The sequence below is a fragment of the Talpa occidentalis genome, unplaced genomic scaffold (assembly GCF_014898055.3).
Source record: "Talpa occidentalis isolate TD23 unplaced genomic scaffold, MPIMG_talOcc4v2.1 talOcc4.6, whole genome shotgun sequence".
In the NCBI taxonomy this organism is placed as follows: Eukaryota; Metazoa; Chordata; class Mammalia; order Eulipotyphla; family Talpidae; genus Talpa; species Talpa occidentalis.
In genome coordinates, this window is record NW_023604972.1 from 109926012 (window position 1) to 110070190 (window position 144179).

The 144179-nt window shown below is 35.0% G+C and overlaps 1 protein-coding gene across 1 annotated transcript; it reads right to left on the reverse strand.

Moving 5' to 3' along the window:
• Positions 1-22077: 22077 nt before the first annotated feature.
• On the reverse strand, positions 22078-120521 carry ST8SIA4 (ST8 alpha-N-acetyl-neuraminide alpha-2,8-sialyltransferase 4). The gene is made up of 5 exons (XM_037530610.2): positions 120097-120521; positions 113722-113853; positions 104144-104401; positions 77060-77353; positions 22078-26904 (listed from the first exon to the last, which is right to left on the reverse strand). Exons 1-5 carry the CDS (start codon positions 120207-120209, stop codon positions 26622-26624), a joined length of 1080 nt encoding a protein of 359 aa, XP_037386507.1. The 5' UTR covers positions 120210-120521; the 3' UTR covers positions 22078-26621.
• Positions 120522-144179: the final 23658 nt, after the last annotated feature.

A 144179-nucleotide genomic window follows, 5' to 3' on the forward strand; every position in this document is an offset into this window, starting at 1 on the left:
AAAGTCGGGGCAAAAAATAATTATTTGATGTAACAAGCAATAAAAATTTTGCTAAAATTTGGAATGTTCATGATTTCAGAGATCAAAGAGATCATCTAATTCAGCAGTTCTTGACTCTGGCTGAATCTTTGCATCAGATGAGGTACAACTGTTGCAACAGGAACTTTGTTGCCCATTTTGCAGCAGGAACTCTGTGAGGGACACAACAGTTGTGGAGCAGGTTTGCAAGACAAGACTCCACTGCTTGGGCAGAAGTTATTGTGCCATTTATTGAAAACATGCAGGCTAGTAAAAGCTGATCATGCGACCATGGTGTGAGAAATAAAGTCCGGAGGGTGGGATTGGAATAGGGGGACAAAGTTTTACAAGAAACAGAGAAGGGAACATCATGACCGTATGTCAAGAGACATTTGTGTCAGTAAATTATTTGATGCTATCACAGGCAGAGTTATCCTGAGACCACCATGGAGATAGTCACACAATCAGGTCAACCTGCAGCCTAGGTGTCCCCAGGCCTGCCTGGTGACTCCATAGGTAGTCTCTGCTCTGTTGTGATTTGCAGATAGCAGCTAGGTCACAGTTACCCATGAGTGCTCAGCTAGTGCCAGCTCATAGGAACCCACAAACACTATTTAAAAAATTCTCATATCTTAACCCACTGCAAGAAATTGGGATTTAAGTGGTCTGCCAGGCATTCTTCTGTTCTATTATTTTAAGTGATATGAACATATAGCCAGGTTTAAATCTCTAAAATAATCTGTATTATTTTATTCAAAAATTATCATAATATTCAATGAGATTTCAGTCATTGTACATTCCTGGTTTTCTTCTCCCCACTTATCTGACTTTCTTCCTTCTCCATACACACACACACACACACATGCCAGAGATGCAGTGGGTGAGAGGATTCACCAGAGACAGAGTGGGGAACAGAACAGGCAGATTGACTGAAATACACTGCAGAGGGGAGCAGTGAGTGAGTCAGGAGAGGTCTGCTGGGCCAGGTCTGCTGGGTTACTCCCTGGCCTGCCAGGGATAGAACTCATGCTGCAGAGACTACAAATTTCTTCACAGTGCGGTGCTTAACCACTTGTGCCACCAGGGAGGCCCTCTATGATGCATTTCTAATTTACTTTCTAGATTGCTCCTCCTGGATTCCTTCCCTACTGTCACCACAAACTCAATATTTCTAAATTAAAATTTACTTTCCCTCCAAATCATAGTCTCTGTTGCATAAATAAGTAAGGTATCTAACATACATCTTGTTCATAGAAAGCCATCCATCTACTTTTTTGGCATTTTCCCTTAAAGCTACAATTTCTAATGTGATATTTTCATCAAATACTATATTACTAAACTGAGGCTTGAGTGTACACAAAAGTCAGAGACTGAGTGTTTCTGTTCCTGGTATTATATTTTCCAATGATGAACAGAAAGTTTGTTTTGGAAGAGTAAGTTGAAAATGATAAGAGGGAAAAAAATTCTGCTAATAACAATGCACACTACCCAGTTAGAGTTTAACTTCTTTGTATTTATCTCCCCCATTAATGAAATAAAGACAGTCCTATCTAGCTGTCATGGTTATTAAGGTTAAATAAGAAAAATACAGAACCATAGCACTTATTAACTGTTATCATTAATCTTACCGATAGCCAAAGACTTTACATTTAACATCAAGTTAATTGATGGCTGTTTGTCACAAAATGTAACAGGCAGAGGCTATGAATGTTTAGGGGAAAAAAATCTCAGTTATGAGTAAAGTTGTACAATGATCATGATCAAAAATGAATTTACTGAGACATTTGCAAGTAATACTATTTTCAGGGGGCAGGTGGTTCTGGGCAAATAGATGTTCCAAAGCAATCCTAGAGGACTTGTCAGTTGCCTTGATTAATTGCTGCTATTGAAGTGGAAGTAAGAACATCACAAAACCATGAACAAACACCAGACGTCCAAATAAGTTCACAGCCAGCACAGCTCCATGCCAGCCAAGGTACTCAGCTGTAAAGTGGAGGTACTTACTTGCCTTCTAAAGTCATCAAAGAGTTTAGCAGACCAGCAAATGATAACAATAAACAGCTAACCATGCATGAAACAAGAAATCAGAATTTTCTACTTATATGCGTACATAAACTAAGGAGTGATGCCAGTCAACAATCTTTAAAAAAGACTGAGGAAACTGAAAAGTGGCATTTACAATCTTCATCAATATCCAGGGAAACATGCCTAGTGCTTTACAATAGTAGAAGGAAGCTAAGGTTCTTGGAAGCTGTGGAAAATGAGCTCTCTGCAGTAAGCAGGTCAATTAACTCAAAACAGATTTTGGCTGCTAAATAAGGAGATGTGCCTTTAGGCAAAGACTTTCCTAATGTGTTCCTGTTGGGATTTTTCACACAAATTTGAGTTGCCTGGGTGCAACTGCTTCCATTGGTAAAGGATTCTAAAGGTCTCACTTTTATTCTGAGTTCCAACTGTATTGAGAGGATCAAGGTGATTTAGAAAAGTGGTGTTGGTGAGGGCCTCCCTGGTGGCCCAAGGGGCTAAGCACCACACTAAGAAGCAATCCGCAGTCTCCCTAGCACAAGTTTGATCCCCGGCCCGCCAGGGAGCAATCCACATGATGCGGCAGACCTCTCCTGTCTTGCCCTCTGTTCCCCTCAGCAGTGTTTTTCATCAGTCTGCCTGTTCTGTTCCCTGCTCTCTTTCTGGAGAATCCTCTCACCCTCCCCCACATCTGGGCTGTACCACTGTTCTTGTATCAATAAATAAATCTTTTAAAAAAAAAAGTGGTGTTGGAGAAAAGGCACCTTGCTCCCATGAGAAAGTAGTGTGGGTGTGGCTCTTAGTTTCTGCAGATTCCTCGTTTTGCTCACAGTTCAATTATTTACTGAAAGTGAGAAACACAATCATGTGTTTTAGCCCTTGATTAAAAAAAAAGATAATGTTTTGTTGGAAAAGTCAGCTGCATAGATTCAGTGTGAATGTGGCTGCTGCTGCTGCTGAAAGGTTTTGATTTGGCTAATCACAGAGGTCTTTCTCGAATACTAACTAAGGATTCCAAGCAGAACAAATTCATTCCTGATGAAGTCTTGCAGCTGACAACGTGGAATAATTTGAATCACAGACCTGTAAAATTTGATCAGAGAAGAATTAAATGACTCTGTTGAAGTGATTTGGTAAACCTATTTCACCCAAAGCATTTCACTGAACCTGAGTAACCAGTGAAGGACCTATTTCATCTACCATCTTGCTCATGTTCCTGCTGAAAACAGGGATTCTGAGGATCATACCATGGAGAATAGACTTGTTTGCTTGATTCAAACTTAAAGATATCATTCATCATTCATGCTTTCTATTCATTAACATTTATAGCTCTAGCATTTACGAAGATGTCCATACCATTTTAGGATCTGTTTATGTTCAGATAACCTCTTGATGGGGGTGATGATTATTTTCCATTTATTGTCATTTGCTCGAAATATGTATTTTTTTCTGTTTCTTCTCTACTTTACACCTCCTATAGTTTAAAATGTACAAAGCATATGGAGGAAAAATTGGAAGGAGTATAAAGCCATCATCCCCAACCTTGAACTACACTGACTTTAAGGTAGAAATTTTCTTGAAGTGACCTTGATGAAATGTATTGAATAATTCACTTCTGTTCTCATAGTTTACAAATGAAGTACTATTAGTGTAGCCCTTTGCAATTAGAGTGGGTATGAAAAGATGGAGCCAAAAATGGGACAGAGATTCCTCAAGTTCCAGACTAGTGACTAGGAATTTTACTGGTGAAAAGAAGCCATTTTTATCATGGTGATAAAGGAATTTCTTTTGTACTTCCAAGAAAATGTTAGCAATCAATATTGAAATATTTTACTGCAAAAAAAAGGAGAACATCTGAAATGTTTATTTTTAAAGTGTTAGAGTCTGCTACTTTGTCTCATATTTAAGGCATGATGAGGAAAATTTCTGAGAATTATATATAGAGAGCAACTCATCAGATTTTAGAGTATGTATATGGTAGTGGTAAGGATAGAACAGGAAACGTGAACAGCCAGATTACCAGCAAAGAGTTTGAAGTTGTAATCAAAAATTTCTAAAAAGACCCACAGAGTGGGCCTCCCCTGGTGATGCAGCGATTGAGTGCTGGGCTGTGAAGCTGCCCGCAGCCTCTGCAGTGCCAGTTCGATCCCCTGCCGCCGGCGAGGGTCCCACATGGCACACAGACCTCTCCTGCCGCACCCGCTGCTCCCGTCAGCAGTGTATTTCATCACGTCTGCCTATTCTGTTCCCTGCTCTGGCTCTAGTGAATTCTCTCACCCTCCCGCACTTCTGACTGTACCCAGTGCTTGTATAAATAAATAAATAAATCTTAAAAAAAAAATACCCACAGAAGTACAGGACCAAATGTTTTCACTAGTGAGTTGTACCATTCAAAGATGGACTAATATCTGTCCTTCTCATACTATTAAGATAATTTGAAAGAAAGGGAATACTGCCAAACATATTTATGATGATATAACTCATATCAAAATCAAAGACACCCCAAAACATAAAACTACAGACAACTATTTCTGATGACCATAGATGCAAAAATCCTCAACAAAACTTCATAAACTGACTTCAACAATACAATTAGAAGGTCATACATAATAAACAAGTGGGAATATTTCCAGGGACACAAGGATGGTTCAGCATCTGAAAATCAATCAATGTAAATCACTATATCAACAAAATGAAAGATGAAAGTCACATGACAATATCAATAGATGTCAAGAAAAGCATTTGACAGTACTCAGCACATCAGTCACACAGGCCAAAGGGAGAGAAATGAGAGCTCAGAAATAAACTCACGCCTATATTAACAGTCAATCTATAACAAAGGAGCTAAAAGTATACATTGCTGAAGGAAAACCTCTTCAGTAGGGGGTTTAGAAAAAGTTGACAGCCCATGAAGAGAATGATTCTACAGTACTATTTCACATCATATATAAAAATTAATTCAACGTGAGTAAAAGCCTTGAACATAAGACCTGAGATCATAAGATACATGGAAGAAAATTTAGGCAAAATCCTCCATGAGATAGGCTTCAGTGGTGCCTTTGTGGCTTCATTTCCAACAGCAAGAAAAATAAAAGAGGAAATAAGCAATGAAACTGAAAATAAGCATGAGACTAAAAAAACTTCTGTATGGCAATAGAAATTATCACTAAAATGAAAAGCCACACTACTGAATGGGAGAAATATTTGCATAACCTATACACAACAAAGAACCTATATCTAAATCCTAAATAACTCACACACTTCAACAAAAAGAAAATAAGGAACCCAATTAAAAAATGAGTGAAAGAGCTAAATAGCACTTCTGTAAAGAAGGCATAATGGATGGACAACAGGCACATGAAAACATGTTCATCATCACTTTTAGTGAGGGCCATGCAAATCAAAACCACAATGAGATGCCATCTCAGATATGGGAAAATGACCCATAACCAAAAGAGCAGAAACAATAGGTATTGGTGAGGTTATGGGCAAAAAAGAAAAGTTGTATTGTGGGATTATGGATGTGTGAAGTCTCTAGGAAAATGGTATGGAGTTTCTCAAATTACTAAAAATAGCTTCCATATGACCCAATAATTCCACTCCTAGCTATCAACCCAAAGAACGTAAAATGCTAATAGGAAGAATATAGGCACTCTTGTGTTCACTGTAGCACTATTTACAATAGTCAAGTAATGGAAACAACTTACATGGCCAAACAGATGAGCAGATTAGGGATATGTGCTACAAATACACAATGGGATACTACACCATTCAAAAAGCAAAAAAAGATAAGCCCTGACTTTTGTGACAACGTGGATGGAACTAGATGGGATTATGCTAAGTAAAATAAGTCAGAAGGAGAAAGACAAATAATGAATGGTGTAATTTTTATGTGGAATATAAACAAATGAACCATAGCAAACCTTAGAAATCTAACTGTTGAATCGATGTTACCAGTGAGGGAGGGAAAAGGGGGAAAAGCTAAGGGGGACGAGGGTCCAGTGGAGCACAGTGGAGGACTCCGGGTGGCCGCGTGATGGGTATGGTGGTGTAAACCAATGTTACCTCAGTTACCTTCAAGTACCGTGATGTTTTAATTTTTCTCTCACTGACATTCCTTTTTCATTTCCTGTTTCATCACCTTTTCCCCCTTTCACTATAAAAATGGTGCTTCTGCCAAGTTTCCATTCTATTTCTTTGCTTTTGATCTTATGATTTTCACATATTTTTATGGCTTCAACTTTTACTACTAAATTGAGAACTGCTTTACCCATTGCTTGTGATTCCACTTCCAATTTCAGTTGCCCATTTATGAATTCCATATCTACATCTTATCTTATTTTTCTGACATCCAGACCTTTCTGGCCATGCTGGGCTTGGAGAATTTAGTGCATTTGCATTCAGATTGTCCTCCAAATACCAACCATATTTCAAGATAAAAAGAATACTAAAGGCTAAATTCATCGTGTAAAACACTTAAGGTACACTTAGCACCAAGTAAGAGTTTAGAAACAGAAAGTAATCGTGTTCATTTTATTATCTTAAAAAATAACTTTGATAACTTGAAAGTTTTATGTAAGTACTTTATTAGGGAGGTTTTATGTTAATTGCTTATTATTAGTTAAAAAATATCTAGAAGCTATAACATGTTCTAGAATGGGGTGGGAATTATTAAAACAGGGTGATACTTAGACTGACTTTTGAATAATGAATAAAGTCATGTCGAATTAAAGAGTTGGAGTAGAGCATAGAAAGAGAATAGTATGTGAAGATGATGGTGAATTTGGCTCTGCTTAGAAATTGCTTTTGGATATTTATGCACAGATTTCAGAAGAAGAGTAAAAATCCTGAGGGAAAAGTTATTGAGTCTAGATTATAGAGATTATCACGAAGCAGGTCAAGGAGTATTGAATTTGCCAGAAGTCTGATGTTGTGGATAAGAGGTAGATAAATCTGCTTTGTCTTTGAATCTGTCTCTGTGTAAGACTAGAGTTTGGGTCAGTGCGACAGGCCCAAAATTTCTTGCAGTTGTTCAGGTGAAAGTTTGTAGTGTCTCAGACTATTACAGTCACAAAGAGATTGAAGAAGAATTTATGTATTTGAGTGGTATTAATGAATACTATTTGATTATTTTTAGGGACTGAAGAAAACAGGATAACTGTATTTTGATCTTACTAACAGGTAGATGATGATATAATCAGAAGAAGAAAATAGGTCAAGCCGGGGGAGGGGAATCTTAGCTTTAAGTAAAGTATATTTGCCAATAGAATGCCATTTATATGAGTCTGGAGTAAGGAGATGGGTCTAGGCTCCAAGATGAGCCTACAGGTATGATAAAAAAGGCCCCTGACCATAAGTGTTAAGAGCCTTGGAAATGGAGCAGATTGTCTACAGAGAATATACAACTTGAGAAGTGAGGATTATGATGCATCTGCATGTAGTAACTTGCACAGTATACCGTCCATATGATTGATAGTCAACAAGCCCAAAATTGATTCATAGTTGAGAAAAACTGAATGACACCTTGATATTTTAATGTCTTGGTACAAAAGATAAATGTCTTCATACTCATTTCCTTTAAAAGTTTGGTGTTAGCTTCAGGTTTGATTTAGTTTGTCCCCATCATGAAGAAGTAAGTTGGTAGTCGCAGGACTGCCTGCCATGAGTTTAAGCAGGACAGGAGAAGGGGTGCTTCTTTCCCTGTACCTGCTGCAGAACCTGGAGGCAATAACTCCAGGAATGGCCATACAGAGACAATCTGTCCACTTAATAATAAGCTTATAATAGGCTGATTATATAAGCATTAATGTCATTTTAGTGGGTGCCTGAGAAAATCCCTTTTGTTTTTTGGGTACTAGAGTGGTGATAGAAAAAACATAGAAAAAGAAATAACTCATGAAAAATTACATTCTGTGAGACAGAAATAACAAGGCAGATAGATCCCTGAGAGCTGAAACAAAATGTCAATCATTGCCTTTGAAGGATCCACATTATAGAATTTATTGATGCTATCGTAACAAGTCTTTTTTAGTTACAATTCAAATTTCATTGTATAATAATTTTAATCAAATATGTTGTCAAGTTTATATGTAATCCCATATGTGTGAACCTTGGATGATGCCATGAGTATCACATTCTCCCCATGTGATCTATGCTTTGTGACCTTTCATTCTCATTCAGAGACCTTCTGGAAGTAGCTATCCAATTCATAGCAGTGTGCTCAGAGAACATCACCTACTGCAGGTAGACTTTCCCCCCTGCATCACCTCTTAGGTATTGCATGGCCTCTGGGGGCACTGAAGTATGGCTTTGAAATGGTAGGTGACATTCTGCTGCTTATTGTGTTTTCACACAATGAAGCCCTTGATCATGCTGTCACTTCACATGAAGAGACTCAGATGGAGAGGAAGTTGACTTTTTCTGTCCTTTCTGAAATGAACAAAGAAGCCCTCTCCGGGAGAGGAAGATCTTGAATTTTCTAACTTGACTGAGCAGTATTTCACCTGGCTGCAAAGCCACCCCATGGTACACAGTTTCCAATTGCCTTTGGACCGCTTAAGTACATTTATAGACTGAGAACGAGCAGTAGGAAAATGTGGCAGATGAAATGAAGTCTTTTTCACACTTCCCCTTTTATTATTGTGTTATAAAAACCAGGCTCAAAATAGATTGAGGTAGATTTATCTTTTAATGAAAATCGCCAGGAGGTTTGAAGTCAAATATTCTTATCTTTTTCTTATGTCTCCAGTGCAGGACTTGTTTGCAGTGCTGACCTTGCAGTTGGTCCTAGAGGGAGCTGGATGATACTGTGAACTGACTTCCTTCAGAAGGGACTTTTAAAAGAGACAATGGTGCCAGCAGGCATCTGTTTTGGTTCCATTGTTCAAGGTTGTGCCTGTCAGCTTCTCTGAAAGAGCAAAGGGCAGAGAAGTTCAGGGCCATTGTGTGCAGGAGAACGAAGCCCTTTTGCAGGACAATGTTAGGAAGTTGCCTCTGCTGCTCAAGGGGCCATCTGCAGCACTACAGGCTTCAGTGCTTACCTGAACTGCAGGTTCAAGGTAGGGCAGGTTTATACCACTGGGGCCTTTCATACATCCCTGTTGCTTGTGTTGCGCAGAGCAGCCATAGACCAGCTGCTAGAGCTGCTCACCACAAAGCAGTGCCGATGTATCTTCCCGCTGTCATTCAGTCCCATGATGCTTGAAATGGCTCTCAGAATCTGTTTAGTAGGAGAGTAATTTTACCAGTTGTTTCTTGTCTTCATTTTTCATCTTACATAAACCAGCAGGAAAATAATTTTCCTGAAAATAATTTTCATTTTTTTTTAGTTCCTTCTTGAATGAATTTTGAAGATTATAACAAAGAAGAGGTTGGGTGTTGGCATTGAGGAATGAAAGTGGAGGTAAGAAGAAAAAGTAGACAAGGGAATGGCATTTAAAGCGTAATTGTTGCCAGCACTTCAACAAATATCTATGAAAAGATCACACTGGGGAAAACAGCAATGAGAATTTAATGTCAAAATGATTATAATTTTATGCCTAAATACACTGAACGTGATAAAGAATTCCTTTCATCTTAATTAGAAATAGTTAAGGACATTTTAATTTTCCCCCCCCACCAACTGCAGAGCTCCTGGAACTAGTCATCTTGCAAGAGCTATAGAAAATAGAAAAACATGGTTGCATCGTATGTTCAGAGACCATAAATAGTATCACACTAGTTTCTTTACAACCTGAACGGAAACACCATCTCAATCTAGCTGATAGTAATTAAAATATCATATCTATTTATCCAAGTGGAATGGTTTCTATTTAATTGTATTACTGTAAAATCACTTTATTATGAATGATTCCAAGTACAAATGTCAAAACAAACTTGAAGAATTGATTTGGGTGTAAAACTTTGTAATCAATTACCCTTGATTAAAAATCTCAAAGAAATTGTGTGTCAACACACAAATCAGTGAAACAAATATACCTATATAGAGATATATTTATGAGAGGTTTGGAATGGTAAAGAAAAGGAAAGCCAGGCTAAGTTTCTCACAGGCAAGAAATTTATTGTGCTCATGGGGCAAGGTTCGCCCCCGCCCCCACTTCAGCCGGAGAAGTTGCACCCGTTGCGGGAATAGGACAACATTTTCTAGGGCAGGGTCTGGCCTTGGAGGGAGATGGAGAATGCAGAGTCAAAGCTGCTTTTCAAAGAAGTTTTTTCCCTCAGAACTGGTTGTTCTTTCAGTGCCAGTGCAAACTGGGCAGAGCTGGCGCCCAGGATGCAGGTGGTAGCAATTTCAAGTTTCCCCTCCTCTACCCCATCTCTGCCCTGGCCTCGACCTTACAATTTATATATATTTATAGTATGTATTTATATCTACAGTACACTAAATTAAATGCTATGTAGATGTGTTTGGGTAGGATTTATCTATTGGAGTAAAATCTACCCCTAAACCTATTCTTGCACTTATTTTAATAATTCACAGAACCACTTACCATCCAGTCAAAATGTCTGAATAAGCTTGATTAAATTGAAACCCCACTCATCTGAAATTGTTAGACCCTCCCCCACAAATAAAAACTAATGGCACCTCACTGAAACTAAACATTGCTAGAAGAATATGTTTCATGAAAAAAAAAATTTGTTCGCTTCTTTTACTCTAGTTTCCCCTATTCTAAGATAAACTCTAAATTTACATTTAAATATGCTATGAAAATTATGTTCATAACTGGATCTGACTGAAAAAGTTACTTTTACCCATGGTGGTTGAAAACATACGAAGATGTTTCAGAGTTAAAACTTAAAATGCAGAAAATAAAAATAAATCAAATCTACTATAGAAACACAGCCAAAATCTTTGGTGTGGGCACAAGGTTTTAACATTTATTTATTGGTGTGAAATGAAACACATGTTCCCACTAACTAGGAGGCACTCCAGTGTCCTTCCTGTGGGAGAATGCCTAGGAGAAAGTTAAAAGGTTCTTATGCATTTAGATGTACTAAGACCATATTTGGCATTATGAATGAGAAAAAGTTGGTAAAACAAACTTTTTTTACATAGGGAGATACTCTAAGATCAGAAAGTCTATATTTACTGTTTGTTATATTTATTTCATAGTTACTCATAAGCCATAAAGCTTAGGGTGCCAAGAGACTGGTCAGAATATTTGATACAAAGGAGCATTTTATAATTAATATGAAGAGTGAACAAGTGAGTGAGTGATATCTTGAGTATAATTTGTTTAAAGCATAAGAAATTTATGAAAAAAGGGCCTCCCTGGTGGTGCAAGGGGTTAAGCGTCAGCACTATGAACCAATCCACAGCTACTACAGCACAAGTTCCATCCCCGACCAGGGAGGTGACCCACATGGTGCTGCAGACCTCTCCTCGCCCACTGTTCCCCTCAGCTGTGTATTTACAGTCAATTTTTCAGTTCTGCTCCCAACTCTTTCTCTGGTGAATCCTCTCATCCTGCCCCCTGCACCTCTGGCCTGTACCCCAGTTCTTGTATGCATAACTAAATGAATCTTTTTTAAAAAAGAAATTTATGAAAATATGAAGGATAATCTCATTTTTTTAATTTATAGCATTAGAATTTTTTAAAATCAATATTTAATGTTACGTTGAATTTGAGTGTACAAAAATACAAATTTTAGTCATAAGTAATGATTTGTGAATTAGACATAAGATATTTTTCCACTCTGATCTCTTTATCAGCAATCAAAAATATAGTACTGAATATCTTGCTGACCTGAGACTTCAAATATTTTGAAAATATTTCTCTCCCTCAAAAACTATCTTTTAATAACTACTGTGTGTTATATACTGCTTTCAATTCTAGAAAATGAGCAAGACTTTCTGTCTTCTCAAAGCTAACACTTTAGGAATGGGAAGTAAACAATAAGCAAGAAAGAAGTAACAAAAATATTTTAGGTAGTGAAGTATGTTAAGGGAAAAAGATAAATCAGGAAAGGAAACCTGGTATGAATTTATTATAATGTAGTTTAATACTGTGTAGAATAAGGCCCATTGAAAATGTGATATTTGAGAAAGAACAGAAGATGAAGTTAAAATGAGCCATGTAGATATCCAGGAATAGAAGGAACATGAAGGAGAGGGTGTAGCAGAGGAAAAATTAGGAGACTGAAACATGAATGATGAATGATGTGTCGGAAGAATAGCAAGGAGGTAAGAGTAGCTGGAGCCAAGAAGTAGAACAGAAGTATGTGAATGGTTCAGATCATGTAGGGTCATGGTTACCACCCACTTTATGTCTGAGTGATATAGGAAGGATAGTACTTTCACTTTATAATTCCCACTACTTAGAAACATAAATTTTACTTTGTCACCAAGATTCAATCACCAGATCTCCTTTTGGAACTTGAGTTTAAAGCAAGGCAAATCATCATGACCTCAGCATTCTCTGTGAATCAAGAAGAGGGTTTTATTTTATTTTGCCACATAACACTCTATATTGTTATTTTTTATATAAGTATGCACAATGGATGAAGGTCACCAGAAATAAAACAATTTAGATGAGGTCTAGAAACTTAGATGTACTTCTTATACTGATGATCAGCCATCCAAGTTTCCAAGATGCTTCTTGATATGGTAAGATCATCAGAGAGTTGGGAAAAGAAGTGGAGAGCCAATAACTGAGAGTCTAGACCTTCTCCTCAGAGGCAGAATCAGATCTGGATTCCTGATATCTGACCTTCAGGAAAAGTCTGGAGACCAATAGCACTTGCTTGAGAGTGATAGTCCAGAGCAAGGAGAGCAGTGCTTCCTACCCATTGAGCCCCCGAGGGCTGACTTTAGAACAAAGGATTGGGCCTCCCCAGTGGTGCAGCGGGTTGAGCACAGCTCTGGGAAGCTGTCTGCAGCCTCTGTAGCGCGGGTTCAATTCCTGGCCAACCAGGGAGATTCCCACATGGCATGGCAGACTCTCCTGTCTCACCCACTGCTCCCCTCAGCAGTGTATTTCAGTCGTCTGCCTGTTCTGTCCCCATTCTGTCTCTGGTGAGTCCTGTCACTCTCCTGTGCCTCTGGCCTGTACCCCAGCTCTTGTATAAAAATAAATAAATCTTTAAAAAAAAAAAAAAGAATTGCCAGGGACCCTTGTGTCCTGACACAGCTCTTAGGTCAATATGGACAAGAAGGTGCCTGCCTCGCAAGAAGAGACTGATATCAACATATGCTGATCAACAAGATATTTTGGGATTCTGCTTATCATTTAGTGGGTTGTAACAATTCGGGGGTATAACAAACTAATGCAGCACAAAATAGTTAAACAACTATTCTTGAGAATACAAAGGTGACAAAAGGGATCTGGCCACCACCAACTGTTGATTAATAATCAACTCATTTTTCACACTGTTATTATACTCACTATTTATCAAAATTCTAACCACTACAGATCCATAGAATATAATTTCAAACTTCAAATATTTTCATCATAAATTGGTATCTTCTTGTGATTGGGGCTAGGGATAAAGGAAAGGAAACCATACCTAGTAGAGAAACACAGTGTAGGATTCGCACAAACACCGTATGAGTAATGATCTGTTTTCTTTGAATTAAAACTCTTGTTTTGAACTGAGATTCCTGCCCCAGTGATCTCTGAGGAAGTGTTGGATATTGATGCCATCAGAAAGTGATGGACATTGACACCATCAGAAATTAACCAGGCCCAGGAAAACAAGATTTACCTCAGTCAAAATGACTAAGAGGGAAGCAACAAACTCTGGAGGCCAAACATGACAAAGACCAGGGTCACTAACTGAGATGTGCTGTTGTGACAGGCAGGTTGCTTATGATTAACTGTCTTTGTTTAACTTATTAGAAAAAAGCCAGATCGAGATGAGATCTCAGAATGGTTTCTGAGGGGCAACACACATGCTGTTCTCTCAGATCGCTCACTTTTTGACAATAAAATGAGCCTTACTGATTCATTCACTGTCTTTGCTCATTGGCTTTAGCAGCAACAGACAACCCAGCTCCACCATTTCCAGCTACACTTGTAGAATCAAATACATCCTCAGTTGTAAGATTACCCACTATTTTAAAAGAAATTAAGACAGAAGAAAACAAATATTTCAATTTATCTATACATACTACCAATGGTAAATATCACTGACTAGAGATGTTAGAATATCAAAACATGTGCACTATGGACTTAATTGAACACAGTAATTAAATAATTCATCCAACAAAAAGTATCATGGATCTACAGTGTGCCAGGTACTGCGAGAAGCACTGAGTCCTAACAGATTGAACTGATATAATATAATCTCTGTCCCCAAGCTGTGAGCAGTTTCTTTGAAGTAAATAGAAAATTAAGTAAGTCATAATAATTAAGTTTGCACAGTGCTTTGATTTGAGAAATACAGACAGATGTTGGAACTAAGACCCAGATTTATTATCTGGTAGATGGTAGTAAAATAATACATGGCAGGTTTCTGGGAAGTTGTTCTAGCTAACAGGAATAATAGACAAGTGGTAACAGAAAAAAGACAAGGCTGAAAACATCAGCATGGGTAAAACATACTATTTGATCCATAAAACTGAAGTGTCAAACATATGACAAATGAAACAAAAAGATACAAATTTCTGAAGGGTTAATTATCAAAGAGTAATGTAAAACTACATTTAGAACTATAATAGCTATCATTTAATACAGTCGTCCTCTGTTCATCTTCTCCTTGACATACCCCATTACCTTTGGAGTGATTCAAATGAAATGTTTGTGGTAAGGAAGATGTTTACCTGAAGAATCAACCTGTAATTAACACAACTTTTTGACTTGAGACGTACAGGTGTGCATGTGGAGTATATCTTGACACATGCAGAGAAACTTCAGTTTTGCATCTGGAAAACTGGAGGCAGGGTGTTTTCTGAAAATTATTCCTTGATCTGAGTATTCCAGCAGACAGCATGTTAAAATTTATATTCATACAATAAAATACAAATAGTAGTGAAAATGTATCAAATATTGCTACTTGTATCGATATCAGTATAATGCATAAGCATACTGAGAAAAAAATCAGGGCAAAATGACACATAACTTTTGGGTCTACTTTTACTGAGCTTAAACCATGCATAATAAATTGCATATCATTTAATTACAAAATCCTGATAAAATAATCATGGAAAATCATGGGTTCTACATTCACAGTTATAACTATATGATAATATATACGTAAAGGTTTCTATATTTTATTTCTTGTGAGACATCCATTCTTTTACACCATTTCCAATACTACATCACAGATTCTTCTCAACATTCCATTTCTATCATTTTCACATTTTTAACATATCTAAATGTTAGACTCTAAAAAGGAATTATTACTCTCTCCAGCTAAGTATCAAATTGTCAAGCTCTACAAGGGAATTTCTCTCCAGTTAAGAGCTCATTTGAAGATCAGAGATTTCACAGAAAATAAGTGAGGGAGCCAGGATTAAACCAAGCCTTTTTTTCTATAGCCCTCGGTGCCTTCCTGCATAAACATAACCTGATCACTGACTGAAAACGCTCCCCTACTTTATCAAAGACAGAATGCCATGAAATGTGTTGCCCAAGTCAATAGTCGTTTGCTCTATGTTATTATTTAACTATTTAAACATTGGTTCAGGAAAACCTAGAAATTCAGTATTTTGGAGACCTGAGTCCATGATTCCCTCTCCCCCTCCAAACAGGTTCCTGACTTTAATAAAACAAGCTGCCTTTGTTGAGAGTTTTATCTTCTAGGGATTTGGGTTATTCAGATGATTAAGTTCTGGGCCTGGTCCTTAGCTTTCTGTGCCTTCCCACTGCAAAGTAATGTGGTATGTTGTGTAACTTCCAGGGAGTCTCTTTATATTTTATATTACTTTTTCATCTACCTAGCAATTAGCAATTTTTTTAAATTATATTTCTAGGGTGAGAAATAATAGTCGTTTAATTCTATTGTCTTTAATATTGGTCATATGATGCAATACACCTTCTGTGAGAGTTGTAATAACTCAACACCAACCTATGCCAACAGGCATTTGTGCTCCATCTACCAATAGTAAGGAGATGTTTCCTCATTTCCAACTATACTGCATCTTATTGCCTGATTTCTCTGACTTTTTCTACACAAAATGTCACAGGTTGGGTTTTATGGAAGCAGATGCTGATATGGAGTTTTATACATAGGGTATTTATTAGGGACTAATATCTGTGAATGGCAGACAAAGGAAGAATAATTGGGCACAGGGAAAATTCTAATGATTACTGTCAGACACCCCATGGATGTGGGTAGTTTGGGAGATAATAGTCTATCAAAGTTGCCTCACATGGGCCAAAATGGTTGCGCCTCCATATCCCTGTCCCAGTCAGACACTGAATAGAGATTGCCCTGAAGTTGGACTCATCCTGAATAAGGCAGCTCAAGTTAACTGAAGTAAAGCCCAAATGACTGATAATTGGAGTCTGCATGGCGATAGCTGGGGCAATACATCCTGTGTCCTCCACAATATTATTTTTTTATGTCCAATCTTTTGCCTAAATTCCAGACTCATATGAAACTGCCATCTTGATATCTTCAGTCTTTCATATGATCATCTCACTACACACCTTATTACCACAAAGTACTAATCCAATATGATAATAAAATGACCTCATAACCACCCAGTAAAGTGACAGTTCAGAGTCAAGATAAACAGACATGTTGGGGATGCTGTCCTTTAAGCTATGTAAAATACATTAAACTAATGGTCAATATATAGTCCTGAGTCTTAATATGTTGAATATCAGTCTCATAACCAAGTAATAACAGCACCATTTGCTCTTATTTCTATTACTCCTAATAGATCATAAGTCCTGATTTCTAATGGCAGGGTGTTTCTTCCAGAGAACATAATAAAGATTCCTCTGAATTTGAAGTTAAGATTACTACCTCATCAAATTTAATTGCTTCTATAAGTGAGCCAATAGACAAGGAAAGGCATTTTACTGTCAGAATTAACTGACATTGATAATGACTAAACTTTAGAGTTGGTGCTATATCATGGGTAAAAGAGGGACTTTGTCTGGGGCCCAATATTCACTGATAAATAGATGTCTTTTGGTGATTCAGAGCACAGAAATGAATCTGAATAGACAAGTGCAATCATCAATCCCACCAAGGTTAAGTAAAGTAAACATTTAACACCTTGAAGATCTGAGTCACGCCTTAGGCCAGAAAACCATACTGCTGATATGAGGGACTCCAAGAAAGGAGGTGATAAATACCAATTATGACCTAAAATGGCTTATGCATGGTGGGACAATAGTTGCCAGACTGGCTCTCTTATATAAACTCTTCTGTAAAATTGCAGCCATGTAGCAGTTTGGAGTGTTACGGATTAGAATTCATGGTGCACTAGAAGGACTAAATTAAGCCCCTCATTTCTTTAGATTAAACTGCTTCATTTCTTTGCCCTCATCTCTCAATTAACACAATGATCAGAACAGACAGAGAAGACACTGCTTCATGTCAAGCTTGTCAAGCATGATCTCTCTAACATAGTGTATATGTTCGTCCCTAATACACACTTTGGCACAGTTATTAGAACTAGCTTGAAATTCACATGTGTGATGAAGATGGTCAAGGTGTTTATGGGGAAACTATGGAGGATAAGGATGGATGGGTAATTATTTCCTAATTAATCTTAAATCTTGAGATCCTTATTTATTTTGTCAGATAGTCAAAATGGGATAGAGTACTTATTACCCACAAAAACAGTCAAATTTGAAACTTTTAGGTTTTCTTTTCTTTCCTGCTATTCTTCTTATGTCTTTGTCCATCCAGTCTGTTATCAGACTAGGCAGCTCATAAACAGCAGATACTTATTTCTCACAAATCTGAATATTCACAAGTTTCCCTTAAAAGTGCCAGCAGACTTAATGTCTGGTGAGAGACCGATTCCCGATTCAGACAGCCATCTTCTTGCTGTACCTCATAAGATGCAGAGGTGGGGAGAGCTCTCTGGGATTTCTTTTATAAAGTCATTAGTACCAGTCAGATGGCTTCACCCTCAGACCACCAGATCACTAGATCACCACCCAAAGACCCTACTTTGAATTCCGTCACCTTGAATTAGGTTTCAAGATAGAAATTTTGGAGGGACTCAAACATTCTATGGCACTATGATTCTTCATTCTACCTCCTGGGAACATTTGCCAGATATACATTTTGCATTAAAATTCCTTTTAGCTGTATTTTTAAGTGAGCCTACACTATAATTATGATATGAATATGCGTTTTTCTGTGTATAAATTACCTAATGTTATTATTATCTCCATGTGTCCATACATCTGTTAGTTTGTAAAGCGTCAGAATAGATAAGCTCTCCAGAAATGTGAAAATAAAAGAAGGCTGAAGAAAAATCTTACAGGACCACATTTTGGAAAAAGAAATAGAGGAAGAGATTATGGAGGAGCAAGAAGATATGGCCATTGAATGAACTGAATGAATGCCCACATTCTATATGTTGGAAATTGGAATAGGTGTACTTTCAAATATCAGGATCATCCCCAAATCAACCTTAAAATATATGATAATTTGAAAGCATGTATTGAGGTGAAGGAAGTAAATAATTTTTAAAGCCATTATTTGCAAGCAAGCACAAAACACTTTCTTTGATGGTACATTCTTTCAAGCTGGAAACACAAAATAAATATTTAGACAGACATAGTGTACAATGGGCAATTTCAATAGGTCTGCAGCAATGTGGTCTTGGTGGTAAGTGCATAGTTTAGATTTCAGTTTTATTTGATTTACAATTAAATTAATGTAAATTTACAATGATTCAGGGGAAATACTTTAAAGAGCAAGGGTAGAAATCGTGACATTTCCTTAAGTAGAGGTTTTTGGGAATTTTAGCTTTCTAGGATAATATTTTCACAAGTATGTTTAGATTGCTAAAAAAAAAATAATGAAAGTGCAGCTGTTTTCTGTTCTCTGTGTCTTCTGTGTGAATGAATAGTGCTTGTATTGATTTTCCCACCAGGGTATGAACCATGCTTAATATAGTCTGTGTTCTTTGTCTGGACTTTTCTACATTTCACTAACTCTCAGAGCGCTCTGAGACCACAGTACTGGCCCTAAAGAATATGATTATTTATTTTCTTATGTATCTTTTATATCTGAGTGTTGATAAACATGAGGAACGTATTCCTTGGGTTAAGTATGATGTGTAGTAGCTAATGTTATTTTTAAATTTTGGACAAATGTTACTATTTTATAAGATGAAGTGTTTTTAGATTTTATATGCCATCAATATATGCAAATACATATGAGTATATAAATTCATATAAGAAAAACACCGTATCTATGGAATTAATTACTCCATAAATGAATACCTAGTGTATTGACAAAAGTAGGACTGAGAACTATGAATACAGAAAATTGTTATTATTCACTAGAACTCCAGCGACTTTAACAATGATTACAATATAGCAGTGAATGTAGTTTGTTTTTCTTGTACTAATACTAAAATACTAAGCTTCTGTTTTACCTGTGAAGAGCTCAGCAAATAATCTTAATGTAGAATAAAAAGTCCATATTTTAAAAAAGAAAAATCTTGAATTATTAGGAGAGCCTTCCAAAACATTTCTCCATGTATTTGTGCATATGGCAGGGGGCAATTGAGCCCGCACCTTCTCAGTTATTACTCTATACCTGAGAGACAAATGATGCATTTGAACACAGTGACCTTCTGCCCATTCATGGAGAGCAACTAACACACAATCCAAAGCAGAATAGCTCCAGTGGTAGTGATCTTCCCTGGAAAACATCTGCTACCAGCTGAGAGTGTTTACTTTTTGGCAGTGCTGGCAGATGTGCTGTGGACAGCCCATCTGTGTGGTGTTAGGAGGCTGGAGTTAAGGAAGCAGGGTTGGGCAGACAGTATAGAGAGAACATATTATAACATACTGAGTCGTTCTAGAAAATGCAAACTAGCACCTCATTGCATTTCTTTCTTCTTATACTATTAACGCTTAAAGCTAACTAATGTGTGTGCAGTAAAGTTCAGGTTTGCATTGTTCTTAAGAATACAACAAAGGAATGATGATCTTTTAGAAAAAAGTCATTGTTAATGCAAAAATTAATATTTAGAGAATAAATATATCAGTTGAAATAATTTTTATATTTGAAAATAGTATTAAAAAAGTATTTTGTTCAAGGAAAGAACTAAATAAACATAAGCACTTCTGACTGAAACTCTCACCTGGATCTCTAGAACATAATTTCATACTCATATGAGTGATATATATGTATATATATTATATATATACAACCTGTGATTTTTTCAAACAAGAAGACATTCCTTTCTTCATTACAATGTATCTCAGATCTTTTATTATCTTAATATATTTTCTTACTCTGCAAGGAAGATTTATATAGAATTGTCATTGACAGAGTGCATTTTTATGGAGAATGTCCTTGATTGGTAATCTCTTGTGTAACACTAAGAAATTCTCCTTTGGTAATTAAGAGAGAAACCAAAAATCTAGAAGCACAAAATTAAAATAAAATTCATTTTGGCATTGAATTCTTTCACATAATTTTATTGATATTCCTGAAATTAACCACCAAGACTGAAAGAGAATAGGTCAAACAACAATGTTATTTTTTTATAACTGATATTTGTAAGTATACACATATAAGTATATATATTTATATATGTGTGTGTTTATATATATATATGTGTATATACACCCACATATATTTATATATTTATATGTGGGTGTATATATTAATATGTGTATATATTTGTTTTCATGGCCTTGTACACCATGAAGGTAGTAAATAGAAGAAATTTTTTCTTCATTTGGAGTTAGGTTAATCCCACTCCCAGGAAGTTAAGAGAACTTAGTAAAAATAAAAATCTATATAAAATAGATAACAGCCATCTGCAGAAGTTCAACCTTAAAATTTCTGTAAATAATTACAGATGGAGATGAATAAAACACCCAAATTTAATCAAAAACTTCATATAGGAGTTTATAATTACACTTTGAAATAGATGTAATATACTGTGTGATCCATAAAATCAGGTTCTAACAAATGGGTAATCCAGCCTACATGAAAAAAGTATAGAGTTTGGGGCCAACATTTGCAATGTTTATCCTGCAACATCCAGAGCAGAGTCCTGATCTAGAAGGTATAGATCCTCTGATTACTTGTGATGACTGTTCTACTTTGGAATAAGGATTATTTTATTAGACTGTCCCAAAGCCTAAATTATATATCTCTCCTTTATACTTACTTATACTTTTGATCTGTGCTCAATAAATAATATCTTATTTACAAACTTAGTTTCCTGGGAAGTTTCTTGCCAGTTAAAAAGAGGTGACATCAAAATGAGATGATTAAGATGGTAGACAATGAAGTCAAATTCCTTGAATTCAAATCCTGGTTCTCTTGCTTCTGAACTGGGTGACCTTCAGCAAGTCATATGATCTCTCAATCTCATTTGTAAATGAACGTATACAGAGCCACTCTCATAGGTTGATGATGAGGTATGACTGTATTCTAATAATAAATATGAATTAAGTCATTGTCTATCGAACTTTGAAAGGAGTAGGTAATTCACAAATTACCTTATGTGTACATATATTGATAACATCTAATTCATTCACCACTGTTAATAGCTCATGATTGGTTTCTAGCACAAATTTCAAAATTGCAGAGTGCTAAAACTGACCTCATGAAAGTAGTAAATAATTTCCAGAGAAAATAGTGTGGAGTTGGAAATTTAAGTTTGCCAGTTATAGAAAGCCAATGAAAAAGTTTAAACATGCAGTTTTACAGAATCATCTCCTGGATAGTAAACTGCAAAGAGTAACAAGTGGATATAAAAGCAGTTGAAATCACAAGTTAAAAGGCAGTCATATGAATGTGTAGTGTGTAAAGAACTTCTTTAAAAGCTTTGAAGCTGAAGAGACCCAGTTATATTTAAATATAAATTGGATTTGTATACATTATTGAAAACACAAATTGAAACTATTTATTAATACTCTGTGCACCACAATAAACAAAATGCACTACACCAAAATTGTCAGTTTTCTTAATGTTCATGGGGCTTTTGATATTATTCCTATTCCCATGTATACACCTATAATAAATTACTTGAAAAATTCCCAGTGGTTGGGGGTAAATGAGGCAGGAAAGAAAAAAAAAAACACATACACACTAGCTAAAGTTTATTAAAAGCTATCACATTATATTGATTTATCAAGTGAAACCAAGAGTTTTGATATACGAGATAGGAGAAAAATGGAAAAAAAACAATATTTAATTTATTTTACAATTTTACAAATGATAAAATAATAACACCCAGTTGCTATACGTAAACAATAGGGCAACAGTGTTAAACAGAATGTACTTGACAGAATAAACCTCACCTTTCAGTGCCACAATGATACAACAATTACTCAGTAGCAATTCTCCTGTGCAGCAATGCTATCTCTGTAAACTCTTTTTTCCTGCTATATACATTTGAAACACTTGTGCTTTTGCCTACACAAAGAAATAGTATTTATTAAAAGGTGCTGATTAAATGGGAGACACAGGGCCTGGAGCCACAATCTGAAAACTGGATTTAAAGACTTTTTTTTCTTTTTTTTCTTTGTTAAGATTTGGACAGACTAGACCCTTACTGTAACTCTAGATATGAACAACATGAATTCCATTATAAAGAAGATCCCTCTTAAAGCAGGTTAGTAACTGAAGTCTCAAAAGAACTTCTTATTCTAAAGTGGTCTTATCTCCAGAGTGCTTGACTGTGCAGCCTCTAAAGATGCTAACTTAACACAAATCTAGAGTGTGCACATTACAGATTCAGTGTGTGTACACACAAACATATATAACATTGTATATATGCATCACACATGTCCTTTGTACTATATAGATATATCTATAGCACATATATAATAAAATATCTATTTCTAGATGGGCTTTATTTGGATTTTCTTTTATCAAATACAAACAATATCCCTCTCAATTTTTAAAACATTTCTATATTAATAATATCTGATGGGAAAATTTTCAAACTTGTAGAGGTAACAACTAACTATACATAACTCTTCTTACACCCTTTCACAAGTATAGATACTCCCTACAATAACCACATAAAAACAACTCTTTTATGAACCAAATAACACATTGTATGCATTATGAATAACTGGCTCAATAAGGAATAAATTACTTTGTTCACCCTTTTCCATGTAGTAGCTTAATAACTAGTTGGTATGTACACTACCCATAGCATTACTTAAATAAATTGCTTCTATAAGCATAGAATTTCCCATTAGCAATTGCTATACATTTCATATGATATACAATACATAAAGACATTTGAATGCCCAGCACCTTCTTTCAGATAGAAAAACTTCCACAATAATTGAATCAATCATCCACAGGCTGAATCATTAGATTTGCCCATAAAATCTATTACTGATTCTTTTTTTTTTTTTCATTTCAACAACTTAATTTTAAGTATAGAACAGGCTGGGTAATAATGATGAAATGTTTCCATGGCCTATTCATGTTAACAGCACAATAACAATCATGTTCCCTAAAGGACAGGAATATTTCACGATCAGCTGCCTGAGCATTGCCAGGTACAGGGTTAAATATAAAAAGAAATTAAAAAAAAAAACCTGTGAACATTTGATAATTTTAAAAGAATAAAACCCAGACAGTTCAAGTACGTGTTTATAATCGGATTTTATCATGCTCCTTAGTGCCCCCTTGCCAGTTAGACCTCAATTATTTTCTTATTCTTGCTGTTAGCCTTCCATGATCTCCTTGCCCTCTCCGATAAGAAGGCCACAGTAGCTAGAAAGGAGGAGGGGAGATGGAAAGATATACAGTAGGGAATGAAATGGTCTTGTACAGTTTGTCTTCTTTGAACACTAAATGCCTTTAATTGAATTCATTCTTGAGTACTGTAGGTTCCCTGAGATGAACAAAAGTAGTCTCAGTCAATACTGAAGCCCTTTTTAGAAGCTGAACTTTTTCAGAACTGGGCAACATATTTCGAGAACACAAAGCATAGGGCAACACAGCAATGAGAAGCTAAAAAGGCACTACTCAATGCATCCATGAGATAAACACCAATGCACAGAAAAGTGAATGACTGGGATACTTTTGTTGTGGCCTTAAAATTGTTTAAATACATTTGCTGAAAAAGCAGTAAAGTTGGCAAGGTACCTGCTGCTGCTTTTTTCAAGACATACTTGGAATGAGTTTTGAGATGGATTTTACCTAAGAATGTACTTGTGACTTCAAGATATCTTTGACTTCAAGTTAAAGGTTACTCAACCAACTTATTCGCAGTTAGTCAAATTACGGTTTTTAACTCACCTACTTTTGATTTGAGAAAATCAGACTTTTCAATCTTGCATTCGGAACATGTACCCAATTCGTTTTGTATATTTTCCTAGCTCAAAGACTTAATGATGAAATTATATCATGGTCTATCCATTTTAAGCTATATCCCCCCTTTATGTAGTCCATTTTGTTTTCTTAGAGACATATGACTTGTCAGAAAATACAGCTTTCTATATCCCAAGGGTCTATCAATTTTAAAGAATAATACTGCATATTATTAACATATTGAGAACAATACTACTGTGAGTATCCTTTTCTATGATAGTGTGTGTGTATATATATGTCTATACATATATATTCTCCATGCTTTTTATTATTTTTTTCAGACTGTCCTCCCTAAGAAACAAAACATACACATTCCCCATGCTATTTCTTCTTTTTTCAGATGCCTTCTCTAAGAAACAAGAAGTCATTTAAGTTATTTCAGGCCAAAAGTAGAAGTGGAAACACAGTGCTTCTGCTTTCTAAAGAAAGAATACACCAACTAGAATGACCTACCAGCATAGTATAAGTTACCAGAAAACTGACCTATAGGTCAGTCAAATGTCAGAAAATTTTTAAATCGCTTCATCAATAAGGTCATGTGTTTCTTTGCAAACACATTTACGTGATAATGCAAATGCATTTAACTACAGAAAAAATATTAGTCAACCTAATTCATTTGAAGTGCAAATTACAGAAACAGAATGCTATTGTCAAAGCTCTTAAGATGAATCCCCTCTGTATGGAAACAACACTATTAATCATATTATTTTTGCACTAAGAAATTTAACAAAGATATAAAGGGCATGACAATCTTTCCATTTGAATAATAAGAGGAATATCAAAGAACTGGAAGTCACCTTTCAGCTCTATTAATCAAACACTTATTAGAAGGGATAAAATGCTTCCACAAAATAATTATGAAATGTAAAAGTTATGGAAGCCTTCTTTCGAACAAAAATGAATTTTGACTTTGAAAAAATTTAAGTATCTAGAGAAAACTTTCACATTGGTAGCATAATAATATATTAATATATTCATGAAAGAAGAATGGCTGTGTAGAAACACCAGTATAATCTTTGGTACCAAAAGTACATTTTTCTGCTAATTTTACCATCTCAGATGACAGAACACCATTCCATCAGAACGGCTCAAGATTACTGAGTGGTACAGTTTAGCTGGTACCCTCTACACCACTGGGAAAAAAATCTGGAGGTCTAGAGTTGTGCAAAATAATTTTTTTTACAAAGTCACTGTGTGACTGCTCTTTAAGAAACAAAACTTGGGTCTCCCTGGTGGCGCAAGGGGTTAACATGCAACCTATGAAACTGTCCACAGCCACTGAAGAATGAGTTCAATCCCTGGCCAGCCAGGGAGCTACCCACATGGCGCACCAGACCTCTCCTGACTCACTTGTTGCTCCCCTCTGCCTTGTATTTCAGTTAATCTAACTGCTCTGTTCCCCAGCCTGTCTCTGGTGAATCCTCTCACCCCCCACACATCTGGCCTGTACCCCAGTTCTTGTATGCATAAATAAATAAATCTTTAAAAAAATACAAGAACTTTAAAAATGATACTTGAAGATTATTTATCTCATTCATCTTTATCTCAGAAATGATTTCTAAGCACCCCAATATCTAAGCCAAAAGAGATTCCAGAAGACAAAGCAAAAACAGAAACAAAACATAAAATTCATGATCAGACTTAGCGTCCTGACCGAAGGCATTTGCTTGAGTTGTTTAATCTTGTGGATTTCACTGCTCAGATATTTTCCATTTTGATTTCTTCTGACAATGGTGGTTTGATTTCCCCAAGGGCTGAGTTGTGTTCCTGGGTTCCTCTTCTGATGTGCTTGGCATTGCAGTGGCAGTCCAACAGTGATGAACATATTTGCTTCATTAACTAATGACAAGTGCATTGTTGGATCTTGTAAACACTACTGATTATACATTCAAACTGTGTTCTTAGTGGAAGTGGCACTTACTAGGACCCTTGAAGTCAAAATATTTAATTTTTAGAGCACTTTGCAGGCATTTCATCAGCTGGTAGTGAATTTCTCATGAACGTCCTTAATCACCTTCCGGTTCATTGGTGGATGCTGAAACCCAGTCTTGTTTTGGATCCTATTTTCAAATCTTAGGAAGCATCTTCAGAAAAGAAGTGCATATTCAGTTTGTTTGTAAGTCTTCAAATGTGCTTTATTGCTTTACACACTTTCCTGTTGTCAGTTTTAGAGCTCCTCTATTATGTAGCACATTTAATGTTTTAAATTCTAAGGGCATTCTGTGCGGACTTGCATTGGAAAAGTACCTATATTTTAAGTCATCATAATAATGATATTTGACAGCTTTCCCACTCAGATCCTTAGGGAATGGCCAGAATCCATACAGGTGGATTTCATCACAGAATCTTGTGGCAAGTGTATACATGAGGAGACCCGTGCTCGGTCTTTTGATGGGAACTTTGTTTGTCAGCCAGTAACTATAAAGAAAAGGTGGGGGAAAGGAGAAAATTTAGAAATTTAGAGAAATACACAACATATCACATAAGTATATTATGTAGAATTAAAGGAAAATGAATTTGTATTATATATTAATAAGTAACATTCAAAGGATTGCTGGAGAAATAATATATTTCTCAATCGTTTAGAAAATATGATGTATTTTTTCTATTTTTCTCTAGACTTCATTTTCTTGCTTTTTTTTTTTAGATGTGTTTAGGCATACAAGAACTGGAGTGTAGGCCAGAGGTGGAGGGGGGCGGGGGGAGGTGAGAGGATTCGCCAGAGACAGAGTGGGAAGCAGAACAGGCAGATTTACTGAAGTACACTGCTGAAGGGAGCAGCAGGCAAGACAGGAGAATTCTGCTGTGCAGTGTCGGTAGCTCCCTGGGCAGGGATCGAACTCATGCAGCAGTGGCTGGAGATAGCTTGATAGTGCTGAGACTTTAACCCCTGCGCCACCAGGGAAGTCCTTCCTGCTTATTTTTGAGGGCAAATAGAGTGGGCCTAGAGAGCAAGTGGGATTACTGTGGGATATTGTATTCAAAATGAATTATCAGCAACTATTTATATAATATACATAGTAGACTCTTCTCAGAAGAAGCTAAATATGACAGTAAAAGACACAGTAATCAGTCAAATATTAAGTAACTCTCTAAAAATAAATTGGAAACTATAGCATTGGGTTTTCAAAAATCTCAATTATTCCAATTAAAAATACAAGCTTCCTGCTAATCTAGAAAACCTAAATAAGGGACCAGGAAAAAGAATAACTATAAGAGGGCCTCCCCAGTGGCGCAGTGGTTGAGCGCTGGGTTGCGAAGCTGCCCACAGCCTCTGCGGCTCCGGTTCGATCCCCGGCTGCTCCCCGGCCACCGGAGGAGGGTCCCGCGTGGTGCGCAGACCTCTCCTGCCGCCCACTGCTCCCCTCAGCAGTGTACTTCGTTCCTTCTGCCTGCTCTGCTCCCCGCTCTGGCTCTGGTGGATTCTCTCACCCTCCTGTGCTTCTGACTGTACCCAGTGCATGTATAAACAAAACAAACAAACAAACAAATAAAACATGCCTCTATAAAAAAATAAAATAAAATAAAATAAAATAAGTTTAGCATATTATATAAAAAAAAAAAAAAAAGAATAACTATAAGAAAGAAAAAATCAAAATCAACAAACAACTATGAACCCCAGACACACTATATGGGGGGTGGGGGCAGGGAAAGGAGGGATGGGGTCAAAATAAGGGGTTTGCAATTGTACGGGGAATATAAAAATAAAATTTTAAAAAATGTAAGCTAATGAAAGCTTTGCCTGAATTACACTGACTTATTTAACCTGAATTGTCTGAGTCACATTTTACTAAAGCTAATTTAAAACATTAACGCAACTCAATGAATGGCAAAACAAATAACATATACTAGTTTACCACTACATAATTTAAAATTTTGTTAAATAGGTAAAATGCATTTCATTACCAATAACTATTTTATACTACATTCCAAAATGTTCACATACATCGCTGTTGCCCAATATGTTCACCTGAGAAGCCTGTAGGCTCAAGAGTCAATCATCCCCTATGGAGGGACGGGGGTTTCCAGGGCTTCTTAGCCTATTCCCTATCTGACTTGGAAACAGCTGAAAGAGGAAGGGTGTAGATTTTCTCTTACTTTCAAAGTTCTCCAATTAAAAATAGAATTAAGTAGGTAATTTATTTTATTTTTGTTTTTATTATTGTCTTATTTAGGGAAATATATACAGTGCCATTCAAACAGAAGGGGCAGATTATGTTAGGTTCTGTTTGTAGCTGTATTTCAACACTTGTGTTAGATTTTACATGTTTGTTTGTTTGTTTTTTAATTTGTTTTTTTTTTTAATTTATGTAGACTACTGAATATGAAAAAGCCAAAGGGATATTTTATCTATTTTAAAAAATATTGATGGATTGGACGGACCTGCCTGGTGGCACAGGGGGTTAAGCACCGCACTATACAGCAACCCGCAGCCTCTGCAGCACGAGTTCAATCCCCAGCCGGCCAGGGAGCAACCCACATGGCAAAGCAGTCAGTCTGTCTGTTCTGTTCCCTGCTCTGTCACTAGTGAATCCTCTCACCCTCCCACACATTTGGCCTGTACCCTGGTTCTTGTATAAATAAATAAATCTTTAAAAAATAATAATAATAAAATAAAAAAAAATTGGATATTTAACATCTTAACCAGGAAAAATATACTTAGTCATTAACAAGCCCTGTTTCCCTTTGTTCCCCAGTTCTTCATAGCAGAGTTGATCTTTCACTTTTTTGTTGTTGTTGTTGGGTGAAGGCCACAAAGTTAATGATTTGAGCAATGTGAAAAACATGAGATACCTTTTGCTATCACAAGTGTTTTGAGAAAATCTAAATAAAGTTCATAAGGAATTTTCAGAAAAAAACAAAAAACAAAAAAAACAAACACAAGAGAACAACCCAAAGATAGCTAAACAAGCAAATCCCAAAGCTTTCATATTGTTAACATCATGAAGAAGCCAGACTCTGATTCCATACAGACAGCATAGTCAAGCTACAATTCAAAGGCATCAAACGGAGGCCTCCCTGACTGCACAGGGTTAAGTCTCAGTGCTATCAAGCTATAGCCAGCCACTGAGGTATGAGTTCCATCCCAGGCCAGGGAGCTAACCTTACATGGCATAGCAGATCTCTCCTGTCTCACCCACTGCTCCCCTCAGCAGTGTATTTCAGTAGATTCGCCTATTCTGCTCCCCATTCTGTCTCTGGTGAATCCTCTCATACTCACACTTCTGGCCTATGCACCAGCTCTTGTATGCATAAATAAATAAATCTTTTTTAAAAAAGGCATCAAACAAACTAATACAGTTTGAAACTTTCTCAGTTCTGAGGAAGTAGGTGTTCTTAACATGAACTGATTCTTATGAGACAGTTTTTGAGGGTGATATGTATGTGGCTACAAATGTCAGTTGATGCAGTTGGTTAGCTTATAAATTTATTTATAAATGTTTAAGATGGGTGAAGCAAGTTAAAACTCAGTTAAAAATGATAATTTCCTTCAAAAATGTCAGTGATTGTGACTAGTTTGACACTGAGGTCATGCTAACTTACCTCATTTCTAAAGTGCATAACAGATAAATTTCTCAGGAAATTAAAAAACAGAAAATGAAATATTGCTACATTATTAGTACAGAACACCAAGGTCACATTATATGAGACTCCAGTATCACATTATAAATACATGTTTTCCATTTCCTAATTCTGGAGAGATTTCCTTGAAATTCAACGATGGTTGGTCATAGACAAAATACCAAAGCAACTTTTACATATATAGTACATTAGAAACTGTGATGTTAGAAATACATGCTGAAGATAAAATTGTTTTTTTTTTTTTTTAAAAAAAAAAGATTGATTTATTCATGCACACAAGAGCTGGGGTACAGGCCAGAGATGCAGGGGGTGAGAGGATTTACCGAGACAGACCAGGGAGCAGAACAGGCAGATTGACTGAAACACACTGCTGAGGGGAGCAGCGGGTGAGACAGGAGAGGCCTGCCTCACCATGCGGGTTTCTCTCTGGCCTCCAGGAATTGAACCCATGCTGCAGAGGCTGCGGATCGCCTCATGGTGCAGTGTTCAACCCCTTGCACCACCAGGGAGGCCCTGAAGACAAAATTGTTATCTTAAATGTTTCAAAACAATGTTAAAGATGTACAATTACCCAACATTTTTTGAACCAGTGTACTTTATAAGATTCCCCAAATGAAAAAAAAAAAAAATTCCCCAAATGGAAAAACAGTGAGGACATCTTAATTCTCAAAGAGCTAGTATCCCAAAAGAGGAACTGGCAAATGAGCATCATAGAGACATCTATCTCAAAAAAATAGAAAAATGTAATTCTTGGTACTATTCTCAAGTCTGTGGTGCTTCTGTAGTAAGAATTTTATGGAAAAAATAAATTTGTGCATTTGTAAATAGGGATTTATATACTGGGCTATAAATTAATTGATATTAAGAAAATTTATTTGAAAACTATACTCTGATCACAAAGCACCCTATTAAAAAAAGAGTGGGTAAAGAGACTTTAGAAACTGGTTGTAAATTAATCTATATGCCAGTTAAAATACTGGTGTTAGCTTTGCTTTGGACATGCTAGCTGAAAAAGAAATTAAGCTTCATGATGCTTGACTTATAACAATAACTCAAAATAACTCAAAAAAAACCCCACAAATCACCTTTTGTCAAGACAATTTTGGAGAAACTATACAAAATAAATGCCACTTATTTCTAAAAATTTCACAGATAAACAGACTTTAATAAATGGAATCAATATGTAACAGAAAAATTCAGACAAAACTTGAAAGCAGATCAAGAACTAAGACACAACTAATTTCCAGTTTATCATTATTGTAATAAATGCTGCAATACTTATCTTTATGCAGAAAAAAACAAATTTAAAAACACAGGAGCTGATGCTATTTCATTCAGTAAGAGCTTACTATGCATATATCTTAAATTCTAATGTTGTACTTGAAATTGTGTAGGTCAATCTAAATTATTGAGATTCAGTATTTACCAGAAACATATGTCACAGGTGAAAGGGACAAAAATGTATATTCCTTTTTAATTCTATTAGTATAACTAGTTAGATAGTATCTGTCAATATTACAAGATAAAGAAAACTTATAGTATAATTTAAAAATCCCACTCTGAAAGTATCTACTTTATATGTACATCCACATAAGCTTAAAAACTAAAAATTTCTTGTGAGGAGGTTATCAAAACTAGCATATCTATTTTTTAAATTTTTTATCCTAGTTAGGAAAACTTTGAAAACAATCAATTGATAAAATAATGATATATTCATACTCAAAGTCAATACAAATTCTTTTCAATTTTATCTCAAATTCATATCTGTTATAGTTTAAAATTTAGTAATGTTTTCAGTACAGCAAATTGTCTAGTCCCCATGAATGCATTTATTTTATGCAAATTGATTTTTAAAAATATAAAATCAATGCAGAATCTTTGTAGAAAATTTAAAAATAAAATAAATTGATGGAATTCAGGACAGGCTACCCCCAAATATACCACTTTGGCATACTGATTATTTTAAATTAAAGTTATTTAAGAATGAGCTGGTACCAGAAAAACACTCTAACCCTCCTTTGTCTCCCTTGAAAGCAGGAAATAAATCTCCCACAGGAAAGTTACCCACTCTATACCAGGAGCTAAAGGGACAACCTTATCAGCAGAGACAGGAAATTTGGGGCCTAGAAGGTTGTGTAAACAAATTGCTGCAATTTTACTAATTTACTGCTCCAAGACCAAATTTCTTTGTCTTGCAAATTCTTGTACAATTCATTGTTTCCTTGTTAAAAAAAAAAAGTATAAAAGCTGCAAAAGCTGCCTGTTTTGGGTCACATGTCTTCATGGCTCCCATATACATGAAATTAAATTTGTTTTTCTACTGTTAATCAGTCTTTCTTACGGGGATTGTCTCTGTCAGGAACCTACATGGATGAGGAAAAGAAACATTACCTATTATGAAACCACATAGGATTAATTACTGTTATAGAGCATCATTTTGTTTATTTGGTGATTTTGGATCTTAGCATATTGCCACCATTCATAGAAATATATAAATCTTTTTCATCAAATAGGTTGTATTTTATTTTGGATATTATTAATTTCCCCCCTCCCTCCCTTTTTCTTTTCCTTCATATTATAATACCCTATACTGTTGTATGAAACAGACTCGCATTTGAGTTTTATATATAAGTCAAACATTTCTAATTTTTTATACATGTCATAGCTGCCATAGATCTCACTATTTCCCAGCATGGAATCTTTGTTCTTGCTAAACAAGTTGTCTTATCTACTCTTTCTCCAACATGTTAGTTTCATATCTTATTTCAAACAATACTTGGAACACTTTCACCCACCAAATATTTGTGCTACAAAAGGCCATCACCAGAAATGGATGTGAATCTGTGATATGAGGGAGAAATACTTACTTCTGTGTTTCTTGGCTAGTAAATTTCAACACACAAGAGTCTTAGGATGATGTAAAAGAGATAGTAGGTGTTAAAAGAACAAAGCATAAAGCTTCATACTTTGTAAATATATTGGTTGACTCTCAACATCCCCAAACAACTCATTCTTCAATTCAACTTGCATAGCCACTTCTCTATTAGTGCCTTCTGAACTAAACATTGGCTGGACAATTGTGGTCATGCCTTTTAACCACAGTGGGAATACTTCCCTAGTTGAGAAACAAAACATTTGATTGTATGACTTCGGGTTTCCTCTCTATGTAAGATTTCATTGCTGATTCAAATCTTCTCTTCATGTAACTGTACATTCCCTGAAATTGCATGACTCATTCTTGGTTCTACCCTGTTTCCTCTTTCCCATTATGTTCCAGCAATATGTCCAATTTTATCATATAACAAAATTGAATATAGTCACCTGATGGTCAGATATATGAATAGCTCAAGGAGCCAAACTTGTAAAAAGAAAAAAATGTATTCCATAGTATTTAATGTACTGATAACAGTTCACATTCAATATATTTACCAACTAGGAGTATTTTTATTTATTTTTATATATTTATGTATTTGTTTAATTATTGAGGTAACATTGGTTTACTACACTGCCTGTGATTCAAAGATATAGGATCACTTCTCCTCAGATGCATATCACAACATCACATCCTTTACCAAGGTACCCTCAGCCCTGTACCATAATCCATTCTTTATTTTCCCCCTTTTTACTTCCTGATCTATAACAACATTTCCACAGTCAGATATCTAAGGTTTGTTCTTCACTTAGTTTCAACTGAACATATGTTTCGTTTCTGTATATTCCACATATAAGTGAAACTATTGAACTATTGTATATTTGTCTTTTTCCTTCTTATATTCCTTAGCATGATCCCCTCTAGTTCCATCCACGTTGTAGCAAATGGCCAGAGTTTATCATTTTTTATAGCTGAGTAGTATTCCATTGTGTATATATACCACATCTTCCTAATCCATTAATCTGTCTTTAGGCATATAAGTTGTTTCCATTGCTTAGTTATTGTAAAGAGAGGTGCAATGAACATATTGTAAACAGGGCTGCAATGAACATATATACATCCCATTGAATTAGTGTTTTTGTATTCTGGGTTCATACCTAGGAGTAAAATTGCTGGGTTATATGGTAGATCCATGTTTACTATTTTGAGAAAATTCCATACTTTTTTCCAAAGGAGTTGAACCACTCTACATTCCACAAACAGTATGGAGGTTTCTCACTGTATCAACAATATTAGCTTAATAGTATATATACAGAAAATTCCTTTCCATGAGCCTAAAGATTATTTTATCTAGAATATGAGATGAAGTACATAGCCTAATGCACCTGTGTGGTCTCAGTTCACAGGAATATTCTGTTTCTCCTCTCATACTTATTTTTGCATGGCTGATCTCTATACTTGGTTCTACAGAAAGACTCTATCAAGGGTAAATAATGTGGCTTCTGGTTTTACAGTAATTTGAAGTATAATGAAATAATTATTTTCTACAACTTGCCTTTGCAGAACATGCCTGTGACTTCCTAATTCTACAATCTACCCCAAAGAGTTAAGAGACCATCCATGATGATGTTATATATCCCATCAAAAATCAGAACATGGAGAAATGAATAACATTGAGTTTCAGAGTTTCTGTCCTCCATATTTTTCAAAGTGCTGGTTCGTTCAGGAGGAGTATATATGTACAGACTCTAGAATATAAAACTTAAAGCAATCATTCCTGGACCTATTGATATGGACTATTTCTGCTGTATTGTTTTCAATTGTTCAAATAGTCTTTTCATTGTATTCCCAGTCTGCAGTATGCTACCTAATAGGAATCCATTTTTAAAAGAACAAAAAACTTATTGTGTTTTAAGATCTCCCTGGTGGTGTAAGGGAGCACAGCACTGTGAAGCTATCCACAGCTTCTGCAGCAAGAGTTCGATCCCCAGCCAGCCAAGGAGCAACCCACATGGCACAACAGACCTCTCCTGTCTTGCCCGCTACTCTTCAGCAGTGTATTCCAGTAGATCCGCCTGTGCTGTTGCCCACTCTGTCTCTGGAGAATCCTCTCTCAGCCACCCCCCCACCCCCCGCCAAGCCCTGCACCTCTGGCCTGTATTCCAGCTCTTGTATGCATAAAATAAATAAATCTTTAAAAATAAAATTAAAGAAACTTTCATGAGAAAAAGTTCTCAGTAGTTGTTTACTTGTGTACTATTTCTAAGACAGAAGATAGGGGTATAATTCATATCTTTCTAAAGATAACTTTACTACATACTCTTAGAGAAGTTTAATGTTATTATACAATTAAAGATAGAATAATATATGATCAAATTCTTCATTTACAACCTACTTTTATCTCTTATATGTAACACAGTACTGGATACACAGTAGATACTTAATGAGTACTTATTTACATTATCCTTGTTGGCATTTTTGAGATTTGTATTGTTAATAAAATGGCATAAACGTACTCATGACTTAGCAATTTCTGAGTGATTATATTAATAGTGGGGAAGATACTGGAAAACTGTAGCCTGGGATAGCTTTACCTTTAGCTTACTATATGATCTTGGGAAACCACTCAAACTTATTCAGCCTCAGTTTACTCACCCATAAATTGAGATTCTTAAGTAGGTTGCTACTATATTAAAAACTTTTATTTATGAAAGGTTACAAGTATTTTCAATTCATAATGATGGATATGAGAGTTTATTTAATTGTAGCCATAATCTAGTTTTTACATTTTGTTTGTAGTTATTATCTACTTTTACTTTTTGTTTTAAGATTTATTTATTTTTATACAAGAACCAGGGTAGAGGCCAGATGCACGGGAGGGTGAGAGGATTCACCAGAGACAGAGTGGGGAACAGAACAGGCAAACGAGATCTGACATAGCGCAGTATTTTTCTTCCATAACTTTATAGAGTTGTTCATCCAATATCCCCTGCTGAAAAACTGCAAAACATTTCCAGCTTTGTGTAGTACTTATAAATATATCATGAAATTTATCTATTTATAAATTCAATTTAGATATTTAACTATCTAAAAATTTTAAAAAATCCCATTATAATTTCAAAGATGAAATGGAAGAGAACAAAGTTAAAGGAAAAGGGAATGTTATTGAGAAGATAAATTAAAGGAAAATAAATTCTCTATACTTTATTTACCATGTCAGAAAGTTAAATGGAATTGAAATGGATTGCTTCAAAATACATCATATATTGACTTGATTTTGGTGCAGGAAAATTTTAAAAATAATTATCATCTATAGATGGATTCTAACATTATGTAAGAATGTATCTTTTGTGACATTCAAAGTGAAAGATAATGCTTAAAAACTTCAACTGGTGCATGAAAGCTATGAAAATATGAGCAGACATAATGACCCAGATTTCAATGACCTCTTTTAATATAAGTGAATTCCAAGAGACAACTGAAGTATTTTTTTATATAAAATACTAAAATGAAGAAGTGGGATGATTAATAGGTTAAATACTAGAAACAAAGAAGGAGGACAGTCTTTTGAAGCATGATCAGGGAGTTAAATGAGGTTAATGCTAAGGTGCCTTGTGTATTATTCTTCCCATGAGATTAGATCACTTTTTGAAAATCAAAAATTATGGTAACCTTATATTTTTTCATTAAGATTAGAAGGAAGCAATTAAACTTTTTATCATAGACATTGATTTCTCAAGAAAAGAAAGGAAAATTTTTAAAAAGTGGGGGTAGATGATTCTAAAGCTTAGTAAAAATGGCTAGAAGTTGGAAGACAAAAAATGATAGAGGTGTTTTATCTAGGCATTTTTTTTAACATAAGCATGTGAAGTGCAAAGAGGCACTAGAGATATATTTCAATGTTCTCCAGCTGAGAGCGCGACAATTTTTCTATAAAAACCCATTTTACTATGACAACAAAAAGCAAATGACTCCTTTAATGGTCTCATGATCTTATTTTTGCTTGATTTGTACTATTTACAAATGGACATGCCCAGTTTACATCATAAGTCTATTTAAATTAAACTTCCAGATAGAAGTTGTGCTAAAATCGACTTCAACAGTGGTAAGAACCAACAAATGCAATCTATAATCCATTCAATAATGTAAAATGTGTGCTAGCAAAATGTACAGAGCAAACATCAAAGATCAGAGTTCTTCTCAAATCTCAGCAAAGGAATAGAATCAAGCCAGCATAGTAAGTTCAAAGAAGTTGTTTAAAGCTTTCCTATCAAGTATCAAAATAATAGTCTTTGGCAAGGTCAGTCAAATCAAAATCATCATTTCTTAATTTTATTCCTCCATGTAGAGCATAATGCTGAAGGAACTGCCTGGTTCAATAAGCCTTGTCCTTAGCATAAATTTGTTGCTTAATAAAGGATTTTCTATGAGCATGCAAGTTGAGAAATGAGTTCTTAGTTGAGGGAAATTCCAATGAAGAAATGATGTTGAGGCAATGTCAGAGATACAGATTTTAGAATTTGAATTACATTTCAATGGTAAACATCACTAGAAATGCTACTTCTATATTTCTGCTCCCCAACATTAATTGAGTAATAATTACTGTGTTTATCCCTGCAACTTTGTAGGACTATAAGGTGGCTACTATATTTTCCATTAAGTCAGCTATTAATTAAAACTTTTTTGTGCTGTTAGATGTTCATTTCTATTTGATGAAATTGCAATCTAATGGAATCAATTCTAATTCCTCCCACCTTTTTCTCTTTTTAGTCGTAGTTTATGGTAATACCTTCAACATATTTTTAGGTAGAATCACTTATTTTATTAAAACACATCATTCAAAAAAAATAAATAAATAAAACACATCATTCAAATAATTGCTAAAAGAAAGACCATTAGTGGAGTTTTTTAAACATAATCTTCTTCATATGAAAAAGAAAACAATCAGAAATGTAGCTGTAAAGATGCTTACATTATTTACTATGCCATTCTTTGCAGTAGGAATGTATAAAAATAAAACCAATGCTACAATAATCAGGCTACGCTGTACCTCGCCTGATATTGCCACTGTTATGATGACAATATTCATGAAGTTGGACTCCATTATACATATGTAACAAGTAACTCAAAATAAATCATAGATCCTTATTTAGAACTAAGACTAAAAATCTTAGCAGGAAATACATGAGTGAAGTATTTTGAAGTTAGGCAAACATTTCTTACTTGTAACAGCAGAAGTGCAAGTGATGAAATAATAAAGTCTTATGCTTCACAAGATACTATCAAAAAAAAGGAGATAAACCCACAGAGTGGGAGAAAATATCTGACAAAGGCCGTGAGTCCAAAATACATAAATGATTCCAACATCTCAATACTAAAAAGACAACCTAATTTTTTAGATGAACAAAGAAATAGAAATTTTTCCAGTGAAGATATACAAATGTCTAATATGCAAATGAAAAAATAGTCAACATCATTCGCCATCAGGAAAACTAGTCAAAACCACAGTGAGATGCTATTTTACAAAAATCTAGAATGTTTATAAACAAAAGAAATATAATAAAAACATAGGTGATGAGATGGAATTAGAACCCCCATTTTTGCTTGCATTTGTCTGATAGTAAAATTGTTTAGCCTTCTGGGAAATTGGTGTAAAAGTTCATCAAAGAGTTACCACAGATGCAAAATTTGCACTCTTAGGTATAATAAGATTCTCTTCTTATCAAATTCTAGTCTTCTCTAAGTCTATTTTCATTAGATCTCTACTTTGGACTTTCATGTCCATCTTTATCACATTTTAACAAAAATACTGCTAAGTCATTTTGCAAAACTATCCATCCTAGATATTTGACTATCTTTGACATATGATTAAATTCTTCATTCCCAATATTTATGCCTAAATCCTTGGCCTGGGTTTAGTAGAGTCTAATTGGCATGTTTGTCAAAAATCCCCTTATCCTTTTAGTCTTCTTTTAGAAACATTTTATATGTTACTCTGGTCCCTGTATATAAATCCCTGCTTCTCTTTGGTGTGTTTGGAATTGAGCTTGGTCATATTTTGAAGTTCCTTACCCTGTTGCAATATCTTCTGAATAAAATCTGTATTTATTATTTTTAACAGTGCCTGGCTCTGTTTCCCTTTAAAAATCCTCAACCAAATTGAAAGCATATGTTCACACAAAAACTGGTACATTGGCATATATAACATTACTCCTGCTGTAACAGTGTGATATCCATAGAAAGGGGAGGTTCCAGGTTTCTTGCCCTACCCAAGAAAGGCTGGAGCAGAGCAGGAATGAGAAGCTGAAGAAGAGGACGAAGCAGCAGAGACAGAAGGTTAAAGAAGACTTGGAGGAGGCACATGGAGCAGAGACATGTGAAGAAGAAACTGCACTTGCTTGGATTCGTACCAGGGACTTGGGGACATAGGAGACACTTGAATGACAGAGACACGTGTGTGATAGAACTGTGGGTAGGTTGACAATGGCAGACTTTATCTTGACTTGTATTTTGATTTTGCTCTTTTCCTGACAGACTTGCTTAGCCCCTTCTTCTCCTTTACTGTGGTTCCCCACAAAAAGGTGCCTTAGACTTGTGACAAGCTTTTGGACCTCAAAGGCCCTGCGTCAGGCCAACCTAGTTTGGCTAGGCATTTACACAAGGGGATGGGGAAATTTGGGTGTTTAATTGGAAATGTTTCACTATGTTCTTTCTCTCCTCTCTATTGCATGAAATTTTATTAAAGTTCTTTGTATTGAAGGTCTTACACACTAGACCTGTGTTTTGTCTTGATGAGGCCGATGGCAGTACCTATTTAGAGCAGGCAAGTTTGGGGTTCCCAGGGTGCCCCTCAGTCTGCCACTAACACTATTTGCCAAAAAAATGGAAACAAATCACATTTGCATCAACTGACGAATGAAAATATGTGTTGTATATCTATGCAATGGAATATTATATGATAATTAAAATAAGAACTAATAGATGCTACAATACAGATAAACCTTGAAAGCATTTTTTGCAAGGGAAAGCAGTCACAAAAAGAGCTTATGTTATGTCATCCTTTCTATGAGTTATCTAAAATAGAATAATCCATAGAGATAGAAAGTATATTAGTTGTCCCAAAAACGGGGGCTGAGAACTTAGAGGAAAATGAGGAGTTACTGCTAATGTACATGTGGTTTCTTTGAGGGAGATAAAATGTCCTAAAGTTAATTGATTCTTTGAATACATTAAAAATGATATAATTGTATACTTTAGGGGGTGAATTGTTTTATATGTGAATTATATAGCTGTCCTCAAAATAAAAAAAATTGAAAAATGAAAAATAAGTAAGTGTGAAATCGGCCTATGTGTTGTACAACTGAGCAGCTTTACTATAATGGGAAATCCTGGGACTCAATATGGAGCCAGCTATCAACAGTGAAAAATATTTCTCATTTGCTTTGTAAAATCAGGCTAATTGTTCTCATGTCTGTGTTTCAGATTTTTGACCTGTAAATTTTGCTGAAACATCTTTCTGAAGCTTTGTAGGAACTGAATGACATGATGCAAATAACAGATCACCGTGAACTATTCATCTATATACAAATAGTATTATTAGTTGATGCAACCATAGTAAGAAGGTTCAATCACATTACCTATGATGATACTTATACAACATTCAACTAGAAAAACTGAGTTCAGTTTAGTTTAATTCTTATTTTTGTTTAAAGAATTTGATAATTTATTGCCCACATCATACAACTAGGGCTAGAAAATCATCTAGAAAAGCTAAGTAAAATGAATGAACAAACAAAAACCTACTAGTTATTTTTTTGGACTTCAAAAATTAAAATATCAGGGAGAAATGATCATTAGGTTTCCATTTGGAATATAAACTATACAACTCAACTGAATATAGTTATCATCAAATTCCATAAATTTTGAGGCACTGCTTAAGACAACCATTTATTTCATACTATTTGCTTTCTTTTAGCGCTATTGATGCAGACATTCAGGAATGAGAGTCACAAGACTTCTTATTTCTCAGTCTGAATAAGTATACAAGTTGATGGAGTAATTAGCATAGACATCATAACAATAAACTTATCAAGAGGTGATACAACATTCTTTAAAATGAAAATACAATTGAAATATCTTCTGTTGTTGTTGTTCAAGAAGAATACATCCATGATAAAGCACCTTAAATCACTTGTCTGATGATTGATTCTACTTGAGGAGGAAAAAATTTGAAGATAGGCAATCTGTGGGAGTTGGTTTACAGAGCATGTGTACAGTATTCTTGACCATCTGTTTCTCTTTGTGTTAGTCCTTTAAAGTAATATTGTTTTGTATGCTGACTCAAACTTCATTTATAAACTTCCTTAATGCATAAACATACAGAGTGTGCTAAAGTAAAAGATGAATCTGGGGACTATACAGGTTCAGAAAATGTGTAACACTGCAGATGAATAAGTTACATTTAAAATTTAGGAAATGAATGATAAGTTTTAAAATATTCAGACATCTCTCACTGAATCTCTAATGGCTTGCTTAACTAACAAAACAACTCTAAAATGTCTTAGTAGTTATCTAATATTTATCCATTCAAATAAAGATAAATGAATGCAACACCAAAGGACGTTGCAAAGCACTAAAATTCATGATTTGTGTGTAGGTTGTAAGAGCTGTTCATAGCTTGCATTTTGTACAGACATGAAAGCAAATCTTTCAATATTAGCATAACATTTGTGTGTGAAAACAAACTCACAACTCAGAAAATGAGGTATATAGTTGAAGAATATTAAATTATAAAATCTAAGAGGAAAAAGCAGCCAATGTAGGCCATCTTGTAGGGTACATTAATAAAATAAGAAAGTATATTAATGAGTTCTTCTAAATGGTTGTCCACATGAGAGATTTGGTAAATAACCACCCTATGCAACTTAAAACCGGTGATCAGTCACTAAAGAACGAAAAACAGGTGGACTTCTGGAGTGGAGCGGAAATAGAAGTATAATAAACATTATAGGTATGGGGGGGGTTAAGTCATATAAAATTTATATTGAAATTCCACATATTTTATTAAAGAAATGTTGGGGGAAAGGATGTTCTGAATGAACTCCACAAAAGGGTTTATGGACCCCACCCCCATTCCAGACCAAGGATCCAAGATATCAAAGGACAATAAATCCCATGATGTCATCACCACAAGAGGGAAGACTGTTGAAAACTGAGAGTAGAGTTAAGCAGCCAGGGTTGGTATATAAGAAGGCATGTGGGCCTTGGGGGCCCTTGTTTTTTTTGCTGGGTTTCAGCATGCTATTGGGGTTCTAGCACAGGGGGACAGTTAGGACACATTCACCAATTTATATTTTTCTTTCTTCCTGAGCTATTCATTTCTTCATTTCCTCTTTTTGTAAATAAATACTTTATTAAACTTTTTTTGTGTGCCTGCAGTTAAGTCTCATTATAATTCCTTTTTATTTATTTATTTTTTCATTATAAGTCCCTTTTAAGCGAGAGGGTGAGGACCCACAGTCAGGCCAACCCATTTCATATTTGGTTTGTTCTGTAAAAGCAGGCAAAGGGTAAAAAGCTTTGAAGATTGTCTATGAGTTCTACATAAAAGATTTTATAACAGTAACATTTTAATTTAGCAATCTTGTAATATAATGAGAACAGATATAAGAAGTAAATTGATAACTTTTTAATAGTTCATATTTTGGTTATTAAGTTCTGTCTATAACATAAGGAGTTCCCAAATTCTTAAGTGTTTGAAAATTCTGAGTCATCTAATCCAGACCAATTGCCTATTAGTTTGGTCTAACAGACCTTAATTTGTGGTAAATATACAGAATAGCATACTAATCAGCTATTAAAGATGAAGTCTTTTAATTTCCTGCATCATGGATGGAGCTGGAGAGGTTTATGCTAAGCATAAATTAGAAGGAAAAAGATAAATTCCTGATGGTGTCACATAGATGTGGAATACAGAAAAAGACAATAAAGGATCAGATAAAACCAACCAACAAAACAACCCTTAGAAATGCAACTGTAGAGGGGGCCTCCCCTGGTGGCGCAGCAGTTGAGCGCTGGGCTGAGAAGCTGCCCGCAGCCTCTGCAGCACAGGTTCCATCTCAGGCCGACAGCAAGTGTCCCACATGGGCGAGAGTCCTGCCGCGCCTGCTGCTCCCCTCAGCAGTGTATTTCGTCAGTCTGCCTGTTCTGTTCCCCGCTCTGGCTCTGGTGAATCCTCTCACCCTCCCATGCTTCTGACTGTACCCAGTGCTTGTATAAATAAAAAAATAAATCTTAAAAAAAAAAAAAAGAAATGCTACTGTAGAACTGAAGCTATCAGAGGCAGGGGGAGCAAAGTGGGGAGAAATACTGTGGGGCCCTATGGCTGCCCTGGTAGTGGGTGTGGCAGGGTGTGATCCTATACCTACCCTATATCTCTAAATCATAGAGAGGTGCTGTAAACCAATATTAACTCAATTTTTAAAAATAGGACTAAAATAAAGTCATATAAAGTCAAGAAATACACATTTTTTATTTATACCACAATATGTAGCTGTCTGAATATATACATATTGTAGTTATAGGAATCAATAAATATCTTATTGTTAGTGGTTTTAAAGAAATAAAGACAGCTAAAAACATCCACTGACTTCTTCCCACAACAAGAATTATGCGGTCAGAGACAGACTCTGGATGAGCAAGGCAATGATTGGCTTTAAACATTAAGTGGTCCTTTAGCCTGGCTACTGGTTGGTGAAGAAAGTAAATTATATTGTTTATAAGTGGAACACCAATGTATAAGTCAATACACATTTTATACCTATAGAATTAAAATCTATGCACGTTAGTATTTTTTTAAGTGAGAGAGAATTTAAATTCTTGTAGAGAATTTAATTAATTTAATTAAATTCTTGTAGCTTGTAGAGAGTTTTCTTTAAAATTGAATTGCTAGTCAGGTTGCATTTGGCTATATTATAAACAAAAATATAATATTAATTTGTATAATTTATAAAATATACAATTTAGCAGAATAAACAAATCTTTATCAGAAAAAATGTTAAGTTCCTTCTCTCTTAACTTTTCATCAGCACTTTTCTGCATTTCTAAAACTCTAGCTCTTTGAGGAGTATTTTGATGAAAGAAATAAAGGCACACACATATATACACAGACATAAGCATGCATATAAGTATGTATGTATACATGTGTGTATATATATGTATATATGGGTGTGTGTATATATATATACACACACACACACACACACTGGTTTAAAATCCTCTTGAAAATGTGGTCAAAATTTTGTTGGTTTGGAATGATCTAAAACTATTTTGATGAGGTTCTATCCGCCTCACTGTAATGCTAAGTAATGAAATTCCAATTTTTATTGTCACACATGCTGGCCTGTTTCCCTCTATCATGACTCTTGCCCATACTTAAAAGCTGACTACATATTTCTATGTGTGAAAACATCATTCCCTTTCAGACAGAAGTTCTACATAAGTTTCAATTTCCAGTTGATTCATCAAAACAAAGCTGGTTCAGAAAGGGGAAAAATTACAAATTGCCTACATCTGTTCAACCCAAAACATTAGTTATAATCTGCCAGTAATGATGGCTAAGTCATCTGGGGAATATGATAGGTGTGTGGGGAAAAAAAATCTGCCACAGAAAAATGAGGAAATGACATGTGAAAGCCCCAAGGTTAGCTCATAGTTCAGTGATGAACTTTCAGGCATTTAGGGATAGACAATTTCTGAATTTATTTACATACAAACTAACAAACCTATCAAGCAAATTAATATACTGAATATACTCATTAAAGAAATTAATGAATTTTTGGAATCAAGAGTTTCTGAAACAATTATTAAAGGTTATGAGTAGAAAATATGGTATTTCATCCATTAATAAGTGATTATATAAACATTAAGTATGACTATACTACCTCAGGCTATATATTGCAGATGTTATTTATATATGTAATCATATTAATAAATACCATATTAATATATAGAATCACATATGTAAATAGCTGTAATATACATATATAAATATATATCTCTAGTTTGCTACACAAAGAACTCATATGACAAATATCTAAGTTTCACAATATATAGTTGACAACTAAATCCAAGTATAAAAGTTTGAGGCAGCAAGATCTTTTAAATTGTGTTATTTGAGTTAAATATTTCTGTCATTTTCTTTTTGCTACTACAATAGTAAATTCTTGACAGTGCAGATAATCACAATCCTGATAAAATTCTTCCTACAATGAGTCAATTTTGTTATGAGATCTATTTCAAGCAGTCTAGAAATATACCAACTTAAACACTAAACTTGCTACTTGACCCTATTTGCTACATTTCAGATGCTTTAATATAAAAATTAAATGAAAAGAAATTAGTTCATAATTAACTTATTGTCACCTATTTGGACATACCTGAGGAACCATGAATATTAATTCCTTATGAGGAAAATGCTTATATGATCATTAATCTTATTCACTGAATTTCTCAACATAATGGTACATGTTAGAAATTTGCAAATACTAGTATAAAATTTGGTGTTAGTGTTATAAATTGATAAGAATGTTGAAAAAATAAATTCTGCATCAAGGAATACATACGAAAAGAAATTATTTTAAATCTAGGTTATTGAACCCTATATTTTTCAAATTGTTCATTAAAATACCTTGGGGGATCTAGAAGTATTTTGTCTTCACTGAGGAAAGAGGACAACAGCATGTCTTAAACTGTATGACTTTCAAATATTCCCTGTCACTGTCAAATGTAGACCATGAGAACTTTTGAACCAGTTTGACTCCAGAAAATATTTAGCAAAGATGAAAAGAGGGATTAGGGTCACTTCCAATTGTATGCATATTAAGTGTAGACCATGCAGTAGGAAAAAAATCACATTGAAATGTGACTGGAGCCGTGCATTTGTATTCATTCCATCATAGAAACAGTTTGAATGCTTTTCTCCAGAGACTTATGTATCTCAGTGACAGCTGCATTGCCACAATATGCTGAAGTGGCTCATCTTGACAGGTCACATCCTGGATTTCACATTCTGAATGGCAGCTGGGATGCCTGAGAGTTTTCTCACAGAGGGTGGGCCGTGTGTTTAATCAGGGCCTCCCTGGCTTCAGAGACAAGCTGAACATGTGGTCACAGACAAGCTGAACTATGAGAGTCCAGGATGAACCTTTGTCACTCTAGTTGCTCCCTAAATAGCAGTGACATTCGCAGCAGCAAATCTCTGCTACTGCATAAAAACAGTGCAAAGGACGAGATAGCCACATACTAAAGAATGAAACTGGCCAACTATTTCATACCACACTCAAAAAATCAACTCAAAATGGATAAAAGACTCAGATGTAAGACCTAAAACCATAAAGTACATAGAAGAAAACAGGCAAACACTCCATGACATAAGCTTCAGAGATTTCTTTGTGGATTCTTCTCTAGCAGCAAGGAAAACAAAAAAAGCATAGAAACAATTTGGACGACATCAAACAAAAAGCTTCTGCACAGTGAAAGAAAGTGTCACTAAAACAAAAAAGACAGTCAACTGAATGGGAGAAAATATTTGCATGCTATATATCCTACAAGGAGCTGATATCCAAGATCTATAAACAACTCATTAAAATCAACAAAAAGAAAACAAATTACCCAAGCAATGCCTGTTGGCTAACAGGCCAACAGGCATGTGAACAAATGTTTATCACCACTTATTATCAGGGAAACACAAATCAAAACCACAATCATACACCACTTCATACCTGTGAGAATGGTCCATCTCAAAAAGACCAGAACAACAGGTGCTGGCAAGGATGTGTAGAAAAAGGAGCCCTCCTACACTGTTGATGGGAATGTAAACTGATCCAGCTCCAATGCAACAGGTTTCTCGAAATGTTAAAAATGGAGAGCACATTGGACTGTGGTTGAGAGCTGTGGGTGCTATGGTGGTGGGAAAACTATGGTGACCACATCTAAGTGGAGAAACCCTATGTTGTGAAAAAAACAAACTAGGATTTTTTTAAAGGATCTACCATATAATCCAAAGATTCTACTCCTAGGTATCTACCAGAAGAATATATATATATATATATATATGACTTTGAAGGTAAATATGCACTCTTGTGTTCATTGCAGTACTATTTACAATAGCCACTCCATGGGAACAAAAACCTAAGTGCCTAAAAGCAGATGTGCAAAGTATGAAGATGCAGTATATGTACACCATGGACTATTAGTCAACTATTTAAAAAGAAACTCTTTCCATTTGCAACAATATGGATGAAACTGGAGGGAACTATGCTAAACATAGTCAGTCAGAAGGATGGTGTCACTTACATGTGGAGTATAAAGAAATAAACCAGAGGATCAGGTGAAGCCAAACTAATTACAAAGCCTAGAAAGATGACTGTAAAACTGAGGTTACAGGATGGGGAGGAAAAGGGAAGGATGAGAACAGCCAGGAGGGAGCACAATGGAGTATTGTGCTGCAACATGGGTGACTGAGTGATGGGTGTGGTGTGGTAACAACAGCTGAATGGAGAGATCCAATACTTTAAAGTACAAACAATGTTGTAAACCAATGTTATCTAAATTTAAAACAAAACAAAACAAAAACAGAAACAAAAAAGCAGCACCTTTCCTGCCCACCTTTGAGTATGCAGGTCTTTTCACAAACCATTTCACTTTGCAAAGTAGTAGCAGCAGAGCAGCAGCTCTTTCTGCCTGGTTGTGTCTGTGCAAGTATCCTTTTTCTCCTTTCCTTTTTTTATATAATAAACCTGCCCTTTTGGAATAAAAACAAACAAAACAAAACAGGGCCTCCCTGGTGGTGCAGCGGTTAAAGACACAGCACTATCAAGCTATTGCCAGGCCCTGCAGCAGGAGTTCCATCCTTGGGCAGCCAGGGAGTAACCCACATGGCACAGCAGACCTCTCCTGTCTGCTCCCCTCAGCAGTTTATTTCCATAGAGCTGCCTGTTCTGCTCCCCATTCTGTCTGTGGTGAATCCTCTTACCCACCACACCTCTGGCCTACACCCCAGTTCTTGTATGCATAAATAAATAAATATTTTTTAAAAACAAGCAAAACAAAAATAAACCAGTACAAACTGCCTTTAATGATCACAGATTTCCTGAGGCCCATTGTAGTAGCTCCTTTCCCTGATGTGACCTGCAGCACCCACATCTTATATACTATTGTTAAACGCTGGTGAAGAGATTCAAATTGAAATCTATTTCTTCAGCCATTTCAGATATATAAAGAAACTGAAAATAAGACAACTTAATTCCTAATTTACAGTTCTCAGACATCTTACCAACCAGAGCAAATCTGTGATTGTAACAAGAAAACATAAGGCTGTTTGCATTCACTAGAAAGTGAGTTACCTGTTTCAGGTGAGCCCTTGCTCCCTTCTGGGGGTTGAGTCCATTATCAGATGGGGTCTGCATAAGGTAACCACTGTGCCAAATTCTAATGAGCTGATTGGAGATAAATTAATCTGTGCTGACATGAGGAAATTCCTCTCAGCCTTTCAGAGCCCTTTGTGCCAGACAAGCAGCTTTTAAGGGCAATGACCCAAGGCACTTTAGAGAGCAACTTTTTGCCACTTCTTTTGTGGTCTTAAAGCTCCATTTTTCATTCCCTGAGACCTCAAAAAGCAATACCTCTTTAAAAATCTCTCTGAATGCTTCTCATAATGGATCAAAAGTTTTTCTGTTAGAGAAAAACATAGGTTGAGTTTATGATTTCTAAGTGCATTTTGCAAAGGCTCCTTTTAGATCAAAAACCTAAGTTGTAGCCTAGATTTTCTCACTTCTGTACTTTAGAGGCATCTAGGGCATGTGCCATAATTAAACCTGCATGTAGCCTGTTGAAAATCTAGGTTGAAAGCCCTAGATTCTAGTGGAGGAGCCTCAGTAATTTGCATGGGGTTGGAAAAAATCCTTAGTCCACAGTTGTCTATCCATTCAAGTCAAAAAAGGTAAATATCTTCAGTTAATCCTACTCCCTAAGCAAGGAAGGGAAGAGTTCAATTTTCCCAAAGACCCAGGTTCTTGTGAAATGTTCTTATTAAGTCTGAGATTGAGAAGAATTTTCATTAGCTTAATGATAAGTCAGGAAAAGAAAAAGTCCTGTCAAATGACCTGCCATGAAACACAAATGAATTCTGATACAGACAAAATATGAGCCCAAAATGTAACAATGATCCTCCAATGGAAGATCAATTGCTTTAGGCCTGACACTTTCTCCTTTGTCTTTTTCCTGCCAAATATTCAAAATGCAACCATAATCCTTTTACAAACATAAGTACATTTATCCTCTTTTATCCATTTGCCTTAACTCCTCCAAACTATTGCCTAAAGGTTTTGATCAATCTTTTCATTTACTTGAAGTTTTTCTTTGCCTTAATTCTGTTTTAGAGTAATAAAGACAAGGTGGAAAAACAAAAGGTATTGACAGTGATAGATCTAGAGTCAGGAAAGTCATAAAGTCAACAGAAAATGGACATAATAAATTGTTTGTGTCCTTAACCTCTAAAATGCTTGAACACTTTCTTTAGAATTATCAGTTTCCATCTAGCAACATATTCCTCTATAAATAAAACTTATTTTGGGCCTCTCTTGTGGCACAACGGTTTGAGCACAGTGCTGTGAAACTGTCTGCAGCCTCTGCAGCACGGGTTCGATTCCTGGCCGGCCAGGGAGATACCCACATGGCATGGCAGACCTCTCCTGTTAAGTTTGATATCTCTGTGGGGACCCTAAACAAATAATTTTATCTTTTACAGTTTTCCTATCTGACTTGCAATCTAAATTTTCTACTTTTTTTTTTGATTTTTATTTGTGGGAGAGGGAAGATGGATGGTAACATAGAACTTAAGACATGATGAAAATCTATATATTCAAGTAAAAATCATTTGAGTATTCTATCAGGTCCTAGATCCATACCTTTGCTAAAATCATTAATTCTGGAAAGACTGAGAGTTATCCGTGAGTTCTAAATAGAAAATAGCTTTGTTAAACTTTGTCTAAATATCAGTAAAAATGACTTCACGTTTGGATAAATTAAATGAATTATGTTCATTCGTACTTAGAGCTAGAGAGTTGATTCAAATCAATGCATGCTTTAGATTTTATTTTATTTGTACTTAACTTTACATAGTCTAATTTTTCCTTTTGGAGAACCAAAGATTTTGAAATTATACATAAAATGTGATGCTGAATATCTGGGACATATGCCTGCAGGAAGCCTTTCTAATTCTTACAAATATTGAGGATATTTCTGTATCACAGTTGTTTCACTATTGAAGATATTTCAGTATCACAGATGTTTCATTTTCAAACATACTTTGGACCACAGCAACCATAATAATAAGAAAAAAGAAAGTTTTGCTATACCCATCAACGAAGTGAAAGAAAATTGCTATTTTCAAAGCGGTTATCTTCTAAGTTAATGTACATTAGTGCAGTCAAATGTGTTGTAATATTCTAAAAATTCAACACGGAAGCTAATATCCACATGTTTCTGCTGTCTTCTTGCTTGTATGGGACACATTAGGTCATCACTAATTTGTACACAGTTTAACAAATAGCCTCCGAAATATTCTTTTAGTTTTCAGTAAAGTTAAAACAACACTGATTTTATGAAATTACACCTTTGATCTCATTTCTTTCTCAAAAACTTATACTGATTCTACATGTTCAAAAAAACCTATATCTCTTTGTTACATAATTCAAGGTTTTCTGGTATCTTACACTATTCACACTCTTTAGTATATCATCTCATTCTTCTTACTCATCTATCTACTTTTCTACTCCAGTAGTTTTGCTCATCCCTTCCGTTATGTGCCAAATACATTTCATATTACCCTGTTATCCTATTATCTACATTAGGGAAATCCAATTCACTGTCCAGGTCCCCTAACATTTCCATTTAATGAAATATGTCATGATTAACCCTAATGAAAGTAATCTTCCCTTTATAGCACACTGTTGCACTCAGTCATTCATTCCATATTTAACCAGATGCTGTAACCTGCTAGGAATTCAAAGGCAAATAAGGTGAACTCTTCTGCCTTCATTAAATAGTTCTACTTAGTGTGTTTGTGGTCAATATTATATATTCTAATTGGTTAGCATATTAATTGGCAGACAAAATTGAGAATCCATGTATGGCAGTGATTAAAATAACTGATCTTTATGTCCTTGAAACCTAGCATGGAACTTAGCATTTAGAGGAAGACATAAATCTTTATGGAAGTGAAGTGAATTCCTAGACTGTTGTGGATTTGTGATTCAAGATAAACGACATCCAGAGGTTTTTGGTGATTTATATTATTTTAGTTATTGTAAGTTGATCTCTAAGGTAATTACACTGGTTTTATTGGGCTTCAAAATGAAAACCTCATGTAATAAGTTTACTGAGATTCATTACTTTTGTAAAAAGGCAGTACAAAATTGACAGGGAAAGTACAAGCAGCTTTGCTTAGATTCAGGCATTTTCTTTGGCTACATTTGTAAACTTGAGAAAGTTCCTTAACTAGTTCCTCCATCAGTGTCCTTATATGGAAAATGGAATTAATAACAGAAGTAGCTGAGTTGTTTACAGAGTGTGAAAAATCACTTGTAATGATGATTGGCACAGAGAAAGTGTTACATGACTGAGCTAATATTATACAATGAAGTGATGGCCTAAAGGCATCTGTCTTTACACATGTCATTTTCTATGCATGAAACAATTCTTCAATATTCTTGGCATTAACTAAAAACATCACTGTCTTCAGGAAGTCTTTTCTTTTAATCAATCCCTGACTCTCACTTCTAGAAGTGAACATCCTATAGTATCCATTCACCCCCATCACAACATTTGTTATAACATACTCTAACTTACTGGTCTTGACATAATCACTCAAATGATTATGTCAATAATGCATATGTTCAATACAAGCTGAATGAATAGATGAAAGAATTGAGTAAATTTGAAGACTCTAGGAAATCATTTAATCAAATGAGCACTAACATAATAGATTAATATAAAATTCAACTTACATATAATATATATTGCATTGATGTATATAATATTGAAGTCTATGTTAAGAACTTGAAAAATCCAATAGTGAAAGAATAAAAGGAAATAAAGCATAAAATCTTATAATAACACAAGGGGCAACTGGTAGTTTGGGAGACATGGAAAGAGAGCAGAAAATTTAGGATTCACCATTTCCTAAAACTTCACTTAGATATTAAGTACAGTAACCTGACTGTTATTTCTTTCACCAAAATAGACATGCCCATATTAGTGACAATGTTTGTAATTTGGTATTTAACAATGTCATTAAAACATGGATGCTGGAAGGAAATATTATGTGACTTACTTTAATTTAATGGTTTGTAATTTCTGAGTACTTACAAATATCTTTCTGTTTTTAGATATTTTTCTCATTCTCAAGTTGTCACTTTTGATGAAATCTAGTTATCCTTGGATTTTTTTTCAAAATCATAGAACAGAGAGAAGTGGTAAAAAAATCTTCCAGTTTATATTTTCACATCCATAAAACACTTGCATCTGATATGATACTAATTTGATGCTTTCAACTTGTGCACAAAATTCTCAATCAGCAATTCTAAAAAGACCCATAAATTTATACCAAAGGGTCATTTCATTAATGGTACAAAGTGATATTTTTCTCTTAGATTATTTGGTATAAAATAATTATTTGGTAAAAAAAAGAAATAGTTTGGTCTCTATCCCCAATTCCTGGCACAGAATACTTAAAACCCTTGGAATTTTCTAAGTGTTAAGATTGTCTTTTGTTATTCTTAAAGATTCCCTTTAATTACACCTGATTGTATCCTAATCTGATGACTTTGGGTGAGGCCCTTAAACCCTTTAGGCCCAATTAATTAAAAAACAGGAATTTCAGCCCCTTCTCTGACCTCTAGAAAGGAGAGGAGGGCTGGAGATTGGGTTATAAAAACTCTTGAGAAAAAGATTCATAGTTTCCTGATGAGTGTACACATCAGGGTGGTGAAAACTCCCTACCACCTCCATTTTACACTCTCCCAACATACAATACCTCTCTTCCATTTGAAAGTTCCTGAGTTACATCGCTTGTGATATACTAGTGATAAGTGCTTTCCTAGATTTCTGTAAGTTGTTCTACACATTATAAATCTGAGGAAGGGGTTATGGGAACCTTTGCAAAATAGCTAGTCTGGCGGAAATATATTTGGCCAGATACTTGGGGGTGTGTTTGAAGTAATATCAGACAAATGGAACTAAGCCCTCTAACTTGATGCTAACTATTTCAGGTAACTGTGTCAAAATGGTATTGAATTGTTGATCACCCAGTTATTACCAGAGATTTGGGAAATTAGGTGTTTATATCAGATAAAACTTTAGAGATTACCATAAGAGTCGATCAGTTGTTCACAGAAACATTAGATATTCTGATAGTCACTCATAGTTTTCTATTCATTTTGAAAGATGTTGCCATTTTTTCAAACATAACCAAATTATATTATACTCACATACATGTATGTAAATGTATGGAAAAATATTCATTAAATTATTTTTTCAATCACAATAAATAACTTGAAATTAGAACATATACAACGTTATAAAGTGTAAACACAGGACAATTTGCTTCATGCAGTGATGATATTACTGGTAGTGAAATGTTTCATATTCATTCATACCAAATTTCTCACCAAGAACTGTACTTGTCACTCATGGGAAATGCATAGGATGAAGTTGAAAATGGAAAATTCATTTATAACTTTAGGTGCCAATCGGTATTTCAGAAATAACATAGTAAAAGACAGAAGAGATTTATTAACAACTAATACCGAGTTGTTTTATCTGCCAAGTTGACTTCAAATCAAATGAGCGCAACACAGAAGTGGAGAGGAAGATAAACTCAGAGATCTGGAATAGAGTTATTTCTGATGCTAGGGTAAGGTCTAAGATAAAATGATAATTGGTCCTATTTGTTTTTTCTGGCCAAAGTTTTTGTTTATTTCAATATATATATTTTTCAGAAGCCACCATTATTAATTTAAATAATCGAGCAGGAATAGGAGGGGGCACATGTGATGAGGGGGTAATTCTGGAAACAGAATGATCTGTGCTTAATTACCCAAAGGAAAATTTATTGAACCTGTTTTTCAATGATAAATTAATTATAGTTAAGCCTTATTTCCCATTGTTCTAGATGTTTTACTTATAACTCAAATGGTCCTTTCAAGCAACCCTATGAGACAGCTCTTTACAGATCAGAAAGTTGAAGCATGAGAAAAATAAAGAACTGTCTTAAAGTTAGAGTTGTGCAACTAAGAATTAAGAAACTAAGAATTAAGAATTTTCCTCCAGACTCTGAGCCCTAAAACCATGTTTATTTGAATATTAGTAATGCTATAAACTTGACCATGCCACTTCCAGTGGCCATTACATTAATTTTAAATATAAAAGTTAAATTACTAATACATAAAATGTAACCAAGGGCCCAATACTCTGTTTCATAACTTTCTTGGGAAATAGATTCTGAGTAACACATTAGGTGTGTTGTATTAAATGATAAAAATACACAGAGAAGTATATAACCTGTTTTTATAATCCAATGTAGAAAGTTCATGTTGCTTTTCCATATTAAATTGTTTTTCCCAGTTAAATAGTAATCTCAACAACCTATAACTGGTATTAAATAATGTCCATATCTCTATATCAAATGTTATATATCTCATGTTGACTTCTTCAATTTGTCAAAGTTACCATTCCACAACTCCCAGGGTGACAAATACTTTTTAACAGTAAAATGTAATTTAAACAATCAAATTGAACTATCATACTTATAACAATACGTCCAGAATAATGTTATCTCCAGATTCTAATTTTACTTAATTTTGGCGGAAACAACATTAATGTTTGGAAAAGAATAAGATATAGCAGAAAAAATTGTTACTCTTCTGCGTGGAGTTTAAAATGTAATACTTTGGGGAATTAATTATCAATTTCCAGGTAAAAATACTCCCATGTCAGTTATTATCACTACTGACTTTACCCATAAGGTCCCTAAAGGAATCTAGGGAATTTTCTCATTAGTTCTAAAACACAAACACAGAACACAGACACGTGCACACATACCCAGGAGGGAAATAAGAGAGCATTCTGATGATTGGCTCTACTTTTCATTTGTAAAATGTGAATGTCAGGTGCTTTGGAAATCAAACAAAGGAAGAAAGAAATTAACAAAGAAAGAGAGATACATGATGATTGATTAGATAGATAGATAGATAGATAGCTGCAGATTTATTTTTCATACCACACTATTTCTTCATATTTAGAAAAAAATACATAAAATAATAAGCTGATTCATATCTGAATATATTCACTCATTTCTTCCCCCAAATTTTGCCTCAAAAATAGTTCTGGAATACAAGATCACCAGCTATTTTTCTTTTCTCTTATGTCCTTTCCTTTTTTTACATACTACTTACCCCATACCCAAAGTCCTAACCTTCTCTAAACTACTGAACAAAAGAGATGATTTCCTTTATGTTATGGGTGAAGAGCTATAATTAACAGAAGATAGAGTTCAGTGACTGTACTCAGTGATCCAACTAATGCCTCTCTCTCTCTCTCTCTCTCTCTCTCTCTCTCTCTTTCTCTCTCTCTCTCTCTCACACACACACACACACACAGACAGACACACACACACACACACTCACATTCCATTTAGTGAGTCTTTTCACTAGCAATAAATAAAATAAGTAGGGCATGTAACTCCTATGAGCAGCAAATATTTTTTACTGGTATTTGAATGTTCATCTTCAAATCTTATTTTTTCTTGTTTTCCCTAAATCAAGTGTTATAGCTGCTTGTTTTCTTGTGGTTTCTTTCACCTTTCACTCAGATAAGGAAAATAATGGAAATAAATAACGAACTCACCATCTGTAACACTTAATAGTCTATAGCAGAAGAAGAGTCCTATTCCGGCAAGAGGGGTGAAACATTTTAGATGCAGAGGTTGCAGCGGAGACATGTTCAACAATGGCAATGAATTTAAGAGGTTTTAGATGAAACATCCACTATTTTATTTTGACAGTGTAACTCTACAATATGTTTTCATGACAAAATCTGTTTCTTCTATTGTAAGATTAAAACTGTTAGAAAATAAAGTAATATGAATTGTATATGATCTCAAGTGGTATTGTAAAAATATTTGATTTTAATTATCATTGCTAATGAGATACTTTTTATTATGGAATGAGGAAGAAACAATATTTCAATTTATTAAGTTAAAATATCTATGAACTAGATAACTGAGAGCTGTAGTAAAATATCACAAGTAAAATAAATTTTTTACTAGAAATCTGAACTGCTACTCTATGAATATATATTTTTTTCTATTTATAAATGAATCCTAATCTGTATTACAATTAGCTTAGTTTAAAACATGCTACATTAGCAATATAGAATTAGAATTTATTACACAAAAACAAAAATATACAAACATGCCACTACATGCACATTTATACACATGTTTATATATTTTATATTTTAAGCATGTATTATAAAGCATTAAACCTTTTGTGTAAAACATTTACCAAAAATGTTTTTTTCTTATATAGTTATAACCAGAGGAGATGACAATGTAATTTAACATACTATCATTTTTACTAATATCATCTTGTTTTTTAAGCTAAGTATTAAAAAATTAATATTTTTACAATTACATAAATAAACATTTGTTATCTGTAGAAATCGATGTCAAAACTACTAGGTGTGTTGTAGTTAAATGATGCAAATACACAAAGAAGTATAAGTCCTTTTAATAATCCAGTGTAGAAAGAATTCACATTGCTTTTCCCTGTTAAATTGTTTTTCTAGAAAAAATGGAAAAATTTGATTCCTGTCAAAATGTTTTCAAATATTTGAAATAGAGGAATTACAATAAGAATTTTGCTATATCATGAGTTATTAAAAAAATTAGGAATTTTGACATTTTATAAAAATATATAAATATATAATACATTTATAGTAAATATCCATTTCTGACATATATAAAATTTAAAAGTAATCCAAAACTATAAATCAGGACAAACTCACTATCAAAGTGAAGGATTTCAGTACTTTTTCTTTACTTAATACCATGCCACTGTAGAGATTACTATATAAAATATCCATCATGATGCTTATATTTGATTATCATAATAAACCCAAGAGATACATTACATAAAACATTGTTTTTGCCAATGTCATCAGAATATTTGTTTTGAGCGATCTAATTTATATTGACAAATATAATAAAAGGAAAAATTCTAATAAATGAGATAGACATTTCTGATAAAGATGCCAGTGTGACAGAAAAGACTTCATTTAATAATTCTGTGTATTAATATTTCAATTTATCTCTACCTAAAACAGACAAAATTTTCCTTTAATCATACATTTAATCTGGGGGGTAATAGGCGGAAGATGGGGCTTATTGATTCAGAAAAGCATTGTTAAATATTTCAGTACTTTTAAAGGTTAATGTCTCAATAACTTGAAATTGAACTGGGTGGGAGTATTTACACTATGGAAAAAAGCAAATGCTGTACTTCAGTTTTGTTTGTTTTCTATAAGAGCTGATTTGTTAAACAAATATTAGTGCGTCCGAATGGAACCTCTACTGGAGAAATGCTGTGTAATTTTATGCAACTATTTCAGATCTTATTTCCTAAACCAAGGAAAAGAGCATGGTATTTGGTGTCAAATGATGTGTGTTTGAGACCAAGTTATTGTCTATAGAGACTTAATAAATCATTGAAGCTGCCCAAATATACTATAGGGTCATCATTTTAATGAGACCTTCAATTAGATGACACAAAAGTTTTCTCCAGTGTTAAGACTATCTGAATCCATCAACACAATTGTTTACCCCTCTTTTTCCTCCCAAAATAGAGAAAAATGAAGATGATGTAGAATACTAGGATGCATAAGTGAGGCTGATCTTCAGGTTAGAAGAGATAAAGTAGTATGTGGATTGTTGAAAACTTAGCAATATCCAGACCATAGAAGACAGAATAACCTAGCTCTGGATCACAATTATCACAAATGACTATTTTGCTAATTGTCAGATATTCTGATTAATTTAAAGAATCAATAAAAATTGCAATTTTCATTTCAAGATTTAAGGATTTTATGGTTTCTTAAATGTTGGCAATAAATACTATTTTAAAATATCCATATTATTAAATAGGCCATTAGATTGGAATCAAATTGTTAGTCATCAGTTTGCTACCCCTTTTCTATTATCAGGAAGAGGAACCAAAATAGCAATAGGGTGTTTCTACAGGAGAAATGAAAGAGATCAGGGATTTTAATGCAGATCAACATTGTATCACTTAGACTGTTAATTAACAGATAAATGCTTAATAGACCCTGAATAACAACATAATTTAAAACTCTCTCTAGAGGTCTCCGGGTGGCACAAGGGGTTAAGCACCGCACTATGAAGCAATCCACAGCCTCTGCAGCATAAGTTCAATCCCCGGCCCACCAGGGAGAAACCCACATGGCGCAGCAGACCTCTCCTGTCTTGCCTGTTGCTCCCCTCAGCAGTATATTTCGGTCAATCTGCCTGTTCTGTTCCCCACTCTGTCTCTGATGAATCCTCTCATCACCACCCCCCACTTCCCGCATCTCTGGCCTGTATCCCAGCTCTTATATGCATAAATAAATAAATCTTAAAAAAATAAAATAAAATAAAACTCTCTCTAGATCAGAAATAATCTATGACTATACTTTTCCCATTTCAGTCAAAACATTACTAATTATTTTTAGAATACTACAGGGTGCATTATAGAAAAAAAACAATAAGTTAAATATGAAATTTGCAGTATTACAAATAGCTTCCTTATTTACCTATAATAATCAATTGGTTAAATAAATATTTTATATATATATATATTTTAATTTCAGAGATTCAAATATAAGTAATCCACAGTGTGGTAACTAAAATACATGTATTCCCTGATAATTTTCTCAGGTATATCCTTATGAATATTTGCTTTCTATAGAGTAATAAATATGAAGAAAGTAAAATTGTCACTAAGCAATTTCAGCAAATTGTGAGGCAATGACATTCTGATTCTTAACATTGTGTGATTCACCTTAAACTTCCCAGCAACATTATTTAAACCTTATTGACAAAATTTGCTCTAAAAATAGATTTTTTTATCCCTACATTTCACCAACTTAGAATGTGTGTAAATTTTTATTTATTTATGAGATTAATTTCACTGTTCTCTAGCAAAATACAAATTTATCTGATTACTTTTTTTGATATTTTATCACTTTTTAATATTTTTTATTAAGGCAACATTGACTTGTAAATTTTAAAGTTCCTGTTGTGTTTCATATTTAATAGAAAATAAATATTTCAAGTTTAGATGATTTGTGCTTTACAAATAATATGGCACATCATCAATCATTTTTCTAAAAGAGATCTTGCTTTTGCTCTGCAGATGTCAGGTGAAAGCTTGAGGAGACAAATGAAGTTAAATTTAATGAAATGCTTCAGAACCCATATATAAGATTTGTGTTATTTCTTTTAGAGTTGAAAATAATAGAATTCTACTTCAGAATTATTTAAAACTTGTTGCTGACATTTGGAGTATAAATCCTTTGTCTGGATAGACTATTTATTTGGTTGTTTCCTCTTTTTGTCTTTGAAAAATAATCATTTTATCTCTGGCCAGGAAACACAATCCAGAAACAGCTCAAGATCTTTGATAACTTGTATAAATAGGAATGCATTCACTTTCTGAACGTTGTTCTGGCGAAGAGTACAATGCAATATAAATTAATAGATTAAATATATAGGAAATCGGGCATGGAAAAAGGAATGCTATAATGACACATATATTATCAAACTACCTATAAAGCTGTGCTCCTCTGTAGAGATATTGGTGGAAAGAAAGCTGCCCTGGAATCAGCAATTCTGCTTCTGCTACTATTTAAGAGTCTTATCATGGATGAGATACTGGGTCTCAGTAGCCTGCTCTGCAAAAATGAATTTTAACAAAATCATGTCAAAGAATCACTAAATACTCTCCAGTTTATTATTAGTTGTGCACAACATATTAATATGTTTGTGATAATTTTATCATTTTAATATTTCCATTAAGCCTAAAATATGCATTAGCTATGCTGATCCTGAACTTTGACATTATAGATGGTTTTATAAAAAAAGACACAACACGGCCTCCCTGGAGGCACAAGGGGTTAAGTCTCAGCACTATGAAGCTATCTGCAGCACGAGTTCCATGCCCGGCCAGGGAGTTAGCCCACATGGCACAGCAGACCTCTCCTGACTCGCCCCACTGCTCCCCTCAGCCATGTATTTCAAGTCAATCTGCCTGTTCTGCTCCCACTCTGTCTCTGGTGAATCCTCTCACACACACACCCTGGCCCCGTACCTCTGGCCTACACTCCAGCTCTTGAGTGCATAAATAAATGCAATAAATCTTTTTAAAAAATTTAAAAACAAAGTGTCTAAAGCACAAAATTAGAATCTTCAGTATTTTCAAATGGGTTTACATTTTCTAAACAGAAATAAATATGCTCACACCTTTTCAACATTTTCAAATATTTTCTACTGATTTCGGAGATTATTCTGCTACTTTGTAAAGTAATCCAAAGTAGAGGATATAGTTGTTTGATGAACATATACAAATACATGTCAATATACATTTAGGGTAAGAGATGGATAATATTCAAAAAGAGAAAAAAACTATGACAAAATTTTCCCTGTGTTACTATAATGGAATAAAGAACAAGATATGAAAATGTCCCCTAATAGCATCAACCATCGTGGTTAAAAAGTCCCCAATCAAATCTAAGTGTTAAAATGCCCAGAACATGAAAGGGGAGGGACAACAAATTCCCCAAATAGTTCAATCCACGGTGAGTCACAATGCTTAGGCACAGCAGTCAGTCCTGACACACGCAGGGCAGGAGAGGAAGCCACAGGCTCCGTCACATGGGCTAGCTGGGGCATTCATCACCTTTGAATAGTTTTGTCTGCCTTCGACTCTCTTCTCCAGTTGTCTATTTTTGTTTTTGTTACATTCCTGCCCTTGGTTTCGTAAGGATATGAGAAAACCAATCTCCAAAGTTTTATTACATAAAAAACACAAGAATGAAATAAAATGAAGGTTATCTAGCATGTCACCTTTTTCATATGTAATGACTTTTCCTTTTCTATTTGCCAGAAAGCCCCACCTACTCTGTTCATTACATGCCTCCTCATTTTCATACTTACTGTCTTAGTCACGGTGAGAAATCCAAGGACTTAGTGCTTGTGAATACCAAGTTATATGAGAAAACTAGTATTGATATAAGAGAAATGCAAAACATAGATCACGGCAAAGTAAGAATAGAGATTCACAAAAATACTTGAATATAATTTTGTTCTATCACCTTGAATTATTTCTAGACAGGTTATTCATTTTGGTAGTTACATAACTGATTCTTTTTATCACTTTCCAACACTTTCTAGAATAAATTGCAGCATATAGTATCATTCTTTGCATCCCAAAGCCTTTAGTAAATTGGAATTCGTTTTTTTTTAAATCAAGATTTAAGATATTGGAGATATTATATTTAGTTATTTTAAGAATAGACAATGTGTAGCATATAACTATCATACAATTTGTGAATACACACCAAATTCTTGGTCTGTCCTCTTAGTTCACCTCTAATCCTGTGTAGAAACTCTTCTGTGCATCTCTCTTTAATCAGCTGGCTCACATATCTCACTACAAGTATTGCATGCACTTGCCAAATCCCCTGCACTAACATTCCAGAATTGCCATGCCCTGTTCTTAGAAAAACTTCTGGATTATCTAGGTGGGTATTCCATCATCTGTGGAAGACCATGTTTCCTTTTTTTTTTTAAGATTTATGTATTTATGCATATAAGAACTGGGGTATAGGCCAGAGGGTGTGTGGGGGGGGGGAGGGGTGAGAGGATTCACCAGAGATAGAGTGGGGAACAGAACAGGCAGATTGGTTGAAATACATTGCTGAGGGGCACAGCAGGCGAGTCAGTAGCGGTCTGCTGCACCATGTGGGTAGCTCCTTGGCTGGGGATCAAACTCATGCTGCAGTGACTGCGGACAGCTTCATAGATTGCATCTCAACCCCTTGCACCACCAGGGAGGCCCAAGACCATTCTTCTGTTACCTCCTTTGCAGTTTCAGACTAGTGTAGCTCCTGGTACAAAATAGCACTCTACAATATTTTTGAAGCACTTAATGTACAGAAACATATCTAATATTTTCCAATGTGGAATGATGTGATTTAAAGTATTTTGCTGCTTCATTAGAAATGTTTTTAATGAAAAACTCTATTTCATCTTTTTGACCAGTCTGATAGAAATGCTATGCTTTGTGTATTAATAAAATATTTATATAAAACATTCTGTATTAATTTTTCCTGTAAAATAATAAACTTACTAATTTTGCAAGCGACAGCAATTCTATAATAGGCTCTTCTATGGGAAAAAAGAAAGAAAATACTTGCCAGATGAAGATACTATAAGATGGCAGGAGTATTGATTCTTTCGTGTGTTGATTTTATTGGGGACCTGCTGAGGAATTATTTGACTACAACACTTGCATGCTGTGAAGGATCAAGTTCTTTTTTAAAAAAATGCCAACTATTAAGAGGCAAACAGGAATGAGAGCTTTGGTAAAGTGTCCACATTCCATCTTAACATTATTTTTTATATTTTATCATTTTTAAATATATGTTGTCAAACATCTATAATGACTATACAATTTTCTCAAGCACTATATATATTTTAGTATATGATCAAACTAGTCATATTGTAAATTTTTTTACAAAGTCTATCAAACTTCTTCAGGAAGTTTATAGAATTCCATAAAGAAGATTATCATTGTACTATAATACAAAATAATACAGGTAATAATCTTACCGTAAGGCAGATCCACTAGAGCAAAGGGAAAACAAGTTACTTCTGGTGGACCACGTTATCAAAAATATTAATACTGTTATACAGAAACCCTTGCATTTTAGATTACGTAAGAAAACCAAGATGTCTCATGATTGTTGTAACTATCTAATTTGATCCAAGTTTGTAACTGACACAAATATTATTGGCTATTAGAAACAAGGACGTTTTGGGCCTCCCCGGTGGCGCAGTGTTTGAGCCCTGGGTTGTGAACCTGCCCTCAGCCTCCGCGGTGCTGGTTCGATCCCCGGCTGCTCCCCGGCCACTGGAGGAGGGTCCCACATGGCGCGCAGACCTCTCCTGCCGCCCGCTGCTCCCCTCAGCAGTGTACTTCGGTCCTTCTGCCTGCTCTGCTCCCCGCTCTGGCTCTGGTGAATTCTCTCACCCTCCCGCGCTTCTGACTGTACCCAGTGCATGTATAAACAAAACAAACAAACAAATAAATAAATAAATAAACATGCCTCTATAAAAAATTAAAAAAAAAAAAAAGAAACAAGGATGTTTTAAAGCTGAACTCAATTGCTTGGTGACAAAGCTTAATTTTGGCAAATACCTCTGAAGTTGCTATAAAGGCTGAAAAAATGGCTAATTCATTGCAGAGAATATACATATATAAGATTTTAAGAATTCCTCAGAACTTTATTATACTGTAACTTTATTACTTTATCTTCTATACAAGTAGAAATAAATTATTTCACTGATTTTACTTACTATCTCTTCAGTGACATCAAAGTGTAATGTTTCCTTCAAAAGTTTTTTTTTTTTTAATTGAGTTCACCTGGGTTTACATTATTGTTTGTATTTTGAAAATATAGCAACGTCCTTTAAATGAATAATTAGTTTGACAGCAGGTGAGAAATGATACACATGAAACCTATACAGTGTTATCAACTAATATAACCTCAATAAGAAGAGGAAAAAAGGAAAATGTTATGAGTAATATGCACCATATTTTCATTATGAAAACAATTTGGTGTTGACAGTGAAAATTTATACTGCCTGGAACAAAACCAGTTTATTATTGGCAAGAATATTAATGATAATATAACAACTGCCAGTTCAGCTCTCTGTGCAACATATTCCATTTGACTACCAACATAGTCATTGGATGATCATTTAGAGGATAAAAGAGGAAGCAGAATAGAATTGAATGATCACAACTGACATCTGACACTAGCACTGGCTAATATCCTCTCCAAAAAATTTAATCAGGGATTATAGTTAAATAATACCATTGCTGAGGTCATGAGGTTTTATGTTGAAAAGTCATATAAAAATAAGCAAGCAATAGATATTTACATAGTATTACGCAGTGACTTGTCACCTGTCATTTTTGGTGCTGAAAATAACTGTGACTCTACCTTTACGATCCAGGGAGATAAAGACACAAGAAAAAGACAAGAGAGACACAGAAATCAGCAGTACAGTGTACGCACAATTTTTGCACTCCTTAATCTTCAAAGTCTATTCATTGGACCTTTATGATTACTTTCCTTGAACCCCAACAACTTATTTATCCTTAAGTAAGAATTGACTACCCATTTTGTATGACTTACTGCACATCAAAGTTAGTTTATATCTGTCCTGAATATTTCAAGTTTAGGTGTTATTTCTTATTAAGAATTAACTGTTCAAATTATATAGAAATAAGATCTTTTGAAGGATGGGGAATATTTATGACACGTACAAAAATTCTTCCACTGAGAGAGACCCTAAATTATTGAAAAGTAGTAACAGTGGTACTATAGAAGACCAAAATTCTTAAGATATTGGAGTCTATCTGTTATTAAGAACTGAAAAAATACTTCAGGATTTTACTTTCACTTAGGGCCGTGAAGTGACAGCACCCACATACTACCATTTGGAGGACATGATTGTAATATGAACACTATCTGAAGAGTAAGTGTAAGAATTTGCAACTTATATCATGTGATTTGATTAGGTCTCAGAATGAACAACTGAACTTTTGTCAACTTTGATATCTATGAACAGGTATGTATTGTAATTAAATGTAGTTCTCAGAAGCCCACATTGAACTGTCCATGTCCTATCATAAGGAAAAAATACACTCCCATATAATACATAAAAAAGAACATTCCTTAGCATTTCAGTGGGCTAGAGAGCCAGGATTGATGTTTGGGATGAATAGCGATAGGCAGGAGGTGCAGAGGTAACAGACTCAAACCACTATAATGTGATTTCTCTTTCGACCACTGACTGTTGGTCTTTACTAGGGTTTTACAATTATTCTTCTCTTGTCTCTCTGAATATTCCTCTTGACTTGCTGAAACAATTGCGAATTCGACTTGTCTCTCTGCAATGAAAACTGTCTGCATGACTTGCTTTAAGAATGTGAAAGCTTAAACGTATTGTTTCTGAGATGTCAGTGCCTGGTATATGATCAAACTGGAACCTGTAGAACACACAGTTGTCAGGGCAGCCCTGGTCAATATGCTTTTAAATGCCAGGGTCTGTAAATATAGAACTAAAAAGATTTGTTAAAGTTACTTTATGAATATTTCATAGTCAAAGTCCTGAAACAATCTGGTACAATATATTTACTCATCTAGATTACTAAATAATTTTGGTGTAAGACTGTCAAGAAGAAAGAAAAAAAAAAGGAGCAGCAATAGCTATTGCCTTGAACCCTTACTAATAGAAATCAGAATGTATTAGAACACTGACTTTTGTTTTTTTATTTTAAAAAAGATTTATTTATTTATTATTTATGCATAGAAGAACTGGAGTGTAGGTGGATTCATCAGAGATGGAGTGGGGAACAGAACAGGAGGATTTACTGAAATACACTGCTAAGGGGAGCAGCAGGTGACACAGGAGAGGTCTGGTCTGCCATGTGTGGGGTAGCCCCCTGGCCAGGGAAGGAATTCAGGCTGTAGCAGTGATAGCACTGATACTTAACTCCTAGGCTACCAGGGAGGCCCTAACTTTTGAATTATATAACAGACTGCCAATAACTTCTTTCCTATATGAAAATTCTAGTGATCAAGTCCCAAGTCTTTTGCCTTATTCTTTTCATACATAGTATGGGAAAATTGATTTGGTATTTCAAATATCTACAGCCATAATTTGGAATTTGTAACCTTAGGTCATAATCATAGGACCAAATATATTAGGAGTTAGAGTTAGCTGACTATGATAAATCATATGGAAATTCCTGATCAAAACTATCCCCTTCAAGCTAAACCACATCTAAGTCATACTAAGGATATATGAAACTGTAAACTTATAAAGATTTATTGTACATTTGATTCAAAAACCTTCCTCAGCAAACTGAGATATTATCTAGTTAAGCTCGCTGCTTAAAAATTTATTATATATTTGCCTTTTGTTTCAAATTCACATTATTTTAATGTATATAAATAATCTGACTCTAGTAATTAACCCATCACCTGGACTTAAATTGTAACAATGTCATGGGGACTAATTCAATTTGTATTTTGTATATTGAGCAGTGTTCTTCTTTTCTCCAGAAACAAGGGCATTTCTAAGGTTGTTTATGTATTTTCTTTCTTTTTTGAAAAAGATTTTATTTATTTATTTTTGCATAGAGGAGTTAAGATGTAGGCCATAGCTGTGGAGGGGGGGGCAGGTGAGAAGATTCACCAGAGACAGAGTGGGGATCAGAGCAGGCAGATCTACTGAAATACACTGCTGAGGGGAACAGTGGGCAAGATAGGAGAGGTTGGCTATGTCGTATATGGGTTAGCTCCCTGGCTGGGTTGGAACTCAGGCCATTATGGTGATAGTGCTGAGACTTAACCCCTAGGTTACCAGGGAGTCTCCATATTTATGTATTTTCTGATACTCATTACAAGATTAAGTCATGAAAGTAGAAAAAGCAACAAACTATCCAAAGGTATGAAATGAATATAACATGAAGTAAACTCATATATTTTTCCAAAACTAGCAAATCTAGCAGGATTTGAAAGACAGCAGTTGAGATAACAATCAAGAAATACTACTAAGTTAGTAAATGATGGAACTAAGGCAATATTCTCAGGTGTTCATGATGAAATTGTAGGTGATCAGTTTGGATGTTCCCAAGGGTTACACTTCACTATTAGAATCCTTTTCTTTTTTACTAGAATTTAATCTTCTATTTTATCAAATCAATATGATAAGCAGGAAAAAATTAGTAAGTATTGTTTTCAAAATTTTATAGATACAGGGTATTGGTTGGTTCTCAACATCAGTTGATTAACTAATAAATTGAAGAGAGACTAGCTTTCCAGTTTCCTCACCATTGAGATTCAAGCTTTCCTTGTTGACATTTCCCTGTTCACATTCCTGACTGGTGAATATGGCTTCCAGTGGTACCATACTGATTAAAAAAAAAAAAAATCCTTTGCTACATTCTGCTTGCTGTCCTACTTCTTTGATTGCTCTGGAAAACTTAACCTCAAACATGAGTTTTTTTCTTTAGCACTGTTTTGCCCTTTTTTATGACTCCATTCTCCACCCCTTGTACATGCAGCCCCCTCCCCCCCATGACATCTACAGGTCTTTCATGCTTCTTCTTAGGTATATAAAGATGAATCAATCAATTTTTGATATCATGAAAACTACAATGTAAACAGAGAATAAAATGAACAATAATCACACATTCTGATTACTATTCTGTTAGAGACAGATGATCCATAAAGAGAACAGAGAGACAAGCCCAGCAGGGCATTCTCAGAGAAGGTTCATGAGTGAGGAAATGTGTTCAAAATGGAATTTACTGAGATTTGAAAGAGGAGTAGAAATGATGAAGGTGGAAAGGAGAGAAAAATGCATACCAAGGAGAAAGGTCGAGGTCACTGAGTGACATGAAGACACCTCTCAAAAGACATTTAAGATGATTTGCAGAGCCTTTTAGTCTCAGTGGCAGAAAACCAAGTATTGGAAGCCTATTTTGGCCAAGGACAGCCTGTCATTTCTATTTCCCACAGGTTCCTGTATGAGCCACACACCTATGAATGTCTTCTCAGATATAAATCATTTATGTTTTCACATTCCGCAATGAAACAGGAATTAGAGGAGCTGCTAGCAAATAATATTGTGACTAAAGGGAATTGAATAAAATTTCAGGAAACACTATAATATAAAAGGGTAGGAATCAGGGTCTATAGAAAGGAAAGAAATATCCCATCATGGCAATATTATGAGCTTGAAAATACTGACTAGGTATTGCCCAGCTACTGAAAAGCATTAAACAAGGACCCATGTTTTACAAAGCAGTATTACAGTTGTGTTCCTCATTAGCCGAAATAGAAACCATGTGGAAATGTTTTTGGCATAAGACTAAATTTAAAACAAGCAAGCCAGTTCAGAAAGCATTTGAAATGTGTCCATTTTTAAAGTTATTTTTTTTTTAATTGCTTTTCCTTATGTGACTTTGAGTTGAGTCAAGACTCAAAAACAATTCATTTGAATAACAGCAATGAACCCAAATTTTCAGAAATCTATTATGGTCTATTTTTAAGGCTATACTTTTACTGAGGATTCTATTTAGAGTTTAGTCTGATTCAAATTCCTCTGCAATCGTATGACATTTCCATGAATTTAGCCTCCAGAGTATCCCCTTAATTTTACATAGTCCTTTCATCTTTACACTATTTTAAAATTTATAAATTTTCATATCCAAAAGGTGAGGGTAGCAACCAGTCTGAGAATGGTATTTTCTTTTACTGCAGTAACACTGGTTTGCAATACTTTATGTTACTCAAAGGCATAGGATGCAATACTTTATGTTACTCAAAGGCATAGCATACTCAGATCCAAGTATGCTTGGTGTTAGTCTTAAAAGTGGAGAAAAAGGTTAATGCTGGAAGATATGAGAAAATATAACCTGTGTGCTTCTTTTCTTTCAATAGCAGAGTGTACTATACTTAACCAGTGAAATATAAGCTAGGGTGTCACAGATATGATTCCTGTAAAGCTTTTTATTCCTTTATACATTTAAATGGACAAACTGAGAATTCTGACCTTGACCATTCATTGCATTGTGAATTAGGTACTCAGCTAGTTTATGGGATGCATGCCAAAATAAAACATCGATGATGTAGCAAAACCCTGGGAAACTTAAGAAAGTGTATTAAGGATACTACATTGGTCAACATATGCTATTTAATGGTAGAAATGAAGAAATGAGTATACTGCTCAAGAAATATGCAGAATAACAAGAATATGACCTTATATTCTGAATAAAAGGAATAACTTATAAAGTCACTTATATAAATAGTGTAAAGCAATATTTATCCTCCCAAATACAATATGCTGTTACCCGGAATAAATTCAAGTAGGCACTAGCATAAACATGAAGTGAGAGACTTTTGCTATATATTTTTAACATTAATTTTTCCTGAAAATTTATTAATTTAAACAAACTTATAATTCCTATATATTAAACATGCCCAAATAAACATGTGAAAAATCCCAAATGATTGGCTGTTTTTCTTTTATAAGGAAAGTCAATGTATTACTAGTATTGTATTTGACATTCAAAAGACATAGCAAAGCAATTTGCAAGGGTTAATTTGTATTTTGTACACATATATTCTATTAGTGTGCTATACGTTATATGTTTTATACAATAAACAATAATTATATACATGTAATCTTATGTATATGATTAGTGTGCATAAGTATTCATGATATAGTAAACAATGATATTCATGTTATATGTATACATTAGTATCAATGTGTTATTATTTTATACTTACATGCTATTTTTATTTTTCATATATGCAATATATAAATATTAATCCATAAATAATTTTCCATAATTTGTTTTTACAGTGCTATGCTTTTTCTAGTTTAAAACTGCAGAAATCCAAAAAAGAGTAAATTCAACATCCCACAGCCTCATAACAAACCAATCTACATATAGTTTCTAGATCTATTCAGTTATATAGATATATACATATTGTGTGTGTTTTGAGTACATATGTCTATCTTTTACTAACCACAAGAAATAATTGCATGAGGGTGGGTTAATTTAAACTCAAATTCTATAGTAATTGAAACATTTGTTTATACCAATACTCACATTTTAAAGAATACAAATCTAAGACTCAATTTTTGTTCATGGTCAGAATAGGAGTGATTGTTTTTACGTCCCTTGGAGCTCAGACTCCTAAATACTTAAAAGTTTTTAATGACCATGTTTTCAGTTTGGATCACTGCAAAACATTGATCCAAAGGAAATAAGACTGATCTTAAAGGAAATAAGAATATTCTCTCAAAATATATGTGAACTGAGATTTAGAAACACTGCTATAGCCATGAGGAGTATATCAAGCATCTCAAGTGAAAATTTTTAATTCCAAACAAATTTAGAATAGTTGTGAATTTAGTTTAACTTATAATTGCTCATTTATTTTGTAGTCAAATTATTTTCCACTAAAAAACATTTGGAAAATTTATCAAGTATAACAACAGCATATGTGTTCTCCACAGAAAGATAAAGGACAAAAGTCACAAGTAGAACTTATATAAAATTTACAACTCTATATGAACTTCACTTTTATTTCCCTTTAAAAACATTTCAGTAACTAAAAATGAGTGTCAGCATATCAATTTAATGAAAATATAGTTCCTATCTTACGCATATTGATATTAAAACAAATTATTTCTTAGAATATGTTGACAAAATAGGACAAATTCATTATCTTTGTTATAATAGAATTAAAATAATAAAACTAATGGGTCATATAAATTAATATAATAATTAAATAGACTGGTTTAAATCAATGAATTTCTTAAATATTACTATCTGAATAGAGATAAGGGTCTTATAACAAAAGGAAAGGGAATAAAGATGATAAATTTCCTAAAATGCCAATGTCTAACAAAAGTGCAGAAGAGTACATAGGATTCCAATCTAGAAATGGCAATTTATGCATATAAATGGAAATTTAAAATATACTTATTTGTGTATCTGCCTATTTCTTGAGAAAATTCTTTAAAAATTATCTATGACACCTTGAAAGTGGAACTGAGATTCTATTTTTTGTAGTTTCTTTTTTTTACAATGTTAAAATATAAGAAAATAACTATAACCTTCTCACTCAAAAAAAATCACTTGGTTATGATAAAACAAATTAATTATGAACTTAAAATTTTTGGGCAAATACTAAATATTTCATAAGAATAGTTTTATATTAATTATAGATAATATAAAGTGTGTATTAAATTTTGCCATTGTATTAAACTATTTTTCAAGAAATTTTAGGTTGGACACTGATATTTTTATTAATACTAAAACAAACTATGATTTTTGTATCTTGTAGCCACATATATGAAACTTCAACAAATCATTTTAAAATCTCTTCTTTACTGTTAAAGTCATGTGAAAATTATCCCAATCTTCACAAGAAAAATTTAAAAATATTAATAAAAATTGTAAACCACTGGGATTTAAAAAAATTACAAAAAGTTTACAATCCCAAACTGACTCTATACATTCATATATTCTCTTAAACCTGTAGTTACAACTTTTATTTTTCCACATTAGATTAGCCTCTCATTATTTTAAAGATTGCTCTAAAATAAAAATTTAGCTATTTTTTCCTCCTTATTCTTTTTTTTTAATTAATTAATTTATTTATACAAGCACTGGGTACAGTCAGAAGCGTGGGAGGGTGAGAGAATTCACCAGAGTCAGAGCGGGGAGCAGAGCAGGCAGACTGACGAAGTACACTGCTGGGGGGAGCAGCGGGCGGCAGGAGAGGTCTGCGCGCCATGTGGGACTCTTGCCCCGCCCGGGTAGCGAACGGCGCTGCAGAGGCTGCAGGCAGCTTTGCAACCCAGCGCTCAACCGCTGCGCCACCAGGGAGGCCCCTCCTCCTTATTCTTTTAATATGACTTTGAAAGAAAGATCATACTCAAAAACAAAACTTAAATAAGGGACCAGGAAAATGAATAAACTATAAGAAAGTGAAAATCAAAATCAACAAAAAACTATGAACCAGAGACACTTTTTGGGGGCGGGAGGGGAGGGATTGGGGTCAAAATGGGGGGTTGCAATTGTATGGGAAATATAAAAATAAAATTTATTATTTAAAAATAAATAAATAAATAAATAAATTCTTCAAAAATAAAAAAAAACATACTCTGACTCTCTCTGAATTTTACGATTGAGAAGTTAAAATTTTAGAGCTTAAAAAAACCCTATAATTAAATACATTTTTTTAGTTAATAAATCATCATAAATTTTTGGAAAGGAAATAGTTTAAATAATAAGGCACAATGGTTAGACAGAAAATTATTTAAATGATTCTCTTTGTGTTCAGGAACACTTTGTTTTCCTATATCACTTCAACTTTCTATTTGTAATTGCAATACTTGGAGGAACCTTTTACATTGCAATTATGCACTAAAACGTATGCACTGGGTCCTCTGTACTTTCATGAGAAACAACAAACTCCAGTAATCAACAGAGGATATGAAACTATCTAAATAATTTTCCTGAACTTTATTAATCACAGAGTTTCAGAAATAGGTCAAAAGAGATGTAAAAAAGATACTTGAAAACATCTACTAATATCATATGATACTGTTCTTAGATCAGTGTCACACTTCCTTATTTTCTTGCAAGGTTCTAGTAACTATGCAGGGTACAAAATTATGCTGAAATGATATACTAGGTACAGTATTCTATTAATTTCCTCAATTCCATAAATGAAATTGATTCCACATACACTCTATGTATAAATTTCCAATGCATCTAAAAGGAGAGAGTGGCTGTTTTTTGGGGCCACAGATTAGTTCTCAGTCACTGGATATTTAAAGTGGTATATGTTGATGTATGAGCAGGAAGTAGCAAGATATTTTCTTTCTGGCATTTTTTGTCAAAATACTTGAACCACAGTAATCAAAAGGACGCATGCCATTAACTCCACCAGTAGTCAGAAGTTTGGCCTTGCACTTTTTGGAATAAAATACTTAGGAATTAATGAAGACATTTATATTTATAATGGTTATAAAAGAAATGTAGATAAGAAAAATCATAAAATGTAAGTACTGATAAGCCAATTATTAAAAAAATTCTGTACTTTTTATGTTTAAAATATATGTTAAAATCCCATATGAAGTCACTTGGATTTTTTACAAAATAATAATTGGTTAGTACTTTTATAATTCCTGAATAGTTATTCTGGAAGAATGACAAAATTTTATTCATATTAAATTTTCACTAGGCTATGTTTTAGAGATGGACTTATTCTATTAAAATGGTAATTTCCCAAAGGAAAAATTCAAGTCAGGAACTAGTATAATAAATATGATTATAGCTTGCAGCTCTGATATCTAAAACAAATTTTCAAGTACAAACCAAAGGCCACTTATTTCAGAAATTTGTTTTCATCTTTTTTGGTTGTTGTTTATTTAATTGTATTATGTTTAATTAATTTAATGTCAGTATACTGCACCTATATAATTTAGAGATATAAGTTCACATCTCTTCAGCTGATTGTCACACATCATACCCAAAACCAAAACACCCAAAGCACTACTGTTAATCATGTATACTCTACTTGGATTAAACCTTGTTTAAAATGTTCTATTTTAACCACTCTTCTTTAATGTTTTGCTGTTGATACTAAATAGAGAAATAAAAAACTGAATTTAGGTGACAAAATTACTAATTCCAAAGTTTATATGGAGAGCGAAAATACCCAGAACAGTAAACAGAATACTGATGTAAGAACAAAATCTGAGAACTAACAGTACACAACTTCAAGCCTTATCCATGCTGCAGAAATTAAGTTTGTTATTGGCAAAAATAGACAACTATATTAATGGAATGGATAAAGAGCACAGGGGTAGAACTACATAAACATACTCAACTAATATTTGAGAAAGGAACAAAAACGCAAAGGAGTAAAGACAGTTTTTTCAACAAATTGCATAGCTCAACTGATGTTCACATATGAAAAAATGAGCTTAGACAGAGAACTTACACTCTTCACAACAACCAACTCAAAATAGAGAACAGACCTAAATGTAAAATACAAAACTATAAAATCTTAGAAAATAACATAAAAGACAATATAAACAGCTAAGGATTTGATGATGACTTTTTAGATAGAACACCAAAGACATGACCCATGAAAGAATTAATGGCTGAGCAGGATATCATTAAAAATGAAAACTCTGGGGCTCCCTGGTGGTGCAAGGGGTTAAGTCTCTAGCAACCACTGCAGCTAGAGTTAGATTCTGCCCAGGGAGGAATCTCTCCTGTCTTGCCAGCTGCTCCCCTCAGCAGTATATTTCAGTAGATCCACCTGTTTTGTTCCCCACTCTGTCTCTGGTGAATCCTCTTACCTCCCCACTCCTCTGGCCTACTGGGATCCCAGCTCTTGCATGCATAAAGAAATAAAATAAATCTTTAAAAAAATGAAAATTTCTGTTCTGCAAAAGACAAAATCGTGAGAATAAGGATTTAAGCCACAGACTGAAAGAAAATATCTGCAAAAGATATATCTGAAAAAGGACAGTTATCTAAAATAAACAAAGAACTCTTAGAGTTCAATGAAGAGAAAACAAATAGCCTGATTGGAAAAAAAAAAAGTCAAAGCCTTTAATAGACATCGCATTAAAAAAAGACATATAGATGGCAAACAAGCACATTAAATGGTGTTCCACATCATACATTATCAGGAATACAAATTAAAATAATAATGATATACCAATACACATCTATTCAAGTAGTGAAAATCAGAATGACAAAACACTAAATGCTAGGGAGGATATGGAAAAAAAAAGAAATCTTATTCATTACTAGGGGGAGTGTAAAATAATACAGCCACTTTGAAAGATAATTTGGCAATTTCTTATAAAACTAGTGTAACCTTAACAGAAGATCCAGCAATCATGTTCCTCAGGTACTTATTTACTCAAATGAGCTGAAAACTACATACAGATATTAAATAGTTTTATGCATAACTTAGAAGCCAAAACTTAGAAGCAATAGGCAAATGGATTTAAAAAAAACCTGGAATGTCCAGACAATAGAATATTATTCAGTGCTAAAATGAAATAGGATCTATAGCCATGAAAAGATAAGGAGGAACACCCAACGCATATTACTAAGTTAAAGCAGTCAATGGTAAAAGACTGTGCACTATGACTTCAACTATGTGACATTCTGGAGAAAGCATAGCTATGAGAATTGTGTAAGTGTCAGTACTTGCAATGGGTTAGTGGGCCAGGAGGGATGAAAAGGCTAGATACAGAGGTTTTTTAGGACAGGAAATGATCAGTAATAGTGGATATATTCCATTATTCATCAGTCAAAACTCATAAAATATACAAACTATGAGTGGAACTATAGTATGAACTATGAATTTTGGATGATAATGATGTTTCAATGTGTTTTCATCAATTGTAACAAATATATGACTGTGGAATATGCTGGTAATGAAAGAGGCTATTCTGTGAGTGCAGGTAGTATATGGGAAATCTGTGTATCTTCTCAATTTTGCTGTAAACCTAAAACTGCTCTAAAAATAGTTGATACAAAGTTCTAATTCAGAGTAGTATTAAATTTTCAAAAGAGTTTCCTTTAATTAAGGAGTGCATCAAAACATTTGTTTTTGAAACTTAATTAGCTATCACTGAAATGTTTATGTTTGTGAGTACTTTTTTTAAGATGGGACATGGTAATATCTTCTTTTCTGAATCAAATGATACATTAACATATCAAGAAACAAGATGCATTCTTAACACATTACTTACACTCTGTTAAGAATGCATCTTTTTTTTTTCAGAGTCAAATTATAATTACCAGGAATCTTTGCAATTAAAAAAATACTTATCCTCTAAGTGCATATATTTTATCTTACTTTATTGAAACTTCGTCTTAAACAGCAAGAGTATGAATGTTGAATAACCATGACTTAATTATGAGAATGCAATTTAACTGCTCACAGAATAACATAATCCAAGAAATGGTCTAAAGGCTTTAAAAAGGAAATGGTAAATCATTGAAGGAGAATATCTCAATAATAAAACAAAACTAAAGCGCAATAGCCCAGTCTTAATCACAGTACATAAAGCAAACTACATTTAGCATAAGACTTGGTAACTTTTTCTTTTAGAACTTCTAGCCATTATATTTAGTTATTCCTCTGAACTTGTCCTACCTTTCCAATTCTATTGAATTTTCCATACATCTTTATCATCTAATGAGTAAATTAACCAAAAAGTATAGTTGGTCCTCATGTCTTTGTGATTGTCTCTCTCTTTTACCTGATGAGGTTATTCTTGTTTTAAAAGAAGAGATATGTGAGATACACTTTTAAGACATCCTTGATAACCTGAGGGACAAATTCTACATACTATTTTGCCATAGAAGTTTACGTATTTTTATAAAACTCTTCTTCAATTTTATACTTACAGTAACTAACAGTAGATATTTAATAAATATAATTATAATTTATCTTTACATTATCTATTTTACATACTGATATGTGTGCATCACTGAGTTGGTCATTTGCCACTTTTAAACAAGAGTCTAGTCCTTAGCTTTTCTTCTAAGTTTGTGTTAATGTAAAGGAAATGTTGAATTAATTCATAAATATGGCATTTCTGACTTCTGGGAAGACACATTAAGACATATTATTTCAACTAGCCTTCTCTATCACTAGTCAGTCTCTTAACTTCAGATGGGACTTAATCGCCGCCTAAATACATCTATCATTTATACTTCCACAATATCACCCACTAGCCATTTAGCACTTCTGTTGGTATATTTCTATCCCAAATTCATCAGTTTTACTATGAATTCTTATTATTCTTTAACACAGAAAAAATATAAAACTCAGTAGTTTTTGTGATCCAACAAAAATAAGTGTCAAGTTCAACAATTTGCTTTTTCAAGAACGATAATAAGCTAATTAAGCTAAAATAACATAGTGCATGAGCAAAATTTCAACTTGATGAATAGAGTAACCATGATAAAATAATGAAAACATATATCTATTGGGAGCTCTAAATGGGTTCCTTTCTGTCTAGGGAAAATGTTTTGTTATGTGTTCCAATGTGCGAAGGACAGACTGGTCCTTTCCACTTACCCTCTGACAGCATGAATAAGTCTCAATGATGGATAGGCAGTTCGCACTTTCAGTTTATTCTTAAGGATTAGTGCATTAACCCACTCCACGTGCTTCTCTCCTCCTTTGACCATGAACGCAGGGATCCAAAGGACACTGTCATTCAGCATGGAAAGTCTATGCACAAATTTTTCTCTGTCACTCTCATTCCGAAAGCCTCCAAATGCTCTTTGTACAACTGATGGATTCATGGTAATAAAGTCTGATTTAGTACCCACATCTGCAGCAAACTCCACCACAGGGGCTAGATTACACCTGAAGAGGAAAAAAATTAAAGGACAAATGAAAAATAAAATCAAATATTTCATTCTTAAATGCTGTGCATGAAAAGCAGAATGGGGAATGAATATGCTTTTTTTTTTACTAAGTAGGGAAAAAAGGATTATTTGTCTAGTAAAATTATATTATCAATAATCACCACCCACTCAGGAATATTGCCTTCGATAAGGATGCACCCCAAGAATAGGACTTATATTGTCATTGATATTAATTCGAAGTGTTGTGTAAGAATACTCTGCTTTACCTTCATAAAACCACATGATATGAATTACTAATAAGTGAATTTATGAAGGCAAATTCATAAGGGCTCTGTTGCCTTGAAGTAGGGAATCTCAACTACATGCTCTTCTGTGAGCAAATAAAGCACATTAGACTAATACACAATCTTCATCACTTGTCAAGTTTAATTCATTTCAAAAACTCTATAAGCATTAGTAAATGAAGATGATTTTCTGTACTACAAGGCCAAGAGAAAAGCACGATTCCTTATAGCATTTTCCACAAATATATTTGCAATTGCCTTCTATAGGCCTAAATGGGAAAGAAAGGTAAGAAAATACAGTTAACACATTTAATACGCCTTTTGGGAATGTTAAGTAATGCAGGAAAGTCCCTACATAAGATCAAATATTTTTCTGTTCTTTTCAATGACATTCTCTAAATGCAAGTTTTTTCCTGCTAAATGCCATCTACGCCCTTTGGGGAAGGGACAGACTTTGTCTTCTTTTCTTCACTGACACTCCAAGAGCCTTGCAAAGCACTTGGGGCTGATTTTATTCTTGTAAACTGATTTCATTCTTGTATTACAAGAACAATTTGGAAAGCACCTTGAATTTAGTTTTCATCCAACTTATGATTGCTTCTTTGATTTTTTTTTTCTCATAGATCTTTTGGGTACATGACTTTAAATATATTCTTTTTATCTTTTTTTTATTATTATTTTTAACTTGCTAGAAAGGTGTAAGTTTTAGTTAAGTGAAAAATTGTAGTTTTAACGAACATAAACTTGCTAATCTGGAAAAAGAAATATTTGCATCTATTCAAACAACACCTTCACTGAACACACAAAATTTTTTCTTTTCCTTTTCTTTCTTTATGTCAGTCATATCTTTTTCTCCCCTCTCTAAAAGGGTAAATTTATTTCCTTTTCTGTAATTTTGCAGGTTCAATTGCATTATGAAAATTTCTCAAGTTTCTCTTCTTTGTGTACTTGCCACACAAAATCCTCAAGGAAGTTAAATTTAATTAAAAAGCAAAGTGTGTGTTCTGCTATTAAAAACAGTAGTATGCATATACTTTCTTATCTCCCTTAATTAATACATCATATTACTTCCTAGATCTTTGACAACATTTAACTACCCCAAAAAAATCTTTCATCATAAACAATTAAGCCAAATCTATGCTATTAAGAATGAGATAAACAAATAGAAAAAATAAATAAAAATTAAAACATTCACTTAGAAATAATCTTTTCATGTTATATATCTTTATGTCCACTACATTATATTATAGAGTACTTATTTGTCTCCACCCATGATTCTTGCCTCTGTAAAAAGTTAGATTTATCCATCCCACCACAGTGAGAATATTATGAATGGGATCTTGTTGAGAAAGAACAGCTACCAGAAACAAAGGCCAAATGGACATCCTATTGTGGAATTCATGGAAGACTGAGGAATTTATAGTTTCTAAAGTCTTAAAATGAGCTCTACACATACTTTAAAAATACTTCAAATTCCAATCAACCTGATTTTAAGATAAATTTGGATACTGTGGGGAAAATGAATTCTGAAAATCATTTTTACAGACACTGCTTCCTCGGATTAAGAAAATAGATAATGCTAACTAACAATATATTTAACATATCCCTGTCAGGGGAGATGACTTCAGCTATATCTTTGAGCTCACAATTCCTCAGCAATTATTTTCAGATAATTTCAACTAAAGAAAAGCAATATCGGGCCTCCCTAGTGGCGCAGGGGTTAAGTCTCAGCCCTACCAAGCTATTGCCAGCCACTGGAGCATGAGTTTGATCCCCACCAGGAAGCTACTTAATATTTGACTAATTACTGTGTCTTTTACTGTCATATTTAGCTTCTACTGAGAATAGTGTACTATGTATGTTACATAAATAGTTGCTGCTAATTCATTTTGAATACAATATTTACCTGCTCTCTAGGTCCACTCTTCATGTGTCCTCAAAAAATAAGGGCTTCCCTGGTGGCCGTGGGGTTAAAGTCTCAATGTTATCAAGCTATCCCTAGCCACTGTGGCATGAGTTCAATCTCTGGCCAAGGAGCTAACCCACATGGCATAACAGATCTCTCCTATCTCGCTCGCTGCTCCCCTCAGCAGTGTATTTCAGTAGATCTGCCTGTTCTACTCCCCATTCTTTCTCTAGTGAATCCTCTCACCCCTCACAACCTGCACTTCTGGCCTATACCCCAATACTTGTATGCATAAATAAATAAAATAAATCTTTAAAAAAAAAGAAAAACAATATATATATATACTTCATTTTCTCTATAGTTATAAAATAACGAGAGCCAACCCATTCAAAGAACAGAAAAATAGCATTCTAGTAAATTGCATTATCAGGGAAAAGGCATTTTATGTTTTACATTACTTTTTGTTATCACTTATTAACAGCTCCTCTACCCTCAACTTTCCAATACCTCTAATAGGATTAACTCAGTATGTTCTAAAACATGATTGTCTAGTCACCTGTCTTTTTTAAAGCTAGCAAGATACCCATCAATAAAGTTTGATCTTAGAAATCAGGCAATTTCCACTGTGCAAGCAAAAGTAGACTAACAGAATAAAACTATTTCTGGAGAATAGGGTCAATCTAAGAGACAAGCCACATATTTGATGCAATCAGAGAATGCTCAATGACTGTGATGCTAACTAAAAAAGCACCAGGAGATCAAATAATCAATGCATATGAGGTTGATTGTAAAGTTTTTAAGACCTAAGCATAGCCTAATATGGATTTCTGAGGGATGAACACAGAGGCAATGAGGATAGACAAAAGGACACATTACAATATATAACTCATGCTAGTACTAGTAGCCCAACTGCTTCGTTTTCTGGAAAGAAAGATTAACATCATGTCCACATGTGGTCAGTAAATTAATATGTGCTTGAGTCAGATATTTAGTAATATAATTAACTTACTGACTCAAAATCAGGACAAGACTAAAGAAGCAAAAATAACCAACCAGCTGTGCTGCACTCCAGAAATTCAGTAGACTTATGAACTTCATAGTGTTACAAGCAGCAATACTGCTGATTGAGCAAGATTATGAATAGATTTGCAATCATATGTTTTTCATCCTTTTAAAATAAAACTTCTGAGAGGTTATAACATTCAAAAGTAGCCAGAGTGTGTCATAAAGCATTTATGCAGTAGCACATTATTTCACATGTTATTCTTGATCTTATAAAATTGAAAGTTGGCCAATTTTAAAATGACTGATTGCTATAAATAAAAACTACTAGGTGAATAAGAATATTTAATACACTCAAGCTCTATCTCTTTTGCCAAATTAAATTTGGTGCCATCCAAGTATTTTTCACATATCAAAAGCATGAAAACAAATATAGTGAGTTAGATGTATTGTCCAAACCCTGTTTCCTGGAAGCTGCCCAATTATCAGTTTACTGGTACTCATCTTCCATCATTGATTAAACATCTGCACGAGTATAGCTACTTCTGCTTGTACTTGGACTCTCTGAAATTTCTTTTGTGATCTATACAAGACGTGATTGCCTCTTAACACTCCTTTTATGCAGAACTGAGAGTATTTCCATTTATTTCCAGGCTATGTAATTTTTTAATTCATAGGAAAGAAATGTTAATTTCACATGTAACCTCTCTAGGTCACAGAATTCCCTAGAAAGATATATGTCTTAGATTTGTCAATATTCTCCACACTTGCCTTAACTTATAGCTCAGTATTCTAAAAAACTAGCCTCTCTTTCAATGGCCCAACAGATAAGACTTCAGAGTTCACTGGGCAAATATAATATTGGGTGCTCAAAATTTGTTTTCCAGCTATTTTACTATTTGTGCTATTTTACAATGATGTAATCTGGCCAAAATATAGTCTTAATAGTTTTTATTAGTGATATAAAGTAATACTCATTTATTTAACCATGTATTTGTCCATGCCAAGGTGTGTTGTTATAAATTTGTGCTAGATACAGATTACTCATCTAAAATAATAAAGTAAAACAGTATGCACTGTGATATAGGAAGCTAAAAATTACATCTTTACACATATAATAGATTAAATGAGAAAGAAACAATACGCATAAATTACAGACTAAATTATTCTTTTGCACCATAAGTTAATATTCAGATAAGTTCCTAACACAGATTAGCATTCTTTTTTTCCTTTGGCCAGTTCCACTGTGTGTCTCTCTGAACTAGCACTGAATTCCCTCCCTCATTTTCAGCCATCATTACCAGTGGGACCATACTTATGCCCCAATGACTGGGAAATGGGAGAAAGCCTCTTTTCTTTTCTTTCCCCAGAGGAAACCAATGGTTCCTATCTACTCCCATCCAGCTTTTGAGTTTGAAGAGTCAAGAGAACAAGGACCTTCTGGTATTTGTCCTTTCACTGGCATGGTGGCTAATGTCTCAAAGTTGCTAGGGAAACTGATGCATGCAACCTAGCAATCTCTGTTACTTTCAGGGGTGAGGTTAGTAGGCTCCAAATAGACCTAAAACCAAAAATTTCTGCAATACGTGGTGGTATGGAACAGGGTCATCTCCATTTTAGAGATAAGGAAATGGGGTCAAAATGATCAGGACATGTATCCTAGGAAACAGTATAAATTAAAGAAACACACAGCTACTTTAGAATGATTCCAGGATAATAGTTTGAACTGGTACAGTTTGCACAGAATCAAAGAAATATCTTCATGGTCATCCCAACCTTTGTGTATGAGAAAGAGTGCTTTAGTATTTAGTCTCAGATTTTAGTCACAGACTTCCAAGACATAAACGTTGGATACAAAGCCACTCAGTCATGACATTCTCTAAATCCTGGGCAGTTATTAAACAAAAGGCTTTAAGTATCTAAAACATAAAAGTAATAGTTACATCTCAGCTACTTTGAAGGGAAAGAGTTTTCAAAATTCTGGTAAAAAATTAAATATTGAATTGATGTAATTCTTTGAAATAGGAAGCATTGGATTTATATGTGACATGTCATTATATAGTAAACAAAGTATAAGAAACAGATATGAAACAACCTTTTGGAGAAGCGTGTTTTGGTAATGAATAGACACCAAGACACACAAACCAACTCATACATTTCACATTTTATATTTGCTGATAACAATACAATCTTTAACTTGATAGAAATAAATATAACATATTGTGAAAATAGCTAAGTGACTAAACAGAAGAGGAAATTTTTTCACAAACCCAGATTTGTTTACATTACTGGCAAGGATGGGAAAAACAGTGGCATGTTATTTCTAAGGAAATTGCAGGATGAAAAAACTTTCAAACCCATTCTAGAAGATCAAGATCTGAAATACCAAGAAATAGCTTATGTCACGTCACACATAAGTCAAAACCAAAATGGCATCATTGGGTAAATTTGTTACAAATGCACTGATACCATTTTAATAACTTAGTTTTTGTTTTGTCTTGGTTTGTTTTGAAGGGGAGGATATGGCAAGGATTGGAAATATTGTAATTCAAAGAGAGAAAATGATACATGTGCACCAAATATATATCCAATTTGGCTTAAGCTTTCAGGAACAAAAGGCATAGAATTTAGTTTCTGTCCTTAGTCATCTCTTCAGCAGTAACTATGTAAGCACTGATATTATTTTCCTAATCTATGTAACCTAAGTAAGCTACTTAACCTCTCTAGATTCAACTTTTTTCTAAAAAGTGAGTTTATTAACATTAATTGGAATGTTACTGAGAAACCTGAATGAAGATATCTAAATTTTCTCTCTGAATTGCTTGCAAAAAAATTAGTAAGAAATATTTGCTTATGCTAAAGAGGCAGAAGAAGTGCTTTCAGACAAATTAAGGAAGATTTTCTATAGGAAAAACTTACTAAACAACAATGTAAAAAACATTTATTTATAGCACATTAAATAAATTATTTTATTTGGATTTTATCTCCCTCCCAAAACTAATTGGTGATTGAAATGCTAGTGAGGCCAAATCACAAGCTTCTTGAATATAAGATAAAATGAATTTTACTCCACATGTAATATGAAAACTTTAGAAGTTCATAGACAGCCCAGTGTACTTAGGAAGAAAAATGTGACAGTGTTCAGAAGAAATTAAAATAAGGTCATAAAATTAGAACTTCAAGAGAGTTCACCTATAAGTAGTAAAGATATTTAATTATGACAGTAAAAAAAGAATAGCTATTTTATTAAGCAATTTATTTGCATCAAAATCTGTCCCATTTGTTTTGCATGTAATATCATCTATAACTCTCATAGTTAACCCATGAAGTGATCATTATGTTTACCCACTGATGAAGAAACTGAGTTACAATAAAATATTATAGGTTACATAGATGTAAGTAGTAGAGAGAGTCATTAGTCTCCTAAATATCGTATACTACTTACTCCTTGTGAATGTAAAGGAAGTACTAGACCAACAAATTTACATGACTTGTTCACAAATTTAGTTGTTTGCAACTGTGATATGGCAATCTCTTCTATCTTCCCATTGATTGTCTTGTCTGGTCTTGTGAAGGTTCATCCCTCTCACTCTTCTGTAAGCACACCAACCCGAAAGTTGGGGTTTACACTGTGGTTCCATATTTTAAATCAAGCTCAAACTTAGCATTTATCATCCTTCTTCCTGGAACACACTGGAATTTGGAGTGGTGTGACAACTTTGAAGTCGTCAACTATTTTCAAGAGGGATGAACAAAATAGAAATGTTCAAGGGAATAAAAGGAATGAAAGGGGGAAATAAGACATCACAAGGATGCTGATTTGTAAATACATTTTTCTAAATTAAAAATAAAGTCTAACAGACTTTTTTTGTCCATGCGTAGTTGTATGCACTTAGCAATACAGAGAGAGAGAACTTAACTGCTGTTCTCTTCCTGGGGTATGGAAATATATTTATAAAAAGCAACAGTAAAATGTGAAATGGCATCAGAGCAAGTGCTACCGGTGCAGGAAGTTGATTTGTCTGGTTTGCTGCTGTATTATTTATAAAAAATATCAGGATGTTCATTATTTAAGCAGTTTCATAAGGGGGTGCTCAGTAATTACTGCCAATGAGTTGGCTGCCCCCATTTATCAAAGGCAGTAATGTGGCAATGTCAGTGAGTTTTAATGTAGACATGATGACTATATATCTATTGCCAAAATTTTATTCTACAAAACAACAAATTATGAAACATCCCTTACTTAAATTAACTTCCTGTGACATTTATACTTTTTCTTGAATGAGTGATGTCTGGGTTTTTTGTTTGCATTCTTACTTCTTTTGCCTGCTTGTATTCAACAGCCAGAAACCAACTCTGATTCACTTTGAAGAAGTGTTGTATTAGAAGAGTGGGTGGGGCAAGAGACATCACTTCAAAAATTATAGCCCAGATAAATGTCCATTTAGCTCTCATATTCGTATTGAGTTAATCAAATCATATATTGATTGTCTTTATATCAGTTTCTCCTATTAATCTATGGGTTCCTTAGATCATGTCTAATTTCTCTTCATGTCTTCAGGGACTACCAGTTAAAAGCCAAACATATACAAGTACTAAGATAAATTACTCAATAAAATAAATAGAAATAATGAAAGTTGAGGATGCCATTTCTTGATCAACTATATATATCTAAATTTTTATATTTTCCTATCATGGATAACATAAATTTTCTTTCAAAGATTAAATTGAAAGAAACTGGAGTTGAGCCAAATTCAACATGCATTATGTTTTCTTCCACAAAACAGTATTAAGAGGACCTTTTATTTTTATTCTAATAGTCTTACAAAATGTCAGGCATTCTTTAAAATTATGGATATATACATAAATGTCCTCATTTAACCTTCACAACACCAGGAAGTGCTGCCATTATCATCAGTATTTCAGAGATAAGTAAAATGAGCTACCCATATGTGACTGATTAGTTCAAGGTCATTTAATTGTGTTAGGGCCTAGGTTCAAAATCATGCAGTTTAACTCCTGGACTATGCTCAGACATTTTTAACATATGCTAAATAAATACATACGTAGACATTAAAAAGATAAAATATTTGGGCCTCCCCTGGTGGTGCAGTGGTTGAGAGCTGGGCTGCAAAGCTGCCCGCAGCCTCTACAGCACCGGTTCGATCCCTGGCCACCGGCAAGGGTCCCACATGGCGAGGGTCCCACATGGTGCGACAGACTTCTTCTGCTGCACCCACTGCTCCCCTCAGCAGTGCATTTTGTCAGTCTGCCTGTTCTGTTCCCCGCTCTGGCTCTGGTGAATTCTCTCATCCTCCCACGCTTCTGACTGTACCCAGTGCTTGTAGAAATAAATAAATAAATCTTTTTTAAAAAAGATAAAATATTTTATATTGTGAATTTCTTGAACTTAATAAACTTCATAAAAATTGCTAAAAATGTGTCATTATACTACACAAACTTTCAAATAAATTGAAATCTGAGCTATTTAACTATCACAATTAAGAATTAAGTTGTTTCTTTTTTTATAAAAGTGAATATATATATATATAACTTATTCCTGTACTTACAAGAAAAATTTACACAAAAAAACATATATTTCTTTTTTCATGAAGTGAATATGGATATATACTATGTATAGTTACCTGGCTAATACTTATTTGAATCATTGTGTCACCTTCCTTGAATGTGCATATAGAATGAATACCAAACATACCCATTACATCTTTCCTTTGTAATTAAAAAAGGATTTTTTTCCTGAGGAGGGTTTTATGAGAAAGTTCTAGCAGTTGGTGTGAAATTCACTGTTATTTTTCTTTATGTAAATATTTGTGGCTGGCATACTAAGTGAAGAGGGAGGATAACCAAGCTAGAATTCTTGAAATGTATTTTCCGGCTCTTCTGTCACTAACAAGGAAATGGAATGGCCATTTCCATTGATCAGTGGCTGCTGAGCTGTTACTATAGTATTATAAAGAGAAGATCTGATTCAGCCTGAAATTTATGTCCTTAAAATTTATGTTGTGCATTAAAAAAGGGAAGCAGTATTCATGAAATATTATGACTGATACCTTAATCACCCATGCTTGAAAATCAAGGCAGAAAAACCATAGCTTTTTCTCTTTGTAAATCATGGTGTTAAACATGTTATGGACACTAGGGTCATTATAGTGGCTTTGGGAAACACAACTGGATTTTCTTTTAATGGTTGTGCCACCCAAGCTTGTCACTATTATTGCTTTGGCATTTTACTTTCTTGTTTAAGAAAATTAAAAAATAAATAGACTGATTGTCATTCTGGGGAGGGACAAGAGTGAAAAAACTGGAAAGAAGGGCTCTCAAGACTAAAACCTGATTCACACAAGGAGGTGGAGGTAAAGGGTATGAATGCGACCATTAACCTAGCTATAGAAATCAAGATACTTAGGTTCCAGTGCCTTATCACAAGGCATAAGGCACAAACAGGTATCAGATGCTGTAAGGAGTGCCCATAGCACAGACCTGAGGCAAAAGATATAGAGATTGGGCCCATCCTAGAGTCTCCAGTCCCCACCTGGAATCTCTGGTCCCTTTCGCATTCTGCAAGGTTATTCAAAATCAGCAACAAACCAAAGGCTCACAAGGAGTGACCTTTCCCAAACAGAAGAGGACTGTATCAGTGCAGTCTCTGCACAGGCTCGGGGCAACCCTCCAACTACCCACCTGTGCCTAAGCAGGTGCCTCTTTTCACCAACTCTTTCCTTTGCAGGGCAGCAGCCTCCTGCATGCCCATGACCTGTACCTGCCGGGGCTTCTCTTCGCTGACCTCCCTCAGCAGAGGCAGCTCTCCTCAAGGCCGCCCGTTTCAGGCCTCTCTCAGCAAACCTGTCCCTTTTGGGGCAGCTCTTCCTGCCCGCTTGTGTCTATGCAAGTGTCCATTATTCTTCTGTCCTTTTCCCTAATACCTGCTCTTTAAACATAACTAACGTCTCTGCTCGTGGAGAAACTCGCCTGGGAAACTCTCCGCATGCTGCTGAAAGGGGAGCTCTGGAGAAACCTCTCCCAGAGTGAAACCAAGGACGCTGCACTCCAAACGCACTAACTCCAAAAACAACAACTCTAAATTTCAGTACACACATACATTCTTTTAATTCTTTTGGAAAGCATTGTCCAAAGTTGAGTAATGATTTCTAACTTAGTATATATTTGGTCCTGGATATATGTTGGTATAATACTCAAAAGATTTAGGCATTCTGACACTAATCATTTAGAAAATTATCACATTATGAATGGAGAAAACTCAATGTTTTATTTTCTGATATCACAAGATAGGCTGAGGCAACATCATGTTCATTATATCATATTGTAAGTAGATCTTTTCCATGCTCTATTTTATTGGAGAATTATATTTTGACTTAGCTTAAAGGCCATGATCTCTCCACAATTCTTCTGTCCTCCATATCTGATTCACCACAAAACCCTGCTAATTCCTCTCAGAAAACTTTTCTGAATATATTCTCACTTCTTTATTCCTATTGATATTTTCTCAGGTTAGATACCACCATGTTTCATTACAACACTACCCTAATTAATTCTTTTACAGATTATTAGCTAAGCATATTAGTGGATCATGAATAAAATTTAGGCTTAGGTCATTAGTTAGCAATTTTTAAAGAATGACAAAAATAGATTATAACAGAAAAGACAGTACCCTTGCACATAATTTTATGAAAATTTGTTTCAGATTTGTGTGTGTGTGTGTGAGAGTAGTAACAGTAGCAGTAGAAGCAACAGTACAAGTATTTCAGGAACTAGGTTGAATTTCTTATTATGCATCTTTATTAAGCAATATTGAAAAACATTGTCCTAACCAGTTAACATAAAGATTCCAAATGTATCATTTTCTGTTTCAAGAATGGCATCATCTTATTAAAATGCATATTCAATCATATTACTATCCTAACCAAAAATCTTCAGTTGATATTAGTACATAACTTTCATAACTTGTCCCTACCTCACCTTCCAGAATTTTCTCTGTAAATAACCTTTTGTCTATTTAGAGTCAAATGACATCCATTTACTCCATGTGCTTCCTGTCTGTGTCCCTTTGCTTGTGACGATGTTTCTCTCTGAAATGATCTCCCTCTCCAAGCCACTCCAAACGCCAAATATGAACGTCATGTTTGTTCTTAAAACTCAAAGGTCAATGTCCATTGCAAAGGTTTAAATTATTTTTTTGACAGAACTAATTGACAGAGCTAACTGCTTCCACTGCACTGTTGTAAAATATTTACTAATATTTATCCTACCATGTATGAAACTGTCATATTCTTATGTAGGGTCAATAGCTTTAATAAAAATGGCCATAATAATAATGAGTTAATCTGTAACATATTGATATATGCATTGAGAACCTGTTTACAATGACATTTGATCTCTCAGCCTTCTTGGAGCACAACTGATAAACTAAACCCAACCCTAAAAACATATAGACCCCTGGATAGGAGGTTGACGCAACTCAGAAAAATGGGTGATTCTGCTTTTATATTTCCCCATTTGAACGGGACAACGCTGCCTGGGCTTGTGATCGGTTCCAAACAAAACAAATCACCTAGATTAGGCTTGAAAATTGTCAGTTTCCAGGTTCTGCCCTAAATTTCTGATATTGCTATATAATCACTTCAATTTTATTTTTAAGATGTTGTGATATTTTAAGATGTTATCATGAAACTGTTTCACAGGCATGACAGTGTGTGTTTTGGAAAGTGAGCTAAGGAAAACAAAAGACAATAATAAATGTGTTAAACTGAAAATTGCATTTTAATTACACTTGTTAAAACATTAAAAAAAATTTAACTTAGAAGTTGTGCTAACTAAAATAAACTAAAACTGAAAAAAAAATCACCTTTTAAGTTGCAATTATTTAAAGTAAACAAGAAACATGATCTGTTTCATTAATGTACCATATTTAGGTGACTAGTGATTTCTTTAAGCAGAGCCATTGTTACTCAAAACAAGTTAACAATAATAGAGAAGATCTAAAGGCTGATATTATTTTCACCTTGATGTTTTAAAACACCCAAATTGTCAAAATTTAACAATAAGAGTTTGGGGCCTTCTTAGTGGTGCAAGGGTTGTTAAGCACAGCAGATCTCTCCTGGCTTGCCTGCTGCTCCTCTCAATAGTGTGTTTCAGTCAATCTGCCTGTTCTGTTCCCCACTCTGTCTCTAGTGAATCCTCTCCCCCCCACACATGTGGCCTGTACCCCAGTTCTTGTATGCATAAATAAATAAATCTTTAAAAAAAATAAGAGTTTTTACATAATAGAAAAAAGAAACTACAATGTTCATCATACTTAAAACTGTTAAGTTCCCTCCCTGTTTTATTTTAATAAGCTGTAAAAGTTTCAGTTTGTGGTTTATAAAAATGAAACTTCCAGTTCTCCCTTCATCAAGACTGTTCTGCTTTTTGTCCATCATCACATAAAATATTGAGATATGCTTAAAGCCTGCTATACGTCATTAAAATTGTCTAAGACTTGAAAATCTTTTTGCCAGATAAAAATAGAAAAGAAATATCCTTAATATAAAAAGTACCAAATTAAGCATCTCAAACATTAATAGTTTTCTTAAATGACATAGAGAAAGAAGACCACGGCTGGGGAATTTGAAATATTAAAGTGAAGGGCAAAGCTTATATATATTTATATATATATAATATTGCTTAATAAAGATGCATAATAAGATGCATAATTATAATATATAATATTATATATTATATAATATATTATTATATAATATATAATATATATAATATATTATAATATATATTATATATATATACTTTAGAAAATTAGGTAGGATTATTACTAATCAGCTCAATCATCAAGGTTAAAAATTATGACAAGCACATCCATACAATGATTTTTTTTTTAAGATTTATTTTATTAATTTATGCACTTAAGAACTGGGATGTAGGCCAGAGGTACAGGATGTGGGGTATGTGTGTGAGATTCACCAGAGACAGAGTGGGGAGCAGAACAGGCAGATCTCCAGTTCTGGCTGGGGATCAAACTATTGCCACAAAGGCTGGTGATAGTTTGATAGTTCTTACTTTAACCCCTGCACCACCAGGGAGGCCCTCCATGGAATGTTTTGATATGATGATGTGCACAAAGAATAAGGGCAAGAATATGTTTAAAAAATAAAACTTCCCTGGAAAAGGAATCATTCTCTTATCCCAAAGAGAACTGACTTAAAACCTATTTTCATGTATTTTTGTAATTCCTTCCATCTTCCTAGCATTAGCACTCTGTTCCTAGATCTATCATTATTGTTACTATTCTATTTTGTTTTTACTTTGTATGTGTCTATCTCCTCCAGCAGTCTGCAACCTCCAAACAGAACATTTATCTTTATATCCCCCATAACCACAAAAGTTCCTCAGATTTTGGCATCCAGTGATTGCTTACTAATTGATGAATGAAGAAATACTTGCTGAATCAACGTGACAACAAATTAATGGAAATATTCCTTCCATTTTTGAACTTAAAAGAATTTTTTTTAAATCTTTTAAATTATCCTGTTTAGGAGAAATATATTTTCAGTGTTCAAAAAGAAAAAAAAAAATACAGGGCCTCCCTGGTGGCGCAAGGGATTAAGCATCGCACTGTGAAGCACTCCGCAGCATCTTCAGCAGAAGTTTGATCTCTGGCCTGCAAGGGAGCAACCCACATGGCGCAGCAGACCTCTCCTGACTCACCTGCTCCACCCCTCAGCAGTGTATTTCAGTAAATCTGCCTGTTCTGCTCCTCACTCTGTCTCTGGTGAGTCTTCTCACCTCCCGCATCTCTGGCTTGTACCCCAGCTCTTGTATGCATAAATAAATAAATCTCAAAAAAAAAAAAAAAACATGGGATGCTAATTTTGAACTCCTTTCCTAAACAAAACACAATAGGAAGAAAACTTATTCTCAATTCAGTTATAGAATTATTTTTTGACTGAAGACTGACTGTGCTATTCTGTCTGAACATTTCCAATTTAGTAGAGATAATAAGAAATAGGGCCTTCCCTGGTGGCGCAGTGGTTGAGCGCTGGGCTGTGAAGCTGCCCACAGCCTCTGCAGCGCTGGTTCGATCCCCATCCACCGGCAAGGGTCCCACATGGCTTGCAGACCTCTCCTGCCGCCTGCTGCTCCCCTCAGCATTGTATTTCATCAGTCTGCCTGTTCTGTTTCCCGCTCTGGCCCTGGTGAATTCTCTCACCCTCCCGCGCTTCTGACTGTACCCAGTGCTTGTATAAAATAAATAAATAAATAAATCTTTAAAAAAAAGATAATAAGAAATATCAATTAAATTATACAGATACTATAAATATCCAAGTTATTCAAACCTTAAGGGACATCCATATAATTTGAATGTCAGTAAATTTGTTATACAAATAAAGGGAGCTTGTGGAAGCTTCAGTTTACAAATCTTCAGAGCTAGGATTTGAACGCAACTTTGAATCTAAAACACTCTGAATCCAAAATATATTGTCCAATATTGCAGTTCTGAATGGTTTCATTGTCCAAAATGTGTGTTTTCTCTCTCACACACAAAACAAACAAAACACTTGTCTCTTGTCACTAATGAGAGACTACAAAACTCTAAAAGTTGAATTTTAATGTGTCTATTTAAAAACAAAACAAATTTCTCACTATCAAGTAGCATCCAAGCTAGAGCATGAATGATATCTCCTTCCCTTTTAATGAACTTTTTAAAATATGATTGTTTTCATTACCAATTTAAAAACAGAGGTCACTATATAGGCACAAGTGAACACTGACAAGCATTACCAAAACCAACTTTGACTAATTTTCTAACAAAAAACACTTTTAATTCTCCTTCTAAAAGAAAATCATTTGGTATCATACTAATAATATTCTTTTAAAATTAAAGTTTCCAGTAGCAACATAGTGAAATAATGCACTGAAAACAGAGCATTCTGCGGTTCCAAGAATTTTAGCAGTTGCTGGTGAAGTAGATATGGGAAGTGGGAGGACTTATCTTCCAGCATAAGGTCACAGTCCTTTCCCCAAGCTATACTAAAACAATTGATGTAAAATAGCTTCTCTCCTTTTTGGTCAGACTGTATTCACGGTTCTTCTTTAAATATTTTGCAAAGACTGACTTCCCAGGACCCTGACCTCATCACATTATAATAATCCATATGAATCACTGAAAATGACTTTCGTTTTTCTTTGACTATGATTCTCTTCTCCTGATAATAAGTCTTACTGTTTGTTTTGATCAAATCAGGAGAAAAGGCAACATTCCTGTCCCAAAAGGCCAGATTACAGGATATAGAATTATAAGGAAAATATTATTTCTACAAGATGACCGATGAGGAAATTTACTAATAAAACATGGCAATTGGAAAGAAAGAAATTTAAGCAACAATACAAGTTGATAGGATCTATTCCACAGTTATCTATCGAATCACAAGAAAACAGATTCATAGAGTTTCAGCCAGCAAGTAATTTATGAGAACTTGTGGTTCAACTGTCTCATTTGGCATATTGGGAAACTAACACCCAAAGTGCTTTACAATACTTGTTTAAAGTCACACAGATATATTTATATCAATGCCAGTAGAAAGATCCATGTTTCTTTAACTCTTGAATGAACATTATTTCAATTTTACCTTATGAGAGAATAAATAAGCAATAATGACCATTTAATAGCAAATCTTTATATTTTTCTGCCACAATTTTCATACCATGAATATGAATATACTACAAATTCCTTAGTTCCAAGCCATCAGAAGAAAGAAGTATTTATATTTATTGAGTAATGATTTTCACTTGGGATTATACTAGACACTTTCACACTTAACATGTTTTACTTCTATAGCCACAAAAAAATGGAAGATGAGGATTATTTTCTTCATGATAAAACTGGCTTTAAAGAAATAAATCACTTAATTTTAAGCATCAATTAATTGAAAAAGTTAGAACTTCAAATTTGATCTACTTGATTTAAAGATTGATCTCAACTGATTAAGACATGTCTTCCTTGACAGCAAAGGTCATGAGTCTCCTGCTCATTTATGTGGCCTTGGAGTTCTGTGACATACTTTTGGGCTCAAAATAAGTAATTGATAAAATCAAATCTCACAAGATGGTCCATAAGCTATAGCTGGAGAAACCATTCAACATTATAATCAGCTTGTTTTTTAATTTTAATTTTGTATTTCTTTGATTTTTTTTTAACTATTTCAAACTTTATTGAGATCTAATTGACATGTACATTGTATAAATTTAAAGTGAACATGGGCCCTCCCTGGTGGTGCAAGTAGTTAAGTCTCAGCACTATGAAGCTATCTGCAACCCTGCAGCATGAGTTCAATCCCCCACCAGGGAGCTAACCCACATGGCAAAGCAGACCTCTCCTGTCTTGCCCAGTGCTCCCATCAGTAGTGTATTTCAGTCAATCCACCTGTTCTGCTCCCCACTTTGTCTCTGGTGAATCCTTTTACCCTCCCCCTGACACTTCTGGCCTATACCCCAGTTCTTGTATATATAAATAAAATAAATTTTAAAAAACAGATTAAAAAAATAAAGTGAACATGATTATTTTGTATACCTATATATTGTAAAATGATTTGCCTCAACAAGCTTAGTTAAAACATCCATCAACTCAGATCTACTTAATTACCATTGTGTGTGTGTGTTTGTGTGTGCGTGTGTGGGTGGGTTTGAGATAGAAACAGAGAGAGAGAGAGAAAGAGGGGCTTTATTTGTTGTTTGATTGCTTTATTAGCCTAGACATTCAATAATAACTGGTACCTTGTGAAAACAGCAGATGATAAAATGGCATTCCTGCTTATAATTTTTATACTAAGTCATCAAAATTGGAAATTACCCTAATTTAGATAATCTCTCACTGGTCTTCATGTTTCAGAGAAAACATAACTAAAACCAAGTACAGCATTAACACTTATTTCTGAGAAAAAAAAGTATTTCCAATCTGTATTTGAAACTAAAGTATTGGATTTTGAGGCAAGGTAAAAGCTCTGTTGTTGTATCCTTCTCTAACTTATGTACATTCAGGAAAAATCACTTAAAATGTCTGTTATAGGGAAATACGTAGTTTGTTAACCTAAACATAACTACCACAAGAGTAAAAAAGGAAACCAATTTGAATTCTCTGGGATTCATTTTCTGTCATACAAAAAAATTACATTTTAAAACATGACATATTCATTACCATTTGTTTTATTTATTATAAATATTCACTAATTTTCTTATATTGCCTCCCACTGTCTATTCCCAGCATCACTACCTTACAAGGCCCCTCATTATCTTCACTTTAAGACTGTTTTCTCTGTTACATCTTTGTCCCCCTCTAATTTTTCTACCCCTTAAAATTTTTCCTGAAATTTTAATTTAACCATGCCAGTCCTTTCCTGGGTAGCACCACAAAATACCTGAAAAATTACGTCCAAGGCAAAGCATAATAAATCTTGTGTTACTTGTCTCTCAGGCTCCCCAGTCAGTGTAAACTCTTTCCATTTTCCCATAAAAATACATATTTTTTTATTTTATTTTTTAAAGATTTATTTTTTATTTATACAGTTGCTGGGGTACAGGCCAGAGGCATGGAAGGGGAGACAGAACAGGCAGACGGACTGACAGGAGAGGTCTGCTGCGCCATGTGGGACTCTCCCTGGCCGGCCAGAAATCAAACTTGTGTTGCAGAGGCTGTGAACAGATTCACAGCACTGTGCTCAACCCGATGCACCATGGGGAGGCCCCTAATTTTTTTAAAATTTATTTTAATTTATTTTATTCAGCATCCTGAAACTCAAAGACCTGGCAAAGCCTCTCATCCCCATGCCCAAGGCCAACCTGTGGTCTTAGCTCCAGTCTGCCTATGGTTCACTCTCTCTCCTCTATACTTTCCATCTCAGTCTCATGATTTCAACCCAAGTTCTGTTTCCCTCATTAAATCATCCCTTGACTGGATCAAGAAGGTTGGTATATATAAACAATGGAATATTACTCAGCAAGCAAAAAAGATAAACTCATGCCATTTGCAGCAAAATGGATGGAACTGGAAGGATCATGTTCAGTGATATAAGACAGAAAAAAAGGAAAAATACTGGATTGTTTCACTTATAGGAGGAACGTGGGATTGTTTCACTTATAGGGTTGAGGGAGAAGTTATTATAATAAAGTGAAAACCAAAATCAATAGGCAACTATAAACCAGAGACATTTTACAGTGGGGGAGGAGGGAGTAGGATCAAAACAGTTATGGGAAGAGCACAGGGGACTATGTTGATGGTACACAAGTGAATGGTTGGTGTGGGAATTTCACAGGAACTGTAACCAACATGAGAAAGGCATACATTGTAAAAAAAAAAAAAAATGAAGAACGATGAACAAAATACAAAAAATAAAAAAAGAAGAAAAAAAAAAAAAGAATTCATCCATGACCTACAGTCTGTCTCCTCTCTGTCTAATTACCAGGGCCCACTCCATCAGTACCGCTAATAAAGCAATTTGCCCATTATTTGTTCTTTGGTTTATCTCCTTCACTAGACTGTTATCAGAAAAGCAGAGACATTGTTTCCATTTCTGTATCTTCAATTCCTGATAAATATTGTAGGTAAACAGAAGAGTGAGGGACTTAATGAATAAATTATAAGAAAGATCAAAACTGTGTTATGTAACTTGAACACATACATATTGAAAAGTTTGTGTTTGACTTTGAACTCCATAGTTTGGACTTAGGTCCACTTAGAAATGAGTTTGATAGGTGAAAAATAAATACTTTAAACCCAAAACTGAAGTCATATTTTAAAAATCTGTGGAAGGGTTGATTAACTGCCCATTTGCTAATGCTCAGTGGATGCCAGGGAAGATGAACTTCATGACATTTTGCATCAATATGAATCATGTCATCTACTCTTGCTTTATCATCTTACTCTCTCCTAAGACCTGGATTTCACTATATATTCCATGCTTTCTTCCCTTTTATCTTTATTTTATCCCGGTCCTGCCTTCTACAAATACGCTTATGTTCTATAGTACTAAATATTTTCCCCTCATGTTTATAAAAACACCACCACCTGAACATTAAAGAACATTTCTAGAAATCCTAAAGTCTTCTCTAGGACCACAGGATGTCATATAAATCCTTAACATAGAGTAATAGTCCTTCATCACCACCACCTAAACATAAAGAACATAACTAGAAATCCTAAAGTCTTCTCTAGGACCACAGGATGTCGTATAAATCATTAACATAGAGTAATAGTCCTTCATCACATAAGCCCAACAAACCTGGCCGTTTCTCCTTGCACATCGCTCCTTATTATGAAACTCAGAGAAGAGAGTCTCAGATTGTTTTTATCCTAAAACCATGAAAAGCGTCTGTCTTTATGCCCACTGGCTGCCTCAGATTGCTCTTTTTCACATATTGAATGACTAATCATCCAGACATGATGATTTACTTGTCCTTTCTTGTTATGCATTATAAAATGCCTCTATACTTGTTTACATTTGAATAAATTCCTAGAACTGAAAATAGTGACTAAATGAATGCAATTATTTTTAAGGTTTAATAGACATTATCAACCTAATTTTTAGAAAATTTGTAACAATTTAGATTTTTAAAGAATTTCAAGGAGTGCCTATATCAATGCAAATGTGCACTGAATATTAAGAATCTATAATCTTACTAGGTTGGTAGATGGAAAGTGTAACTGCTTCTAATAATGCATTTTTAGAAAATGGTATAAGCATTTTAAAGCAACATTATAAAATTTAAAAGTTTATTAGTCATAATTTTCATTTAGAAGATTATTTCTTATAAATTTTTTCATTCAAGAAATGACAGGATTGGAATGAAAAATTTATAGTTTTAATTCATAGCAAAATCTACAGTAAATTTCATACTGCATTTTAAGTAAAATTTATAAAAATTATAATCAAAATAAAATGAAATTTTAATTTCTACCCAAAACATTAGAGTAATGATTTATGTTTTATGATTAAAACAAGTGGAAATCACAAAGATAATTAGTTTTATGAAAACTATATAAAATTTCATAGATCAAAAATATGTATCAAATATTATAAAAGATAGGCTAGAAAATATTTGCACTAAATGTTATATAAACAATGATATTATTCCTAAAATATAAAATGATTTTTAAATCAGTAAGAATTTAAAAAATATTTCTAGTCCCCTACACATGGTCCTCATCAGAAACTTAGTTACTTACAGCAAAGCATTAATTTTTTTAAAAATATTTATTTATTTATTTATGCATACAAGAACTGGGGTACAGGCCAGAAGTGTTGGGAGTGAGAGGATTCACCAGAGACAGAGTGGGGAACAGAACAGGTAGATTGACTGAAATACACTGCTGACAGGAGCAGCAGGCAAGTCAGGAGAGGTCTGCGGCACCATGTGGGTATCTCCCTGGTCAGGGATTGAACTCTTGCTGCAGAGGCTGTGGATAGCTTCACAGTCTTCACAGTGCTGTGCTTAATCCCTTGTGCCACCAGGGAGGCTCCCAAAGCATTAATCTTTCTTTAATTAAATTTATATTTTGATATATTTTTACATCTTTGTCCATTTTTAAACAATGTTTGCTCCCTACCCCCACCTCATGTGTAGTCCCCATAGAATTTCCTTCACCAATGCAGCCATGCACCATCACCATAGTCCCCTGTGCTTCTCCCCTACAGGATGTCTCTGATTAGCATTAATCTTAAGGCAAAAACATGCCCAATGAGAATGGAGGGGAAAGATTTAGGCCACTTTTGTGAACATGTAGAAAAGACCTTTTTTCCTCTCTCAGAAAAAGGCTTATTCGCCTATAAGAGTTAACATTCATAGAAGGTCAAGAGGATTATTTAAAGTTAACCATAAATTATCTATCAGTGGAGAATCAAAAATTGATTGTTATAAAAATGACTTGTATCGGTCAATTCAATTAAATTCTTCAATCTTTTTCTTTTGTGAAGCATATAATCTCTTATCTTAGGAAGCTAAATCATCATAAAGTAATACATTTTTATTTTTTTACATTAATTTTGTGGTAGTTACTATGGCACCTGGATGGGAGGTGCAGTTTAGGGAATATTTATGGAGGCATTTAAAATTTTCTGGTTCCATGAGTCCTTGAATAAAGTAGCGCTCCACAATTTTAAAATCACAGAATTTTTTCTTCTGTCTACCTACACACTTCATTACAATTGATGTTAAAATAAAACATTTGTTAAGTGAATATTTGAGATGCTTTTCTATTAGATAGTAATACAAATATCTAAAATTGCATTTTTCTTTACCAAAAACAACATAGACAAAGATGTTAGTCAAAGAAACAAAGAACTTATCCCACAGAGGAAAGAGGAAATATTGGAGATAAAAATTATATATCCTGCAGAAACACTCTTTTGTAAAGGTCCTGACCTGTGCCTACTCTAAGGATGTAGAAGTACATTAAGTGAAGTCACACTTTCCTACAGTTTCGAGGTAACACGTCTAGAGAATTCAAAATGCCTATCAATATGTGAAGTAGAAGTCTAATAAAAGTATTAAAATCATATTTGTTCTCCTGCCATTTGTGACAACATGGATGGGCCTGAAAAGCATTATGCTAAGTGGAAAAACTCAGAGAAAGACAAATACTATATATCGTCACTTCTGTGGATGAAATATAAAATAACCAACCTTGCAGAAGCAGAGAGTAAAATGATTTTTTTCAGGGGATGTGGGTTAGGGAAATAGGGAAATGCTGGTCAAAGAGTGCAGTTAGAAGATGAATAATATCTGTAGATCTAATGCACAACATGACTATAGTTCATAGTGCTGTGTTTGGACGTTGCTAAGAGGGTAGCTCTTAAATATTTTCACTAAAAGAAATGTAATTATGTCAGCAAATGGAAGTGACCTTAAGACTATGGTGGTGATCATGTTGCAATATACTAGGGCATCAACTCAATACTATTGTACATGTTACGTGTACAACTGTATATATATATATATATACACACACACACACACATACACACACACTAATATATATATATAAACATATATATATATATATATAACTTACACAATGTTATATGTCAGTTATCTCAGAATAATGTTGGAAAAAGTAAAATATATATCTTCTTATATCACCATTTTATTTTCTCCTCAAAAAGCAAGCGAAGGTATGTAACTAGACATCAATGTCTGATTAAATGAAGCAAAATTTTGTTCATATGGATCTATATGAACAATATTTTTAACATCACTGGAGCTTTATCACCTTTCATGAATCTTCCTCATCAGAGAGGATTGTAGGTCCAGGAATGTAAGATATTTTCAAATTCAGTGAATTATTGACTGCCTGTATTTTTCTATTTTGGTTCTTTTGTTCCTGTAATATGACATTCACTAATTTAAAGCCCATATACGTGGGTTGAGGGTTTCACAAAAAAAAAAAAAAGTACCACTGATTAAGTGGGGACTAAAGTTATGATTTTATGCATTTTTATTAAAAGTAAAACATTCCTCTTATGTTTATTTTTTCTGTTATTTAAGTACATATGTATGAGATATGAATTTTACAAATCAGTTCAGTACTTAGTCATTCTTTAGGGAATCAAAATTAAGCTTTCATTGATGATCCTATTCTATGTTTTGTTTACTTTAAGTATGATGTAATTATATTGACCACGGTTCATATTTTAGACAATATTCCACTGAAACCAACTTCAATTTAATTGATCAATTGATGAAACAGTTATTGAGGCAATATCTCTCAAGGAAATGTGTGGGAATGTGTGTGCATTTGTCTATATTTATGCATTATTCCATTACATGTGAAAACAAAGAAGCTGGCACTTTTCATAGGTTTATCTAAAAATATTTGTGTATTATATAAAAAAATTACATTTTCTAAAATTTCATAGGACAGATAATTTCCTGTATAGTCCCTTGACTTCCTGTGCCAATAAGACAACTGAGCAAGAGATTCCTGTTTCCATGTAATAATGCATTTTTGTACATCACTAAATAGACAACATTTTGTTTTAAAAATGCTTCTGAAAAAAGTAAAAGTACTGTTTAAATTCTAATTAACATTGAATGAAGATTTGCTCTCCAAATAATACTTTAATTTATAAAGCAAGAGACCAACTTGCATGTAATACCTGTGTGAATGTGTTCCTTGAAGGATCACTGAATCAATCAGTGTCCTCTGCAAGCATATCTGGTATAAATTATCTCTCCTTTAACAAACTTACTATTTAATAGTATTTCACAGGAAAAGTGGGAAACATATGAACTGATTAATTTTCAACCAAAAACAATCCATAGTTATACAAATACATACATAATACATCTTTGAAAAGGAGAGAAATCTGATTTTAAAGATTGTTAATAACACTAAATTCTGGGGATCTAATGCACAGCAAAATGATTACAATCAATAATATCATATTATGAACTTCAAAACCACTGAAATACTAGATCTTAACTGTTCTCACCACAAAAAAGAAATAATAATTATGTGATCTGCTAGCGTTGCTAGCCAACACTATAGTGGTAACCATATTACCGTACTACTATAAAAATGCATTAAATTAAATCAACCTTAAACTTGCAAAATGCTACATGTCAATTATATCTCAATATTAAAAATAAATAAACCAAAGTTTTTTTTTTTTTTTGCTTTCTAGCAATACATACATACATACAAGATTTGTAAATGGGGAGGAAAAAAACAAACATCAATGAATTCTGTGCTTAATGACCAATGAAAGTTTTTAGGAAACAATTTAGAAGGCTTTCTTCAAAGTAAATCTCATAAAATTTGATTTTTTCCTCAATTTTATCATAATCTTTAAATATGTTGCTTTTTTGCAGGAATAATACAATAGGTATGATCACAACATAGGGGAAAACTAGTTATAAAAAGACTCTTAATGTTAACATGTATGGTAGCCTCGAAGGCACAATATGTTATAAAACACCAGATTTATGTAAATTCAGTCTTATGCAAATTATTCTATAAGGCACACTCTACAAATTTCAAGTTATAGACATTAATATTCTCTGTTTTAAATATTATAAGTTTATTGTGGGATTAAGGAGAGGAAATGGAAAGAGAGAACAGGAGTCCTCACAATCTACTTGGTAAAAGGAAGACACATGACACCAATCTATTATCCCTTACCCCATAAAAGAGAAATACCATTTGCATTTCCTAGAAGAAGGATTTTCATCTTGCCCTGTGACTTGGTTACCTAAAATTCTAAGGACGGTGATGAGATGGTCACTTCAGACTAGGTAACCAAGAACATTGTGAGGGCAACATTGAGACAGTATGAGGGTTTTCTACTTATACAAAATGACAAAAGATAGAAAATAACAAGATCACTCTTTCTTCCCTGTCATATTTTCTATCCACCCTTCTTCTCTACCTCATGTCTGTGTCATATAAAAGCAGTCCTCACTTCAGAGTTGAGGCTGAATGTAATAGGTTATAAAGACATAGATGCTAAATTGTAAAGGAACTTAGAAGAAGTCAATTTCATTTGGATAATTACTCCAGTATTAATCAACTTTTAAAATTCTCTTCTTCACTTTGCAACAATACCATTATGGTATAAAACTTCATTTCTTTATTTTACCTGCCCTTTGAATTTAGAAAGTTCTAGAAATCTTGCTTTTCCTTTATCACCATACTTTGCAAAACTCATTATTTTTACTACCATTGTCATTCCCTCACCAAATATTTTTACTTTCCCTTTGGCTATAATTTGGTTTGTATATCTACATGCTGACATATAATTTGGTTTGTATATCTACATGCTGACATGCGTGTCCAGTCAATTTAAGACTTTGGGTTTCTGGCCTCCCTGGTGGCTCAAGGGGTTAAATGCAACCTATGAAGCTGTCTGCAGCCAGTGTAGCACGTTTGACTCCTGGCCAGGGAGCTACCCATATGGTACAGGAGACTTCTCCTGACTTGCCCGCTGCTCCCCTCAGCTGTGAATTTCAGTCAATCCGCCTGTTCTGTTCCCCACTCTAACCCTCCACACCTCTCACCCTCCAGTACCTCAGTTCTTGTATGCATAAATAAATAAATCTTTTTTTAAAAAAAAAAGTAGTTTGGGTTTTTAAAACCTCAACCAATATCAAATCAATCTCTGACCCTGCATCCAAATGACAAAAGGTAGAATAATAAAGTGATTTACTCCCATTGGCTAGTGCCCTAGTAAAATTTTTATGGATATTAGTGTCTGAATTTCTTTAAATGTTGCATATTTATCACGAACCCATATAATTATCTTTATTTTTTAAGACTATTTCAACATATTTTCAAGATCCGCAGTTTCACAGGCTGCATTTCCACCTGTGTTCAAGAAATTCAGTTTATTTGAAAACATGACATATCAACATACATTCCTATCTACCATTATTTTGAACAATTTCATATTTCAATATACATGTTTCATGCATTCAGCAAATTTTTCTGAAGGACTAAAACAAACCAAAAATGATCAGATAAATGAATGGAAACTAAAAACTGTTAGTATTTATGATGTTATTACAATCCCATTTTTACTGACATGTTTCAGCTAATCAAAAGTAAAACCAAACACATGACTCATCAAATAACTGTTGACCACCAATAAAAAAACCAAATAGGCATGTTTAATTATGTGAGAAATATCAAAGCCAAAATACATACTAACATACACAAATACCATATATAATGAATAACAAAGGCAATTTGGTCCAAAATATGAAATATAAAATTGTTTGTGTCTCCCTGGTGGCTCAAGGGGTTAAATCTCAGCACTATGAAGCTATCTACAACTACTGCAAGCACAAGTTCTATCCCCAGCCAGGGAGCTAACCCACATGCACAGTAGACCTCCCCTGTCTAGCTTACTGCTCCTCTAAGCAGTGTCTTTCTGTTGCTCCACCTGTTCTGTTTCCCACTCTGTCTCTGGTGAATCCTCTCACTCCCCACACCTCTGGCCTGTACCCCAGTTCTTGGATATGTAAATAAATCAATCTTTAAAATAAATAAATAAATAGATAGATAGATAGAAAATTGTTAAATTATCTTCTTAGCATCTGCTAAATCATTGTAATAAAAAGTAATGTTAACTTATATTACATTATTGTATAATAATCATATTTATGAATAAGTAAATTACTATTATTCATTAACTCTAAAATATTAGTAAATGAACTAATTGCTTTATTAATATAAAGAAATAGTGAATGCATTGGTAAATTTAAGGAATGTTAAACTACTGAATTTGAAGAAAAATTATTTTCCCATGTGCTAATCTGCCATTTGGTCAAAACAAAGTAACAAAGCAGATATGAATCTTACTGTACAGGGATCACCATCTTTTTCAATGGCACACTAATTTAAATTTCATATTATAAATGTAGATTCTACATATAAAATATATCTCATAATATCTGTTTGAGCTTTTAATAGTCCTTAATATTGGTATTACATTTAAATGTCTCTTTCAGTTTTCTTTTCCTAAGTAAAATATCCTTGAAGACATTACAATCAATAAGAACATAGAAAGCTTACCTTATTACAAAATTGTGACTGTCAATCTCCTTTCCACATTCACTATCTAGCAGAATGCCAGAATTTCCAACAACTGCACAGGTCTTAAATCTGCGATTTTTCATTGGTGAAACTTCAGGAAGGAGACTATGCAGATCTTGAGAAATATTTAGTGTCCGACGCCTGTCGAGCACATAGTGTATGACATCACCAGGCTTAAAACTGCTCTTGACCACTGAGACATCTCGTTCCGCATCTAAGAAACGAAGAATGTTCTTCCTATATTTGAAATACAAGGAAAGTTTTTCATTAATTACAACATAATCTAAGAACAGATGATATTTACAAAAGAGCATATGTAAAATGTAAATAGGCACATTATTTAAATGTCTTAAATTGACAAGTGATAGTTAAATCAACAAGTTCTAGAACAGAATAAATGTAAACGTACTTTACCTCAATAAAAAGTAATGTGAAAAAAATTAAATGAAGTTATCTCCACATAGTTTCTCTATGATTTTCCAACTAAATTTAGAATATATATGTTTATACAGAAAAAGTATCAAAACAAATAGAAAAAATAGTTTATTAATTAAAGTACTATTGCTATGACATGGCTTTACAGAAGTAGATATTCTGATTGTTTTAATCAATATTTGTACAATCATCTATTTTACTTAATTTTGCTTTATATAAGGCAACTTCAAATAACCCAATTTGTTTTTAATTAAAACTTAGTTAACTCTATTTAAAGCATAGAAACACCCAAATAAATTCATATGCATTTATCTAAATCCTGTGCATGTTTTAATTATTTGAAAAATAGTTAAATCTTAAGAACTTCCTACTTCAAGGCCCAGGAATGGGTATATTATGGGAAAAGATGACAGATAAGACACTGCACACTGTGTGACATAGGAAATTGCTTCTTAGTGTTCTCTTTTCTTCCTTTTAAAATTGTGCCTGCTAAGTTTTTCTTGCACATATGAGTAGTCGGTTAGAATATTTCCAAGTTTTCAAACCCAAGTATAGCTGGTATTGGATATGTAATTTTCTTAAATGGGGTATGAGTGGGTCATGAGAAAAGCAAACTTCCAACTTCTTTGATCCACTATATTTTAAGGCATCTTTTAAATAGACACTTAGCCTACCCCATACCTAGTAAAAAATTGATTATGAAAGTAAGATGCTACATAAATATAAAATGTAAACATAGGCTTAGTATTTAGATGATGACAGTGAGAAAATAGCTAACTGGAAAACTGGCAATCTTTGGCATGGCATAACAGAACACCAGATTAAACTGTTGTCTGTGAAAATTTGGGAGTCATGCCCTATATCTACTATCTATTGCTCTTTAAGATTTAGCTAAGAAGCATGTGCATATTGTTTTATGTTGGCTGCTTCTTTTAGCAAAACCCTAAAATGAGGTAAAGTCAGTCATGAAATTAGCCAAGTCAAAACTGAGATGGAGGACAACATCTCCACCAGGCTTGTAATCCGAATTAGGAGACAGACTAATAGCTGTGACCTCCCAAATGTTCTGAATATTCCAACTAGAAAGACATCAACTATAAATCCCAGCAGCAAGAGGGATACTGTCTTCCCACCTATGTCTGCGGTTTTAAATGACTTACTTATAGTTACCATAAAATTGAGGCAAAAAAAGGCACAGAGTCAGAAGGCTAAAGACACATATTAGAAGAAATCTTTGGGCAGTTATTTATTCCAGGACATAACTGGTATAACTGATGTAACTAGGAAATAGCCCAGCAGTCAAGTGAGTTTTTGAAGGAATTGCAAAACCGAAGAAACTATAAATCTTACAAAAGTCTTGAATTGCTGGATCCTAATGCTACCAAATATATACCAGTTAGAAACAATCTGAGAACTCTCTACACTACGTTCAAAGTTGGATATTATTTACTGATACAGTCTTATTGCAAGCTTGTATTTTCCGATTGCTAAAAATACTGCCATTATAATAACATTCATACTATGACAGATGTATTTTTCCACCAGTGGTATTATTGCTTAAGCTCCATGACAATTCATAAATTTCATTACTGAACACAAAATATCACCTCCTTTCATCACCTTGCCAAAAGGGTAATTCTACAAATTACACATATAAACCAGAAGCATTACTAGCAAGGAGGGTTGAAAAATAACTAACATATATTTCCTTTTGTTTTTATTTTAGTTTGCTTTAAATATGTCCCAGTTTGATGTGTGATGTAATGAGAAAACCAAGTGATTGAAAACTACATTTGGCCAGATATGTCCATCAGCTCTCTGAAAATGAAAATATTTTTTGAGTTTTTTCCTCAAATATTTGCAATATCAGATTCATAATGAAGAGTGGGATTTGCACAATAAATAACATATAAGAACCCTACAAATGAATATTTTAAATCAATAGAAATGCTATCAGATATCATCATATAGTTCATCTTAAGAATGTACAGATGATATAAGAATATCTGATAAATCAGTAACCATAGAGTCTATGAAATGCAGAAAATTGAGCAGCTCTTTATTATATTAAGGTAGCACATGTGATTCTTGACAAATGTTAAAAACTCTCATGAAAGTTAACCATAATACCAAGAACAACAATCCATTTAATTTTAGTATATACGTATTAACTATCATTTACTTGTCTAAAGAGAAAAAGCAACGAACCACACCTGTGTTTGAACCAGAAAAATTCATTTCCTGTGACAACGGTAAACTGGCGCTAAAAGACTGCACGGATGTGGTCAAATCACCACACGAAAAGGTATTATCATTTTCCTTTGAACATAATTTAAAGGCGTTGCTATAGATATCTGAAGTTGTAACTCATAAGTAGTGCCATGCTTGCAAGCTTGGAGTGAATAGATTAGATGTCCAGATTTGAAAGCACACTCTTCTGCTAGGAAATCCAAAAGGGAAAATCCCTTTGCTCATGAAAAAAAATTAACACTTAATGCACGTCTATTGAGCACAGGCGGGACTTTCCAATAATAGCATCTTTATAGTGTTATAGAAAGTTGTCTGCAAAAAGTTTAAAATCTGAAGTCTTCTAAATTCCTGAATGTAATGGGACATCTTTAACTTACTTTTTTTTAAGGAAAATTGATAATAAAAACTAGAGTCTATCAGGTTTGCAAAGTTTGGAAAGACATCATATGGTTTAACTCTTAATGTTTAATTAGATAATTATTGAAAATAGATGATGCTATTATATGCATTCTTTCAATGCTGCTATAGGCTCAACAGAATCTACTCAACAACAAAAATAGGAAAAATGCTTTCCAAGACAAAATAAAAACTACTAATTCATATCATATTCATTCATTCATTCATCCATTCAATACTAATTCACAGGAACTAATCAAAATATAAAAATGTAAGTTCCTTAGGCAAAACTCAGCACAAGTATTATAAAAAATTCGTTTTTATAAAATGAAAGGGGGTGCAGTGTGGAAAACTTGAGTGTCTCCCGTATGTTCTTTTTCTTATAATCAACCAAACTTTTTGTTTCTATTTTAGGACTTAAATCTATGCATGGAGAATTATCTAAGCTAAGATTCCTGGTGTAGGATGAGAGAAAGACTGACAATTACAATGAGTGAATAATATTATGACAAACCTTAATATTTTTTGGAAACTTTAAGGGGAGAAATCAGTTTTTTCCCCCTAGCAGCTGAAAGCTTTATTTATTTATTTTCAGATTATGGATGTAATGGACTATAAAATGTTCTATAAGGTCATTCAGTCTAGATGTTGTTTAGATTGTACATTGAAGGGAAAAGAAAAAAACCCTAATGTTTAAATATATTTAAATATTTCTAGAAGCAGAAAATACTATTGTACTTACAGTAAACTGAAACAGTATTTTAAATATAACCAAGTTGAATGTACATGCTTTTTTTGCTCTGAAGATAATTGCTATGAATGACAACAGGTGAATAAAAATGACTTCAGAATGAGAAAGAACGAAAATTCGGTTTAACTTCTGGACTGTAAAGGAGCATGAATCCACTAAAGCTAGTATTTAATATTATGCAGGTGTTACCAATACAAGTTTTCCTACTCTGTGGTCAAATTATTACCAGATCTTTAAAGAAAGGGGTATGTGACTTAGTAGAATAATGACCTTTTTACATCTTTGTCATTTTATGAACATAAAATAAATTGTGAAACCCCATTCAGATAAACAACTAAATTCAGCAACCTTTTAAAGATACATGAAACAATCTGAAAATGTTTCACTTTCAATGAGACTAAAATTTTAGTCATCAGACCCATTCTTGGCTTAAACTGAAAGATTGGTTTAGACTGTTAAACTGACAGGAATAGATTCCTGTCAGTACAGAAGTACAGAAACTTTTCAACTGAAGTCTCAATAAGAACTTCCCTTTCAACAGCACTCTTCACTTGGAATAGCAGCTGCAGAGTCCCAGATAATTAATTTACTAAACATTGTTTTCAATTGTGAAATAAAGCTAACCTATCACCAGGTGCCCTTCTTTCTTCTCTGTAGGTTTCTTGTCAATAACCAGCTAAGTGCTGTGGCAACTAAATATTAATCTAAATAACACTGCTGACTCCAACAGAAAGAATCCTTAGACTAATCTTATGATTAAAATTCATAATAAGCTGATAAGCAAATGAGGTTGTATGTGTGTGAGGGTGTGTGTATAATGTACATGTGTATGTATCAGGAATCCATTTTTGAACTTTCAACTCCAGACAAAAATAATTTATAAGGGGCCTCCCTGGTGGCACAAGGGGCTAAGATGCAGCAATGTGAATCTATCCGCAGCCACTGAGGCACGAGTTCAAGCCCCCGCCAGGAAGCTAACCCACATGGCACAGCAGACCTCTCCTGTCTTGCCCACATCTCCCCCCTCAGCAGTGTATTTCAGTGGATCCGCCTGTTCTGCTCCCCACTCCATCTCTGGTGAATCCTGTCACCCCCTCCCACACTTCTGGCCTGTACCCCAGTTCTTGTGTGCATAAATAAATAAATCTTAAAAAAATCATTTTATCAATTTAATTGTTACTGACATAGTTTATAAAAAAAGAAGAAAAGTTTTCAAAATGTCAAGTGTTTTATTATGCCTAGAATATGCAGAGGGAATACACAATTTTTTTTTTCTTTTGTGGGACCCTCGCCAGCGGCCAGGGACCGGCGCTGCAGAGGCTGCGGGCAGCTTCGCAGCCCAGCGCTCAACCGCTGCACCACCAGGGGAGGCCCAATACACAAATATTTTTGTTCCAAAAGTTTATTTCTGCAAGGCAAGTTGCCTCAAAGCTATATAACTTGTAGTGTGGCTCAAGTTACAACTTGTACTCTAAAGTTCCGAGTTTGGAGTCCTAACTGTATAGAAAAGATATTCTAATGTCAGAAGAAACATCCTCAGCAATCAAAACCAAATGAAAAGTTCAAACTGTTCCAAAATGAAAAGAATTTTCAGGTTAATTTACATCTCAGGCTGCCATTTGATATTTGGTCTAGCCTGTGGTAATATTATGACAACTATGATCTTCTATTTTATCATTTTAGAGCCCCCCAAAACTCCATTATATAAACTTCAAAAAGATGCATTTAATTATATGCATTTTTAGTATTAAAATATAGTTTCCTAATGTGAGCTCTGATTCTACAGGAAGGCCTGGTATGAAGCTTGGCTCTGCCACCAATAAACCTTGTGAATCCACATGAGTTCCTCTGATTTCCTAAATGCATCTGAAATGGATTAATTCTTTGATTACAAAAACAAAAATCAAACTACTACTACCATAAAACCAAGCCTTTAATGAAGTTAATTATTTTAATTTGTGAAGTTAACTGTAGAACAAATAAAATTCCCTAAATCTTCATGACTCATCAAAATACAAAGAACTAATACGTGGAACCATCTCTCTTAGCCAACTCTCTGGAATTGTGTTGGTTGATGAATGTATATGAATCAATTTTGGGGTGAAAGCTGCAGAGTGCACACAGGGCTAAGGAAAATGGTAATAAGAAGGAAAGTCATGTCTATAAATGAAGGGAAAAACAATTTATCTTCAGTGACTGTTTCACATTTTAATGCAAATAGATAAATAATTTATTAGGAATGTCACAAGAGCATTTTAAGTTTAATGGGATTTTAAAAATGAGAAGGATTTGTAAACATAGTTCAATAATGTAAAATAAAAAATGATTAGTTGCAATGTCTAAATCATAAATTTCAAAGTAGAATTTTGAAAGTACTTATAAAATATGTCCACACCCACTCACAGACACAAAATAATACAGTTCCTCATAAATGCTATACCTTTGCAGAAGAAACAAAGAAAAATAATAATCTAAAATACTTTATAATTAGATTCCAGAATGACTTTAAAAAATGAACAAATGTTAAGCCAACAATAAGACATTTTCATACTCTTTTTTATTACAGGTGATAAACTGATTAATGCTCCCTAGTCACTATTACTGTAGGCAATTATAATTTGTATGAACTGTTTACACATTGTACAATAATGGTTTCACAAGTTATTATTTCCTTGTAAGGAAGTGACAACTTTGTATGTATTATTCAATATTTGCTCGGTATGTTCTGGTGTACTGCTTTATCTGTTAAGGAGAATCATATGAAGACAATACTAACACTTCATTCATAGTATTAGCTATTATAATTGAAAATACATCTTCCTCAAAGATATGAATGCAATTCATTTGCACAAATTATGATTTTCTTGGGTCAATTTATGTTTAATACTTTTTGATTATCTTAAAAATGGTAAAACATTATCTGTAGACTCATGCACATCTACAGTATTAATTTTTATAGAGATACTAGAAAGGCATGAGTAGGTATATTAATTATTATTGACCATTTATTTCATTTATTAAATTTTCTTTTATCTGATATGTTATTTAGCATGGCTGGAGATATTAATTAAACCATTACAATTTCTTACTTTGCTTCCTTTCATTATCTTCTTGTGCCTGATATGTATCACCTTACCTAATTTGCTTCCCTTCTTGGCAAATAATTCAATTTGAATGTTCTCTTCCAAGATATCTTTATAAATCAAATTAAAAAAAAACACTCATCCAGTAATTCCTAAAAGTGGGTAGGTTCTTAGAAACAGACTAAACGACACAAATTATGATGTAACAATTTTTACCACAAACCAATTAATATAAACAAGAGTTAAGCTCCAGTGGCATATTTCTGTTTATGAAAATGTCATCAAATTTCTAAATATCTGAAACACTTTTCATGTGAAATGATAATATGTATTCATGCATTCATTTTCTAATCCAATAATTGGGGTTAGCAGCTCAGGATATAAGTTGGAACCAAGCTTGACAGGACACACTTTCATTGCAGGGTACACTCTCCCACAAGCCCACGCTCACTCAGATTGGGACAATTAAGGCAAGCCAGTGACTCTAACATGTATGTCTCTGGAATTGGGGAGAAAACCCACATAGACATAAGGGTACCATGCAAATTCCACATAGCTATTGACCCCAGCTAGGAATTCCATTTTTTTCCTTCTTCTCCCGAATGTTATAATGAAATAACATTGAATAAAGAAGTTCTTGAGGACCTGCTATATTTCTTTCCTTCCAATATTCCTCAAAATAATAGCAATACTTGACTCTGTTCCACACAGAACAGCTATAGTTATGACCTTATCTCTTTCCACATCCTATTACTTTTTCTTCAAAACTATCTAATCTTTCAATCAGTTTCAGAATACAGGTGTGAGATGGTGAGGAAGATGTCAGGTAGATATCAACAGAGTCCCAGGTATAAAAAAGTCAAACTGGAGTGATCATGGCCAGTGCTGGCTTCAGTGAAGTAGTTCTTAGAAGGAATACAGGTTCAGTTGTCCAATTTTCTAAGAGTATATTAAAAGCTATACTTTTGTAAGAAAATGTCTAATTTTTCATAGTGGTTTTAAGGTTTTTAAAGTTGTTTTTCTCTACAGACGAAGTAAATCTTACTGACTGACTAAGAAAACAATCTAAAACTCTGTCATCAGACTCTACTCATATCCTCATTCTTGTACTCCACCAACAAATAAACAAAGTTCCCCCTAAAACAAAAGCAACCTTTTGACATGGCCATGGTTTGATTCCTGTTTTCCTTTCCAATCACTGTCAAAACTTCAAAAAGAGACAAAAAAGATAATAATTCCTGCATTTCCCTGATACCCTATCTTTAATTTCCAGACATTTTCTCAAGTATATTTCAACACATCACGAATGCCTTGGCTGCAATGCATTCTATGAATTGCTACCCATACTCTAAAAGATGAGTGTAGCAGGTTTTTCTTTTTTCAAGTTGTTTATATCTACGTTATGTACATTACAGGTGTGATCCTAGAAGTGAGTAGGCAGAAACCCAGGAAAGCAGAGCAGCAGCTTTTCCTCTTAACCACTATCTCTTATACAATTTTTTGTGTTAATAACCAATCATTGAATAATTAGGATTTTGCCAATACTAGGGGGAAAATAGTATTTTTCTATAAGGATGGATGTTTTCTTGAATTAAAAAAAAAGTTCTGATCTCCTAAAACAATTTTTTATATATATATTTATTTATTTATGCATAGAACTGGGAACGTGTTGGCCAGGGGTGCAGGGGGGGTAGGATTCACCAGAAACAGAGTGGAGAGCAGAACAGGCAGATCCTTTGAAATACACTGCTGAGGGGAGCAGCAGGAGAAACTGGAGAGGTCTGCTGTGCCATATATGGGTTAGCTCCCACTATGGAACTCAGGCTTCAGTAGTGATAGCCTAATAGCACTGAGACTTAACACCTACACCACCAGGGAGATCCCTATAATATTCTTAATAATACCAACTAGTGCAGCAGTAAAACTATAGAAAAAAAATGATGTTTGCTTCTGCCATAATTTGGAAGGTCTAACTTTAGCTTTCTTATTAGTCATAAGGTTATAATAGAATAAAATAAGACAATGGATATATATGTATATATATAAAGCACTAAGTTTGATTTCAAGAGCATGATTAAGTTAAAATTCTAAAATATTAAAAAGAATCAGTCAGTAATCTAGAAAACTTATTTTCTGATTTTTACTTATATAGGATATAATTGTTGAGGCTTTAATTATAGGAGTTCACATAGAAATACCCATCTATACAGTAAATCAAATTTATTTATAATTATCAGCAAAATAGGAGCTGAATAAACTCCATTTTTGTCCAGTGTGAGAAAACACAAGGTTACAAGAAGTTATAAGACTATAAGGAAATAAAGATATTTCTTAAAATATATGTCCATCTTGAGTAAGAATAAAGCATGCATGTAAAAATTCATATTCACTTGTATATGTTATTCCATTAAAAACAAAGCTCACATATAGATTCAAAACTCACATAAATCTTAAACTTCTGTCTAACGATTTCAGGTTTTATGTTTTCACATCCTTCAGTGAGCAACATTAAGTAGAGCTGGTTTCCTCTTTTATTAAAGTGTTCATACTTAAAGTATAAATGAAGCAGTCAATATACGTTTGCCAAGTCTTATGTACTTGAGAACACAGTATGAAAATTATTCCTTATAAAAGAAACTCACCTTATCTCCAGGACCAAAGAGGAATTAATTTTCCAACCTTCTACAGAGTGCTGGAAGATTGAAGAACCGGCCTTTCTAATAATTTTATCGGAACTATTGACAAGTGATCGACTCAAACACATTTCACCGTCTCTGAAACAAACAATCAAACAAAAATTTCAGCTTCATTAAAGTAAGACATATTTTGGTAAGTAGCACAATATATAATTTGATGAAGATTTTTAGTGACAAATTATAGATACAACACTTTCTATGTTAGAAGAAGAGGCAGAACATGATGAAATGTATAAAGATTGAGTGAAAATGACATATCAGGACAATCATTTTCAATTATTCTTGTAATAAGGCCACTTCATATTTAAAAAAAAAAGGCACTCTGGTATTTAAAGACAAAACACTTCTCATCTAAGGTCTGCACCCCTTGGGCCTGTCCCACCCCACTGTGCTTAGACAATAGAGACAGGATGTTTGGTCAATTCCCCTGCTTCTCTATTGTTACTTCAAAACTCTAACTTCATTTTCACAGAGGATGCATAGATACAATGGAATGAGTTTTTGTTTTGGTGTAAGAAAACCTCAGACTATCAGGTGATCTGCTCATGTTCAGGATTCCATAACTTACCAGCCTATATGTCCTTGGAAATATTCTCTTTCTAAGCCAGTGGATTTACTTTTCCTTGAAAACTGCAACATTATCTAATATGCAATGACCTTGTGAGGATTAAGTAGAGCTCTATACATGAAAGCAACTTATAAAGCACTATTAAAGTACTAATTTAGGTCTCAAAATACCTCCACAAAGTGACATACCAAGTGACATTCTCCTGACAGTAGTGGAGAAGAGAAAGAGATTGCAGTATGCAGACAGCTCATTCAGTAGCCATTATTACTGTTATTTCCTATCACATTAAAAAAAAATCAACTATGCTACCTTCTCCAATCAATAATGTTAGGCAAATGTACCATGTGACATGGGAGTAGCAGTGATGCTGCTGGAAGTGATGGTGGTGGCAGATACCTATGATGCTGTTAAGGACATTCGGACATTTATAGTTGGACCAATTTATTGTTCGATAGATTATTTCTTCATACTTTATAGATGAACATTATCAATTTACATATAAGCATTCTGTGTAGATTTACATACCTACCGGGTTGAAAAGTCATCTTTTTGTGATAAAGGCATGTTCACTATATGTATTTGTTCCTTTACATGTTGCATTTTAATTTTTTAGAATCTCAAAAACATAGTTAAAAGTAACATGACTATTTTCTCAGTTACACAGGCTAAATTTGTGTTTATTATGTAGGCAATCCTCTCCTACTATCAATGGAAACATTGCCTGTGTAACAGCTGTTAGATGAATTCTGTAATTGGAGGCTTATAGTTTGTTATTTTGGATTGCATTCTTTTTTAAACATGTAGTTCTAATTTGGAGCAACTCAAAGCATCAACTAATCCTTGTGAAATTTAGAACTCTGTAAAATCAACATTTTAAACTGTCCTACTGATGAAAAGTATACACTTACATACGTATGCATGCATAATAATTATTTTATAGAGGTCATTTAGAAGGCAAGGAAACTTAAGTACAATTTACTATTCTGTAGTCCAGTCCGGGAGTCAAGTTTTGTATATTTAATGATAATGGCTATCTCTGAATGAAAATATGGAATACACAAAAGTTTATCTTATGCTTTTGGAGATATGCCTTCAAGAATATAGGCACAAATGATTACTAGGAGGAGGGTTCTTTTTGATCTTCATTTCCTTAATGTGGCCTGTCAATATTATATTTTTCTAAGAAGATTGCTATTATTATAATAATTCAACAGCACTAAACCTTTATAGAAGTAAAAATAAACAGGGGTTGGCATTTTAGCTATCTACAGAAGATTATCTTATTGAGGTGGATACAGATACAGCTTTACAAGCAGAATGAAGGCTGTATTTGCACTTAATTGTAAGAGTCTTTTCAGAACTTCCTAAGGTTTTTTAAAAAATATTTAAAATGTTTACATGAGATTTATATTAATGAAATGATACCACTGTTCATTTGATTACTGTTCAATGATTACTCTGTTCTTTGTTTTCAGTGATGGTGATAAGCCAACTTTCAGACTTTTATTTCTAGGAAGAACTTTGAATGAAAGTAGGTCCGACTAGTAACATTTCACCTTGAAGCAAATGAATTCATGTGAGAGAAGGCTAAGCTTAGTGCAATATGATGATCTGGGACAAATTTCTTTGTATAAAGTTAAATGAAACTCATGGTATTTTTCACTGGTGACCTTGATAGTATTCTGTCCTAGAAAAGTTTTGTCCCTCCCGTGAATGCAAGGCATGAAGGATATTGCCACCCCCTACTACTTTCTCATTCCAGATTGGACACGATTGCTAAACAGCTGCACTGAAAACATTTCTTGCAATGGGATATACAGGAAGATTCAATAAGTGCTCCTAAAGGGAAAATTACAATGAGCGCATCAAGGAAATAATTCAGCAAAAAGCAGTAAGTATTATAAAACATTCCTGCTTATATGAAAATAAGAAAAAACCCATTTAGATAGTCATTTACACAATACTAGTTACAAACTCTTAGTTAGATTACTTGTATTTACAAATATTATTTTTGAAATATGAGTAGCCAGGTAAGAATAAAATGTATTCTATTGGTTCTATAGAATATAACAAACATGATTAATTTCATTTCATGAAATTATGTCCCCAAAGCCTTAGTTCAACCCCAATGAAAAAGGGAATTATGACTTGACTTTAGAATGAATGTGTTCCCTTTGGACTAGTTTAAATTTCCTTTTCAATATAAACTTATAAAGGTAATCTGCAAGAAAAGAACTTTAATATTAAATTAAATCTGAACACAAATAACAGGAATTTTTGTCTTTTCATTACCCAGGTATCAAACATCTAAAAATTCAGAAGGTATTTATGGCTTTTAGTAGAATTACAAATGTATCATGAAGTAAAGTGCAGATTCGGGGTTTCCTAATTTAGATGAGTGTATTTTGCCCTAGAACACACAGGAATTAACTTTGCTTACAATGGTGATACTTTTATATTTGCATGTTTATCTCCACTGTCAACTCTTTGATACTTTTCATTACTAATGCTGTTGATTATTTAGTGAAACAATTTAAAACACATAGTCAAATTAGAAGGGAGATCTCTAGCTGATAAGAAAAGTTAAAATCTCAGTTACAATCAGATTTTAAGGAAAGATGACCAAAACAAATAACATATTACAATCCATGCCACACGTTTAAATGCTATTTCATTAAATGAGCATATCCACAGCTTGTTTTGTTTGTTTTTGTGTATGAGAGACCCTTCAGTTAACACATTTTCAATTAAATCCAAATAACACACAGATCCAGTGAAACCATGGGTCATTTGTGAGGGTTATTTTTCCCATTGAGAAAACAGTATCAGTCAAGAACAGAACACTTAATATCCCCAGTGCCCTTTGAGTTAAACTTTACTAACCAGTCATTATACCTCTAGGCAATTAATGGTCTTGCATAGAAGGAAATAAGTTTTAAAAGCTCAATAAATGCTTGACCTACTCCTGAAAAATCTCTTATAAAAAAATGAGCTGCTACAATTCCTCTGGAGATAAGAGAATGTGGCTGGTTGGTAGGAAAGTTGTGCTGGCATTCTTTCTCCTATATGGAATGACTGTCCAACATTATACGTACAGGTGAAACCACCAGTTAAGAGAAGATTAGGACAGTTCAACAGACATAGAAATTGCTTGCCTATTCCAAAATGGTAGCATTTCCCCTAAATATGAATGTAGGGGAATTGTTCTAAAATCCAAGGACTATGGAAAACACTTAATTGAATCTCTTGTCCTAAAGCACACAGTGCCCCCCAAAGGTCAGAGATTACCTCTTTTGCCACACTTTTGAATACTGGGTTCGGGGGCCAAACCTCCACAGGGGAGCCCTAATCTCAAAACTAGCTCTCCACGTGGCTGGGTAGAAAGAGAGTCAATGACATAATTAGATCCTTTGATGAGTCAACTTCTCCACCAGAAGCACTATTTGTGAGTTGAAACCATGAGCTATGATCACAGGCTTTATCTATTGAACGTTTCATCCAGAGTGAAAGAAAAAGAGCGCTCAGGGGGGAGTAACTGTCCTTCTCACATTGCCCCTGGCAGTTTCAACTCCAAATTTCCAGCGGCAGTCGCTGCAGCCAGGACGCTGCTGGGCACCGCTGGTAGCACAACGCCGGCAGCGGGCTCTCTGTTTCGCCCCGCAGGACTGTAATTGCGGGTTTTAATTAAGGAGGAGGAGCCCGGTTGTCAGCTGAGCAGTAAAAACGATTTTTTTTTTTTTTTTAAAGGGCCGGAATGCTGCCATAAGGCTTCCCGATCTCCTCGCTCCTCCTACCCTCGCTCCAGCCCGGGGAGGAAGAGTAGACTGGGTGCGCACTCGCTTGCTCTTTAATTGCAGCGCCCGCCCCACGCTTTTTCAGGGGTTATAGGTGGAAACCGCAGCCCAGGCCGAAATGCACAGTAAACCCAGCCCGACCTGGCCCAGCTGCCTTCAGCCTGTCCCTCAGAGGCCACCAGCCCGCGGCGTCCTGGGCAGAGCCACAGGAGGATGCCGCCCCTGAACCGTGGAGAATACCGGGTCGTTATAATCCCCCCGCCCTGGAGGTAGTGGGGTGCTCTCCGCTTTCCAGCCAGCGATTTAGGGAGGCCAGGAGAGCGAGCCTTGGCACCTCCTCTCACGCGCCCCGCCCACTCCTGCTCTCCAGGGTCCGGAGCTCAGGGCCGCAACCCTCGGAGTCCTGGGGAGGCTGGTCGCTTTGTCTGGACTGGGGCTCGTCTTCTGAGCCCACCAGACCGCAAAGGAACAAAGAAGCTCGACCTCCACGCCCCAGCCTGCCTTTCTCCCCCAAGCGCCGGTTCATCACCTTCCTAAAGACCCCTTTGTCTGCGGGCGAAGCTCAGGTCGGTCAGGGAGACTCACACCCCCACCCGAAGTCCTTTTCTGTCAATTGATCTCGGCTGCATTTTCAACCCACCCATTCCTTGTGTAAACGACCCAATATAGTTCGGCGTTTTCCCCACCAGGATAGACCCTTTTCTGGATTTGTTGATGCATTTCCACCATCCAGCCCATCCATTCCTCGCAAGCTTTTTCTTTCTCTAACAGTTCCTTTCTACTGTAATTCGGTTTGTCGTAGTTTTCTATAAAATAATGATTCCTTCCGTAAGGATAAGGCTGTGTCTTGTTCACGTGCATGCTCATTACTTAAAGAGGAGCAGGAATATTTACAAATTAAGTTTGTGTGTGTGTGTGTATGTGTGTGTGAGAGCAGGCGTATTTTAGCACTCTTATGTCACACACACACACACACACACACACACACACGGTTTCTATTTTTTTTTTTTTTTAACAGAAAAAAGATCCCAGAGAAAATTAAAAAAAAAAACCTGGCAGGCATCTCTGCCAGTGTGGAGTTTCCGATCGCAGACGCCTCCGGATGAGGGAGGATTTCCGAAACAGGACTTTGAACAGAGTTGACAACCAGCAACCAGGTTCACATCCTCAGAAAACGCTTCCAAGCTATGTAAGCAACACAAAGTTTCAGCCATCTCCTGGTTCAACTTCAAAGACCAAAGACAGTGGGGGCTGGGGGAGAAGGAGGAAGGAAGTGTGATATTTAGAGAACTTACTGGGGTGGTGGGAAGGGGTGTAGATGCTGAACTCATCTTGATAAACTAAAGAAATAACAAATATAGTCGTTGTGAAAGTACAGTAGCCGAGTTCTAAACCTGTAACCATGACGCCCGTGTGTTTTACCCATGAAAGAGCAAATAAGTTCCTAATTCAAACGAACCAACACCAGATCTAAGCAACGCCAGAGGAAAAAAAAAAACTAGAAGAGACACATTTTCTGCTTTCTCAGATTTAACTTTAGCTTTTCAGAGAGTCAGTTTTCTCTAATATCCCCCTAGAGTGGCAGGGCAGAGAGAAAGAAAGGCAACCAGATGGTAAATAAAGACATCCCGCTTTAGTTCTGGCCACGGATTAGAAAAGACAAGACGCACGTTCTTTGTTGACACTTCTGCAGTGACTTCTCCTTCAGCAGGAGAGCAGCAGCCAACACAAATGCCGCTACCATCACGCCGGGCAAGTTGAACTCCTACCGGGAACGGCATAAAGGGGAGTGTACACACCTCAACAACAGCCTTTGTTATTTAATTCACGAGACTCAACACACACACACACTCTCACACGAACACACACATACGCTCACCCCTCACTCGAGCTTCTATATTCACATTTCACTTATGGCTTGACTTTTTGTCATATCCTGAAATGAAGCTTTCGATTTACCCGATGAGTTGCGTCTCCTGGTGCTCCTCAGTTCTTGCTATTTCTTTTGTCTTATAAAAGATCAGTAGCAGACTTATGGTGCAGATGGTCCACCTCTTCCTAATGGAGCGCATCTTGGGTGCCCGGGAAAGTCCTGGTTGCCCCAGCCCCCTCACCTTCTCTTGATATAAAGGCTCCGTTTTGGGGAGACAGAGTTGCTGGGGGGGAAGCAGTGAAAGGCAAGGAAAACGTGAAGCCAAGATCTCAGGAACAGGTCGTGAGAATCCTCGGTGGCAGAGCACCCCCTGATCGCGGAGCGCTGCCCGGAGCTCTTCCCGCTAGCCCTGCCGGGGTCGCTCAGCCTCCCTGGGGCTCATGTTTCTTTTCAGACGAGACACCTTGTGCTTTGGAGGTGGCGGCCGCTTCTGCAGCTGGATTCGGGGGCGTTACTGGCCCTTCCCTTTTGCTAGCAGGGAAATGATGAGCAAAACCAGCCAATCACTGGACTCAGGGGCGGAGGCTGCTGTTGCCTGGCGTTGCTAACTGCTGCTTTGAGAGTAACGTCGCCTGCGCTCCTTTCAGTGTGCCGGGAGAGGAAGCTCACAATTTTACAATCGCACACGCGCACACGCACACACACACACTCGCACACACGCACCAGCGCTTGCACATACTGGGCTGAGCGCAATGCGCTAAGAGGGAGTCAGGTCACCCTCCCGGGACGCGAAAGCATCAGCTCTCTGGACCTGGGAGCGGGGAGATACCCTGTCTACATTAGCGTGGAGAGGGCACCTCCTCTGGAGACAGATTAGAGCCCCGTCCGGCTCGGGAGAGGCTTTGAATACATGTAGAAGTGGGTTGCAATAGGTGTAGCCTCTTACAAGTGCCTTTTGCTAAACACGCTCCCAGGCGGGCACCCGCACACACAACCCTACTCAAGCAGAGTGAATGGAGAAGAGAGGAGACAGGAGGAAGAGGTTTTATATTCCGGGCACAACTCAGTCTGGAAAGTAACAATTACACACATGAACCGATTAGTCGATTGCCCACTCAGGTCGGGTGACCCAGACTCGGGTTCCTGCTGGGAAAGAGATGAGCGAGGTGTCATTAGGAACTTGACGGATATTTGTGTGACGCTTTTTCGTTGCTATTTGAAAACTCCTCACGCAGAAGTCAAGGAAACTCCAATTCCACTTAAACTTCACTGCGGAGAATTCTGAGAAAAAGCAGCCACTGGGAACCACCCCTCAGCCCCTTTCAAACGCAAGTATATACACACGCAAACACAACGGAATACGAAGGTGCGGTGGGCAGTGAGGGAGAGGTGGGAGGCCAGTAGAGAAAGCTCTCCTCCCAAAGCCTCAATCATAAGTATTTAGCCTTTGATTCTCCTCCCTCCTACTATCGAAATTTTTCTTATTTCTATGCTATTGTGTGGCAGAAGCACTTTCAAGTCCTGGTTTTGTGTTCAGTCTGAGTATTTCTCCACAGTCCCTTGGTCCTCACCTCAGCATGAGAGACGCTTACCGTACCAGTAACTTTATGCCACTGATGCTGGCAAATATAGTTAACAAGGCACCGGCAGTGTGAGGTGGTGCCTGGTGGCAAAATTTCTCCATCTACATAAGTGGCTCCCAAATTCTTAATCCTTCCCCACCCTCTCAATTGAATTCCTTTTTGCTTCTCCTTAAGTGGTGGCTCCAGGTCTTGACCAGTGTTTGCATCTTCCCAAGCCTGCAAATGGTGAGGCCCAAGCCAACCCCTCAGCCTGAGGGGTTCCAAGTTCCTGACTTTTTAAAATAACAAGGATAATAGCTAGGACCTTTACTTGAAAAATCTGAAATTCCTGCTGGTGTTTGCCATTCTTAGCCTAAGGTTTGGGAATTTAAGAACCTGTCAATTTCAGAGCTTCATATTCACTGCAAAGAGAACTAGGGGATTGTGTCTAAAATGCTCAAAGGAGCAAGTAATTATGAGTCTTTATTGACACTACAAGTGGCCCTCTAGGGTCCTTTCAAGTTTATTGATGTCTAGGCAAACCCTGCTTGCATTAATGCATCTCTATCACACTGACTTCTCAACTAACAGAAACTGTGAGAATAAAGCAGTTTTTTAACTTTTCTTGAAAGGAAACTGACTGGGACAGAGAAGGGATGGGAATGCCTGGTTAGGATGCTGAACTGTCTGGGTTGGCCTTTGATTTTTAAGAGTAAACAAATATATTTTAGATTTTAAATAAAACACTGCTCACTAAGAGCTACAGACTATCATGTATCACTTAATTAAATACATGTGACATTTCTTGAGCAATTACTATGAGTCAGACAGTGTATGAGATCATGGATGTACAAAGAAGAATAAAGTATATTTAATCAGACAGAAAAACTCAACTCACTGTGTGGGGGGTGGGAAGGAGAGGGTAGATAGTTTGTTAAATGAGTTGCTTGGGTCTCCCTGGTGAGACAGGGGTTAAAGTCTCAGAGACATCAAGCTATCACCAGCCACTGTGCCTAAGTTCTGTCTGATCCCCAGCCTGGGCAATAACCCACATGGTTTAGCAGCCCTCTCCTGTCTTGCCCACTGATTCTCTGAGCAGTATATTTCAGTGGATCTGCCTGTTCTGCTCCCCCCTCTGTCTCTGATGAATCCTTTCCCCTCTCACTGCCTCCCCCCACACCTCTGGCCTATACCCCAGTTCTTGTATGCATAAAAAAAATAAATCTCATGAAAGATATGAGTTGCAATATAATCCCACTAACTAACAGCAGTGTCTTAAGTATGTAGGTTGCTCCTGTTTGTAGAAGCAACACAGTGTTGTTTTAGTATTAGAAGCAAGGAATGTGAACTTCCTGGGTGTGGGTATTTAGGAACCAGAGTAAGCTTGGAAAGGAGTAAGCCAGGAAAAAAGGAAGATAGAATTTTGCAAGCAGAAGAAAGAATATATAGGAATTTCAAAAAAGAATAAAATGTTGGTCCTTTGGGAAATCTTTGAAGTACTTCAGTACTGTTAGGACAGGAAGTGGGAAGAGAAAGTGGGATGGAATTTTCAGAGTAATTATAATATAGCCTTGCAAGGTCAAAATGTCTTCTCTAATGGGAAAGCTCCTCTTCCTGAGGAAAACTGGTTAAATTTAGGTTAAATTAGGGAAAACTTTTCATCTGGCCCAAACAAACAAACAAAAAAAAAGATAAAGCAATTCCATCAACAGCAAAACTAAGGCACAATAATAACTATTTATGAAACACAAGGCAAATTTAAATGCCTAGAAAAGAAAAAGTGACCTTTTCAATTGTATAATGCTGCTGTTTCTGGATTGTTAAGCACAGCATCTTTTATAGTGGCATGAACACTTTTGAGTGACTGTCATAGTTCAGTGAATAATACAGTGTTTGAGTATATCTTAGTGTCATTTGTTTAGTTTTATTTGATTCATATAATATGCATCCCTAACAATTTTCAATTAAAAAAAAAGATAAGCTGACATGTCAGCCAAATTGTGGACATCCTAGTTCTTCCAATATGCAATAGATACAAGAACCAAAATACTTGATAAGAAGTTTTGTCTATACTAAAGTGTTTTGCACTCTTCCTGCCTTTAGAATGTCTGTTTTAATGATGCAGAGAAGTTGAAGTTGTTTCTAAATTCCCATTCTATCTTTGGACTATATGTTCTTCAATAAAGAGAAAGCATTTGTCTTTATTCAGCAAAAATTGCAATTACACAGTACCCTATGAATAAATAATGCAAGTAATGGCAACTGTTTTTAAAATGCTCCCTCATCCTTTATTTAATGCAAATCAAGTTTTAATTGCTGACTCTTCCCTCAGCTTTAGTTATTAAACAATGGGTAGGCACTTGCAGTCTCATAGTGATACAGTTAACAAGTTTGTCTTTCCCGCATTTTTTGCCATTCCCCTTATCTAGCATTAACAGGATTGATGACTTGTCTTTCCCATTTGTTGCAGCTTCCCCTCCCCTTGGGAAGAAAAAAAAAAAAGCTGGCGCCCACCGGTTTCCCTGTAGACCCTTCCCCCTCGCCCTAAGGAAAACAAGTTGGCCATCACCCATCTCTGTGCCTTGACACCTTCCCCTTCCCTTAAGATGAATGAGCTGACACCCATCCATCTCCCTGTTGAGCTGGCGCCCACTTGTCTCTGTGCGGACCCCTTCCCCCTCCCCTTCGCGGATGCCTACCCATCTCCCCCTGTATAAATACCCCTGCCCACTGCCAAAGAGGAGGAGGGTGGTTTTTCGGACATGAGTCTGCCTCCCTCCTCATTTGTCGACAAATAAAACCGCTTTCCTTTTCCTCAAACTTAGTTTCCTTTTATTGGCTGAGGGAAACTGAGGCCGGCGTTCGGTAACAATAGTAGGGTTTTTAATGAGTCATGGCATGTTATTTTTTTAAAGCATTTTCAGATTCAGAGCAATATTGAGTAGAAAGTATAGAGATTTACCATTATAATCTCTGCCTTAAACATATACAGTTTCCTCCACTATTTACATCCTATGCAAGAGGATTACATTTGTTCAAATCAATAAAACTAATTGACAGATTATTGTCACCCATAGTCTATATTTACATTAGGACATTGTACATTCCATGGGCTTTGACAGATGCACAATGGCTGGATTAAGAAACAAAACCCAATCTTTTGCTGTCTTCAGGAAACACATTTAACTACAAAAGATAAAAATAGACTGAAAGTAAAAGGATGGAAAACAATCCTAAGAGCAAATGGACCAAAAAAGAAGGCAGAAACATCTATACTTACATCAGATAAAAGAGATTTCAAACTCAAAAAGGTAAAAAGAGACCCCAAAGGTCACTACATTATGATCAAGGGGACAATACTTCAAGAAGAAATAACACTCATTAACATATATTCACCAAATGAAGGAGCACCAAAATATACCAGACAACTGAAAACAGACATCAGAGAAAACATATATGTAGTAGGAGACTTCAACACACCACTATCAACAATGGATAGATCAATGAGACAAACAATAAGTAAGGACACTAAAGCTCTAAATAAGGATTTAGACCTCATGGGCTTAACTGACATCTATAGAACACTAAACCCAAAAAAATCTGAGTACACATTTTTCTCAAGTGCAAACAGATCATTCTCCAGGACACAAGACAAACATCAACAGATACACCAAGATTGAAATCATACCAACCATCTTCTCTGACCATGAAGGCATCAAACTAGAAATAAACCATAAAAAGAAGGCAAGGAACCCTCCTACCTCATGGAGATTGATACCCACACTACTGGAAGACCACTGGACTAATGAGGAGATCAAAGAAGAAATTAAAAAATACTTTGAGCTGAATGACAAGGAGGACACCAATTTCCTAAATGTATGGCACACAGCAAAAGCAATAATAACAGGAAAATATATAGCAACACAGGCTCACATCAAGAAACAAGAAAGAGCTCAAAGAAACAACCTAAGCACACAACTCAAAGAACTAGAAAAGGAACAATAACAAAAAAAAAAAACCCTAAAAACAGGAGAAGAAAGGAAACAATAAAAATCAAAGCAGAAATAAATGAAATAGAAACTAAAAAAATATTCAAAAGATCAATGAAACCAAAAGTTGGTTCTTCGAAAAAATAAATAAAATAGACAAATCCCTTGCCAGGCTCAAAAAAGAAAAATGGGAGAAAGCACAAATAAATAGGATCACAAATGAAAGAGACACAGCAGATATCAAAGGAATAATCAGAAACTGTAACAGGGTGGTCCCCAGGAAAGGGGGAGGTTCCCTGCCCCACCCAAGGGAGGGTGGAGCTGAGCAGGAAGAGGAGAAGCTGCAGAAGAGACTGAGGAAGGAAGGAAGCAGGATGGAGCCAGGAGACCTGGAGGAGGCGCGTGGAGCCTAGAGACACGTGAAGAAACTGTGCTTGTCTTTTGGTCGTGGACTGGGTGACACAGATGTGGGTGAGACCCGTGGGGAGGTGACAATGGCAGCTTTTATCTGGATGTTGATTTTGCTCTTTTCCTTCTGGGCTTGTCCGGTTGTTTGTGACCCTTTTCTGTGGGTCCCCACTGGAAGATGCTTTAGACTTGTGGCAGGCTTTGGGGCCTTGTTCTGGGCCAATCCCATATGGATGGACTTTTACCCACGAGGGGATGGGTAACTTTGGGTGCTTCATTTAGAAACTAGACTCTTTGCCTTACCTGTGTTTTTTCCTAGTTTAATTAAAGTTCCTTCCCATTAAAGTCTCATATGTTTTGTGTTGATGCGGCGGATGGCAGAACCCATGTAGAATAGGCAGGTTTGCGGGGTTTGGGCTGCCCCTCTCCCTGTCCTATAACAAAACTACTATGAACAGTTATATGCAAACAAATTCAACAATCTAGAAGAGATGGACAAATTCCTACAACTCTACAATCACCCAAAGCTAGATAAAGAAGAAATAGAACACCTAAACAGACCAATTACAAGCAGTGAAATTGCAATGGTAATCAAAACCCACCCCCAAAACAAAAACCCAGGACCAATGGTTTTACAAATGAATTCTGCCAAACATTCAGAAATGAACTAGTGCCTATCCCTCATAAACTCTGACACATTGTGAATAGAGTAGTTTCACTGCCCTAAAAATCCTCTGTGCTGTGAACATTTATGTTCCTTCTTTCCCCAAGAGCCCCAGGCAACCAACCACTATCTTTTTACTGTCTTCAGAGTTTTCCTTTCCAGAAGGCATATATAATATTTGTAATTATATAGTATTTCGCCCTTTCAAAGGAAACTCCTTGCTTCTTTCACTTAGCAATATGCTTGAAACATGCACCTGGATATTTTTATGGCTCGAAAGCTCATTGTATTTTATACCAACTAATATCCCATTGTCTGGATATACCACAATTTATCCAAATAGCATTGAAGGATATTGTGCTTTCTACTAAGTTTTGATAATTATAAAGTTGTTAAAAACACAATGTGCAGGTTTTTTGATGTACATACATTTTCAATTCATTTGGGTAAATACCAAGTAATGCAGTTACTGATAAGATTGATGTTAAGGGTGTGATTAGCTTTTTAAAGAGCCTGACCATTCCAAGTGGCTGTACTATTTTTCCATCCTACCAGCAATGAGCAAGTTTGTTTTGTTCACACCCTCGCTAGCATTTGGTGTTTTCAGTGTTTTGGATTTTGCCATTCTCATAGATATATAGTGATAGTTCATTGCCATTTCAACTTGCATTTTCCTGACCATGTGTGATGTGCAATGTCTCTCCATAAGTTTATCTGCCACCCACATATCTTCTTTGATGAGATGTCTGTTCAGATCTTTTGTCCGTTTTTTTTTTTTTTTTTTTTTTAGATACAGTTGTTCATTTTCTTACTGCTGAGTTAAAAGTGTTCTTTGTATAATTTTTATAAGTCTTCTATCACATATGTCTTTGCCAATGTTTTATTATAGTTCATTAATTGTTTTCTTATTCTTTGGACAGTGTCTTTCATAGAGCAGTTTTAAAAGTTAAGCACCGCTATAAATTATTTCTTAGGTTGATCATGCCTTTGATTTTGCTATCAATTCATCTTCAATCTCAAAGTCATCTAATTTTTTTCATGTGTTACTTATAGAAGTTTTATAGTTTCTTATTTTACATTTATGTCTATAATCTATTTTAATTTAGTTATTGTATTTATAGTAACTCTTGAAGTGTGTTAATATCAGTTATACAACTTTGTTTTTCAATACTATACTGGTATTTTATGTCTTTTGTCTTTCCCTATAAACTTTAAAATCAGTTTGTCAATATTTACAAAATAACTTGCTGGATTTGATTTGGTTGGAATGCAATTAATCTGTAGAACAAATTGGGAAGAATTGACATGTTTAGGGGCCTCCCCGGTGGCGCAGCGGTTGAGCGCTGGGTTGCGAAGCTGCCTGCAGCTTCTACAAAGCCGGTTTGATCCCTGGCCACCGGGTGAGGGTCCCACATGGCACACAGACCTCTCCTGCTGCCCGCTGCTCCCCTCAGCAGTGTACTTCGGTCCTTCTGCCTGCTCTGCTCCCCGCTCTGGCTCTGGTGAATAATCTCACCCTCCCATACTTCTGACTGTACCCAGTGCTTGTATAAATAAATAAAAAATGAAATCTTAGGAAAAAAGAATTGACATATTTATAATATTGAAACTTTCTATCTATAAATATTGTCTTTTAATTTATATAATTTCTCTTTGATCCTTCTATCAGAATTTGGTAATTTTCATCATATATATTGTGTCCATATTTAGTTTGATTTATATCTAAGTATTTTAGTTTTTGAATGATATATATGGTGTTGTGTTTATAATTTTAATTTCTAATTGTTCCTTACTACTACCCATGACATTTTAAAAATGAGAATACTGGTGAATTTGTCAGAAATCTCCAGAGAAACAGAACCAAAAGATGTGTGTAAATGTAGAGAAAGAAGTTTGTTTTAAGGAATTAATCACATAATTGTGGAAATCAGCTGTGCCCAACTCTACAAGGTAAATTGGTAAGCTGGAGACCTGGAAATAGGGAAGATATGATGTTGCAGTCCAAGTCTGAGGGCATTTAAAAGAAAACATCTTCCTTGGGGACTCTCAGTCTGTTTTTCTTAATGCCTTCGGTTTATTGGATAAGGCCCATCTATATTACGGAGGGCAATCTGCTTTATTCATGGTTTATTGACTGAAATATTTCTTTCATCTAAAAAGCACCTTCACAGCATCATACAGATTGGTGTTGGACCAAATATATGGGTGTCATGGTCTAATCAACTTAACACATAAAACAGCCATCACAAGTGGGTTGGCTGAAGTTCTTGTTTGTGACCTTATGAAAAGTCTTTTACCCATGAATCAATGATCAGGAAAAGCAAGAAACATATTAATGAGAAAACTCAAATAGCACTACTAAATACCTCCATTCCTTTTATGTTTTTCTACACAAAGTACCCGGTTTTTAAAAATAAATTTATTCTGTTTATACAAATAAACATAAAGCACATTGATTTTCAATATGTATATTCATCATCCTATTTTTTAATCCATAATAATCACATATAACAAACCTATTAAATAAAGGTGACCTTGACTTTAGGTATATAAAACACAATCTTGAATCTAGTACAATTTCTGGAACAACAGGAAAAATTCCAGGCTTCTCATTCTCAATTATTCCCCATTATTTAACTCATGCCAATTATATTATTCTTTGCATTTAGTATTTAATTTCTATTTAAACATGAATGTCCCTAGGAGACACAATTCTTAAGTACTCTTAGTCAAATAATCTTCAAGTTGTAATACTCATTTGAAATGTTCCTAATTTAATCTTTTAACTATTGCTAGTCAAATATACACTGATTGGTAATGGACATTTCAATTGCTTACAGCCCATATTGTAATTCCTTATGAATTAATTCTATAGCCCAAGCTATACTTTGTAACTGTAAGAGGGTGGTCCCAAGGCAGAGGGGAGGTTTCAGCTTCTCTGCCCCACCCAAGGAAGGGTGTTGCTTATCAGGGAGAGGAAAAGCAGAAGAGGAGACTGGAGAAGGAAGAAAGAGAGATGAAAAGGAAGGAGACCTGGAGGAGGCACATGGAGCAGAGAGACAGGAGAAAAAGCTGCACTTGCTTCTCAGCCTTGGGCTTGTACCAGAGACTTGGGGAACATGGAAGGTGACTATAGCACAACCATCCCATAATGGGTAGGTTCATTACCAGTTCTAGCAGCCATGTTGGGGGCTTCATGCTCCCCACTGTTCCTCCCCATACTTCATCGCCATTTGGCCAAGTGTGCATGCATGGTGGGAGGGTAGGAAAGCCTGAAGCTTTTCCCCTTTACTTACTCCACAGCAACACTTGAAATAGATGTGGGTGGGAGATCTGTGGGGAGGTTAACAATGGCAGAGTTCATCTTGATTTTGATTTTGCTCTTTTCCTTCCAGAATTGTCTGGCTGTTTCTGACCCTCTTTTTTGGTCCCCACCAGAAGGTGCTTTAGACTTGGGGCAAACTTTTGGGCTTCAGTCCTGCTTTGGGTCAACCCTGTTTAACTGTGCATTTGCCCAAGAGGGGATGGGTAACTTTGGGTGCTTGACTTAAAACCTTTATTCTCTAATTGTATTAAAGTTCCTTTCCATTGAAGGTCTTGCACCCTAGCATATGTTTTGTCTTGATAGGCAGATGGCAAAACTCATTTAGAATGGGCAGGTTTGGGAGATCTGAGGTGCCCCTCTCCCTACCAGGTAACATAACCCCTAAAATCTAAATAGATACAATCTCCAATATATGTTTTGAGAAGTACTAGTTGCCCTAACATTATTATTTAGTGTTATTTTATTTTATTTTTTGTATTTTCCTCTTTCTTTGTCTCTGTGTTCAATGGTGATGGAGGAAGAGAGTAGCCATTAATTATTATTCCAAACTGCTCTCTCATTGAATAGTATTCAGTTACCTAACAATTTATTGTGTCGGTCTAGGGTTTTATTATTTGAGGTATTATTTTCTTTAATCTTTCAGACTTTTTAAATGTCTTTCTCTTTTAAAATCCATTTCTTTTCCTCTGTTATTAATTTATTTTCTCATGTTGCCCAAAGCATTCATCCACTTAATTTCTTCTGTAATATAGCCCATTTTCTTTAATATTATTTCTAATTGATCCCTTAAAGACAAAAGAGTAATGGCAATGTAAATTAAGACTTAGAAGATTTTTATGTAGGTCTTTCTAGATACGTTAATCTATATAATTGCTTCTATACTTATAATAGTATCCTATGAGTATCTCTAAAATATTCCTTGGGTATACATATTAGAACATGGAAAAATTCTATCTATATTGAATTTTGTGAAGCAAATATTTTTAAATTATTTTTTTAAAGATTTATTTATTTATGTATACAAGAACTGGGGTACAGGCCAGAGATGTGAAGGGTGAGAGGATTCACCAAAGACAGAGTAGGGAGCAGAACAGGCAGATTGACTGAAAACACTGCTGAGGGGAAGCAACGGGTGAGTCAGGAGAGGTCTGCTGCACCATGTGGGTTGCTTCCTGGCCAGGGATCGAATTCGTGCTGCAGAGGCAGAGATAGCTTCATAGTGCTGTGCTTAACTCCTTGCGCCACCAGGGAGGCCCCTAAATTATTTATCAAGCTTATTACTTGGCAATTTGAGGAGAAATAACATTGAAGCCACTATTATCTGACAAACTAAAGATAGTTTTAACTCACAGAAGACTTTTAGTTCCCAACAAAAAAGTTTGAGATGAAATAGAGTGCATGTGCATGCATGCACACACACACACACACGTGTGCGTGCACACTGCCAGCACTTTACATTTCTTTCCAAAGTTTTCATAAGACTTGTTAATACCAGGCTCACTTAATTTGGAGGGTAATAATTCAGTGGAATTAAACAACTGTTTCATCTTTCACTCTAATTTTTGTTTGTAACAGAATATTTTATTTATTTAGTTTCTCTACTTTTCCCGCATGTATTGAGTTTGCAGTCCCCAAAGTAATTAATTCCATTACAGGATACATACTTCATGATTTACCTGCTTCATGAATTGAAGTATTGATAATCTTGACTTTTTGTAAAGTGAACAGTTGAGCAAATAACAAAATAATGCATTTATGAACTAAAATTTTGAATGTTTGGTCTAGAGAAGCCTAATCTGTCAGCAGTAGAAAGTTGCCCTGGGACAATGAATCAGTACATATTTATTGGAAAGAACCCATGGAAATAAAGGAAAAATAATGAGTTAATTCACATATAACCTTTGCTTCACAATATAAATAACTGATTGTTCTTTTGCATTGTAAGAACCATAGTACCCTACATTCTCAAAAAAAAACTTTATGTAAATACTTATAAATAAGAGGTACTATGGCTAAACACATGCTTACAAGGGTGGATCATATGTAAATTGTGATAATTTATGTTAATTACAATTATGACCTTAACTTTAGGATGAAAATATCAAAATATCATTTTAAAATTCCACTGTGACCATTCAAAATTTAGGAGGTTTATACATCCTCTGTGCATGACCTCTGAGTAAAACTATCTTTTGACCACGTGTATTAGAGATATGAAAAATACAGATTTATTTACTTGTGATCTTCTTGACAGAGGAGTAAATTTACCAGGAATTATAAAGAGTGAATAAATTATAACATATCTGATGTGTAAAATTCTTATGAAGACTAACCTAGAATCCATGAAGATTTTCATTATGTGTTCTTGGTATTAGTTACCTGTTGTATCTCTGTTGAAGTGAACAGAGGTGTTTGGACAGTTGATGACTCTTATGATGACTCTCCTTTGACTCAGTAGTATCCCACAGGAGACATTGGAAAACATGATTATCATCTAACATCTGACTTTACAGATTAAAAAATGAAATTAAAATGTTTTCAAGGGTGTTTCCCCATGGTATTCATTCACTTTTTAATTAGTCAAAAAATACCTATTGAGTATCTATTCTTTGCCAGACATTATACTTGGCACTGAACACACAGCATAATACAAACAGACAAATGTCCTCCTATTGAAGAGTTTACTTTCTAGATGTAGAAAATTAAAATAAAATAAATAGAGGTATTCACATTTGGTGACTAGTGTTGTGAAAGAGTCAACAGGACAAGGTAACAGAAAGTAAAAAAAATATTTCTTCCTTTTATAAGACAGTCATGGAATATCCTCTGAGGAGGTGACATTTAAAGTTAGACTTGCAGAATGTTAGCAATGCATAGAACTGGGCAAGAACCTTATAGGTTGAGAGAAAAGCAAGTGAAAAGGCCAGGAATTAGAAAATGGCAAGGCAGAAATGTCAGAAAATAAAAATACAATGGAAGCCATTATAGTGTGCATAATAAATTAAGCACAATCAAAAATCATATAAAAAGTATTTGTTGAAGACAAATTAATGAAATATTTATACTAAACCCAGGGAGAGCCAACTTAATCTAGACACGTGTATTATTTTTTAGTCAGTGTTACTTGTCTACTTGAGGCTTGAGCTCAAGAATTTATTTATTTGTTTATTTATTTATTTATTTGTTTATTAAGGATTTATTTATTTATTTATATAAGCACTGGGTACAGTCAGAAGCACGGGAGAGTGAGAGAATTCACCAGAGCCAGAGCGGGGAACAGAACAGACAGACCGATGAAATACACTGCTGAGGGGAGCAGCAGGCACGGCAGGAGAGGTCTGGGCGCCATGTGGGACCCTCGCTGGTTGCCGGGGATTGAACCGGCCGGCGCTGCAGAGGCTGTGGCAGCTTCGCAGCCCAGCGTTGAGCTCAAGAATTTAAACAGACCTGTCAGTATGGCTGTCTGACTATTTCCAGTTCAGTTTAGTTATACAGAGGTTAGACATAGAATGTATGTACTTGAGTTTGATTGTGGTTGAGGTTTTGTCAGACAAGTATGCAAAGAGAAAGAAAACAAGAATTGAAAGTGCTTAAAAATTCATGAAAATTAAGATGAGCCACTAAATCTAAGAGGGTTAAAAGGGAAGTGAAAAAGAGACAAATTCACAAAGACAAAATCTACAACCCAACAGAAGGAAATTTCAACACCCATCCAGCAATGCTATGGGGCTACCAGACAAGTTAGCTGAAAAAGTGAGCAATGGTGAGCCCAAAGTGAGATAATTGCAACTTAGAATTCATGGGAAAATAAGTTGATGGTGGTGCAAGATACAGATTTTCTATGGGAATGGGAAACTAAATTGAGGCGAAACCAAATTTTTTTTTAAAGATTTGAGAAAATCAAGAAGGCGGGAAAGACTAGGGTTTTGAATGGATCATCCATATGAATTTTTTGAAGTCACTAATTATGATAACCTCATGAGGGGCGGCAGAAGGAGATACTGTTGGTGGCATAAACTCCAATGAGATGGAGAGATGTTTCATGTATGTACTGGGGAACCAACGATGGTGCCTTTTCTATTACTAGTCATAGCTTGCATGGGATAGCAAATTAAAATAGTCCTCACTTGTGAGGGCTTCACCAAGAAGACAACTCTCCTCAAATTCTTGAAAGTTATCATTAAATGATGGGAAGACTAATTTACTTAATCTTAAATCATTATAAACAAAATGCAAAGACATAGTTTTTCAGTAACTCTGGATTACACGTGACATCTTAAGATTTTTTTTTCTTATTTTGTACTAATATGAATTTCAAAAAACTTTATAATCTTATTTTTATTTTTGTTTAGACATATTTTTTCAATCTTATTGGACATGTCCTCTAAAATGACTCCCCAAATTACAGTTTCCTACTACAACACACATTATTTGTTACTCATGAGAGATGCCAGTGACCTGGGTCAATTCTGTGATTCTGCTCTAAATGTCTTCTCATTCTAAATTCCAATCTCATGACATGGATCTAATGTTGGACATCTGGAAAGAGAGCTGGCAGAAACTGTTGATTCCTCTAAAGTTTCTTCTCAATATTTCTGTATTTATGTTCACTTATATTTCTTTGGCCAAAGCTTACAATTTGACTAAGTCCCAAATCAATTAGACAGTTGTGTACAGTCTCTTTTAGAAGGGTCCATGGGTGTTAGGTGCCCATAAATGAGGCAAGAGAATTTTTTTTTTCTAGGAAGAAAAGAAAACAAATATTTATGAGAAAAATTAAGATCTTCTGCTGTCATGTATCACTGATACCTCACACAAGATAAAAAAAAAAAAATGTAATGAACTAATCATTTAAAGGCTAATAGTCAGAGGAGAAACCCAGTGGGCCAAGGGGCATATATCTCCCAGGGAGAGACATTCAAATGCTGACAAAGTGCACAGGGTCCAAAGGGATAGAATATTTAAAGACAGAATCAATGCCATTATGCTTTTCTATAAAAATCAGAGAAAACAAAAACAGGTGAAGCAATGGGAATAACACTTGTAGAAAAGAAAGGTCAACTAGCACATATCTATAAAACCCTCACAAAGAGGTAATTCTATGGTAAATTTTTCATGACCCACTGTCCGGTCATCAAATTTACTGACTCAGTCAGATAAATGATTTTATCATCACACCACAAATGCACGTTTGTTAAACAGCAGACTTGCATTATTGAGGCCTTGCATCCAATACCTTGTTTTATTCATCTCAGCTTTGGAGTGGTTTTGCCCGTGGGCTAATGTATCTTAAGGCTGATGGCCAAAGCTCTTTCCACAGGACGGTACTTGGCTATGAACTGCCAAAATTGCAAGCTTTTTGTTTTCGGTAGAATTTCTCACTTAATCTTAAACTTTTCTGATTGGCACATTTATTCTTTAGGAGTCTTAATCTACACAATGAACTACAGCTGTGTAACTATCTTACTTCCTTCAAATAATAGTATATGTCTGCACTTTAATTTCAAAATTTCTTTCAGAAGGCAAATATTGTCCCAGTTGCATCTAAAAATTTAGAGGGTTTAGGGCCTCCCTGGTGGCACGAGGGGTTAAGCACCACACTACAAAGCAATCCCCAGCCTCTGCAGCATGAGTTTGATCCCCAGCCAGCCAGGGAGCAACCCACATGGCGCAGCAGACTTCTCCTGACTTGCCCGCTGCTCCCTTCAGCAGTGTATTTCAGTCACTCTGCCTGTTCTATTCCCTACTCTCTCTCTGGTGAATCCTCTCTCTGGTTCTATTCCCCACCCCCAGTCTCTGGCCCATACCCCAGCTCTTGTATGCATAAACAAATCTTTAAATAAATAAATAAAAATTTAGAGGGTTCACCTCACTATATTATTATTCCAGAGAAACTACATAATATATATATATATTCCTGAACTTTACTAGATCAAATTTTCCTTTAATTATATCAAATATATAAATAGGAAGGTAAGTAGGTAGGTAGATCAGTAAAATGTTCATATTTAAAAGAAAGTTTCAAATTCTAGAATATCAAATTAACAACAAAAATATTCATTTGAGCAAGGCAGAAGGCAAGATCAAACAAAGGGTAATTAACTATGAAAATAGAATTGATCACAAAGGCTTAAAAATGAGTTTAGCTATTCTCATTTGGACACTGTGAACTTTAACCAAAGTCAATTTATTATATTGATGTAATCATTTACGTCTTGTGGAATGTACTGTTCTTAAGGATGCAACCCGAGGAGTTTGGTAACATCTTTCAGTAGTGATCAGCACTCTGAGCAAAACATAGAACATTCCTCTCATCCCAGAAGTGTCCTCTTTTCCTCTCCAGCCCATGCCCATCTCCTACAGGCAATGAATCTTATTTATCTCACCTTTGATATATTTTTGAGATTTATAGGAATGAACATAGCTACTACATACACTTTATGATAAGTTTTGAGAGTTGTCAATGCTTTATCGATAGATTGCTTAGTATACCACTTTTCTTTTTCTTTTTTTTTAAAGATTTATTTATTTATTTATTTATTTATACAAGCACTGGGTACAGTCAGAAGCGCGGGAGGGTGAGAGAATTCACCAGAGCCAGAGCAGGGAGCAGAGCAGGCAGAAGGACCGAAGGACACTGCTGAGGGGAGCAGTGGGCGGCAAGAGAGGTCTGCGCGCCATGCGGGACCCTCCTCCAGTGGCCTGGGAGCAGCCGGGGAGCAGCCGGGGATAGAACCGGCCCTGCAGAGGCTGTGGGCAGCTTTGCAACCCAGCGCTCAACCGCTGCACCACAGGGGAGGCCCCACTTTGTTTTAAGTTCTGCTTACCTTTGCCTTTATATTTAAGAGAATTTGCTAGCATTTATTAGATCTTGAATTTTTAAATCAAAATTTATAATTTTAAAATTTAATTAGGTTTTTTTTTTTTTTTTTTTTTTTTTTTGGGGGACCCTTGCTGGCGGCGGGGCAATGAACCAGCACTGCAGAGGCTGCGGGCAGCCTCGCAGCCCAATGCTCAACCGCTGTGCCACCAGGGGAGGCCCTCTATTTACTTTTTAATGCATTTAATTTTAAGCAATAGTTAATAAATGTTGCTTTAGCTACACTAATTTGATATTGCTTTCTACTTGATCCATTTTTTTGTTCTTATTTTCTTCTTTCCCATCCACTTTCATATTACACCAATATTTCTTTTAATATTCATTTTCTTTTCTTTATATACTTAGTCATATTTCTATTTATTACTTGAGTGACTACTGTCTATATAAGAATATTTATTCCTAAGCAAATAAATAATATTAGGAAATTTGCCAAAAAATGTACTTTCTGCTATAGTTATATCTTTACCTCTGTACTTTCTGCTATAGTTATATATTTTGCCTTTTGCATATTTTATACATAGTACAATACAGTGTTACTGCTTATGTTTCTGTTAGTTGACTTTAAAAAATAATATTGGGCCTCCCTGGTGGCGCAAGAGGTTAAGTCTCAGCACCATGAAGCTATCAGCAGCCACTGCAGCATGGGTTCGATCCCTGGGCAGGGAGCTAAACCACATGGCGCAGTAGACCTCTTCTGTCTTGCCTGCTGCTCTCCTCAGCAGTGTATTTCTTCCAACCTGCCTGTTCTGTTCCCCACTCTGTCTCTAGTGAATCTTCTCAAGCCCCACACTCTGGTCTACATCCCAGCTCTTATATGCACAAATAAATAAATCTTTTTAAAAAAGATAGAACAAAATAAAAGTATTTGTTTATATCTGGTCACAAATTTATCATTAAAAATAATCTTCATTTATAATTTTGTGCAGATATGAATTTCCATTTGGTGTCATATTCCTTCTACCTGAAACATTTCCTTTATCATTTCTTATACAGGCAATGTGTGCTTCATTTCACCCAACTCCGGTTGATGTGTTTACCTCTGTTTGATATAGAATACTGAGTAGATAATACCGTCTACAAATTTAATACGTTCACCTGCCCTCCCATCCCCCTCTCTCTCAGGCAGGTGGGATTCAGATATTTGTTCCTATGTAAGCACGTCTTTTATTTTAGCTTCCTTCAAATTAATTTTTTTTTTTAAATATTTTCAGCAGTCTGATTTTTATCTGTCCAGGGGTTGTTTCACAAGTTTCATGTAGATCAGTAGATTGATTTCTTTTATGAAGTTTAGAAAAGTTTGTGTCATCATTCTTGAGTTCTTTCTGTCCCACTTTTTTCTTTCTACTTCTATGAAAGACCAACGACACATACACTGATAACAGTTCACTAAAGTTGCTTTTTCCTCCCAACTTTTTTGTCTTTCTCTAAATGTGATCATTTCTGTTACACCTGTTCAAACTCACTAATACTTTTATCCATATGTTTTATCCTCCACTGACTTTGCTCCATAAATTTTTCATTTAAGATATTGTGTTCTGTGTTTTAATATTTCAGCTTGGTTCACTTGTATAGATTTTTTTAAAATCACTTCTCAGTCCTCATCTGCCCACTCATCATGTCCACTTTAACCTATCACATCTTTTTCATATTTTTTACAACTGTTTTTAAAGTTTTTTTTGATAATTTATAGCTGAGTTATCTTGGGATATCTCACTACACTCTTGTGGTTGCTGATCGCATAGTTTTCATACTTCACAATGTGTTGTTGTTATTGTAGAGAGGCAATCGGGGATAGAAAACATATTATCTACAAGTCTTGGATATGTTGTAACTGTACATCTACATCCTTACATGAGCTCTGGTGTCTCCATTAGCTCTCACCCTGCAGCAGTTACTCTGTCAGGTCTTACTAAGATGCTGTGTATCGTGCAGCCCTGCCCTCAAGCAATAATGATGGGGAACTGCATAAAGAATTCTGGGGCTACAGGTATTTTTAATTCATCTTTTGCTTAATCTGCAAATTCCTGACTATTCATGGATCCTGCACTTTAATAGCTGCGCTGAAGTTCAAAAGACTGTTTGCTGTTTGGCCTTTAACTTCCTGCATTTCAACCTACAAAGGACATGCCTTCTGAAACTAGTGTGAACATGGGACTTATCTCACATTCCCTTCTTTTCGGGATCACATAAATCCTAGTTTATGTCCTCTGAGAAGCAGAAGGATTAGACATGCATAAAATGTATTAGAATAAGAGACTATGGGGCCTCCCTGGTCACACAAGGGATTAAGTCTCAGCACTACAAAGCAATCTGCAGCCGCTATAGCATGAGTTTGATCCCTGGCCAAGGAGTTAACCCACTTGGCGCAGCAAAACTCTCCTGTCTCGCCTGCTGCTCCCCTCAGCAGTGTATTTCATCAGTGTGCCTGTTCTTTTCCCCATTGTCTCTGGTGAATCCTCTCACCCTTTCACGCCTCTGAACTTTACCCCAGCTCTTGTACAAAAATAAATAAATCTTAAAAAAAATAAAAAGGAGGAGGCACTATGATGAATACACGGAAAACAAGAAGAGGTGAGCAGATCATAGTGAGCTCATGTGTGTCTTAGCTCTATGACTGAATAGAGAAGGAGATAGGCCTTTATCTCAGCTTCTAGTACAATTTTATGAGTGTCAGTGAAGCATATGGAGAATCCTTAAGATAAAGTTGCCCATCAGAGGGCATTAGCATTTCTACCATAATAAGTTATTTGTTGGGAGTAGCCTGAAGGAAGTATGGAGTTGCCAGGTTAGATCAGTAAATTCAGCACATAGTACCTGGGGCTTTCTATCAGCTATACTTTCTGCAGCAGGACATGTGAAGGGCTGTAGGGCTTTGTTTTCTTGGTACATTTTTTGTTTTCTTTGGTACATTTTACTACTCCCGCTCATCTTTGCACCCCTCCCTCCTATGTACAGGTTCTAGAAACAGCACTTCTGTAATTCTCATGGGCCTCTCTTTCTGAGAGGGAACTTAGATGGTGGATGGTTGAACAAATACAGCCCCTGTCACTGATGTTGGTCAGGGTCATACCCTATGCTCTCTCCTCTCTTCCCCTTATTTGGATCTTCTACATTCCTGCTATAAGTCAGACCATCCGGTATTATTTTTTTTCTTTTCTTTCTGGCTTAGGGAGAAGGGAGTAGAATCAAAACAAGGGTAGGACAAGCACACGGGACCATGGTGATAGTTCATGGTTTAATGGGTGGAGGGAATTTCATAGGGACTTAACCAAGATGAAAATGCATACATTGTACAAAAATGAAAAATGATGTAAAAAATATATAAAATAAAATAAATTAAAATAAATTAAAAAAATAAAGTCCTTGGTGACTATCTGGTGTTGAGGCCCACACCTTCATTTGCGAGGTTTCTGACCCCTTGCTAATCATATCTTCCTAGGACAAGGTTGCTGCATATGTCTCTTCACAAGCACTTTAGGGAAAGGGAGTAAGAGGAAGTTCTTCTTTTTGCATAGAAGAACTGGGGTGTAGGTGAGAACTGGGGGTGAGAGGACTCACCAGAGACAGAGTGGGGAGCAGAACAGGCAGATCTACTGAAATACACTGCTGAGGGGAGCAGCAGGTGAAACAGGAGAGGTCTGCTTCTCCATGTGGGTCAGCTCCCTAACTGGGGATAGAACTCAGGCCACAGTGGTGATAATGTGATAATGTGCTGAGACTTAACCCCTAGGCCACCAGGGAGTCTCTGCAAAAGATTTCTTATCACTGTTACCTTTGAGGGCTACTCCTCCTTAGGACTAGTTCAGCAGCAGACTAAACAGAATCTCTTTCCAACTCCATCCAGTGATGAGATTGTTATAAAAGTTGGTTCAGGTTTCATTTGGTTTACTGTGCATTGTCATTAATGTTGATACACTTGATGGATATTTTAAGTGATACATATTGGGGTCTCCCTGATGGCGCAAGGGGTTAAACACAGCACTATGAGGTTATCCACAGCAAGTTTGATATCCAGTTGGCCAGGGAGTTACCCATATGGTGCAGCAGACCTCTCCTGTCTCGCCCACTGCTCTCCTCAGCAGTGGATTTCAGTCAGTCTGCCTGTTCTGTTTCCCACTCTCTCTCTAGTGAATCCTCTCACCGCTCCCCCCTGCACCTCTGGCCTGTATCCCAGTTCTTGTATGCATAAATAAATAAATCTTTAAAAAAATTAAGTGACACATGTTGGAGTTTTGTGATTTAACTTTTTAATGAGAATTACAATATATTTCTTTGCAGAAATTCCGAATGTTATAGCAAAATGCAGCTTATTTCTGATCCCTCTTACAAAGGCTAACAAGCCTAACATTTCTGTAAGCTTTAGAAAAAATCAACTATTTAATTCTTGGAGGTTTAATGGAAAATAAAAAGCAGTGAAGAAAAAAAATAAATTCCACCTATAGTTTTAAGTGGATTTTGTTCATCTTGCTATTTGTAGTAGCCTTTTGTTAATTTTGGACATCCTCTCCAGTATTTAATTTTCAGATCACCTTTAATGCCACTGAGATTTACTGTCTAAGTGAAACAATCACAATAAGAGACACTCATGGAAGTGTCAAGCACCTGTGCTCTACTTTCTCTGCAGTGGAATAATCAAGCCCAGGTCCATTGAGCCAGGCACCACTGCATAGAACATACCATGGCTCATAACACAAAATCCCAAGGATGATATGTGCAGAATCATCCTGTAATGTGATATTAAAAGGCTCATAGAAAGGTAATGTATGACAGCCTGGTTTGAAGAAAGGGTTGTGTGTATTTTGTGATTTCTTTTCGTCAGAGATTGCGCATGCAAACATATTGAATACCAGCATGGCATTTATTTGAATGGGCAATGAAAACTTCATATAAATGTTCATTAATGAAAACACAGTTGCACATAATGCTCAGCAGCACTTCTCTAAATGTTTTTATATTGCTGTGGGATGGATTCACATACAAAATCTGAAAGCACACATTTGAATGTGTGGTTAATGAACATAGATCTAGTTGATATTATTCTAACATCTACTCACTCAAATGTTTGCATGGGTCTTTGCATTGCCTCCAAATATAAAAATAAGATGTGTTATGAGTTGTAAGAAAAATTTACAGGTAATTCTGAAAGAATTAAGAAACAAACATACAAATGATTTAGAAGACATTTAGTTATTTTTTCATTGGCTAAAAGATGGATTTTGAATAAGTGTTTTAGAACCTAATGAAAATTGAGATGGCTCAATTACCTTTGGTACTTAGAAAAGTACTGTTTTTGACATAACAATATTGGAGATTCTGCTTCCTTACTTCCTCTTTCACCCAGTGTGAAATATTCCTACTATTTCTGAATAAAATTTAGCTTTGAGGGTATGGTATAAGAATGAAGACAGGAAAGGAATTTTACACATGTTAAGTATCCTGAGAGAAGAAAAGAAATACAATAAAGAAGCACAGGAGACTCCTCAGATAAGAACACACTAATTATTTGGTTCTTGTTTTAGGACCTATAAGAGATTTAGAAAAAGCTTCCACCCAAAAAAATCAATTGATTCCTGAGGACTGAGACAGAATTGGAAGTCCTTTAACAGAGTTTAATTATTTATGCATTGTTGTATATAATAATGGTTTCTATTTTAAAGGCTAAGGTTGAAGAATCTCTTATTCCTTGTGTGATTAAAACTGCTAATTAATTATCACACTAATTGTAGTGTTTTCACATGATTCTTTGAAGTATTTGAAGTCATTAGTGCTCATGAGTCTTCATAGCAATCCTTATGTGACACTAGCATGGAAGACCTTTGGGACAACAGTAAACACTCTTAAGATTTAATAATAGACTATAAAAATATATGCAGTTTTCCCATTGAGTATTTCCCATTCTAATTAATTTTCCAGAATCTCTACCACTTCCTCCTCATAATATTTCTTCTCTGCCACATCCCATAAAACAATGTGTAATTTTTAATTTATCAAACATATTCATTGTAAATTGTCTATCTTCTTGTTAATATTTTAGTAACACCTAAGTAATTGATATAAATGCCATTGTGATGCTTAATTCAGTGTGCCAACTTGGAAGATGTTTTTAGATGAAAGTAATATATAAATTGATGAACTATGGGTAAATCAAATTCCTTTCTATAGAGTGGGTATGTCTCGTCAAGTCAGCTGAAGGCCCTAGTAGAGTAAATAGATCAGACTCTCTGAGCAGGAGGGATGTTTTTAGTAGATTGCCTTCGGATTTCAACTGCGGCATCTGCTCTACTGTCTTGGACTTTCTCATCCACACTTCAGATTTTGAACTCACCAGCCTCCTGTTCTTCATAATCTCTGTCTTTCTGTTTCTCTGTCCTTGCATCTGTATCTATCTATTATCTACTTATACATTTTTTTTTCATTAGAGTTCTTCCTGGATTTCAGAACTGGCTAATGATTGATAGATTAAGGATTTCTGAATGTACAAGATACTTGTTATTTTGTCTGGGTGGGACATTTTATCCTCTGTCCTAACAGGGACGAGAATTCCAGACTAAGGTACTCAGGTCTTCCTGGTTCTTAAACCAGAGTACTAAAGGGAGCCAAATTGTGGTTCAAACCTTTGTTTTGCATCCCATTGTCATCTGTCAGCACTTTAACAGAATAATGCTTATGAGTCACACACATGCAAGACACCCACTAAATGGGAGAATATTGCTAGAAGAGATATTGTAAAGTTACCAAGTAGTGTTACAAAGCATAATCTCCATAAAGTGGGGAGGTTCCAAGTGAATTAAGGGGTGAGGGGAAGCAAGAGAAGACTTGGGGAGAACACTTGGAGTGTAGACTTGGAAGATGATTTGGAGGAGGTATGATTTAGAGTAGGAACTTGGAGAACATGGAAGGAGACTCCTGGAGTTGAGATATGCAGAGACACTTGGAAAAGATGTAGGTGAGAGATATGTGGGGAGGCTGACAATGGCAGCCTTTATCTTTATCTTGATTTGTACTTTGATTTTGCTACTTTTGTCCCAGATTTGCCTGGTCCCTTCTGCTCCTTTTTTATGGCTCCCTGCCAGAAGATACCATAAACTTGTGACAAAGTTTTTGGGCCTCAGTGGCCCCACTTTGGGTGCCAAATCTAGTAGCATGCAGATTGAGGGTACCCCAGAACCTCCAAACCTGCATGCTCTAAAGAGGTTTTGCCATCTTCTGTACAAAGACAAATATTAAAGTGTGAAAGAACTTCAACAGGATCAGTATGCTTAGAAAGAGAAGAGAAGAAAGTGTAATCATTTTCCAATGAAACACTCCTAGCTACCCATCTTCCTCATGGGTCAATGCCTG

Bases quoted from the DNA above. Each gene is read 5' to 3' on its own strand.
- ST8SIA4 (XM_037530610.2), bottom strand. From the start codon at position 120,209: ATGCGCTCCATTAGGAAGAGGTGGACCATCTGCACCATAAGTCTGCTA. The intron at 104,402-113,721 runs GTGAGTTTCTTT...TTTCAAATATAG, and splicing joins TCTTTGGTCCTGGAGATAAG to GAAGAACATTCTTCGTTTCT. The intron at 77,354-104,143 runs GTAAGCTTTCTA...TTTCCTCTTCAG, and splicing joins AGTCACAATTTTGTAATAAG to GTGTAATCTAGCCCCTGTGG.